General features: G+C 49.1%; 3 protein-coding genes across 3 annotated transcripts; 2 read left to right on the top strand and 1 right to left on the bottom strand.

Annotated features, from left to right (window-relative positions):
* Positions 1-64,411: 64,411 nt before the first annotated feature.
* On the bottom strand, positions 64,412-101,132 carry LOC146333842 (vomeronasal type-2 receptor 26-like). Its single transcript, XM_084825737.1, has 12 exons — positions 101,090-101,132; positions 97,997-98,121; positions 93,700-93,753; positions 92,054-92,180; positions 81,814-81,925; positions 80,967-81,186; positions 78,750-79,130; positions 75,809-75,908; positions 74,144-74,421; positions 71,346-71,555; positions 67,007-67,133; positions 64,412-65,313 (listed from the first exon to the last, which is right to left on the bottom strand). The coding sequence occupies exons 1-12, from the start codon at positions 101,130-101,132 to the stop codon at positions 64,412-64,414; spliced, it is 2,679 nt and encodes an 892-aa protein (XP_084681863.1).
* A 39-nt stretch (positions 101,133-101,171) lies between these two features.
* LOC146333841 (vomeronasal type-2 receptor 26-like) lies at positions 101,172-106,087 on the top strand. The gene is made up of 4 exons (XM_084825736.1): positions 101,172-101,197; positions 103,408-103,573; positions 104,224-104,347; positions 105,183-106,087. Exons 1-4 carry the CDS (start codon positions 101,172-101,174, stop codon positions 106,085-106,087), a joined length of 1,221 nt encoding a protein of 406 aa, XP_084681862.1.
* Positions 106,088-117,202: 11,115 nt separating this feature from the next.
* Positions 117,203-133,609, top strand: LOC146333840 (taste receptor type 1 member 2-like). The gene is made up of 7 exons (XM_084826435.1): positions 117,203-117,376; positions 118,998-119,289; positions 120,142-120,408; positions 121,583-121,792; positions 122,453-122,579; positions 129,970-130,096; positions 131,482-133,609. Exons 2-6 carry the CDS (start codon positions 119,113-119,115, stop codon positions 130,086-130,088), a joined length of 900 nt encoding a protein of 299 aa, XP_084682561.1. The 5' UTR covers positions 117,203-117,376; positions 118,998-119,112; the 3' UTR covers positions 130,089-130,096; positions 131,482-133,609.
* The last annotated feature ends 9,180 nt before the right edge of the window (positions 133,610-142,789 follow it).

Genomic DNA, 142,789 nt, shown 5'->3' with positions numbered 1-142,789 from the left:
CCTCTCTGGGACAACCTTTCAAGTACTTGAAGAGTGCTATCATATCTCCCCTCAGTCTTCTCTTCTCAAGGCTAAACATGCCCAGTTCTTTCAGTCTCTCTTCATAGGGCTTTGTTTCCAGTCCCCTGATCATCTTTGTTGCCCTCCTCTGAACTCTCTACAGTTTGTCTGCATCCTTCTTAAAGTGTGGTGCCCAGAACTGGACACAGTACTCCAGATGAGGCCTAACCAGTGCTGAGTAGAGGGGAACTAGTACTTCCCAGGATTAGGAAGCTATGCTGCTATTAATGCAGCCCAAAAGAGCATTGGCCTTTTTTGCAGCCACATCACATTGTTGGCCCATATTCAGCTTGTGATTGACAACAATACCAAGATCCTTCTCGCTTGTAGTGTTGTTGAGCCACGTATCCCCCATCTTGTAACTGTGCATTTGGTTTCTTTTTCCTAGGTGCAGAACTTGGCATTGATCCCTATTCAATGTCATTCTGTTGCTTTCTGCCCAGCGCTCCAGTCTATCCAGATCAATTTGAATTTTGTTTCTGTCTTCCAAAGTATTCGCTATCCCGCTGAATTTTGTGTCATCTGCAAATTTGATCAGCATTCCCTGCACCTCCTTCTCCACGTCATTCATAAAAATGTTGGAGAGCACTAGGCTCAGGACTGAGCCCTGCGGTGCCCCACTCGTTCCCTCTCCCCAGCTTGAGAAGGTCCCATTGATAAGCACTCCTTGAGTCCGATTCTGTAGCCAACTGTGGATCCACCGGATCGTTGTTTCATCTCGCCCACTTTGAGCTAGTTTGCTCATCAGGATATCATGGGGCACTTTGTCGAAAGCTTTGCTGAAGTCAAGGTATATGATATCTACAGCATTCCCACGGTCTACAAGGGAGGTGACTTGATCAAAAAATGAGATCAGATTTGTCTGGCAGGACTTGTTTTTGACAAATCCAAGTTGGCTTCGAGTAATCACGGCATTGTTGTCAAGGTGCTTCCAGATGGATTGCTTATCATCTGCTCCAGAATTTTCCCAGGGATTGATGTCAGACTGACTGCTCTGTAGTTCCCAGGTTCCTCCTTTTTACCCTTTTTGAAGATAGGGACAACATTCACCCTCCTCCGGTCATCTGGCACTTCCCCCGTCCTCCATGATTTCTCAAAGAGAATAGACAGCGGTTCTGAGAGTTCTTTTGCCAGTTCCTTTATGACTCTAGGATGCAGTTCATCTGGCCCTGGAGATTTGAACTCATTCAAAGTAATGAGGTGTTCCTTGACCATATGCCTGTCGATCTCAAGCTGCAATCCTGCCCCTTCAGCCTGTACTTCGCCTTTGCCAGGGGGGTCATAGACCCTCTTTTGGGAGAAGACTGAGCCAAAGTAGGAATTGAGCACCTCTGCCTTTTCTTTGTCATCTGTTATCATTTTGCCATCCTTATTTAATAGCTGAACCACCATTTCTTTCCTCTGCCTTTTACTATGCACGTAGCTGAAGAAAGCCTTTTTGTTGTTTTTAGCATCCCTCGCTAACCTCACCTCGTTCTCCGCTTTAGCCTTCCTGACGCCATCCCTGCAATTCTGTGCTACCTGCCTGTACTCTTCCTTTGTTACTTGGCCTTCTTTCCACTTCCTATATGTGTCCTTTTTTGTTTTCAGGTCATCCCTAAGCTTTTTGTGAAGCCACATTGGCTTCTTCTGTTGTCTTCCACCTTTTCTTCTTGTTGGAATTGTCTGTGATTGTGCCTTGAGAATTTCCTTTTTTAAAAGCTCCCACCCATCTTGGACTCCTTTTCTCGCTAGCATTGCTTGCCATGGGACCTTACTGATCATTGTTCTGAGTTTATTAAAATCAGCTTTCCTAAAATCCAGGGTACGCGTTTGACTACACTCGGCTTTTGCTTCCCTTAGAACCAAGAACTCAAGTACAACATGGTCGCTTTCTCCCAGAGTTCCTGTAACTGCTACTTTATCCACTAAGTCATCTCTGTTGGTTAAGATCAAGTCAAGGATAGCCGATCCTCTAGTTCCTTCCTCTACTTTCTGTAGGAGGAAGTTATCCGCCACACAAGTCAGGAATTTCCTGGAGGGGCCATGTTTTGCAGAATTTGTCTCCCAACAGATATCGGGGAAATTGAAGTCCCCCATTACTACTATATCATGCTTCCTTAAAACATTGGCTATTTGCTTTTCAAAAGTTTCATCCTTGTCTTCTCCTTGATTGGGTGGCCGGTAGTAGACTCCGACCACCAGGTTCCTTTTATTCTTTGCTCCATTTATTTCAACCCAGATGCTCTCGATGGGGCTACCAAGCTCCTCCTCCTGTATTTCTGTGCAGAGATATGTATTTTTCACATACAGTGCAACCCTACCTCCCTTTCTGTTCCTCCTGTTCTTTTTGAACAAGTTATATCCTTCAATTGCTGTATTCCAGTCATGAGAGTCATCCCACCAAGTCTCAGTTATACCTATCAAGTCATAATTTCCCTCCTGTATTAAGAGTTCAAGTTCGTTCTGTTTGTTTCCCATACTCTGGGCATTAGTATATAGACATCGAAGACCATGTGCTTCATAGTCTGGCTTTCTTCCTACATGTGTCTGAAGACTATTATTGGGCGCTATCAGAGCTGTTCTCTCCATTGCAGTGCATGCGCCTATGTCCATCGTTACCCCCAACATTACATCTCCCTTCCCCGTAGGATTCAGTTTAAAGCCCTCCTGATGAAGTTCTTCATGCTGTGGCCAAACACATTCTTCCCAGCCTTTGTGAGGTGCAACCCATCCCTAGCCAACAGCCCATCTTCCAGGAAGTATAGCCCGTGGTCCCAGAATCCAAATCTCTCTCGTCGGCACCACCTTCGTAGCCAGTCATTCACCCGGAGTATTTTTCGTTCCCTTTCTGTCCCTCTTCTAACTACTGGAAGGATGGATGAGAAAACTATCTGGGCCCCAAAGTTCTTGAGTTTCCTTCCCAAAGCTTCAAAGTCTGACATGATCTCTTCGTAGCTCCGCTTGGCGGTATCATTTGTTCCCACATGGATGAGAAGAAAGGGATACCTGTCAGTGGGCTTTATGAGTGCAGGCAACCTTTCAGTCACGTCTCTAATCTGGCCTCCCGGGAGACAACATACCTGGCGAGTCCATGGGTCTTCGCGACATACTTGGGTCTCGATCCCACGCAGCAAGGAGGCTCCCACTACTACCACTCTTCTCTTCTTCTTCTTGTAGGCCTGGGTTTCATCGCCTCTGTTTGACTGACCTTCAGCCTCTTGCTCACGCTCATGCAGGTTCCCCTGTGATTCTTCCTCTGCAGGCTGTCCTCCAGTCTCATCCGCAAGTACCTGGAATCGGTTCCACAGCTCCACTGCTTCCACTGGTGCAGAGTGGCGTCTAGTTCTTCTTCTCCTAACTGTCACCCTTTTCCAAGGAGTATCCTCTATTCCATTTTTCTTCACCTCAGCATTTCCCACTGCCTCATCTTGCTGTTGCTCTTCAAGCTTCTGGTCTGCCCTTTGCTGCTGTAGTTCCCCCATTCCGTCCAAGAACTCTTTGTGTTCTTTTATTCCCCAGAGGGTCGACAGTCGCCGCTCCAGTCCACTTACTTTTTCCTCCAGCAGCGTGATCAACTTGCACTTGTTGCAGGTGTAGGCCATGTTGTTCTCAGGCAAGAAAACAAACATGGCACACACCTTGCAGGTCACCACCACTGGAGAGTCTTGTCCTTCCATAGCCCCTTTTCCCTTTTTGTGTCTAGCTTTGTGATTGTTCTAGACTAGCCTGTGCCTGCTCCTCTACTCAGTAGAGGTTAAAAGCAGAGTCCCACTGGTGTGGAAGTGTGTGTTACAAGACAAATAAATGGAAAAAAGTTAGTTAAAAAATTAAAATTAAATTAAATAAATGTTAGGGGCCTCCCCCTTGACCTCCCCTGCCGAACTCCCCTGGCCAACTCCTGTTTGCTCCCCCTGTTCGCTCGCTCTCTGGGAGCTTGTCTGCTTCTGTAGTCCCTGGACCAGCTGGAGCAGCTTCCTCTGCTCTGCTCTGCTCTGCTCAGCTGGGAGGTGGGAAACAGACTGAAGCTTCCCGCCTACTCAGCTGCTGGGAGTACTCAGGCCACCCCCCCCAATTCAGCTGGAGCTCTCAGAAGCACCTGGTGAGCTCACAGCCACTCAGAAGGAGAAAGGGCAGCCCCCTGGCTTCCTGCAACCCACTTACCTCTTAGCTTCTGTCTCCTTTGTCTCCTCACCCACTGCAACTCCCCTGGCCCCTCATTTCCTTGAAGATAGACTGATTTGACCTCCTTGCAGTCCAGGGGACTCGTTGGGGTGCACGAAAGTCACTTACCTGGTCTCGCAGCTTGCTTCGCGGTGGGGGGGAGGCGCTTCGCTGCTCCCCCCGAAGTTCAGGCCGGGGGGGAGGCTTCCCTCCTCGCCCGGCCGAAATTCAGGCCGGGGGGGAGGCTTCCCACCTCGCCCGGCCGAAATTCAGGCCGGGGAGGAAGCGCCTCGCCTCGCCCGGCCGCGAAATAAAAAGTAAAAAAACCACAAAAACACGCCCCCGTGATAGGCTACGTGACGATTTACGTAGCCTATCACAGCTAGATCTGCAAAGTCAGCCGTGATAGGCTACGTTAATCGTCACGTAGCCTATCACGGGTGACTTTAAAAAAAAAAAAGCTCATACGCAAATGGCGGCCCCCATAGGGAGCCGCCATTTGTGTTCCTTATTTGGTCGCTGTAGTCTTCGTAAATCTTTTTACGTTGCCCTAATTTTCGCCGTAGTCTATGTAATCTTTACGTAGACTACAGCGACCAAATAAGGAACGCGAATGGCAGCTCCCTATGGGGGCCGCCATTAGCCATACGCGCTTTTTTTTTTTTTTAAAGTCACCCGTGATAGGCTACGTGACAATTTACGTAGCCTATCACGGCTGACTTTGCAAATCTAGCCGTGATAGGCTACATTAATCGTCACTTAGCCTATCACGGGGGCGTGGGTTTTTTTTTAACTTTTCTTGGAATGGCGGCGGCGGCAGCCGGTTGAAAGACCAGCTGCCGCCCCTGCCCCTGTCGAACCCCTGCCGAACTGCCGCTGCGACCCGCCACCGGGAGCGACATTCGGGAAAGGTAAGTCCCATCCCGGGGGGGGCGGGGGGGGCAGAGAATTTCTCCCTGAAACTACTTCGGGGGGCCGAATACGTTGGCACTCGGCCCCCCGAAGTTTCGGGGAGAAATTCTCCCCCATCCATAGGACTCATAAGAGTCTTCTCCAGCACCACAGTTCGAAAGCATCAATTCTTCGGCGCTCAGCCTTCCTTATAGTCCAGCTCTCACAGCCATACATTACTACTGGGAAAACCATAGCTTTGATTAGACGGACCTTTGTCGGCAAGGTGATATCTTGCTTCTTACTATGCTGTCTAGGTTTGCCGTAGGAGCCCAAGAAAATAAAATCTGTCACTGCTTCCATTTCTTCCCCTTCCATATGCCAGGAAGTGATGGGGCCAGATGCCATGATCTGAGTTTTTTTAATGTTGAGTTTCAAACCAGCTGTTGCACTCTCCTCTTTCACCCTCAACAAGAGGCTCTTTAGATCCTCTTTGCTTTCTGCCATTGGGGTGGTATCGTCTGCGTGTCTGAGGTTGTTGATAATTCTCCCGGCAATCTCAATTCCGACCTCTGATTCATCCGACCCGGCGTTTCTCATGATGTACTCTGCATATAAGTTAAATAAGCAGGGCGACAATATGCAGCTTGGTCGTACTCCTTTCCCAATTTGGAACCAATCGGTTGTTCCATGTCTGGTTCTTACTGTTGCTTCTTGACCCTCATACAGATTTCTCAGGAGACACGTAAGGTGGTCTGGTACTCCCATCTCTTTCAGAATTTGCCACAGTTTGTTGTGATCCACACAATCAAAGGCTTTAGCGTAGTCAATGAAGCAGAAATAGACGTTTTTCTGGAATTCTCTTGCTTTCTCCATGATCCAGTGAATGTTGGCAATTTGATCTCTAGTTCCTCTGCCTCTTCGAAACCCAGCTTGTACTTCCGGTAGTTCTCGGTTCACATACTGCTGAAGTCTAGCTTGTAGGATTTTGAGCATCACCTTGCTGGCATGTGAAATGAGCGCAATTGTATGGTAGTTTGAACACTCTTTGGCGTTGTCCTTCTTTGGCATTGGAATGTAAACTGACCTTTTCCAGTCTTGTGGCCACTGTTGAGTGTTCCAAATTTGTTGGCATATTGAGTGCAGCACTTTAACAGCATCATCTTTTAGGATTTTAAATAGCTCGGCTGGAAGACTGTCATCTCCGCTAGCTTTGTTGTTAGTAATGCTGCCTAAGGCCCACTTGACTTCACTCTCGAGGATGTCCGGCTCAAGTTCAGTGACCGCACTATCATGGCTATCAGGGACATTCAGATCTTTCCTGCATAGTTCTTCTGTGTATTCTTGCCACCTCTTCTTACTCTCCTCTGCTTCTGTTAGGTCCCTGCCTTCTTTGTCCTTTATCATGCCCGTCTCTGCACAAAACGTTCCCTTGAGATCTCCCATTTTCTTGAAGAGATCTCTAGTCTTCCCCATTCTGTTGTTTTCCTCGATTTCTTTGTATTGTTCATTTAAGAAGGCCTTCTTGTCTCTCCTTGCTATTCTCTGGAACTCTGCATTCAGTTGGGTATATCGTCCCCTTTCTCCCTTGCTTTTTGCTTCCCTTCTTTCCTCAGTGACTTGTAAAGCCTCATCAGACAGCCACTTGGCTTTCTTGCATTTCTTTTTCTTTGGGATGGATTTCGTTGCTGCCTCCTGAACAATCTTACGGACCTCCGCCCATAGTTCCTCAGGCACTCTGTCTATCAGGTCTAATCCCTGAAATATATTTGTCAACTCCACTGTATATTCATAAGGGATATGATTTAGGTCATACCTGAATGGTTTAGTGGTTTTCCCGACGTTCTTCAATTTAAGCCAAAATTTTGCAACAAGAAGCTCATGATCTGAGCCACAGTCAGCTCCAGGTCTTGTTTTTACTGACTGTATAGAGCTTCTCCATCTTTGGCTGCAAAGGACATCATCAATCTGATTTCGATATTGACCATCTGGTGATGTCCATGTGTAGAGTCGCCTCTTGTGCTGTTGGAAAAGCGTGTTTGCAATGATCAGCACATTCTCTTGGCAAAACTCTATTAGCCTTTGTCCTGATTCATTTTGTGCACCAAGGCCATGCTTGCCTGTTATCCCGGTGATTTCTTGACTCCCTACTTTAGCATTCCATCCCCTATGATGAAGACATCTTTTTTTGGTGTTAGTTCTAGAAGGTGTTGTAGGTCTTCATAGAACCGATCAACCTCAGCTTCTTCGGCATCAGTGGTTGGGGCATAGACTTGAATTACTGTGATGTTGAATGGTTTCCCCTGGATTCGTACTGAGATCATTCTGTTGTTTTTGAGATTGTACCCCAGTACTGCTTTCCCCACCCTTTTGTTGACTATGAGTGCTACTCCATTTCTTCTAAGGGATTCTTGCCCACAATAGTAGATATAGTGGTCACCTGAATTAAATTCTTGTCCATTTTAGTTCGCTGATTCCCAAGATGTCGATGTTCAGTCTTGCCATCTCATGTTTGACCACCTCCAGCTTACCTTGATTCATTGATCTGACATTCCAGGTTCCGAAACAATATTGTTCTTTACAGCATCGGACTTTCTTTTCACAACCAGACACATCCACAGCTGAGTGTCCTTTCGGGTTTGGCCCAGCCGCTTCACTCTTTCTGGCACTACTTGGAAATTCCCTCTGCTCTTCCCCAGTAGGATATTGGACACCTTCCGACCTGAGGGGCTCCTCTTCTGGCGTCATCTCTTTTAGCCTTGTGATACGATCCATGGGGTTTTCTGGGCAAGAATACTGGAGTGGGTTGCCATTTCCTTCTCCAGTGGACCACATTTTGTCAGAACTCTCTGCCATGACCTGTCCGTTTTGGGTGGCCCTGCACGGCTGCAAAGTAAAGCCTCATCAGGCTGCTTATGGCTTCCCTGAGTTACGCAAGCCCCTTCGCCACAACATGGCAGTGATCCATGACGGGGGAGGTGGTGGTGGCGTGGTCTAAACTGGTTGTAAATTGGGCCTTTTTTGGTCTTCCATTTTACTTGCCTTAAGTCATTAAGTATCCTCCATTTTGTGGTGCTATACATTGCTTCTCAGTCTGTTTTTACCCTTTCCCTTCTTCTGGTGGTGCAAAGTAATTCCTTCAAACATACATGTCTGGCTAAATTCCTCCTGTTTTGTATTTTCTTTATTTGTTGTCTTTTAAAAAATAAAAACAAACCCTGTGATTATGTAACCCAAACTCAGCATTGACTTCAATTGCCTCCTGCCTCAGGTTAAAAGCCACATTTCTACTCAGCGCCGCAACGAGTCCAATGTCTGTGCCAATCGGGCCTCCAAGGGGAGGGCATTCCACAACTGGGGTGCCACAGCAGAGAAGGCCCTCTCCCAAGTCCCACCGTAGCGTATGTCTCACACCGGTGGGATGCAGAGGAGGGCCCCTCCAAGATAGCTCAGTCCTCGGGCAGACGCATATCGGGAGAGGCGCTCCCTCAGATATCGAGGTCCTAACCTGCTTAGGGCTTTAAGTGCCATCACCAAAACCTTGAATGCTTTCCGGAAGTGTATTGGCAGCCAGTGCAATTCCTTTAAAACCGGTGTCATGTGATCTTTATGAGATGTTCCAGTCTGCAGTCTAGCTGCTGCCTTTTACGCTTGCTGCAACTCCCGAGTCGTCTTCAAGGGCAGCCCCACGTAAAGTGCACTGCAGTAGTCTAATCGGGAAGTGACCAGCGTGTGCACTACTGTGGCTAGTCCAGGAGAGGCCAGAGCTGGCCGATCAGCCGAAGCTGGCCCCAAGTGCTCCAGGCCACGGGGTCCACCTGGGGCTCCAGGGACAGGGGTGGCTCTAGGGGTGCTCCCAAGTTTCACACCTGCTCCTTCAAGGGGAGTGCAACCCCTATCCAGGACAGGTCACTCACCCAGTTCCCAGATTTGGGGATCACCTATTCTGTCTTGTCAGGAATTAGCTTCAGTTTATTGGCCCTCATCCAGCCCATTGTAGTCTCCAGGTAGTGGTCCAGCACCTGACTCCGACGACAAGGAGGGACAGAGCTAGGGGTGGTGGAGAATTCTGCCACGGACTCCAATCAGGCTGGGTTCGAAAGAATCCGGCCCCCCAGAGTCCGTGGCGGAATGGAAGACTTACCCGCGCCTCCATGCGGAATCCTCTTTGGCCGGATCTTCCGGCTCTGGGTTGCCAGCGATACGGCTGCCATGCCATGTCGCTGGCTGAAGGGGACTGGCTGCGGACGCAAATGGCGTCCGGGACGCCATTTGCGGCCGTAAAGGCCTCAGTTTAAGGTAAATGCAGCCATGCCGTGCTGTGCCGTGCCCTGCCCTGAAACCAGCCTGAAATGGGTCCAGATAATTAGTTTCCCCCAGGAACGTCTCAAGCTGCCCAGCTATCACACACTCAAGCCTCTTGCCCCCAAAGGGGGCATCGGCAATGGGGCGACAGTGCTCACACGCCTCTGGGTCCGGGGGCCCTCTTCGGGAGAGGGCGCATTACAGCCTCTTGCAAGGCGGCAGGCACCACCCCCTGGCAGAGCGAAGCATTTGCCACCCCTGGACCCACCCAGCCAGTCCACCCCTGCTAGGTCGTATTAGCCAAGGGGGGCACGGGTCAAGCTTACCTGTGGTGGGCCGGACTGATTCAAGCGTCTTGTCCACATCGCCAGGCTGCAGCCACTGAAACTGATCCCAGGAAGCACAACGGGATGGACCACTGGACACCTCCCCAGACTCTGCGATAACTGTGGCGTCAAGTTCTGAGTGAATACGAGCAACTTTCTCCTCCGAGTGCCTAGCAAATTTATCACCGCAGATGACCGAGGGCTCCAGCCCCGGTTCGTCTGAGCCCGAGCCAGATCCCAACAGGCTCTTCACCACTCGGAACAATTCTGCGGGGCGACATTTCAAGGATGAGATGATAGAGGCGCAATAAGTTCTTTTTGCCATCCCCCGTGCCGCATAATAGGCGCAATGGAGAGTCTGTGGTACCCTTCGATCGCCCTCGCTCCGAGGCCTGCCCCACCCGCACTCCAGCCGTCGCCCGGCCTGTTTCCTTGCCCGCAGATCTTCCGTAGAACAAGGAGGATTACGGGCTCCACAGCACCGGAGTGGACGCTTGGGAGCGATTGTATCGATGGCCCCTCCCATAAGTCTCTGGGGGCAGGCCATCGAAATCGGTCCCCCACCCCTGCAGGGAGGATCTACTACCACCAAACCAGACTGCTCAAGGAAATGCTCTGACCGTGACAACGGGGCTCTGACCATGACACCCCCCGATCATCCCTCATCCGCCCAACAGCAAAGACCAGGTCCAGGGCATGTCCTGCCACATGCGTCGGGCCAGTGCTGTTCTGAGCCAGCCCCATGGTTGTCATGGTTGCCACGAAGTCCCGAGCGGGCCCTGTCAGGATGGTCTCGGCATGGATCCCGAAGTCCCCCAGAACCACCGTCCGGGGGTCCCCAGCACCACCTCCGAGACCACCTCAGCCAGCTCAGGCAGGGAGACTGCTGGGCAGCGGGATGGGTGGTACCTCAGCAGCACACCTGTCCTGCCTCTTGCCCCACACGCGGCGCACCCCCTCAAAACTGGTGCCAGGATGGACGGGTTTCCTCGTGAGGGAGATGGAGGCCTTATGGATGGCGGCAACTCCCCCCCACCCTGTCCCTGCAACCTGGGTCGGTGCTGCGCTGCGTACCCAGCTGGCCAAAGCTGAGGCAGACCCGCCCCGCCCCGCTCACCCCCCCAGGTCTCAGCGATGCACGCCAGGTCCGCCCCTTCGTCCAGTCAAGTCATGGATGGCCATTCGTTGTGGACCGACCGGGCGTTCAAAAGCAGCGCCAGCAGATCACAGGGTGGGCTGACAGAGCAGCCCAGATTCCGAGGGATGGTTATCCCTCTCCTCCCCTGCTTCCAGCCATTGATAAGTGGTTTCTGCCAGAGATTGCTTTCTCAGTGCTGCTATTCTGGGCGAATTGGGGTGGGAGATGGGGTGGCTGGGCGGGTCTGAACTGCTCTTCAATTGGGGGTGCCTTTGCCCTCCCCAACGCTTGCCGCAAGCAACGGACTGAGGCCTCCATTTTGCGGTGCTGTACAATGCTTCTCGGTCTGTGTGTGCGCATGCGTGTTTTACCCTTTCCCTCGTTTTGGTGGTGGAAAGTGACGCCTAAGAACACACATTTCTGGCTTCATTCCTCCTGTTTTCCATTTGCTGGTCAAAACTGTCGTTTTAAGCCCTGTGATTCTGTAACCCACACTCAGCGTTGTTAGAAAAAGAGACTCCGTAACTGTTGGCGTCTCAAGTTACATAAAAGCCCGAGTGGCGAAAAATGTAGGCAGAGCAAAAAGAAAATCATACTGACGTGCTCATAACTAACAGTTCGGTAAGCTGATACTAACTGTTTATTGGCTATTGACTTGGTGAGCCGATGTACTAACTGTTTCATTGGTTACTAGTAAGAACAATAGAAGCAATATGGTATAAAAGGCTTTTGCACACGTGTCTCGAGGTCCAGACTGCTCTGCACCCGTTTTGCAAAACGTTTCAATAAAATAGTGTTGGATCCACTGCTGCCTGCCTGGCATCCTTTCCTTCTAAACCGAAAGCAAGGACTATTTTTATCTAACAATTTGGTGCCGTGACTCGGATCCTGCTTCGGGGCGCGTCCCCTTTGCGCTGAGCCGAGGGGCCATGGAGGAGAAGTGGCCACAGGCGGTTGTTTACACTGCCTTCTCCTCACGATGGCGGCGGCCGAGGTGCTCGGGGACCAACGCCAGAGGAAGAGGGAGACGTGATCACTCCTTTTAGGCACCGGCAGTGGATCAATAAGCAGCTGGACGCAGCTGCGGGCGGGACAGAAGAGGCTTTTGGGGTAAGTGAAACAGCTTACATTAGGGGATAAACGCGGGACGGTGGTGTGTTTGTGATTGTGTGAGACGCCTACGGGCGAAGCGAGTGGGGAGCCCCGATCTGCATTTCCTTACCCCGGAGACGGGCTAGGTCAGAGGAGGGCAAAGCGCAAGAATTGCTGACTGAAATTCCCACCGTCATGGGCGGGTCCCAATCTAAGTCTGCGAAGAAGTCCCATACGCCCTTGGAGTGTTGTTTGCGCAATTGGTCACGTTTTAAGCAAGATTATAGAACTAAGATGACAAAGGATCGTCTTGTCTTTTTTTGCACTCGGGAATGGCCAGTATTAGAACCCAAATGGCCACCTGAGGGGTCTTTTGACCCAACCTTGGTATCTGATGTGCGAACTACAGTAGCACAGAGGGGAAGTTGGGACCAGTTCCCTTATATTGATTCATAGAATCATAGAATAGTAGTAGGGTTGGAAGGGGCCTACAAGGCCATCGAGTCCAACCCCCTGCTCAATGCAGGAATCCAAGTCAGAGCATCCCTGACAAATGGCTGTCCAGCCTCGTCTTGAAGGCCTCCAGTGTGGGAGAGCCCACCACCTCCCCAGGTAATTGGTTCCATTGCCGTATTGCTCTGACACTCAGGAAGTTTTTCCTGATGTTCAGCCGGAATCTGGCTTCCTGTAACTTGAGCCCATTATTCCGTGTCCTGCACTCTGGGATGATCAAGAAGAGATCCTGGCCTTCTTCTCTGTGACAACCTTTCAAGTACTTGAAGAGCGCTATCATATCTCCCCTCAGTCTTCTCTTCTCAAGGCTAAACATGCCCAGTTCTTTCAGTCTCTCTTCATAGGGCTTTGTTTCCAGTCCCCTGATCATCTTTGTTGCCCTCCTTTGAACCCTCTCCAGCTTGTCTGCATCCTTCTTAAAGTGTGGTGCCCAGAACTGGACACAGTACTCCAGATGAGGCCTAACCAGTGCTGAGTAGAGGGGAACTAGTACTTCCCGGGATTTGGAAGCGATGCTTCTATGAATGCAGCCCAAAATAGCATTTGCCTTTTTTGCAGCCACATCACATTGTTGGCTCATATTCAGCTTGTGATCGACGACAATTCCAAGATCCTTCTCGCTCGTAGTGTGGTTGAGCCACGTATCCCCCATCTTGTAACTGTGCATTTGGTTTCTTTTTCCTAGGTGCAGAACTTGGCATTTGTCCCTATTAAATGCCATTCTGTTGTTTTCTGCCCAGCACTCCAGTCTATCCAGATCACTTTGAATTTTGTTTCTGTCTTCCAAAGTATTAGCTATCCCTCCCAATTTTGTGTCATCTGCAAATTTGATCAGCATTCCCTGCACCTCCTCCTCCAAGTCATTAATAAAAATATTGAAGAGCACTGGGCCCAGGACTGAGCCCTGCGGTACCCCACTCGTTACCTCTCCCCAGCTTGAGAAGGTCCCATTGATAAGCACTCTTTGAGTCCGATTCTGTAGCCAACTGTGGATCCACATGATCGTTGTTTCATCTAGCCCACTTCGAGCTAGTTTGCTCATCAGGATATCATGGGGCACTTTGTCGAAAGCTTTGCTGAAGTCGAGGTATATGATGTCTACAGCATTCCCACGGTCTACAAGGGAGGTGACTTGATCAAAAAATGAGATCAGATTTGTCTGGCAGGACTTGTTTTTGACAAATCCATGTTGGCTTCGAGTAATCACTGCATTGTTGTCAAGGTGCTTCCAGATGGATTGCTTTATGATCTGCTCCAGAATTTTCCCAGGGATTGATGTCAGACTGACTGGTCTGTAGTTCCCAGGTTCCTCCTTTTTACCCTTTTTGAAGATAGGGACAACGTTAGCCCTCCTCCAGTCATCTGGCACTTCCCCGGTCCTCCATGATTTCTCAAAGAGAATAGACAGCGGTTCTGAGAGCTCTTCTGCCAGTTCCTTTATGACTCTAGGATGCAGTTCATCTGGCCCTGGAGATTTGAACTCATTCAAAGTAATGAGGTGTTCCTTGACCATATGCCTGTCGATCTCAAGCTGCAATCCTGCCCCTTCAGCCTGTACTTCGCCTTTGCCAGGGGGGTCATAGACCCTCTTTTGGGAGAAGACTGAGCCAAAGTAGGAATTGAGCACCTCTGCCTTTTCTTTGTCATCTGTTATCATTTTGCCATCCTTATTTAATAGCTGAACAACCATTTCTTTCCTCTGCCTTTTACTATGCACGTAGCTGAAGAAAGCCTTTTTGTTGTTTTTAGCATCCCTCGCTAACCTCACCTCGTTCTCCGCTTTAGCCTTCCTGACGCCATCCCTGCAATTCTGTGCTATCTGCCTGTACTCTTCCTTCGTTACTTGGCCTTCTTTCCACTTCCTATATGTGTCCTTTTTTGTTTTCAGGTCATCCCTAAGCTTTTTGTGAAGCCACATTGGCTTCTTCTGTTGTCTTCCACCTTTTCTTCTTGTTGGAATTGTTTGTGATTGTGCCTTGAGAATTTCCTTTTTTAAAAGTTCCCACCCATCTTGGACTCCTTTTCTCGCTAGCATTGCTTGCCATGGGACCTTACTGATCATTGTTCTGAGTTTATTAAAATCAGCTTTCCTAAAATCCAGGGTACGCGTTTGAGTACACTCGGCTTTTGCTTCCCTTAGAACCAAGAACTCAAGTACAACATGGTCGCTTTCCCCCAGAGTTCCTGTAACTGCTACTTTATCCACTAAGTCATCTCTGTTGGTTAGGATCAAGTCAAGGATAGCCGATCCTCTAGTTCCTTCCTCTACTTTCTGTAGGAGGAAGTTATCCGCCACACAAGTCAGGAATTTCCTGGAGGGGCCATGTTTTGCAGAATTTGTCTCCCAACAAATATCGGGGAAATTGAAGTCCCCCATTACTACTACATCATGCTTCCTTAAAACATTGGCTATTTGCTTTTCAAAAGTTTCATCCTTGGCTTCTCCTTGATTGGGTGGCCGGTAGTAGACTCCGACCACCAGGTTCCTTTTATTCTTTGCTCCATTTATTTCAACCCAGATGCTCTCGATGGGGCTACCAAGCTCCTCCTCCTGTATTTCTGTGCAGAGATATGTATTTTTCACATACAGTGCAACCCCGCCTCCCTTTCTGTTCCTCCTGTTCTTTTTGAACAAGTTATATCCTTCAACTGCTGTATTCCAGTCATGAGAGTCATCCCACCAAGTCTCAGTTATACCTATCAAGTCATAATTTCCCTCCTGTATTAAGAGTTCAAGTTCGTTCTGTTTGTTTCCCATACTCTGGGCATTAGTATATAATGCCCAGAGTATGGGAAACAAACAGACGGTAAAAAAAAAATGTAAAAATTCGTGGGCAACTTGTGTGCCCCTCGGCAGCAGGCCCGCCCCATGGGTAATTAAATGTATGTCCTTGGCCCTCCCTGTGATAATTAAAAAAAAATTGACCTTCCCTATTAGAGAGGTCCCCGACTCTACCGCCCAATATCCTCAAGAGACGTTGTTTGTTTATGTCCCATTCACGACATCTGACTTGTATAATTGGAAACAATTTAACCCCTCCTTTGAGGAGGACCCCAGTCCATTGTTGTCCTTAATAGAAAATGTGAGGCTCACACACAATCCTACCTGGGACGACACACAGATGTTATTAAACACTTGTTTCCTTAGTCAGAAACCGACTATTCTTGCTGGCGCACGCCAAGCTTAGGGAGGAGCTCCCCCTTGTGACCGAAGATCAGATAGCAGCAGTGTTGCCTTTAAGACGGCCTGATCGGAGACTAGCCACCGCTGCACAAAGGCAGAGGCATGCCGTATTTTCGGCTCATTTTAGCAGGCATGAGACAAGCCGCGCAGAGGGCCCCCAATTTGCAAAAAGTTCTGACTTTAAAACAAGACAAAAACGAGCCTCCTGCCGTGTTCCTCCAAAGGCTAAGGGAAGCCTTCACCAAATATACTGACATTGACTTGAATGATCCAAATAATTTAAGGATCCTCACGACTCAGTTCGTGGGAAATAGCTGCCAGGACATCAGAGAAAAAGTTGAAAGAGGCTTGGCAGCTGACCTAGGAGTTTTAGTTGAAGTAGCTCAAAAGGTTTATGAGAGGCGAGAAAAAGAAAAAGAAGGAAAAGAAAAAGAAAAAGAAAAAGACAAGAAGCAGGCCAAGCTCCTTGCTGCGGTTCTTAAACCTGACAAAGAGGGAGCTAGAAAGGGGAGGAAAGGGGGAAGGAAAGGATCTCCCCTGGGGAAAGATCAATGTGCCTTTTGTAAGAAAATGGGACACTAGAAGCGTGACTGTGAGGCTTTGAAGCAGAAAGAGAGAGGGGAAAATACGGGAGGAGCGCAGAAAGTTCTGTATGAACAGGAAAGAGATTAAGACAGACCAGGGCCCGGCCCCCTCTTAGCCGTCTCTGAGGCAAGACGGGACCCCATGGTCAAAATAAAGGTTGGGGGCCGCTCCTACAAAGCCCTTGTAGACACAGGGGCCGCCCCGTCCGTCCTCCCCCTCAGTGAGCCCCAACGGGAGGTGGGGGGGTTCACCACCATAATGGAGGTCGAGGGAAGGGCAACCCAAGTGCCCCTCTCTCGTCCCCTGTTCACCAAGGTTGGAAAAACACACCTAGAACATGCATTTGTCTGTACCCCCTCCTGTCCGGTGGCATTGCTAGGGAGGGACTCATTGACTAAACTCCAAATTGAGATTGCTTTTACTCCTGATGGAAGGATGGAGATACGGCTCCCTAAACAGCAGAGTAGTAACTACCAAATGGCCCTTTTAAAGGTTGCAGAAAAATCCACCCCAGAGGCCACTGAGGACTAGAGCCTAATAGAAAACAGAGTCAACCAACTAGGGGGGGTTATAAAGTGTCAAAAGAAAAAGTACAGTTGGCCCAACCAACTGTAAAATTCCTAGGCCACCACTTAACTAAAGGGACTTGGAGCCTAGGGCAAGAAAGAGTCGAAGTCATCCGTGACACTCCTGTCCCTAAGTCCCCCCACGAATTGAAGGCCTACCTGGAGTTGACCAGATTCTGCCAACTATGGATAGCAAACTATGGGGAAACAGCGCGGCCGCTGTATGAGGCGCTGCAGAAAGAATAAATAAGTCTTTCCTCAGTCTTAAAGCTGCTCTTGTGTCACCACCCGCACTGGCCATACCAAATCCCAGCCGGCCATTTAGACTTTATGTGCATGAAAATAAGGGCATAGCTTGAGGAGTGCTTTGCCAGCGAAAAAGGCCCTCTTAGAGACCAGTGGGATATTATTCCAAAGTCCTAGATGTCGTAGCATGAAGATGGCCAAGTTGCCTAAGAGCAGTAGCGGCAGCAGCTCTGATCTGTACCAAAGCCAAGAGAATGACAATGGGAGGACCCATTGAAAAGATGCTTGCTCCTTGGGAGGAAAGCTATGGCAAACCTAGACAGCATAGTAAGAAGCAGAGACATCACCTTGCCGACAAAGGTCCGTCTAATCAAAGCTATGGTTTTCCCAGTAGTAATGTATGGCTGTGAGAGCTGGACTGTAAGGAAGGCTGAGCGCCGAAGAATTGATGCTTTCGAACTGTGGTGCTGGAGAAGACTCTTACGAGTGCCCTGGACTGCAAGGAGGTCAAATCAGTCCATCCTAAAGGAAATCAACCCAGAGTGCTCATTGGAAGGACAGATAATGAAGCTGAAGCTCCAATATTTTGGCCACCTAATGCAAAGAGAAAACTCCCTGGAAAAGACCCTGATGCTGGGAAAGACTGAAGGCAAAAGGAGAAGGGGACGGCAGAGGATGAGATGGCTAGATAGCATCATGGATGCAATGAATATGAACTTGAGCACGCTCCGGGAGAGAGCGCAGGACAGGAAGGCCTGGCATGCTATGGTCCATGGGGTCACGAAGAGTCGGACATGACTGAACGACTGAACAACAACAAGAGTGCCGCAAATTTTGAGATCAGGAGGAGGAAGCAAATTTCTCAACCCAGCCCGGCATTCCCGATATGAAATAGGTTTACTAACAAACGAAAACCTCACTTTTAAGGCTTGCTCTAGCTTTAATATCGCCACACTACTGCCAACATTACTGGGCACAAATGGATCAGGACTCCCAGATCATGACTGCCTTGAAGTATTAGACCTAGACACCAAAGGCCGACCGGACCTTGAGGATGAACCAATAGAGGGAGCCAGAGATCTGTTTGTAGATGGGTCTAGCTATATGCTAGATAGAAGGAGCTACACAAGAGCGGCCCTCTAGACAAAAATGTGCACGAAGAAAGGTTGCCTCCTCATTTCTCCACCCAATCCGCTAAGTTGGTAGCCTTAACAAGAGCCCTGCAGGCAAGCAAAAGGAAGCGAGTATACCGATAGCAAAAATGCCTTCGCCGTTGTGCATGCTCATGGGCAACTGTAGAAAGAGAAGGGATTCCTTACAGCAAACAGACCTCCAGTGGCTAATGGCGGCCTAATAGTGGATCTTCTAGATGCCCTCCAGCTACCCTCACAAGTAGCTGTTGTCCACGTCTGAGCCCATGGGAAAGAAAAAGAGGAAAAATGGAGACAGGGAACCAGAAGGCAGATGAGGCCGCAAAAAGAGCAGCCAAAGAGGGAATCCAAGGAACATTCCTCATTCTACCCAAAAGAAAAGAGCGCCCCACATACTCCCCTGCTGAGTTACGGATGGCACAAGAACACGGAATAAGTCCCTGCGATGACGGATGGATCCAGATGACAGATGGAAGACTGCTTCTTCCACAGACCCTGCAGAGGGTTGTTCTAAAACAAGTTCACCATTCTCTTGGACACCCTGGAGCATCAGCCATGATTGACTATTGCAAGAGGCTGTTTGTCTCCCCTAGCATAACTGTATGTGCCCACCGACTGGCCGCAACCTATAAAGTCTGCCAGAAAACCAACCCTCCCAGGGCACCCCCTCCTCCAAAAGGAGGGCGACCATAGGCCTACTATCCTTTCCAGAGGGCGCAGATTGATTTTGCTGAGATGCCACCATGTAGGGGTTACAGGTATTTGCTTGTAATAGTATGTCAAATGACAGGGTGGGTAGAGGCGTTTCCATGTAGGAACTGCCAAGCTAAAACTGTTGTTGCTAAATTGTTACAGGAGGTGGTGCCCCGGTTCTCCCTGCCCGAAGTTATAGAGTCCGATCAGGGCTCACATTTCACCTCAGTTATTACACGGGGGATGGCACAAGCTCTGGGAGTAGAGTGGCATTTACATTGCCCCTGGAGGCCCCAGGCAAGTGGACAGGTTGAAAGAATCAATCGGAGCCTCAAGGAGACTTTAACCAAACTCCAACGAGGGGTGAAGCTCACTTGGGTTGAGGCTCTGCCAATAGCTTTAACGAAGCTTCGAAGGATGCCAAGAAAGGACATAAAATTGTCCCCCTTTGAACTGATGTTTGGGTTCCCGCCTCGGGTACACTGTGGAAGGAGGGAGGAAGTCAAGTGGGAGGTGGGTGATCAGATGCTAAGGGATCAGTTGACTTCTCTACAGTCTGTTCTTTCACAGCTACGAGCTTATTCCGTTCCGTTTCAGAGACTGCCGTTAGATGCACCTATCCATCTCTTCCAGACGGGAGACGAGGTGTTGCTGAAAAAGTAGAATAAAGAAGCTTTAAAGGAAGGGTGGGAGGGGCCTTATTTGGTGAGACCAACCAGCCACTCGTGTGTAAAGCTTGTGGGTTCTAGCAAATGGACACATTGCAGCTAGATAAAGCCATTTAGGCGACCCTTGCTTCCTTCTGTCACCTGGAAAGAACAGAAGGACACGGGCAACAGTCCTCTGCTCCCTGGCACCCCTCCGGAAGCTGCCAGGGACACAGGCGAAGAAGCCATCCAGGAGCCACAATCACCTGTAATATACAAGTCACAACATTTGAGAGAAGCTCGTGATCAAATTACAAAAAACTTGTAATATGAAGCAAGTATTGTGGGTGGTGTTGGTAATGTTAGTCAAAAAAATATTAACATAAATGGTGATACCTCAAAGACTTGGGCTTGACAGCTTTAAGATAAAACCCCAAAATGTCACACCTACAGCCCTCAGACCACTTCTGGTACAGATCCCTGAGAAAGAGAGGCGTCCCTGGAGAACCAAGTTAGGGATCCCAATAACAGAGGAAACTGATAATGTGTGGTTAGAGTGGATAAAGTATACAGCCAAGTCTTTAAATAAGTCTGACTGTTTTGTTTGTGCCACAGGGAGATCTGTAGCAGAGGTGCTGCCCTTTCCACTGGGATGGGACACTCCTTCCCTCCTCACCTGTGTGATCCGTTTGTTCCAGCACCCTAACGCATGGGGAAAGAAAAAGTGCCAGACTCTCAATAAACTATACCTGTGATGCTATAAAGAGATTGGCTGAGCAACTAAATGCCACCAGCCAAATGGCTTGGAAAAATCAGCGTGTTCTTAATATGTTAGCAGAAAAAGGAGGGGTTTGTGTCATGCTAGGTAGACGGTGTTGCACCTTCATCCCTAACAACACTGCCCCAGATGGCACGGTAACAAGGGCTTTGCAGGGCCTCACCGCCTTGTCTGAAGAATTAGCCAAGAATTCAAGGATTAACAACCCCGTGACTGCCTGGTTAGAGAAATGGTTTGGAAAATGGAAACACCTAGCAGCCTCAATCCTTATTTCGCTTGTAGTGATGATAAGAGTTATAGTGTTATTTGGTTGTTGCATTATCCCCTGTGTTAAAAGCTTATCCCAGCGATTGATAAAAACCGCTGTCAAAACAGATGCTCTTGCTTTATTGTACCAATAAAGAGGCTCCGTTTTAAACGCTTTAAGACATGAATAAAGACTTAAAGGAGGGAATTGTTAGAAAAAGAGACTCCGTAACTGTTGGCGTCTCAAGTTACATAAAAGCCCGAGTGGCGAAAAATGTAGGCAGAGCAAAAAGAAAATCATACTGACGTGCTCATGACTAACAGTTTGGTAAGCTGATACTAACTGTTTATTGGCTATTGACTTGGTGAGCCGATGTACTAACTGTTTCATTGGTTACTAGTAAGAACAATAGAAGCAATATGGTATAAAAGGCTTTTGCACACGTGTCTCGAGGTCCAGACTGCTCTGCACCCGTTTTGCAAAACGTTTCAATAAAATAGTGTTGGATCCACTGCTGCCTGCCTGGCATCCTTCCCTTCTAAACCGAAAGCAAGGACTATTTTTATCTAACAGCGTTGACTTCAATTGCCTGCTGCCTCAGTGCTCCTGTGCGTGGACTGGGTCCCCCACCCCGCCCCCGTTCCTTCCAAGCGTTGATCAGTTGCCTTAGGACACACCTTCCTGGCTGAATTCCTCCTTTCTCTGCTTGCTGGGCCCCACTTAAACAGGCCCGTGATTCTCTGTGCCAAATAGTCACGGGCAGCCTTTCAGTAATTTCTTCCCCACGAGGTCCCCCGTGAGAAGAGAGCGTCTGGCCATGCCCCTTCCTCCGCAGTGGCGGCTACGTGGGGTGCCCCGCAGGCCTTCTTTCAGTCGTGTGCATTTTCCACTGGAGTCACAGTCAGCGTCATGGCTGTTGCACTCTTGACGGCGCCTGGCACTACAGCGGTACGGGGCAGAGTACCGTATCGCTTGCTTTGAACAGAACGATCCGCTTTTGCTGTTTTGTATTGATATTCTGTTCCAGGCTTCGGACAAAAACGAGCCGGGGAAGCAGCTCAGAACTTGGTTCTGGAATACTTCACAGGCAGCGGTCACTAGGCCTCGGAAAGTTCCGTGTGCATAGCGCTTCGAGGAGTAGTGAGCGGAGGGTAGGGGTGGCCGAAAGGGGAGGAGGACGCCATGCACCTTTTCTCCCAGCAACTTTAACTCAGTGAAAAATAGTACATTTTTAGCCCTTCTTTCACCAACATCCCCTTTAAAAAATTGTCCGTTTGTAAGAGATAAACAACATATATTTACACATGAAAATACTCAGTCTAGTCACGGAGGGGACGCTGCTCTCCAACCCCACTTTAACATTAGGTCTCAAATATTTGTAATTACCTACTGAAAAAAGATTAACCATACCAATAAGTAGTTATTCGGTACAAATATCTCAATATTTACTTTTTAATTATGTAGGTATTCATACGTGTGCTATAGCAGTTTGAGAAGCTGGGACTTTTTCATGTGATTTATGGTCTTTCAGTTATATATATTTTCAAAATGATTGCAATGTTTGTGTATGACAGCTCCCTCCTTCCCCCAAATCCCATTGCCCCAGGACCCAGACTCCTCTGAGCGGCCCTGGATTTACACAAGCCAAGGGGCAGAACTTGACAACTAAAGCCAAGTCCAACTGGCCCACAGAGAAGCAAAGAGTGACGCAAACTTGATTTTCTCCCACCAAAGTGCAAAGGGGGCCTGGTGTTCTGGAGCGGGGTTCTTTCTCTAACCGGAATTACCAAAATGACAGTAATTGTTGATGAATCCCCAGTGGATGTCCATGCAGAACGTCAATCACAACAAAATCCTGGAGAGAATGTGCTTCACAGAAATACGCTCCGAGGCCTCCCATGTGGGGCTGGGCTGGTGTCTGATGACTTGCATTCGGTCAAGGTGCCGAACCTGTCTTGGGGATAGAGTGCAGCACCCTGGAGTGCTGCAGGTTCGGACTGAAACCCGGAACGGAATCACAACCCCACTGAAATCAGAGCCACCGACCTCCACCGGTCTCTGACTGCTTCCGGGGTGTCTTCGGCTGGCCTGGCTTGCAGCCCTGCAGGGACCCAAGTCTCCCTGCTGCACCTCAGCCTCCCCTCCGGTCTTGTGGGGCTCAGACATCTCCCTGAGCCTCCAGAGAGCTTTGGGCCATGAAGCAGGGTGGGAAAGGGACAGAGCTCATTATCAGGATGGTGGCTGGAGTGATGGGAACTGTGGGGCGACACACCTGGACGGAGCCTGGTAGGGGAAGGCCGGTCTGTCCCAGTCATTCCAGGGATGCCAGCCAGACGTGTTCTGGTACAACCACGAGGTCCTGTTCTGAGAATTCAGTCTCATAAAAGGTACTGCTGTCCTTTGGGCTACAGCTATGGTCATTTCTTCCCCCAGGGTCAACTGGTAGTAGGACATGCCTGTTGCACAAAATGCTAGTTTCGCCCCCTGGAGGCTAGTCCAATTTGCCCCAAAGAGGAGAGTCAACTTCAGGCTGGGTCCAACTCGATTTTACTGTTTGCAAACAGTTCAACAGAGGAGCTCACGCTCAAAGCAGAGTCGACCCTGGGCGACCCCCGCGCTCCAGTTTTATCACTCAACTTGCATTCCTCAGCCAGCGTGTCACTTTTGATTGGTTGCCAGCGGTTTGCTTGGCAACCTTGTCTTAGGGTTACTGTCTGCTCATTCCAGGCATGCGCAGCTCTTACAGTACTATGTGCTGCTTAAGACACATACAATGGCTTTTAGGTTACATTTTTACTACAATTCCCCCCTCAAAAGGCTTTTCTCAAATTTATACTCTCTTTGGTCCCGCGGTGGACTATGCACTTAAAGGCGCAAACTATTATCGCTGTGGCATTGATGGTTTTCTCTAAACAGTAAGTGAGGCCTGGGACGCCTTTGTTCTAGCTACTAGAATGTTGACAACAAAAACACTTTTTTTTGAACTTTTGAAACTCAGTTTTGTTCCGTTCATCAGGAACCCTTGAAACGAGAGCGCCCCCTTTCTGCAGAGCTACTTGAGTCCTTTCAGGGGTTCATTATTCCAACGGTGACCTTCAGGTGGGTCAGCTTCCGGTGTGGGAAGGCACCTCTCTGGTGCAGGTGATGCCTTTATTCAGTGTGATGGATCCACTTCTTTTCTTTGGCGACTTTCATAGCAATGGGAGGGTAAGTAGGATCTGAAACAGACCCTTCTGCTTCTTGGTAGGTGGTTCATCTTTCTAGGACTGGATTAGCACCCAGTCGCTGGGATTGAGATTATGCACTGGAGCATCTAAAGGCCAGGATTGGTGCGGTGTCGCAAACCTGTGAAAACAAAACAGACTGCAAAGCAGTAACATAACCTTGAATCTTAAAACTTTTACTTTTAAATTCACATTTAAGCTATCAGGCATAGGTAATATCCGAGGTGGGCACTTATGGAACGTTTAAAGGGTGTCAGTTTAATACTTCCCCTGGGGGCGCACCATACTCGAGTCAAGGTGATTGGCAAGGCCTGTGGCCTTTCAACTTAATCTTTCAACAAATTCTAATGAGCATTGTCTTTAAGGTGCGGTTCATCTTCTCAACTTGACTTGTAGATTGAGGTTTCCAAGGGGGGTGTAGCTTCTAGTTAGTTTGTTATGCCTGGGCCACTACTTGCGTCACTTGTCCAACAAAATGGGGCCCCTGATTTGATTCACTCTCTTTAGGTGACAAGAGCTTAGGGATTACTTTTTAACAGGATCTTGGCTACTGTCTGAGCGGTGCAGTCAATTGCTTTTATCATTACTAGCAGGTACCGATAGCCATGAGTCTGGGGCAACTCTGAAAAGTCAATTTGAAACCTCTGAAAAGGACAGTAAGCGCATGGGCGACTTCTCATTTGAGCTGGGGGCTCAAGCATCTTTGAATCATTTTTGAGGCACAAAGGGCAGTCAGCCACTGTTCTCAGGCCTTGGTCTAACCTGAAGGAGGTGCTATCTGCCTCGGGCGCACCCAAAATCGGGGTGTTAAAGGGGGATGATCCCTTTATTAGCTAACCATAATTTTTGAACTTCTCAATGAGCAGCTTCAAGCCTGCACAGGTGGCTTTCTTCAGAGGATACTGCCTCACGCACACAGGGCTCTCCCTTTTTAAAGAAGATTTTAACTGGTGTTATGCATTTGCTCGGGCAGGGGTTCTGTCTGCCCACACACATGGATCAACATTCTCTAAAATCTCAGTCCCTTTGGCCTCTGACACAATCTTGATTGCTTGAAGGGCCATTCAATAATTTGAGCCCTGCATTGCTGGCAGCTGTACCACAATCTGATTATCACGGAAGAAGATTTTAGCTTGCAGTTTTGTTAACAAGTCCCGCCCCAAGAGGGCAACCCGGCATGCAGGTGAAAGTACAAAGGCATGTTCCAGTATGTTATTTCCAATCTTCGTGGGGAGGGGCTTACACACGGGCAATTTAGTTTTTTTTCTTCCCTTTAATTCCTTTTATAGTTACATGCTTTCCACTTTCTCTTGCCGGGGGGGGGCTTCACAGGGATCATAGAAAATGTGGCTCCAGTATCTACTAGGGCTTTACAGTCCTCGCCACCAACCCTTACTTTTACCTTGGGATTCTCCCGAGCGTTTGTTCGTAGGGTGGTGGCCCTTCAGCTAGACTCCCCCCCACTGGAGGACCCTGCCAGCATTTGGCAGCCTTCAGGGTGAGTGTCTTTTCTCTTTTCTTTCAGCCCTGGACAATCTTTCTTCTAATGTCTCTTCTCTCGGCAATACGCACATTTATTGAGCCCCGGTCGGCCCTTTCCTTTTCTGCCCCCCCCCCCCCCGGTCGCTTCTGTGCTCTCAAGCTGCTGTTTATATCTCCGCCCATGGTGGCTGCCAGCATTGCCTTTTCCTTTTTCCAGGAATGGCACTTTTTTATGTGCTCTCATGTGCACCATAGCTCTAAAAACTTCATGATCTGGGGTCTGATAAGGCTAAAGCAGGCGGTGATATTAAGGCTTGCTTCAATTTAAGAAAAGCCTTTTTTATTTTAATTGTCCACTTCTAGTGGGTAATATTTTTGTTAAAGCTTCATACGGGGGCTTCACCCCTTTTTATGGCTACTATAGCCTCCCTCTTGTAACAGGCACACTTATCTTTCGGCTTGCCTGTTCTGCAAATCACCTTTCAAATTCTCTGTGCCATGCACCAGTTTTAACTCTTTGTCTTCTCTGCAAGTTAGGCTGTTTGCCATTGCTTCGACAGAGACTCGCTTGCTTAGATCTTCAACGACACACATTTGGGATAAGCTTTCTTTTTTAAGCCTTTTTGTCTGCTACTTTCTTCTGCCTTCTTTTATACCTTTTTCATATCATTAAAATCTAACACCATGACTGGAAAACATTTGTTTTGTATAGTAGGGCATGGTGGAGCAGATCTAACCATTATACTGCTCCTCTGACTGCATGGTCAGGGCCCATCAAAATCAAGGGAAGGGCGTTCTCATATGTGGAAAGAGTTCCAAGCCACCATTTTTGCATCGGCAACTCCACACTGCATGAGTTTTGGCAGAGTGTCAGGTTTGCCTCTGAGCAAATGGAACGTCAGAACAGTTCAGATTTTGAGAAAGAGCTGGAACACATGGGGCAGGAACTTTCTTAGGCTTCAGAAACACAGCTGGGCTTAGAAGTATCACGGGAGAGTGGGGGACTCTCTCTCTCTCACCTCTTAAGTTAAGAGAATTTGCTGCCCCCCTTTTTAAAGGGAAACTAACTTTCATAGTTTCTCTTTGAACTTTTTGAAGGCTGTTTCCTTTGTAGTCTATGAATCTCTAGAAATTTGTATCTGTATGCTTCATTAGGGTAAATGAAATCAAAGCTTTGAAAATCATAGAATAGTAGGGTTGGAAGGGGCTTACAAGGCCATCGAGTCCAACCCCTTGCCCAGTGCAGGAATCTAAATCAGAGCATCCCTGACAGATGGCTGTCCAGCCTCGTCTTGAATGCCTCCAGGGTGGGAGAGCCCACCACCTCCCCAGGTAATGGGTTCCATTGTCGTATTGCTCTAACAGTTAGGACGTTTCTCCTGATGTTCAGCCGGAATCCAGCTTCCTGTCACTTGAGCCCATTATTCCGTGTCCTGCACTCTGGGATGATCGAGAAGAGATCCTGGCCTTCCTCTCTGGGACAACCTTTTAAGTACTTGAAGAGTGCTATCAGATCTCCTCTCAGTCTTCTCTTCTCAAGGCTAAATATACCCAGTTCTTTCAGTCAAATGCAGCTTTTTATCTGAGTGTTGAAATCACAAATCAAACTGTACACTGAGCTGATCACAAACAAACACACAATCTACAACAACGGGAGTTTAAGGCTATGACAAGCCTCACAGTACTTTTTACGGCAAGTCTTTAACTGTCCAAAGTTCCAGTCCATGTGCAGAGTGCCTCTAACAAAGAAGGCTTTGGGCCATAAAGAAGGGATGCTTTTAACAAAAGCTCTGTGTCTCTTCATCAGTTCGAATGGGGAAGGTGTAACCTTACACCTCTTCTAGATTCCTCCACAGATAAGAACAGAGCAGTGCTGCTCAGCTTTCCAGCTGTGATGCTTTTCTTGTTTTTTTTTTTTTTTGCAAATCTCACTCTTTTGTCAGGTCCTCACAGACACCTTCCAGCCTCTCTGCTTGCTAAGGCTAAACCAGCCGCGGCGAAGGGGGGTTAGGCAAGTCCCCCTTGGCTCTGCTCTGAGCAGGCTGACAGAGAGAAGCTCACACAGACCCTGATATTTTAAGAACTTGCTCTGTCTTTGTTTCTTGATCTTGCCACAGTCTTTAAGTCGTCAAACAAATCTCTTTCTTCAGAAGTTGCAACTTTTTCAACTGCTTTTGCTTCTTCTAACAAACCTGGATACGGTGGCAGACAAACTGTCTCTGGAGGGCCCCCTCCCTCCCCCGACAACCTCTCCTCCCAACCTAACAGGCCGAATCAGACCGGGGGGAGCTCAGGGCACCTTGGGCAGGGTCTCCCAGTCTTCAAGCTCCTTCCGCGGGGCTTGAATCGGGGGGAACAGGGGCTTTGGGCTTCACCTCGGAGCATACCATCATGACGTTACAATACTGAACTTTATATTCAACCTTTTCTCGCCTTCAGTGGATTTTGGTTGGCACTCATCCAAATGCTGATAACCTCACCTTCCCTGAGGCAAATTTATCTCTTACTACTTGATTCAGACACCACCCGGGGTCTCTTGCCCCTGCGGTCCTTTGCCAGTAACACATTTACGCATTTACACTTCCGTAACTAAGGGGGATTCTTTCCGCACCAATTCAACCAACCATCAATATAGGCGAATTGATCCCATTGCCCATTATTCACCACATTTTTATATACAGCATTTACAAGATTTACACCAAAGGATCCTATGTCTGGCCAACTAATTCCACATGCTGGCCAGTCCAATTGACAGAGTGTAACCAGCTTGCCTTTCGACATCTTAGTACACGGAGCCTGACAAACCTCAGACGCTCCGAAGGCAACTCAAACAGAAAGACAGAAGGGAAATCAAGTACTTACTCTGCCCAACACCCTAGCGCCGTCTCTTCAGACCCATTCAGCCTGGTTGACTCAGTCAATGGAGTCCACGCCTTTAACCTCCTGGGTGTCCCGACCCCCGTTCTCTGGTGCCGTGGCAGACCTCAAAGGCGGTCCGGCGCGCCCCACAGGCACCTTTGCCGGTTCTGTCGTTTGACCCCAGGGTGGTCCAAGGGACTCCTGACTGCTCGCCAGTTTGTTGCACAAAATACTAGTTTCGCCCCCTGGAGGCTAGTCCAATTTGCCCCAAAGAGGAGAGTCCACTTCAGGCTGGGTCCAACTCGATTTTATTGTTTGCCAACAGTTCGACAAAGGAGCTCACGCTCAAAGCAGAGTCGGCCCTGGGCAACCTCCGCGCCACAGTTTTATCACTCAGCTTGCATTCCTCAGCCAGCATGTTACTTTTGATTGGTTGCCAGCGGTTTGCTTAGCGACCTTGTCTTAGGGTTACTGCCTGCTCATTCCAGGCATGCGCAGCTCTTACAGTACTATGTGCTGCTTAAGACACATACAATGGCTTTTAGGTTACATTTTTACTACATGCCTTTGTTCACCTTTTCTCAAAGCTACCCAAGGTGGATATCGTGTGAAGATTTGCCTAAACATCCCCTCCATAGAGGCGGACCTTCTCCAATGTGGTGCCTTCCATATGTTTTGGATGACAACTCCCATCCTTCAAGATCCTTGGCCATGCTGGCTAGGCTGATGGGAGTTGTAGTCCAAAACAGCTGGAGGGCACCAGGTTGGGAAAGTGCTTTTTGCGCTGGACAAGTTTCAACAAATTCCACTTTTTTTGGTGCCATCAATCGTCGTCAACCTGTTTCCACAAAATGATGCATTTTGGAGGTCTCCCAGGTGGTGCCAGTGGGAGCCAGTGTGCCTACAGAAACCTCCCAGAAACCTCCCAGACAGGGTCTCGGCTCTGCTTATGGACAGACTGAAATCTACCATCGTGCTGAGACCTGGTTTCTTTTCCTTTGTGCCCAGGGCCTGCTACCATCCTGACTGGCTGCAGACTCAGGGAGGGAAAGGCAGGGAAAGAAGTTATTTATATATTTATTTGTTACATCCAACAGGGGCTAAAGCAGCAGCAGCAGCAGCAAAGAAATCATCAGCCACACAGAGAGACCTTCCCTCCTAAGTCAAAGACAAACAGAACCTGGAAGAGCAGATTTTGCAGGCCCCAGCAGGGAACTGGATCATAGCCAGAAGTGATCAGACACCAGCCCAGCCCCCATGGCAAGGCTGAGAGTATACTTGCATTACGCAAGTTTTCTCCAGGACACCTTTGTTCTTGACTTGCTGGAAGGAAATCCATGGGGGATTCCGCAAGAGTCCCTGTCATTGTATTTATTCCAGGGTAATGAAATAATCAGAGCCTGAGAACGCTGGGCTCCCTTCGCACTTTTGAGGGTGAAAAACTAGTTTGCGTCGGTCTTTTCTTCTCCGTGGGCCAGGTGAACTTTACTTAATTCTCAGGTCCTGCCCTTTGGCCTGTGTAAACCAGAGCATCTAAATCTCAGATGGAGCCCAGCCCAGGCTTGTGCCAAAGCTGATTTGCACCGAAGGAGCTGGCGCCTGGTTAGAGCAGTGCAGGGCTAGGCAATAAGGCATTGCTGGGAGGAATGAATGGAGTTTGGCCATCTTGCCTGGTGCAGAGGAACATATCAGGGTGGTCTGGACACAAAGGCCTATGGGATGCCATGGATTCCTGGAAGCTTTCGGAACGTTTTTGTTGTGCTGAGGCCTATTCTCACTATCGCGCATGAGGGTCCTCTCTGACACTGTGGAACGGAGATGGCTCTCTAGGTTTCAGGAGTGTTTGGGGCGATGAAGCAGGATGGATGGCAGCTAGAGCACGTGGTGTGAGGATCAGGACAAACGTGACTCAGCACAACTGAGAGCCCAATATCATGCCTACCACGTGGTGGTGGTGGTGCCAGTGAAGAAGGCCAACATCTTGGCCACCATTGAACCCCCAAGTAGTTCAATTCGACTTTAGTTGTCAGGGTCAGCCTTTGGACCCATGTGAAGCTGAGCACCTAAACACAGTACTCGCATCTCGGCAGTCAAGGCAGCATGGGCCTCCCCCTGCCATCCCCAAGCAGAAGTTCCGGCTGAGTGCTAGAACTTCATCCCAAATTGACCCTGCAGAAGTTGACCTGGGAGAACCCTCAGACCGTGGATGGCATGTGGCCTTAGCATTCTCTCAGATGACCCACCTATGCACCACTATGGACTCCTGGCGTTCAATCTTCTTGGAGATCCCTCAGGCTCCAGATAGCATGGTGTATGCTGCTGTTCCCCAACCTTGGTCTTGCCGATGTTTTGGATTGGAACTCCCATCATTCCTAACCAGTTTGGCTGTTGGCTATGGTGGCTGAGAATGACGGGAACTGAAGTGCAAAACATCTGGACAGCACCAGGTAGAGGAAGGCTGGTCTATCCCAATTACACTAGGGATGTAAAACATCTCCAGGTCCACTTACAGTTGTGGTCCCAGAAAGTACTTGGCCTTTTCAAAGAGGAGATGGAAAATGTGTGATGATCAGGGGTTTTTGAGCTGCAAATGGAGAATGCCATTGTGATGGTGCCAGAGTCTGGCAGATTCCAAGTTGCCCACATTGTCTCCTGAACACACACCGCCAACATGCCTGCAATCTTTCTTCCCATTTACTTTGAGTTGAATCTCAGATCACACAGATCTAGGGGTGTACGAACCCCACTCACCAATCCCCCAGGGGGTGTTTGCTTGGGGGGGAGGTGATCCCTCCCCCCCGGAATCCTCCCCAGCCAGCTCCGCTCCACAGCAAGGCTGCAGAGCTGCCAGCCGGGGCTAGCCACAGCCAGACTTCCGGCTGCTGCTGGGCTGCAGCCGCAAATGGCGGCTGGCGTAGCGCCCACTATTTGCGTCCCTGCCTTAGGCCGTGATAGGCTATGTAAGTATTTACGTAGCCTATCATGAAAAGAGCAGGGACGCAAATGGCATAGCGGGCGCCATTTGCGTCCCTGCTCTTTCTCATGATAGGCTACGTAAATACTTACATAGCCTATCATGGCCTAAGGCAGGGATGCAAATGGCGGCCGCTATGCCGGCCGCCATTTGCATCCGCAGACGGGGCAGCGGATGGCTGAGGCAGCTGAGGACGGACCAGACAGCTGACCACCAGGTAGGGTCCGTCCAGGGAGGGGGATTCCACGGGGTGGTCGTGGGGGTAGTCCTTTCCGCCACGGACTCTGGGACTTCTTTAGAACTACCACGAACTTCTTTAGAATCCGGCCTCACTGGAGTCTGTGGCGGATTTCTCCGCCATCTTGGGATGTCAGAGAATTCCGCCATGGATCTCGGTGAGGCCAAATGCCAGTGCATTCAGCCCCCCGAAATCTGTGGAGGAATGGCCTGCCACCCCCCCCGTCCCCCCGCGGATCCCCCCCAGGATGAGACTCACCTGGGGCGGATCTTCTGGGCGGCGGCGGCTCCAGTGAAGGCTCCGGCGAAGGCTCCGGCAAAGGCGGTGGCCGGTCTTCTGACCGGCTGCCACTGCCGCCATTTCCAGGCTTGTGAAAAAAAGAAAAAAGAAGACTTGATAGGCTACGTAAATCTTTACATAGCCTATCATGGTTGGGGGTGGGTTTAAAAAAAACAAAACGCCTTGGGAGGGGAGCGAGAGGTGAGGGGATGATTTGGATGTCTTCCTAGCCTCAGCTTGTTCGGGTCGGTCCTGTCCCCAGTGTGAGCTGGGGGCTTCCAGAGGTCCAGGGGAAGACCCTGTTTTCCTGTATGCTGGAGGGATGGGGGCGACAAACCTTCTGGGCAGCTTGGTATGGGCTTCTAATAGGACTCATCCCTAGATAGAACATCCCCCCTGGCAAAGGCAAAGTACAGGGTGAAGGGGCAGGATTGCAGCTTGAGATCGATAGGCATATGGTCAAGGAACACTGAATGACTTGGAATGAGTTCAAATCTCCAGGGCCAGATGAACTGCGACCTAGAGTAAGAAAGGAACTGGCAAAAGAACTCTCAGAACCGCTGTCTATTCTCTTTGAGAAATCATGGAGGACGGGGGAAGTGCCAGATGACTGGAAGAGGGCGAATGTTGTCCCTATCTTCAAAAAGGGTAAAAAGGAGGAACCTGGAAACTACAGACCAGTCAGTCTGACATCAATCCCTGGGAAAATTCTGGAGCAGATGATAATCAATCCATCTGGAAGCACCTTGACAAGAATGCCGTGATGACTCGACGCCAACAGGGATTTGTCAAGAACAAGTCCTGCCAGACAAATCTGATCTCATTTTTTGATCAAGTAACCTCCCTTGTAGACCGTGGGAATGCTGTAGACATCATATACCTCGACTTCAGCAAAACATTCGACAAAGTGCCCCATGATATCCTGATGAGCAAAGTAGCTCAAAGTGGTTAGGTCAAAGCACTGGTTAGGCCTCCTCTGGAGTACTGTGTCCAGTTCTGGGCACCACACTTGAAGAAGGATGCAGACAAACTGGAGAGGGTTCAGAAGAGGGCAACAGAGATGATGAGGGGACTGAAACAAAGCCCTATGAGGCGAGACGGAAAGAATGGGCATGTTTAGCCTTGCGAAGAGAAGACTGAGGGGAGATCTGATAGCGCTCTTCAAGTCCTTGAACCGTTGTCACAGAGAGGAAGGCCAGGATCTCTTCCTGCTCATCCCAGAATGCAGGACACGGAATAATGGGTGCAAGTTACAGGAAGCCAGATTCTGGCTGAACATCTGGAAAAATGTCCTGACCGTTAGAGCAATAATATAGCAATACCCGGGGAGGTGGGGGCTCTCCCACATCGGAGGCATCAAGAGGAGGCTGGACAGCCACCTGTCAGGGATGCTCTGACTGGGATTCCTGCATTGAGCAGGGGGTTGGACCCGGTGGTCTTACAGGCCCTTTCCCCCCCACTATTCCATGAGCCAGCTGCATAGGAGGCGAGGCCAGAGGAGCTGAGCTAGTAGGGCAGGTGGGCAGGACAGGGCCGAAGTCCATCGGTAGAGCACACACTTTGCATGTTGAAGATCCCAGGTTCGATCCCCGGCACCACTAGCTATTGTTGGGAGAGGATCTTGCCTGAAACCCCGGAGAGCCACCACCACCCAGCACAGACCAGGGCCAGGCAATGTGGCGCCCGTGGGAACCACTGCACCCGCCAACCCCTTTCCTGGTGCCCTTCTTCTCCTCCTCTTGATTTGAGTCACTCTTTTTAATAACAGCCGTTATTAAACTGTGAGGTGGGTTGGGCTGAGAGTCTGTGACTGGCCCAAAGTCACCCAGTGAGCTTCCATGGCCGAGTGGGGGCTAGAACCCGGATCTCCCGGCTCCTAGTGGCAGTTGGGATCTCTCTCTTCAAAGCAGAGTGCAGGCCTCCAGTTTCTCCCGTCTTCCCACGAATGCCCTTGGGCCACACATGGGGCTCAGGGGCGCTCTTAGGAAATGAAGACGGTGGGTGGCTGCAGGCCGATGCTCCCATCTGCCATTTGCCCGTTTTGTGGTGGTGCCCAGGACAGTTTCCCAAATTGCCAGAACTTCTCCAGGGGCCCAAATAGTTTTCCTACTCCTGGTGTAGACGTGACTGAACTTGACAGACCAGCTGTGTAACTCGGTGCAAGTTACATGTCCTTCCATGTCTTCTTTACCTCGGTGGGAGCAACTGCCTGAGTTTCAGTCTCATTTAGTTGAAGAACTGTTAGCTGTGGAAATACTTTGGGCTCCAGTCTTTTTTTCTAGTTAAAGGCATGCGTGAAATGTGCTTCCCACCAAACTCTCATAATGTATGTGGGCCTCTCGCCCTTCAGATAATATGCTAGTCCTGTGCGCTAACACATTCCAGAATCATGAAATATCTTCCTGTAACATGGTGGCTTCCAAGGCTGGATCTACACTTACCGCCTTTTTTTGCTTCCAGTGAGGTTTCACCGCCCGCCTTTCACACTACGCAGCACCCGCCTCGAACTGGAACCGGAATCTCCTGCTTCCGTGCTCCCGCTTTCCATACCCTGATATCCCGGTATTTCCCCTTAATGCGCTCTGATTGTCCGCCTTCGCCACCGGATCCGGTCGCAGTCCCCTCCCCCGCCTGTCCATATGCGGCGGTGTTTGCATTTCCCCCCTGTCCGATCACAGCTCTCGACGGCCCCATGTCTTCTTCCGGCCACCGATTGCATAGCTTCCTCAGCAGCCGCCGTTTGCTCAGCAACAAGCAAAGGGCTGGATGTGCGCGTGCTCGTCTGATCTCGGAAGCTACGCGGGGTCGGCCCGGTCAGTAGTTGGATGGGCGACCGCCTGGGAGCCAGGCGTCCTGCACTGAGCAGGGGGTTGTTGTATCCCTTCAAATGAGACTAAGTTTTACCCCCTCCTATGCCCCGCTCCGGATGTTGTTTTTACAATTAAGGCGTCATCCTCACAGAATCGGGGCTTCTCCGTGATTTTTCTTCCTAATTCAGGCATGATCTTCGAAGCTTCGAAGTTGTGAAGCACTGGCGAGCTCAGGGGTTTTAACAGCTCTACTGATAGCAAGAAAGCTTCATTGGGTGAATGAAAGGGTATAAATGAAATAATCTATAAAACAGAATTAAGGAAAGCAATTCAAAGCGTTCAGGTATATAGCATTTGAGTCCAGTCTTTCTGCACACATATCCGGAGTGTGTCAATACCAGAAGACCCCAGACTCACTTACATTTACCCTGTTTTCTAAGCATCTCTTCCATTTCAGATTCTTGTCTCTTTAGCAAAGGTCCAGTTCAACAACAGTGCTGGAGATGAAGTCTCTTTCACTGCAAATGGGAAGAGATACGATATCCTGAACTGGATCTTCTTCCCAAATTGGGTGTTTGCTCCTGTGAATATTGGACTGGTGGATTCAGGAGCTCGACATTGAATCAGATGCAATCCTGTGGCCTGCAGGGGTGAAGTTGAAGTGAATGTTCTGGGTCATGGGAGAACTAAAGAATGCTGCAGTTCTATCCCTTGAGAACAGATGATGTCTTTCTGGATGAGACTATTGGTTGAGTGTGTGTGTGTGTGGGGGGGTGCTGGTATTGTCAAGTCCTAAAATAACTACTTTGCATGGAGGTGTCTCAGATTTGGTTGCCCGCAACACCATAAAGGACTGTGAAAACGCCCCTGACTGAGACCCTGGAGAGGCGCTGCCAGTCAGTGCAGACAACAACAATGGGTCAGGTGGATCAAGGGTCTCACTCAGCAGAAGGCAGCTTTCACAGTTCCTGTTTCTGCCTCAGCACATAGTTATATCAGGCTCTGTTATGATGGTTCTTAGTGTCCTGCAAGCATCCAGAACAGATTCGGTCCCTCCTAAACAGGTGACCCTGTGCCACCCTGTTGAGTAACTTGGGAGTCCTGTTGAGTGCAATTTCTCTCCCCTGGAAATCCTCAACTGTTTGAATTTCCCTTTCAGAAGCCGCCCTTTGCCAGGTGTGTCGTGGAGAGGTGCTCGCCAGGGCACCGGAGAGAAGTTCCAGAGGAGAAGCTGGTGTGCCGCTACAGATGTGGCCGTTGTCCAAGAGGGACGGTTTCTACTGGTCAGGTACTTCAAACGTTTACTTTTTACTTGTTTGCAGGGTAGACACAATTTCTTGAAGAAAACATCTGCACAGACAGTGAAATGATGACTCCCAGTAATTACTGTACTTGCAAGTGCAAAATCTGTTGGGCTTTCTTCCATGTTCACATCAGCCCAGCTTTTCATGCATGGTTTTTTGAATGCCATGTTTCCAACCTTGGCTGTTTGGGCATCGGACCTGAAGTGGTTTAGGCAAAATGTTGATCGGGGGAGGTAGTTCATCATCCTAGTAACAGCAGGAGCATCTTGCACCAGTGTCGAACGGATTGGCCTTGGTGGGATAGTGTTTTCTGTAGCCTGTTCTCCAGCCTCTGCATCAATACATCCCCTCGGAGGACAGCGTGCAAGCTTAAGAAAGGGACAGAGAGCTTTTGTTGGTTTGCCCGCTCAGTTCGCGCTGAGTGCCGTTCAGTTCATATTGTGGGAGCCAGTGTGGTGTAGTGGCAAGAGTGTTGGACTAGGAGCCGGGAGATCCGGGTTCTTCCCCCACTCGGCCATGGAAGCTCACTGGGTGACTTTGGGCCAGTCACAGACTCTCAGCCCAACCCACCTCACAGGGTTGCTGTTGTGAGGATAAAATGGAGAGGATCATGTAAGCCGCCTTGGGTTCCTTGCAAGAGGGAAAAAGGCGGGGTATAAATGCAATAAATAAATAAATAAAATAAATATTGACTGACACTGTGCCAAATTTTCCGACCTGTCGTTGGGGGGAGGCTGGTGTCTCCAGCTTTGGTGGGGCAGAGGTTCCTCTCTGAGTTTTAGTTACAACCAGCCAAAAGTCTAAAGGAGCTATCCAAGGCCTGGACCCATCTTGGGGATAGTGCTCGGTGCTATCAGGAAGCCCCTAGCTCAAATCACACCTCTGCCATAAGCTTACTTGGTGGCATTAGGCAAGTCTCCCCACCCTCACCCCTCTCCCACCCTCAGCACCCTCATCTCTAATGCCAATGATACTAATGCCGACTCTGAAGGGTTGTACTCGAATGTACTGGATACTTCTTTTGGGGTTTACGATTACGCTCATATCCCGCCTTTATTTCCTCTTGCAAGGAATCCAAGGTGGTTTACGTGGTCGTTCTCCTCTCCGTTTTACGCTCACAACAACCCTGAGAGGTCGGTTCGGCTGAGAATCGGTGACTGGCCTGAACTTCCCCAGAGAGCTTCATAGCCAAGTGAGAACCAGAACCCAGGTCTTGCAAGTCCCAGTCCAGGACTCTAACCACTACACCACACTGTCTAGTGCTTGTGAAGCACTTGGAAGACTTGGAAGAACTGTTGTTGTTGTAGCTGTAGTTCTTATTCCCACAACCCATTTAAAATCCAGCGGGAGCCAATAAAGCATCCTAGGGAATGCTTTCCACAATCTAGGTGCCACCACTAAAAAGGCCCTGCCCACAGGACCAGTCCTACTGCACGGGGGAGGGATGAGGCCGCTGATTTGGGGTGTCAGGAAAGGGCAGCATATTGCTCCTTTTCAGTGTACGGTCTGATATGTTTACATCGAGACAGGCTTTTGTGGGATTGTCTGCCACAGGTGCCTGAATAAAGTGGCAAGACAGTTGTGTGTCCGTGCGTGCGCGTGCGTGTCTGCGTGTGTGCGTGTTTGTGTTGGGTGTGTAGGTTTGCATGTGCCATTTGCTGTTCTTTCTCGGGCAGCAAACAGTCTTGGGATGACACTGGGTCACTCAGCCAACTGGGCTTCAGAAGGCAAAGGGGTGTGGAGCACCCAGTGCCCAGAAGCTGTGATTAGACTCGGTGGTGTTGGGGAGGACATGTCAATGTATCGTGCCTCTGTGTGTATCCCCAGCTGGGCTAACAACAGCTTCGGAGGTGGAGATTTAGATGAAAAATGGCAGAGGGGAAAGGGCTTAAGAACACCTTTACTCACAAGGCCTCTGCACTGATCACAATGAGAATGTCTCCCCGGCCACCTTGGAGGTCATCTAGTCCAACCCCCTGCTCAATGCAGGCTCTGCAGTGCAGGACGCAACTACAGCATCCCTGACAGGGGGCCGTCCAGCCTCCGCTTAAACACCTCCAAGGAAGGAGAACCCACCACTTCTTGAGGCAATGAATTTTTCTGCTGGATGTTGAGGAGACCTGGCAGTAGGCTAGTTAGCTTAAGTGCAGGCAAATATTTCACGTTCTTTTGTTTAGTTGTGCCACTGAAGAACCTGAATTCTTCACATTTGCTCGATGTGTCAAGTCAAATCAAATTCAGGCTGCAGTTGTAGCACTCAACCACAACTTCTGTCTGGGGATGGGAGGGGCAGGTCCATGCTGCCTTGCCTCCTAAGATGTAAACCTCGGGTTTAGGTGCTCAGCTTCCCACAGGCCCAAGGACAGACCCTGATATCTGCAGTCAAAGCCATCGACTTGAGGGTAACGGTGGCCAAGAAGAAGACCTTTGCTGCCACCATCGCCACGTGGTAGGCATGAGATAATGAGCTCTCGGGGGTGCTCAGTAGCATTTGTCCTGACCCTCGCATCACATGAGCTCTAGCCTTGATCTGGCCTGCTTCATAGCTTGAAGCTCTCCTGAAATCCAAGGAGCTGGCCAACGGAGCTGCAGAGCATCACAGCAGAAACTTAGGTGGGGCACTGAGATTATGGTCTACGCAGAGGCACCCGCCATGCCAGATGGAAGCTCTGTCAAAGCACAGAGGTATTCCTTTACAGGAATACCGTCAATTTCCTACGTTTTCCGGGGTGGACCATCCTAATAGGCGCTCTGCTCCGCAAGGTGTTATAACTGCAAACAGACCAGACATTTCATCCATCAGTGTCTTATTCATCAGCACTGCTATAATTAGTGCCAACTCCGCCCTTCCGCAGTCGTCAATCTTGGCTAACGACCTTTGGCACAGGCCTGGACTCCATCTTGCTATCAGGAGTTCAACTTCACACAGACCCAAGTTTGTAACCTGGCAATTACAGTCAGATCTCTGAGCCTGTCTATTCCAGCAAAGAGCGACGCAGACATGTTCTCCTCCCCCCAAAGTGCAAAGGGAGCCCGGTGTGACTTGAGAATTATCGAAATGACAGTAATCCTTGAGGAGTCCCCTGTGGATTTCCACCCAGCAAGTCAATAAGAAATGAATCCAGGAAAAGCCTGTTTAGCATAAATGTGTCCTGAGCTCCCCGGTGTGGGGCTGGGGTGGTGCCTGATCCCTTGCTGCCTGCTCATTCCGGGCTAAGAGTTCATTCTTCTGCTGGGGACTGTAGTCGGCTCTCCTTCAGGTTCTTTTTCTCGCTGACCAAGGAGAGAAGCTCTGTCTGTGTCCCTGATGGTTTGGGTGCCTCTGCAGCTAATATTTTGGCTCCTGTCTCAGGCCACCCAGAGGATGCTGCGGCCCAAGTGCCTCTCGACCAGGACTTACAAACTGCAAGAGGACTATTACAAGCCAGGAGACCTTGTGGTTGGTGGGAGTCTACCTCTCGGGATTTATAATCCCATAGAGACTATCGACTTTAAAACATTAATCCTAGAACCATCCTTGGGAGTTATTACGTAAGTTTCCACAAGAGGGATCTGGGACGGATGCTTGCCCGCCTTGCTTTCAGAGTAGGGGGCTCCTTCCAGGGAGATGCGTGAGCCATGCTGCTGATGTGCAAAATGTCCTGGCTTGAAATGCAAATCTCCGTGGCGTGCCAGGATTGACTTCAACCTGTAACGGGAATCAGAGGACCCGTTCGCCACCCCAGCCGCCCACCCTCGCCGGCTTCGCATGCATCGACAAGCCACCCCCCAGCAAGAATAATTAGGGAAATGGGCTGGGCTGTGGCCGGCCCTTGCATGAGTAGTTAATAAACCACCACGGCTTATTCACCACCCATGCTTTGCGAACTCGGCCAAAGACGTGAGGGTTCTCCTGGCTTCGTTCTGGGCTGGAGGAGAATTCCTCCTTCCCTCTCTAGCACGAACGAGGGCGCTGTGGTAGTGTCACAGCCGTCGTCCTGGTAAGTGAACTTCGGAGAGAGCAAGGGAGCCGAGCGCTGCTGTTGCATCTCCTGCTGTAAAGTGAGATACGTGGAAAGGATGTGCGTTTGTGTGTGTGCAGGGCAGAGTGCAGCAACATGGAGGCAAGTGTCAGGGGACTCAGCTGAGAGGTTGGGAGGATACCTCAGACTGTGCTCCGCCCCAGTGAAGTTCCTGGATGGTGAAATGCTTGTAGCTGAGTTCAGAATAACTTATTTTCACCTCTTTGGGCCAAATCTGGAGAGGTGATCGGGGAGAGTTTGCCATCACCTATCCACCTCCTTGCTAAACGGGAGAGGAATTGATCTGCCTCAGGAGGCTCTGGGGTGCAAGGAGGGCAGGCAGATTTCAGCGATAATCTGGTTTTACTTTAAGAAGCGGATAGTGACTAGGAAATGCTCCCCCCCCACACACAGTCTTCATCTATGACAGGGGCAGTCAGAAGGTAGATCTGGACCTACTGGTAGGTTTCTGGATGATCTGCAGTATCTCAGCAAGGACTTCTGATTCTCGCATTATTTAATAATATCAGCAACAAATGACTCCCTCCTGTCCTACAGTATACTGCTGAAATGGAACATTTGGGGGGTAAGCAGGAGTGAGTTTGTGTGTGTGAGGCCTGACTGGCTCTCCTGGGACCCATTCAGAAGTCTCCTTCAGCCCAGCCTGGCGACACCTTGATCCTGGGACTTCCTGCACACAAAGCAGGAACTCCACAGCTGAGCTACAGCCCTGCACCTCAGTGGTTCTGAGCAATGACGGCAAAACCTTCCTTCGGTGTCATTTTGGAAGTGTGGTGATGGCTGCCTGGTTAGGACTGTGTGGAGAAGGACCTGACAAATTCCCGGAGTTCAGGTCTACTGGCAGATACTATGATGACAGAGATTCCACATTTTGAGGCACTCTACCATTGAATGGGATTTGCTGAGAGGGAGGGGAGGAGAAGCAGGGGCTGTTGCCTTCATCCTTTTCGTGTGGAGCTCCTAGGAGGCGTCTTAGCTCGGCACAGCCGGAAACAGGATGCTGAGCCATATGGAGGCACCTTGCTCTGTTTCTGCAGGGCTCTTCTGTTCTGATGATCTTCCGACCGAGACAAAGGCAAGGGGGAGGCTGGATCAATCCAGAGCGCTCTGACATTGTTAAGCCTGGTGAAGCTGCCCTCTGGGAAGTTTCCTGATGGACTGTTATTTGTTTCTTTCTTTATTTGTATAATATTCTTACTGCGATTTCATTATCGTATTTTGTTTTTCTTGATAGCCACCTTGGAAGGATTTGCTGGATAAATAGTTTATTTGTGGGACATCTCTAATTAAAATAGATAAATACTAATGAATGTTGATCCATGATCCAGCAGGGCTGTTCTGAAATGCAGCTGGCAATACTGCTTCTGTGTGTGTGTGTGTGTGTGTGTGAGAGAGAGAGAGAGAGAGAGAGAGGGAGAGAGAGACAGAGAGAGAGAGACAGAGAGCGCAGGGGATTGGACTCAATGGTCTTGTAGGCCCCTTCCAACCCTACTGTTCTATGATTCTGTGATTCTATATGTATATATCTCAGAGGTGCGCTTAGACTCGGATTATATATGAGGGAAGGAGGGAGTCAACAAAACAATCTGGATTTCTCTGTGTGTTCTTGGTTTATGGACTGAAGATAGCTTTGATCTGGAAACTTTTGTATTTTTTCAGAGAGGGGTGAACCAGATGGACTTCACTGCCCTCCACGTCTCAGCACGTGTATTGGTATCATCACCCACCCTCTCTCACTGTTGCAGGGCGGTAATGAGGAACTACCAGCACATCTTGGCCTTGGTGTTTGCCGTCACGGAGCTCAACAAGGATCCGACCCTCCTTCCCAACACCACGCTCGGCTTCCGCATCTACGACCACAGCAGCATTGCCAGAAGGGTCGACGTGAACACCCTCTCTCTGCTCTCCACGCGGGGGCAAATGTCTCCCAATTACAAATGCGACAGGCGGGATGAACTGCTCTCCGTTATTGGGGGTCTCGACTCCGAATCCTCCCGGCAGATGGCCTCCATCCTGGGCATCCTCAAGATCCCACAGGTACGGGGATCATTTGGGGACAGACGGGGGCGTTCTGCAGAACGCGGGAAGAGGGAGAGAGAAAGGCCAGTCTCTGGGAACAAGGCAGTGGCTGTGTGGTGCCGCTGTGTTGCCGTGATTCTGGATGGAAAAAGTAAATCGCCTTCCAACTTAGACAATCGCCTTGGTGATCATTGAGACTGTTGAGTGACTAATCCCAGCAATGGGTCTTCTACGTGAGGAAAGGTTTTTGATTCGAGAAGCAACAAAGATTCCAGGGAAACATTCAACACTCACAAACTAATAGGGATGTACGAAAGTCACTTATTTTTTTGCAGATTCTGTTCATGGGGGGGGGGGGGTTCTGTCCCTCCCCTTGGAATCCTCAATGGGGGGGGGAGGCGATCCGGTCCTCCCCCTCCCGGAATCCTCGATGGCTGGCTATGTTCTGCGGCGGCTCCTCCGAGCAGCTGGCCAGGCCCAGGCCAGGGCCGTCCGCAGCCGGATTACCGGCAGCGGAGGACTCTGGGTAAAAAAAAACCTGGGCACTATTTGCATTCCTCTTTCTTGTCTTCGTCTTAGTCTACGTAAATATTTACGTAGACTAAGTCGGCAAAAAATAAGGAATGCAAATGGCGGTGGCCGTAGCCGCCGCCATTTGCGTACGCGGGTGTTTTTTTTGCCCAGACGTGATAGGCTAGGTAAGTCTTTATGTAGCCTATCACATCTATGGGGGGGAAAAAAGAAAAAAACACAGACTGCAAATGGCGGTGGCGGCAGCCGGTCGGAAGACCAGCCGCCACTGCCGCCGCCGAAACCACCGCTGGAGCTGCCGCCGTCCGAAACATCCGCCCCAGGTAAGTCTCGTCCTGGGGGGATCCGCGGGGGGCGGGGGGGCGGCAGGCCCTTCCGCGATGGATTTCGGGGGGCTGAATGCACTGGCATTCGGCCTCACCAAGATCCGTCGCGGAATTCTCTGACATCCCTACAAACTAACAAGTCAACAGAAGACGCCTTGCCCTTGTTCTTCTTGCAGCCCACGAGTAACATCGTCACTCCTTTGAGGATTGGGTGTGTGTACCTCCTATGCCCCAGTACCACCTGAGGGCCGTCCCTGTTTTACACCCAGCGCTGTGAACATAAAATATCTTGACTCCAGCAAGACATTTGGCAAAACGAACCGCCATATCCAGATTAGCAAGGCATTTAAGTGTGGCCTGGATGGCACTGCTACTAGGTCCACAGCTGGCTGGAGAACTGGACTCAAAGAGTGCACGCTAATGGTTCCTCAGCAAACTGGGGGGAGGTATTAAGAGGGGCTCCACAGGGTATGGTCCTGGGCCCTGTACACTTCAACATGTTTATGAATGAGTTGGAGGAAGAAGGGGGGGGGGATGCTTATCAAATCTGCAGATGACACAAAAATGGAGGGGGGAATAGCTAATACCCTAGAAGACAGAAAGAACATTCAAAATGGTCTTGATAGGTTAGAAAACTAGGAAGAAAATAACAGAAAGGAATTCAACAGTGACAAGTGCTCAGTTCTTCATTGGGGCGGGGGGGGGGGAGAAATCAAAAGTGCAGGTATAAGATGGGGGATACCTCTACAGTAGCATGTGTGAATGGGATCTTGGAATTCGAGTCCAACAAAAGCTGAACTTGAGTCAGCGGCATGATGTGGCTGCAAAAAAGGCAAATGCAATTTGAGGTTGCATCAATGCAAGTATAGTTTCTATCTAAACCACAGAAATTAATAATTCCACTCGACTCTGCGCTCATCAGACCTCGCCTTGAATACTGTGTCCAGTTCTGTACACCACACATTAAGAAGGATTCAGACAAACTGGAATGAGTTCAGAGAATGGTAACAAAGTGTATTTATTTGTTTATTTGTTTATATTTATCTATGATATTTATATAACCCTAATAAAGTCCATAAGCGGTTATCGGGGAACTAGAAACTAGCTAATACCCTAGAAGACAGAAAGAACATTCAGAATGATCTTGATGGGTTAGAAAAGTAGGAAGAAAATAACAGAAAGGAATTCAACAGAGACAAGCACAACATTCTTCATTTCGGAAAAAGAAATCAAATGCACAGGTTTAAGATAGGGGATATCTCTGCAGTAGTATACCTGAAAGGGATCTTGTAGTTGATCACAGGCTGGGTTTGAATCAGCAGTGTGATGTGGCTGCAAAAAAGGCAAATGCAATTTTAAGTTGCATCAATAGAAGTACAGTCTCAAAATCGCAGGAACTAAGAGTTCCACTCTATCTGCTTGGTCAGACCTCATGTTGAATACTGTGTCCAGTTCCGGACACCACACTTCAAGAAGGATTCAGATATATTTGAACAATTTCCAAGAAGGGCAGCAAAGATGATCAGGGAAGTAGAAACTAAGTCCTATGCAGAAAGCTTGAAGCACTGGGGATGTTTAGGCCTGAGAAGAAAAAGAATAAGGCAGAATATGGTAGGACTTTCCAAGTACCTAAAGTGCTGTCATACAGAAGGGAGTTTCAAACTGTTCTCTATCACCTAATGCTGTAGGACACACGATAACAGGCTTCAGTTACAAGAAGGCAGATTTTGGCTGAACATCAGGAAAAACATCCTAACTGTTGGAGCAGTCAGGCAATGGATCCAACAGCCTAGGAAGGATGGAGGCTCTCTGTCCCTGGAGGTATTCACACAAAGACTGGACAGCTATCTGTCAGGGATGCTTCAAACTGGATTCCTGCACTGAGCACTGGTCGACTCAGTGGCCTAAAACGCTCCTTCCAACTCTACAGTTTTATGCTTCTATGTGTTGGGACAAATTTCCATACAGAATAGCGTTGGTTTCAGCCAAATTTGTTGGGGTTACCTCCATGGCAGAACAGACGTTTGGGATGCTAGCCCTGAAGTCATCATACAGCTTCAGTTTTCATTTAGAAACCTATTTTTAAACACTCCCTTCAAGATAGCATTTCATGGGTAGGATGAAATGGGCTGTAGGAGTCCAGGAAAGCTTATGCCATAAAAAAGTGTTTCACGTGCCACAAAATTTGTCGTCGTTTTTTCCTGCAACAGACTAATGAGGCTAACCCTCTGGAAATTCCTTCCTTCAGCTTGGTTATGGTTTGGTTGACCCTCTTCGGGGAGAGAAAGCAGAATTTCCTTGCTTCTTCCGGATTGCTCCCAATGAAAATATACAATATGAGGGCTTAGTCCGGCTGCTCCTGCATTTCCACTGGAACTGGGTGGGGCTGGTTTCCTACGCTGACGACGGTGGTGAACATTTCATCCAGGCACTGACCCCAATGTTCAGGCAGAAGGACATCTGTGCGGCCTTCACCAAAGTGCTGGAGCCCACTGACGATGTCTTAAAGATGGAAAGACATCTTATTGATGTGTACATTCCAAGTTCTTGGCTTGAGTCCTTAGCTATTATTCTCTTTGGGAACATCGAAGTTGTGACATTGTTTCTTCATCTCCAAGAGACCAAGAAGTCTTTTAGGAAGGTTTGGATCTTGACATCCCATTTGGAAATGGATGCGACGGGACCCACATTCGGCTGGCATTTTCTCATACCTTTCCATGGTGCTTTGCACTTCAGAGCCCACAGAAGAGACGTGCCAAAATTCAAGCATTTTCTCCAGGCTTTAGATCCATTACGGCCACAAGGAGACATCTTTCTCTATGACTGGTGGGGGGAAGCATTTGACTGTCAGTTTCCGAACTCGAGCCAGACCCCTCAACGGGGAAAGAGAAACTGTACTGCAGAGGAAAAGGTAGAGGACTTACCAGGCCCCCGAATGGAAATGAGAATGTCCAGTCTAGGGGTGAACGAAAGTCACTTACCTTTTCTCGCAGCTTTTTCGCGGTGGGGGGGGAGCGCTTCGCTGCTCCCCCCGCGAAGTTCAGGCCGGGGGGGGGGAGGCTTCCCGCCTCGCCCAGCCGAAATTCAGGCCGGGGGGGGGAGGCTTCCCGCCTCGCCCGGCCGAAATTCAGGGCGGGGAGGAGGCTTCCCGCCTCGCCCGGCCACGAACACGAAAGTAAAAAAAAAAAACATCCCCTGATAGGCTACGTGACGATTCACGTAGCCTATCACGGCTAGATCTGGAAAGTCAGCCGTGATAGGCTACGTGAATCGTCACGTAGCCTATCACAGGTGACTTAAAAAAAAAAAGCGCGTACGCGAATGGCGGCCCTCATAGGGAGCCGCCATTCGCGTTCCTTATTTAGTTGCTGTAGTCTACGTCAATGTTTACGTAGACTACGGCAAAAATAAGGGCAACGCAAATAGCGTTGCCCTTATTTTCGCCGTAGTCTATGTAAACATTGACGTAGACTACAGCGACCAAATAAGGAACGCGAATGGCGGCTCCCTATGGGGGCCGCCATTATCCGTACACACTTTTTTTTTTTTAAAGTCACCCGTGATAGCCTACGTGACGATTCACATAGCCTATCACGGCTGACTTTGCAAATCTTGCCGTGATAGGCTACGTGAATCGTCACGTAGCCTATCAGGGGACGTTTTTTTTTTTTTTCTTTCATTGCAATGGCGGGGGCGGCAGCCGGTCGAAAGACCGGCTGCCGCTCCCGCCCCACTCGAACACCGGACGAACTGCCAGCCGGACCCGCCGCCGGGAGGGACATTCAGGGAAAGTAAGTCCCGTCCCGGGGGGGGGGGGGGGCGGAGGATTTCTCCCCGAAACTTGTTCGGGGGGCCGAACACGTTGGCGCTCGGCCCCCCGAAGTTTCGGGGAGAAATTCTCCGCCATCCCTAGTCCAGTCACAGCTACAGCATCTACAATGCCGTCTATCTAGTGGCACATGCAGTACATGCCAGGTATATATCTGGATCCAAACACGCAATGACAGGAGAAGCCATGAGGCTTCTGAAAGTCCAGCCATGGCAGGTAATGCGCTCACTGAGATTTGAGAATGCCATAAAAAGTGCCTTGGAGATTTATTAAAGCTCAGAGTCTGGAAGCAAAGAGTGAGTTTTTGAGAAGGAAGCCGCTGCCATTTGCGTACGCTTTTTTTTTTTTTTACCCAGACGTGATAGGCTACTTAAGTCTTTACATAGCCTATCACGGTGGAATACAGGGACGCAAACGGCGGCGGCTATGGCAGCCGCCATTTGCGTCCCTGCTACCCAGCGGCCGGATGTCCGGCAGCTGGCGGAGCCGGCCAGCGGCTCCGCAGAATCCCTGCGGAGCAGAGCCGGCCAGGCAGGACTCCGGGGGGAGGGATGGAGCGCTTCCCCCCCACCGTGAAGCAGATCCGCAAAACAGTAAGTAACTTTCGTACATCCCTAATATTCTCAGCATGATAGAAAAGAGTTATTTGTTACTTTTGTGGATTTTAGTTCAGCCTTTGACCTTGTAGACAGAGATCGTTTGTGGCAAAGGCTATCTGCCACAAACACTGATAGAAGGCTGTTTCTTTTAATCCGAATGCTTCACTCTGACACTACTCTTAGAGTTAGGCTGGGGGCGAATGGATTGTTATCCGAAAGCAGCCCAACTGATAAAGGAGTGTGCCAGGGATGTTTATGGGCCCCTTTTCTTTTTAATTTTTATATTAATAGCATTGTACAAGAACTGAGTGCTTTGGAATGCTTCCCAGCTTCCATTCAGGACGTTAAACTCTCAGTCCTCCTATATGCAGATGATATCGCAATGATTTCCACTACATGAATTGGTATGCGAAGGCTCTTGAGAAAGTTGAGTACATTTTGCACAAGAGAGCATTTGCCTATTAACTATTTGTTGTTGTTCAGTTCATATTCATTGCATCCGTGATGCTATCCAGCCATCCCATCCTCTGCCGTCCCCTTCTCCTTTTGCCTTCAGTCTTTCCCAGCATCAGGGTCTTTTCCAGAGAGTTTTCTCTTCGCATTAGGTGGCCAAAATATTGGAGCTTCAGCTTCATTATCTGTCCTTCCAATGAGCACTCAGGGTTGATTTCCTTTAGGATGGACTGATTTGACCTCCTTGCAGTCCAGGGCACTCGTAAGAGTCTTCTCCAGCACCACAGTTCGAAGGCATCAATTCTTCGGCGCTCAGCCTTCCTTATAGTCCAGCTCTCACAGCCATACATTACTACTGGGAAAACCATCGCTTTGATTAGACGGACCTTTGTCAGCAAGGTGATGTCTCTGCTTCTTACTATGCTGTCTAGGTTTGCCATAGCTTTCCTCCCAAGGAGCAAGCGTCTTTTAATTTCATGGCTACAGTCACCGTCTGCAGTGATCTTGGAGCCCAAAGAAAGTAAAATCTGTCACTGCTTCCATTTCTTCCCTTCTATATGCCAGGAAGTGATAGGGCCAGATGCCATGATCTTCGTTTTTTTAATGTTGAGTTTCAAACCAGCTTTTGCACTCTCCTCTTTCACCCTCAACAAGAGGCTCTTGAGATCCTCTTCGCTTTCTGCCATTAGGGTGGTATCGTCTGCATATCGGAGGTTGTTGATAATTCTCCCGGCAATCTTAATTCCGACCTCTGATTCATCCAACCCGGCATTTCTCATAATGTACTCTGCATATAAGTTAAATAAGCAGGGTGACAATATGCAGCCTTGTCGTACTCCTTTCCCAACCACTCGGTTGTTCCATGTCTGGTTCTTACTGTTGCTTCTTGACCGTCGTACAGTTTTCTCAGGAGACAGGTAAGGTGGTCTGGTACTCCCATCACTTTAAGAATTTGCCACACAATCAAAGGCTTTAGCGTAGTCAATGAAGCAGAAATAGACGTTTTTCTGGAATTCTCTTGCTTTCTCCATGATGCAGCATCATCTTTTAGGATTTTAAATAGCTCGGCTGGAATACTGTCATCTCCGCTAGCTTTGTTGTTACTAATGCTTCCTAAGGCCCACTTGACTTCACTCTCGAGGATGTCCGCTCAAGTTCAGTGACCGCACTATCATGGCTATCAGGGACATTCAGATCTTTCCTGTATAGTTCTTCTGTGTATTCTTGCCACCTCTTCTTAATCTCATCTGCTTCTGGTAGGTCCCTGCCTTCTTTGTCCTTTATCATGCCCGTCTTTGCACAAAACGTTCCCTTGAGATCTCCAATTTTCTTGAAGAGATCTCTAGTCTTTCCCATTCTGTTGTTTTCCTCGATTTCTTTGCATTGTTCATTGAAGAAGGCCTTCTTGTCTCTCCTTGCTATTCTCTGGAACTCTGCATTCAGTTGGGTATATCGTCCCCTTTCTCCCTTGCTTTTCGCTTCCCTTCTTTCGTGAGCTACTTGTAAAGCCCATCAGACAGCCACTTGGCTTTCTTGCATTTCTTTTTCTTTGGGACGGATTTCGTTGCTGCCTCCTGAACAATGTTACGGACCTCCGTCCATAGTTCCTCAGGCACTCTGTCTATCAGGTCTAATCCCTGAAATCTATTCCTCACCTCCACTGTATATTCATAAGGGATATGATTTAGGTCATACCTGAATGGTTTAGTGGTTTTCCCTACGTTCTTCAATTTCAGCCGAAATTCTTAAATTCTGAAATTCTTGCAACAAGAAGCTCATGATCTGAGCCACAGTCAGCTCCAGGTCTTGTTTTTACTGACTGTATAGAGCTTCTCCATCTTTGGCTGCAAAGGACATCATCAATCTGATTTCGATACTGACCATCTGATGATGTCCATGTGTAGAGTCGCCTCTTGTGCTGTTGGAAAAGCGTGTTTGCTATGATCAGCGTGTTCTCTTGGCAAAACTCTATTAGCTTTTGTCCTGCTTCATTTTGTACACCAAGGCCATGCCTGCCTGTTATCCCGGTGATTTTTCTCCCTCCAAAGTGCGACGGGAGCCCAGTGTTCTTGGGCTGTGGTGGTTTCGCTCCCCCGGACTTATCAAAATGACAGTAATTCTTGAGGAATCCCCCCTGGATTTCCCCCTGTGAGGTCAGTTACAAAGAAGTCTTGGAGAAAATGTGCTTGATGTAAATACACCCTGAGCCCTCCCATGTGGGGCTGGCGTGGTGTCTGCGCACTTCTCGCTAAGGACAAATTCCCCCGCTGGGGCCTATAAGGTCTGCTCCCTTTCACGTTCTCCTTGTCGCTGATCTCGAAGGGAAGGTCTCTCTGTTCCAGTGAGGATTTTTCTGCTGCTGCTGCTGCTGTGGCTTCTGCCTTACGCCACCCAGAAGATGCTGACGACCACATGCTCTGTGACCAGGGCTTCTTCACAGAACAGAGCATATTGCAGGCCAGGAGACTGCATTGTCGGTGGGAATTTACCCCTTGGCAGTTATTCTCACACAAAGAAGACTTCCATAGTTTAGCCCCATCAACATTCTGTGCTGTCGAGGCATTTCCACAAGGAGGTAGATGCTTGCTTCCTTTGCTTTCAGGTTTGAGGGCTCCTCCCACTCCCAGGGCGATGCATCAGCAATGCTGCTGACGTTCAAAATTTCCAGATCCGTTATATGAGTCTGCGAGGATTGTCAGAATTGGCTTCAACCTGTAATGAAATCCAGAGACTTCAGGTTCTTCTCTGCCTTTTTTCTGAGCTCTGCAAGGAGCAGAGGGAGAGCTAGTTGGTCGTCTGGTTTCATGTTGACAACCAGGTAGTGATGAAGAAATGTCCTCCTGTCCCAGCCCTAAGCAAACTTCGCCTAAGACAAGGGTGGGGAAAGTAGGTCTGGATCTGCTTGTAGATCTCTGGGTGATGGGCATTAGATCGGCAAGCACGGTTGCTTACTCCCAACCGTGTAATAAAAGCAGCAAGAAATGACAGGGATGCTCTGACTTGGACTCCAGCATTGAGCAGGGGGTTGACTTGACGGTCTTGTAGGCCCCTTCCAACACCACTATTCTATGACTCTATGGTTCTATGACTCCCTCCAGCCCCAAAGTCTACAGCTAAAATGAAGGAAACTTGGGTGTCAGCAGGAGTGGGGGTTTGTGTCCAAGGCCTGTGGGCTCCATTCATAGAATCATAGAATCATAGAATAGTAGGGTTGGAAGGGGCCTACAAGGCCATCGAGTCCAACCCCCTGCTCAATGCAGGAATCCAAGTCAGAGTATCCCTGACAGGTGGCTGTCCAGCCTCCTCTTGAATGCCTCCAGTGTGGGAGAGCCCCGCACCTCCCTAGGGAATTGGTTCCATTGTCGCATTGCTCTGACAGTCGGGATGTTTTTCCTGATGTTCAGCCCGAATCTGGCTTCCTGTAACTTGAGCCCATGATTCCGTGTCCTGCACTCTGGGATGATCGAGAAGAGATCCTGGCCTTCTTCTCTGTGACAACCTTTCAAGGACTTGAAGAGTCCTAGCATATCTCCCCTCTGTCTTCTCTTCTCAAGGCTAAACATACCCATTTCTTTCAGTCTCTCCTCATAGGGCTTTGTTTCCAGTCCTCTGATCATCTTTGCCCTCCTCTGAACCCTCTCCAGTTTGTCTGCATCCTTCTTAAAGTGTGGTACCCAGAACTGGACACAGTACTCCAGATGAGGCTGAACCAGTGCTGAGTAGTAGGGATGTCAGAGAATTTCTCTACGAAGCTCGGGGAGGCTGAATGCTTTTACGGCTTTTGTGAATCGGTTACGGCTTTTGTGAATCTGTTCAGGGAGAGAAAAAGGTATTTCCTTCCTTCTACCAGATAGATCCCAATGAAATGTCACAGTATGAGGGCTTAGTCTGGCTGCTCCTGCATTTCCACTGGAACTGGGTCGGGCCGTGAGCTTCCAAGGATGACAGGGGTGAAAATTTCATCCAGACACCGACACCACTGCTCAAGCAGAGGGACATTGTGTGGCCATCCTGGAAATGTTCGAACCAACAGACCCACTCCATCGGCTTCGAGTAGAAAGTGGATCGATTCCTAGTTCTTGGTTTGGTCCCCAAGTGATGATTTTCTTTGTGGATTTCAGTGTTATAGGACAATTAACAATATTGTTGGATGTTCATAAAGTACTGACCAAATCCCCATTTAGGAAGGTTTGGATCGTGACATCCCATTCGGAAATTCCTGTGATGGGATCCCCCTGGGCTGGGAACCACCTGGAAACCATCCATGGCGCTTTGCACTTCGAAGTCCACAGAAGGGATGTGCCAGGATTCAAGCATTTTCTCCAGGCTTTAGATCCACTCCAACCACAAGGAGACGTTTTTCTCTGTTTCTGGTGGGAATTGGCATTTGGCTGAAGGGTTGTGAAATCAGGCCAAATCTTTCAACGGGGGACGAGAAAGTGCACTGGGAAGGAGAAGCTAGATGACGTGCCGTACTCTCTATTCGAAATGAGCATGTCCAGCCACAGCTGCAGCATCCACAATGCCCTCTATTCTGTGGCACATGCGCTGCACGCCGTGTCCTCATCTGGATCCAAACACGGAATGACAGGGGGAGGCAAGAGGCTTCTGAACATCCAGCCATGGCAGGTAAAGTAAATCTTATGCACCGTAAACCTCGCATCCCCATGCACCGTAAATGTTAAGAAGGATGCAGACAAGCTGGAGAGGGTTCAGAGGAGGGCAACGAAGATGATCAGGGGACTGGAAACAAAGCCCTGTGAGGAGAGACTGAAGGAACTGGGCATGTTTGGCCTTGAGAAGAGAAGACTGGGGGGAGATAGGATCGCGCTCTTCAAGTCCTTGAAAGGTTGTCACAGAGAGGAAGGCCAGGATCTCTTCTCGATCCTCCCAGAGTGCAGGACACGGAAGAATGGGCTCCAGTGACAGGAAGCCAGATTCCCGCTGAACATCAGGGAAACCTCCGGACTGTTAGAGCAGTACAACAATGGAACCCATTCCCTAGGGAGGCAGTGGGCTCTCCCACACTGGAGGCATTCAAGATGAAGCTCATAGCCACCTGTCAGGGCTGCTTTGCCTGGGATTCCTGCATTGGGCAGGGGGTTGGACTTGATGGTCTTGTAGGCCCCTGCCAACCCTATGTTTCTATGATTCTATGTTCCTTCAGATTTGGCAATTATATAAAAGGTGTCTTGATGGTCACTCAGTGGTCTGATCCTGGAAGCAAAGAGTGAGCTTGGCAGAAGAGATGTTAGTCCATTCTGTCCTAAGAAAGACGTTCCCATGGATATCCTTCCATGGCTGTCCTTTCCCTTAAAGAGCATTAAGAAGTGAGTAAAATGTAGAGGAGACTTTTCTACCTTCTTGTCACATAATTATGTATTTACAACTGGGGCTATTGACTAGGGAGGAATCAGGCAAGTCTCTACCCCAAACATGTAGTTCTAGTCTACAAAGCCGTGTTGGCTGCCCTCCAACATTCAGAAGCAAACAGCAGGCAATTCCCCTCGCCCCATGTGCCTTCTTGCCAGCAAGCTGAAGCCCCTCCAGTGTTGGTCTCTTTGCTGCTATGAGCAAAGCCCCTCTAGCTCCCACTTCAAGGTATGCGGGGCGTTGTAGCAAGCAGACACCACCAGCCGAAAACAGCTGAAACCGCTGGGTGGGCATGCTGGAGCAGATGGTGCCCAACGAAGATGCGCCGTGAAGCATTAAACTAAACAACACAGTGAAGGGAAAAACAGTCTCCTCCTTTAATGGCAGTACCAATGTGCTAGAATATGCCAGAACCCACTCACATGTACCCTGTTTTCCATGTCTCTCTCTCATTTCAGATTCTTTCCTCTTTGAGGACCGTCCGGTTTAACAACAGCGCTAGAGATGAAGTCTCTTTCACGGGAAATGGCCAGATATGACATCCTCAACTGGATCTTCTTCCCAAATGGATCCTTTTCTCCTGTGAAAGTTGGAGGGGTGGACTCAGGGGTGCCCCCAGGCCAAGACTTTACAGTTCGCTCTGATGCCATCGTAGGGCTACAGAGGTGGGGTTGCAGTCAGTGTTCTGGGGACATGGCAGAACGAAAGACTGTCGCAGTTCTCTCCCTTGAGAACACAAGGTGTCTTTCTGAATAAGACCAAAGGCCTTCTGAGTCTGGGGAGGGGTCATTATTATCTTTCAAAGCAAACGTTCCCAACTTCAGTCCCCAGCATCTCCAGGGAGGGCTGGAAAAGGGTCCTATCCTAAGGAGAGACCCTGTCCGAAAACCCAGAGAGCTGCTGCCAGTCAGTGCAGACAGTACTAGGCTAGGAGCAGCAAGGGTCTTACTTGGATGAAGGCAGCTTCCCAAGCCCCTGTTTCAGAATATTTTTTACATCAGCCTTGCACCCATCTGGGACACGAGCGTAGAAGGAAGGAGGTGCCCAACCTGGAGAAGCTTTCAGGACCAGGCCACTTTCTCTGTGCAGAGAGAGGTGCAGAGCTCCTCCCAACTCTCTGCATGGAGGGGGAAAAGTTAGGTGGGCTGGGCTCCTGGTGTCACGGGAAGGGGGGAGGGTTTTCCCTGTGGGGAGGTGCCTGCCCCCTTGATATCAGGACACAGCAGCTTCTGATTTTTGTCTCCCACGTGAGCCTCTGTTGCGAAGGTTCTAAGCAACCGACAGATGTCTAGGAGATATTTTGCCCTCCTGCACCGGTGATTCTACCCATCATGAAGGGGGAAACTCTCATGAGTAACTTTGATTTGTGTAATTTCCACCATGGGATATCTGCAGCTTTTCATCTTCTCCCGTTTAGAGGATGCCCTTTGCCAGGTGTGTGGAGCGGTGCTGTCCAGGGCACCAGAGAAAAGTTCCAGAGGGGAAGCCGGTTTGCTGCTACAGATGTGATCGTTGTCCGGAAGGGATGATTCCTAACTGGACAGGTAGCTCCGACTGCAAGGGCCATAGAAAGTGCAGAACCTCCTGGGTGGTAAGAGCGGAGCCAGGTCAAGGGGAAGATCATAATCAAGGAGCAGAGTCCACCATTTCTTCTAGGATTATTTTTTCCACAAATACCATTTTGTGTTGCATACCTCTGTAGTTTACTGGTTTTCACTTCTTGACACTTTTCTGAAGAAAACTTCCATTTCAATAATAATGTAATGACTCCCAGTAAATTACGAATATTCATAAGTACAGAATCTGTTAGTTTTCTTCCATATTCGCACTGGCTCAGCTTTTCATGCACAATGTTTTAGGGGCCATGTTTATTGCATTTGTATTCTGCCTTTTTTACTCTGCAAGGAACCCAAGGCGGCATCCATGATCCCCCTCCTCTCCATTTTATCCTCACAACAGCAACCCTGTGAGGTAGGTTGGGCGGAGAGTCTGTGACTGGCCCAGAGTCACCCAGCGAGCTTCCATGGCTGAGTGGGGACTCGAACCCGGATCTCCCGACTCCCAGTCCAACACTCTCGCCACTACGCCACGCTGGGACCATGCCCCCATCCTCAGATATTTGGGCATCAGACCTGTTTGGGCAGAACGCTGATCAGGGCAGGTGGCTGGTCATCCTTGTCACAATTGGAGTACACTACCCCAGTGTCAAACAAATTGGCCTTTTTTTATAATCTAATTAGTCATTTCAGTGACCTTTTCCATAGCTTCTTCTGCACTAATGCATCTCCTCAGGGGACAGTACCTAATCTTAGGAAAATGACAGATATGTATTTCTTTGTTTACCCATTCAGATGTCAGTGCAGGTGACAGATCATGTTTCAGTTATTACCATTTTACCAGGATTACCTTTCAAGTTACAGTATTGGGGGTTTCTTCCTTTCAGAATACCGAACATGAATCCGGTACAGAGGGCCTTTGTACAAAAACACACACAAAGAACACCAACTATTTTTACCTTCTCTGACTTGAGTCTTCTGAATACTGAATCTAAAAGAAACAGTAATCGAAGGTGTAAAATAAGCTTCAGAATGGATATTTCCACCCCCTTCTTTGAGGGCTGAACTCAAAAAGAACATTTGTGTCATCTCTGAGATACTTCAGTAGCTGTTGCTCCTTTCAGATGCAACGCTGTGCCTCTTGCCCCCCAGAAGATTGGCACCCAAACAGGAACCAAGACCAGTGTATCCCCAAGGAGATCCACCTCCTTCCCTATAAAGAGCCACTGGGGTTGATTTCAGCTTCTCGGGCCCTTTTCTTCTTTCTGATCACATCCCTAGTGCTGGCAACCTTCCTTAAACACCGTCACACGCCAATCGTCAAAGCCAACAACCGAGATCTCGCCTACGTCCTCCTCCTCTCTGCTTCCTCTGCTCCTTGCTGTTCATCATCCGACCCATGAAGGTGACCTGTCTTCTCAGACAAGCTGCCTTTGGCATCACCTTCTCTGTTGCTGTTTCTTCTGTGTTGGCAAAAACAGTCACGGTGGTTCTGGCCTTCATGGCCACCAAGCCAGGAAACATGGCCAGAAAACTCTTGGGGAGACAACTGACAAACTCCATTGTCCTGGCCTGTCCCTTCATCCAAGCCGTGATCTGTGCTGTCTGGTTGTTGACCTCTCCCCCGTTCCCAAACTTGGACTTCCATTCCCTGGCTGGAGAGATCATAGTGGGATGTAACGAAGGCTCAGTCACTATGTTTTATACTGTCTTCCGACTCTTCGTGACTTCATGGACCAGCCCATGCCAGAGCTTCCTGTCGGCCGTCGCCACCCCCAGCTCCCTCAAGGTTGAGTCCGCCACCTCCAGAATGTCATCCATCCCTCTTGCCCTTGGTCGGCCCCTCTTCCTTTTGCCTTCCACTGTCCCTAGCATCAGCATCTTCTCCAGGGTGTCCTGTCTTCTCATTATGTGGCCAAGTACTTCAGTTTTGCCTTCAATATCCTTCCCTCAAGTGAGCAGTCTGGCTTTATTTCCTGGAGTGTGGACTGGTTTGATCTTCTTGCAGTCCAAGGCACTCTCAGAATGTTCCTCCAGCACCACAGTTCAAAAGCATCAATCTTCCTTCGCTCAGCCTTCCTTATGGTCCAGCTCTCGCAGCCGTAGGTTACTACGGGGAATACCATTGTTTTCACTATGCGGACCTTTGTTGTCAGTGTGATGGCTCTGCTCTTCACTAGTTTATCAAGATTTGTCATTGCTGTCCTCCCAAGAAGTAAACGTCTTCTGATTTCCTGGCTGCAGTCAGCGTCTGCAGTAATCTTTGCGCCTAGAAAGACAAAGTCTGTCACTGCCTCCACGTTTTCTCCCTCTGTTTGCCAGTTGTCAATCAAGCTGGTTGCCATAATTTTGGTAGCAGCAAGAATATACTATGCTAAATTATGGAAATTTGGGCGACCCCCATATTTGCAAGATGGGGATGTAAAATGTATGAACTTGGTATCATCACAAAACTGGAAAATTAGGTTGAGAGAGGGACAGCAGTATAACAAATAGGGATGTACGAAAGTCACTTTCCTTTCGCGGATTATGTTGATGTGGGGGGGAGGCTCTCCGTTCCTCCCCCCCGGAATCCTGGCCAGCCGGCTGTGCTCCACTGGCTAGCAGTGCGCAAATGGCAGCGGCCATAGCTGCCGCCATTTGTGTCCCTGCAGTCGGCCGTGATAGGCTACGTAAACGTTTACGTAGCCTATCACGTCTGACTTAAAAACAACAACAACAACAACAACGCGCATATGCTTTCCTTATTTTGGCACGTCGTAGTCTACGTCAAGATTTACGTAGACTAAGACGGCGAAAATAAGGGGAACGCAAATAGCGCAGCGGACATTCCACCCTCTGCTGTCTCCTGCAGGTACATGTAGGGTGTGGCTGCCAGAGGCAGATGGATCTCTGCATGCCTCAGCATCATGTAATGTTAAATGCACTCCTGTCGCACACAGGAGTGCACAGCATCATCCCCCACCCTGGAAGACACAGAACAACAGCAGAAGCAACAGCAGGAACATCTGCTCCTGGGTGGAGGTACCACCACCTACCCTCGTCCGGTGTGCCAAAGTGCTGTAGTGGCAAGCATCATCAGCTAATGCTAACCTGGAATGTGTTTTTACCAGGCCTGAAATGTGTTTATTGCTGGAGGAAGTTGGGTCCACTATAGATGTAGTGATGGGCAGAGGGTGCTATGGTGGTGGGAGGCAATGACATCGAGAGAGGGGAGGCAACTGAGCCACCGGCATGCTCTGTCCCCTTCCAGTCTGCCTTCCAGTCCGCCTTCCAGCCTCAGTAGCTCTGGCAGCTTGCCTGTGCCCCCCTCTAGCCCGAAGGTGCTGCTGCTGAATGCCAGGTCGGCTACTCAGAAAGGTAACATCATTTCTGTGCTCGTGTTCCCGAAACCTGGTTGGATGAATGGGGAGGAGTCAGTCTCACCCGAACGTGTCAGCAAGGATTTCTTGTGCAGCACCAAGCTCGACCTGGGGGTGCGGGTAGCCTTGGTCTATAGGGATTCCAGCCCCCTGGTCAGATGCCCCATCCATGAGTCAGCCTGTTTCGAGAGTCTGTTCCTGGTGCTGGACACCCGAGACAGGTTAGGGATTCCGTTGGTGTACCGCCCACCCCGCTGCCCAACAGTCTCCCCGCCTGAGCTGACTGAGGTGGTCTTGAGCATGATGTTGAGGACCCCAAAGCTTATGGTCTTGAGGGACTTTAATATTCATGCCGAGGGTACTATGTCAGGAGCGGCTCAGGACTTCATGGCCCCCAAGTCAACCACGGGCCTATCTGAAATAATATCTTGCCCAACATATGTGGCAGGACACACTTGGGACCTGGTTTTCTGTGCTGGATTGGGAGAAAATGATCGGGGGGGGGAGCAGGTAGCGACTCCTTTGGCATGGACAGATCATTATCTCATCCGTTTTGACCTTCAGGCCACCTGTAACCCCTGCAGAGGTGGGGGACCAAATTTGATGGTCCGCCCCCGGAGACTGATGAATCTGGATGGATTTTGGAGGTCTCTTGGGATTTTCCTGCAGGCTTAGCCAGCGGTCCTGTCAAGGCACTGGTCACCGCTTGGAATGAGGAGATGACCCAAGCTATCGATATGATCGCTCCCAAACGTCCTTGACCGCGTCGTAGAGCTGTGTCAGCTCCTAGGTATTCTGAGGAGCTGAGGGCAATGAAACAACTGTTTGATGATTAGAGTGCAAATGGTGGAAGACCCGGAATGAATATGAGCAAACACAGGTAGGAATCCACTTGCAATCTTACTCTGTGGCGGTGATGGCGGCAAAGAAATCCTACTTGTCTGCCACCATTGCATCTGCTCAGAGCCATCCAGCAGAGCTCTTTCGTGTGGTTAACGGTCTCTTGGGCGTAGGCCTTCAAAGGCCCACTGTGAACAATTTGCCAGACACTTTGCAGATAAAATTGCTTGTATTCGTGCCGACCTGGATGCCGTTGTTTTGACAGAGTGTGATATGGACGGGGCTGGTGCACCCTCTAGCTGTGTTATGGATACCTTTCGGCTTGTGCAACCTGAGGAGGTGGACAAGCTGTTTGGAGGACTGAGGGCTACTACTTGCCCTTTAGATTCTTGCCCATCCTGGCTTGTCAAATCTGCCAAAGCTGGGCTGGATATCTGGACCTTTGAGGCGGTAAATACCTCCTTGAGGGACGGCGAGGTCCCCGCAGCTTTGAAAGAAGCTGTGGTGAGGCCCTTGCTGAAGTCACCAAATTTAGATCCCACGGTTCCAGATAATTACCGCCCTGTGTCAAATCTGCCATTCTTGGGCAAGGTCCTGGAGCGTGTGGTGGCCTCACAGCTCCAAGCCGTTTGGGATGAAACTGATTACTTCGATCCATTCCAATCAGGTTTCAGGCCTGGTTACGGGATGGAAACAACCTTGGTTGACCTGGTTGATGACGTACGCTTGGGAATGGATGGGGGAGTGCAACCCTGTTGGTTCTTCTGGACTTCTCCATGGCTTGTGATACCATCGACTGTGGTATCCTTCCGGATCGCGTATCTGGATTGGGCTTAGGAGGCACAGTTTTAAAGTGGTTCCAGCCCTTTTGTGGAGGAGTGGTCTCAGAAGGTGGTGCTGGGGGGCTTCTGTTCCACCCTGTGGCCATTAGCCTGTGGGGTACCACAAGGCTCTGTCTTGCCCCCCATGTTTTCCAACATCTACATGAAACTGCTGGGGGAGGTCATCAGGAGGTTTGGGCGAAAGTGTCATCACTATGGGGACGATACTCACCTCTGCCTCTCGTTTCTGTCTGCACATCCCAGTGTCCAGAGGCCTTTTGCGATGGACGGGGGTGAACAAGGTGAAACTTACACTGGTTACCCGTGTGCTTCTGAGCCCAATTCAAAGTGCTGGTTTTGACCTTTAAAGCCCTAAACATTTTGGGACCACGTTACTTGAAGGACCGCCTTCACTCATATCAGCCTGCCTGCACTTTAAGATCAGAAAGAGAGGCCCTTCTCACTTGCCCACCCGTGGGAGCAGTAAGGTGGATGGTCACATGTGAGAGGGCCTTCTCTGCAGCGGCCCTACGCCTGTTGGGCAAGCTGCCATCAGAGGTCCGCCATGCTCCGTCACTGCAGGCTTTTAAGAAGGCCTTGAAAACATATTGTTTTATCTTGGCCTTCTCTTGATATGACTGCTATTGTTGCTGTTACCATTGCTGCTGGTTTTATTGTTGGCTTTTATTTGTGTCTTTATTGTTTTTATGTTTTTTATCACTTTTAATATTTTAACTGTTTTTATGTATGTTATTGCTGTAAGCTGCCTTGGCAGGGCTTCTGCCCTGAAAGGTGGCCAAGAAACGTTATAAATCAGTCAATCAATCAATCAATCAATCAATCTGATCTTTGGCTTTGTTTCTGCTGGAAGCTTCCAAGTTCAATCCCTTTTTGCCCCATGCCTAGCAGACCTCTTCCCCCAACACGCACCCAGCCTGCCCACGAGTTCCTCAGGGGAGGCCTTGCTGGTCATTCCAGGACCAGCAGATGTTGCCATGCACTGTCTCCAAGGCGGGCCTTCTCAGTGGCGGCACCCAAGCCGCTTGGGAGGCAGAAAATGTGGCACATCTCAAATGCCTCCTGAAAACACATTTGTTGACCGAGGGCTTCCCTGACTGCAAGGGGTCATGTGCTGTCCCATTTTGCTGCGTTCCGTACTGTTTTCTACCGTCGTGGTAGGTTTTGAATGGTTTTTAGTAATGCATTTCAAACATCTTTGCTTTGCTGTTGTACTCGAAGTTGTTATTAATGGTGTTTTGATATTGTATTTCAATGTGATTTTTAACACTGATAAATGAAGTGCTTGGACATTTAAAAATAGCAAGTGATATGTCGTTATAAATCAATCAAAACTATACATACGAACATCAGGCTCCATTCCTCCGTTTTATTGGTATTTGTTTGAAAGCTGGTTTTGCTTTCTGCTTGTTAAATAACCCCTCGTTCTTTTATTGTAAACTGTCCCAACTAGCTTTGTCCACACCCGCTCTGAGGGGACGGGGCGCTGGTGGGCTTGCGGCACCACACACTATTTGGGGGTCTGCATTTCTCTCTCTCACTCCCATCTGTGCAGCAACTGCCTATGTATTATATTACTGTATTCCTGACCACAAGTTTCGACACAGACCCTGATCCACCACTTCGGAAAGCTGGCCTAATTCTGCTCCTCCCGGTTCAAAGGCCGCCCACTTCGACTTGGGTACAGAACTCAAGATTTGGAAACTTGAGGCTTTTGTTTCCATTACATGTTGGGTCTTTCTGGTACACAGAAAGTACCAGTAACATTTTTATTTCATGGCAGAATGGGATGCTATTTTCAGGGATAGTTTGTCCGGCTGTGGGGACCGACTCTGCCAGGTTTCAGATGAATAGGTCCTGGGCTTTTTCTGCAAGAACAGACTTTACATTTCGAGCTTATCAAAGTAAGGACATGCTCTTCCCCCTGCGGTCCTTGTGGACCATTCTTCTGAAAATGATGGACAGAAAAGAGGTCCCCCTGCATCAGGAAACTGCAACATTTCAGAATGAGAAGTGCAGCGTTTCATGTGGGAGGGGAATCCTCAATATTTTTTTCAGAGGATTTTTTTTATTTTTTATTTTTTTATTTTTTTATTTTTTTTCCCTTCCCTCCTCCTATAATTTTGGGGGGAATTTGTATGAAAGCATAGACATCCTAAGTATGTCTCCATGCAATAAACCTGCCAGGATTTGCAAGGACTGGTGTAGGGGCTAGGAAACTGTGATGACTGAAAACTAGTTTCAGGTTGTTTTTCCCCATAGTTGGCCTGGTCCAGCAAAAGTTTGATACTCAGTGTTTCTGGGTATGACTGGGAAGGAACCCTGTGTGGAACCCAGGAGAGCCATTGCCAGACAAGTGAAGATGATACTGGGCTAGATGGATCAAGTTTTGACTCGGTATCAGGCAACTTCCTATGCTTATATTTACATCAGCCCTTTATTATGTTCCATGAGGACTGGAATCTTACATTATTTTTGGGAAGCTCACTTGTAGAGACATGCTTTGTATGCAGTACTTCCAGGTTGGATCCCTGGCATCTGGAGGCATGGCTGGGAAGGACCCTCATCTGAAACCCAGGAGAACCTTTGCCAGTCATTGTCTAGACTATCCTGATCTAGAAGGACCAACTTTTTGACCCAGTAACAGGCTGCTTCTCCTGTTTGAGGTCATTCCGCTCCTGCAAATATGATCAGCTCTAACCCTCAGTATGAAGACCAAGATGTGCTTATTTATCTATATATGCATTTCCCAATTCCCGATGGGAGCTCGACATTTTCTTTTTTCTTTGTTAGTTACGTTTAACTTAAGGTCTGTACAAAAATAACATTTAAAAATGCAAGTCTTACAAGAGAGGAGGTACAGCAATTGTCCTGTCTTAGCTGCTTCTTTTTTCACAGCCATCTAGAGGCCAAATGGTACAGCAAGCTCAAAACTGAAAACACGGGGGCTGAAGTGGGGAAATGGGGCGGGGGGGGAGCAAAGGCACAGAAGACGTTTCTGGCAAATAAGAGAAAAATTTAGTATAATAAAAGGGATATTAGATTGATTAAACTCTTTCATTTATCTTATGCAAGTCGTGAGATTAATAGAAAAGCGTACAGTATTTTACCAGGTGCTTCCATGCCTAGGGGCCACCACCGACGTGGACACTGCCGTTACTGCAGGTACATCACCAGCATCACAGAATCTGAAAATCCCTCTAGCCAGCTGACATACACTTGGAAACACTCCGCCACCTGCAGCAGTATCTTTGTAGTCTATGCCACCCAGTGCAAAGTCCCAAGATTCACGCAGGAGAAACAAGGCCCCTAAAAGACGTATAGGGCAACACCGGAGCCATATCAAGAAGAGCAGGCCAGGTGCTCCAAGAGTGAATCAATTCACTGAGTAACAATATTGTCTCACAGATCTGCGATTGGGGGCACTGGATACGCCCAGCGCAAAAGATGCGAAACGTCTGTCAAAAAGGGAGATGGAGTGGATGTTGAGGCTAAAGACTCTGTCTCCATGGGGTTTAAATGAAGCCCTAGAATTTTTCCCACTTCTATGGCCTTGGGCAATTTGCAGACACTCCCCAGTTACAGCAGCACAGTCCAGTTAGGAGACCTTGGCGTAATCGCGTTAACATGGAAACGCCCGGCAGAGCCCGGAAAAGGGAAAAAAATGGGCCAAGAGAATCAGATTGAGCTGGAAGAATAGCTTTCCCAGTCACCACCAGTAGAATAATGCAGGAGGCAAACTTTTGCTGTGAGAAACTCTGCGGACACTTTCTCTAGTAACTAAGAATTTTTATGTTCTCTCCTAGCTTTATGGCGGGTTTAATGTTTTTAATATTATTATATATGCATAGGCCCTAGCGGCAATGTGCTTTATTCCTAATTTTGAAAGCATGTTTTACTATTATGTGTTGTCTCATTTGAATGTTATTATTAATGATGGAGCCCCTGGAGAAGGCCTCAAAAAAAGCGACAGGAGGAAACGCACTGGGCTTCTGGTTAATAAATCTAATTTTGCATCCTAAGAACCTGTTTCTCTCCTTTGTGGCTTACCTCTGAGTAGACATAGACAGGATCACATTATTATTTTCCCAATATTCAGTAAAAGGTCCTGAAATATGGAGGAAACGTATATGTTGTCCCTTCTCCAAAGCGAAGTACCCATTTTTCTGTCATAGCATATTAGTAGATGTTACATTCCCACTCTGCAAATATAGGCACAGCCAACATTTTCTATAGTTTGTCAGAGTGTATTCTGGCGGCTAGTATCACTCCCTCTCCTAGTGAGAACTGGAGATACCCACAGTAAGCAAGCAAGTGTTGGGCTCCTGAGGGACAAGAGCGTGGTACCGGGACGTTTGCGGGGAAATCACAGGTTTGCAGAAGAACCCCAGAACTGAAAATAAAACTTACTACCACCCCCCAAAAAGACACATGAAAAGAGCAGAGAACGCTCAATAGCCAGAGAATGTTGAGTCAGACGGAAGAGCAAAAGAGAAAAAGTGGGAGAGAAGACAGCTCCTCTCACAGGGCAGTAGACCTCCACACATTTATACGATCCCAGAAGAGGGCATGACGGGCTGGCAGGAAACGTGAACCATAGGAGCTGAAGAAAAACTGCAACGTTTTATTGCAGTGCCTTATGTCACATAAAACACTACGTCTAAACGGTGCGCAGTCACCATTTTTAAATGATGAAACCATCAGAAGTGTTTTTTTATGTGCCATGAGAACAAACATTTTAATCTACTCTGAGTTGACTGGGAAAGAGCAGATGCCTCAGCAGAGGGCAAAACCTCCCATGTGGAAGGTACCACATTGTCTAAAAAAATAACTCAGTACATTTAATTTTGAGTGTAATTTAATTCCTAACTAGATATATTTGACAGGAAACTAGACTAGCAGGGCATGCTCCAAAGTGCGGGTTGCCTTATTTTTTTCCCCTTATGAGATGATCCCTGGTATTGAGATTGGGCCTGAGTATAATAATGTAGCATTTGGGGAGAAAGATGCAACCCAGGAGACCAGCCCCAGAGGCCAGGATAGAGAAGACCTCCACAGCCACCATGGACTTCCCCTTGCTGCTCAGGTAGGTGGGCACAAAGGAGACCCAAACACTGCAAAACACCAGCATGCTGAAGGTGATAAACTTGGCTTCGTTGAAGCTGTCGGGCAGTTTCCTCGCCAGGAAAGCCACCGTGAAGCTAACGAGGGCCAGGAAGCCCATGTAACCCAGGACAGTGTAAAACATGGTGACCGAGCCTTCATTACATTCCACTATGATCTCTCCCATCAGGGAATGGAAGTCCACATTTAGGAAAGGGGGAGAGGTCACCAGCCAGACAGCACAGATGACACCTTGGATAAGGGGACAGGCCAGGACAATGGAGTTTGCCAGTTGTCTCCCCAAGAGTTTTCTGGCCATGTTTCCTGGCTTGGTGGCCATGAAGGCCAGAACCACTGTGACAGTTTTTGCCAACACAGAAGAAACAGCAACAGAGAAGATGATGCCAAAGGCAGCTTGTCTGAGAAGACAGGTCACCTTCATGGGTCGGATGATGAACAGCAAGGAGCAGAGGAAGCAGAGCAGGAGGGAGAGGAGGAGGACATAGGTGAGGTCTCGGTTGTTGGCTTTGACGATTGGTGTGTCACTGTGTTTAATGAAGGTTGCCAGGACTAGACATGTGATCAGAGAGAGAAAAAGGGCCAGAGAAACTAAAATGAATCCCAGTGTCTCTTGATAGGAAAGGAAGTGGATCTTCTTGGGGATACACTGGTCTTGGTTCCTGTTTGGGTGTTGATCTTCTGGGCATAGGGAGCAGTGATCTGCATCTGGAATGAGCAAGAACAATTGCAGTATCTCAAACGTGACACAGATGTTCAGCCAACAATGAATAAACAAAGAAGCAAACAAATCAAATTTACTTCGGAATATGAACTCAGAACATATATTGGTACAGGGACTGGGAAACTGGTTACTGAAGTCACTATAGTGAAAAATGCATTGTGTTTCTGAGTGAGGTGAGGTATCAGACTCCAGTTGTGACAAGGATTACTGACCACCTAGTGAAGTATTTCAGGCATGATGAAGGTGTTCTTTTTGTGGGAGCCAGTTCAGCCCACAAAATCAGAGATGGAGTTAGCTGATCACCCTTATACACCCAAGAGTACAACTGCCCTTTGATTGCTCTCTCTCCCTTTCAGCTTCAGCAATGTATTCCTGAAGAAGAGAGTCTGGAATGGTGGAAACCAAATTAAAAACAAAGGAACATGCCAATCCCGCGTCCCGAGCTCATGTTCAATATTTTAAAAGGGGGAAAAGACCAAATTTTGTAATGAGCAATTGAACCAAGATCTCCTGTGTCCTCTGAATGAGGAAATAAATAAATATGTCATTTTATGCAAATTATGAATGCCCTCCCAGAGGACATGTCTGGACAGAGGCTAAGGGACAGGTTAGAGAAGACATTATAGGGACAAGGGCAATCTGTTTGGGACTGGGGTATCGTGCCTTGGTTATCCTAAATGCTGGCCTGAATGGTGAAAACTTTCAGTTCAGTTCAATTTTGATCAGGATTCACTCAGCTCTCACCTTCCAGATTGAATGTGGACTCAAATGCAGCTCCTATTTTTCTGAGCTTACAATGTGAGTCACAGACACCCCCCACCCTCAATGTGTTTGGCTGCATGCATATATTTGAAATATAAATATATGAAAAATGCGTACTTTAAAACTGCACACAAATATTATTCAGTCAATGGAAGAAGAATGTGTACATTTCAAAGATGCACACAGATGATACATACATTGGGGAAAATATGCATGAAAATACCGACAGATTTTCATGCAAAAAGAAAATAATACACACCAAAGGGCGTAGTCTGATTTGGATTTGAGCCAGAACGAGCTTCAACGTGGAATTCTGAGAATTCAGTAAGCCCAAATCTTGCTGGTTCACACGTCCCTCATTTTCTTAGCCTTGAAGCAAAACTGCCCCCCAAACCTTTGGTCTGATGCCAAAACAACTGAGTTTAGAATCATGGTGTTGGACCCAGACTGAGTTAGAGATCTTAGAACAGACCCATTGAAATCCATCAGACTAACCGCAGGGGACTTGTTCATCATGACTGACTTAAGTCCGAATGATTTAATTACAAATCTTCTAAGTATGACTTATCTGGATCCAACCCATGTTCTTAAAAACAAAAACAAAAAACAGTTGATCAAGAAGTGTATGGAAGAAAAGCCTACTGAAAGAGTTCTTGCTCAGAAGCGTTTATAACTTCCTGACTTGCTGTCGTTGCTATTGTTGTTGATCATAATCAGAGGCACTTAGAACATTCTTTCAGAAAACTATGAAATCTTTGCAAAGAAGTAAAACTCCAAAACTGAACAAACCCGAACTGAATTGAATCCACAGGGAAAATGGCAGCCTCTGCCACGCATCCATGATCGGCACCTCTCCTATCCCATTCATGTCCCAGGTTCTTCCACACTTGAGGTGGCTCTCAAAGTTTCAGCTACCTGTCTGGTTGGAAAAGGTCCCTTCTGGACAACGGACACATTCGTAGCAGCAAACTGGCTTCCCTTCTAGAACGTTCCTCCGGTGCCCTGGAGAGCACCTCTCCACACACCTCGCAGAAGGTGGCTTCTGAAAAGGAAGGTGGACATAGCTGAGGTTTTCGGCATTGCAGAAACTGCCCTACGCAGGCCTTGGAGTAACTCAACAGCGTTTCCCATTGCATGGTGAGTAGAATCACCAATTTGGAAGGCCAAATCTCTTCTGGAGATCTGCAAATATAATAAAAAAGGCTCACACAAAATGCTAAGACGGATATAGGAACAGCGGAAGCTGCTGGATAACAATTCCATCTAGCTCAGCATTGTGCACACTGATGGACTGGCAGCTGCTGTCCGGGGTTTTAGACGTGTGTCTTTCCCAAGCATAGCTTGTGATGCTGGGACTTGAACCTGGACGTTTCAGCATGCGGACCGGGGGCTCTGTCACTGAGCAACAGGCAACAGCCCCATAATGATAAAACACAATGCAGTCCTCATCTTTATTTATTAATTTATTTACTTAATAAAATGTATGAATCCCTGAAGCTCTCAGGGTAACATCCATAATAAAAGCAAATACAATAAAACCAGTGATATAACATATTAACAGTTTCTGTTTAAGAAAAAAATAATGTAAAATACTTTAAAATGAAGGGACAAATCCCAAGCAGCTAAAACATAAAAGAGGAGGATTTTAAAGCATAGCATTAACTGAATCCCTAAAAAATGACATCAGAGGCCGTTTAAAATCTTTTAAAAGGCCTGGGAGAATAAAAAAAGACTTTGCTTCATGCTCAGAAGTCAGCAAAGTAGGCATCAGGAGGACCTAGCTAGGGAGTTTGGGAAGATCCTTTTGGAGCACCTCACAACTCCTTTTTGTTTTAACTACCCTAAATATTTTGGTGTCACTGGCAAACCTGGCCACTTCACTGCTCACTCCTTTGGTGAGGGACTTTGACTTTGTCATAAGCCTTTTGGAAGTCCAAGTAGACAATGTATACCAGATCACCCTTGTCTACATGTCTATTGACACTCTCAAAGAACTTTAAAAGGTTAGTGAGACAGGACTTACCTTTGTGGAAGCCATGCTGATTCTTTTTCAGCAGGGCTTGTCACTCTATTTTGGTCAATGTGGGGGTAATTGAAGTCACCTATTATTACAACTGTTCTTCATTTGGAGGCCTCCCTGATTTCATTTTCCATCTCAAGGTCACCCTGAGCATTCTGGTCTGAGGGACAATAGCACATTCCTAACACTAAATTAATTTTGAAGGCCAGTATTGTCACCCACAATGCTTCTGTGGAAGAGACTTTTAGGTGTTCTAGTCTGCTCAACACTATGCCCTCTTTGATGTTCAGAGCAACACCTCCCGCGGTATGCCCTTCCCTGTCCTTCCTGTACAGTTTATATCCAGAGATGACCATAACTGGTTGTCTCCATTCCACCAGGTTTCAGTAATGCCACTATATCCAGGTTCTCCTTTAAAACCAAGCACTCCAGCCATCCCATTTTGGCTCGGAGGCTTCTAGCACTTGCACAGAAACACCTCTACACTGTGTCCCTCCCCAGATGCCTCTGGCGTGTGCATCTTTTGCTATGGCACTTTAGCTTCTTTGACTGGCTATCATGTTCTTATTCACAGCCTATTTCCTCCCCTTCTACATTTGTGCAATCGAAAACATTTTCATCTTCATCCCCTTGGGATGATTTAACCAGAACTGGATGCTTCCCAGTTCCTGTTGGCTTTCCCCCAGGGTTTAGTTTAAAAGCTGTTCTGTCATCCTTTTTATGTTTAGCACCACCAGTCTGGTTCCATTTTGGTTGAAGCGAAGCACATCTCTCTTGAATAGGCCCAGCTTGTCCCAAAATCTTCCCCAGTGCCTAACTAATATGAACCCCTCCTCCCTCAACACTGTCTCATCCATACATTCAGACTGCTCAGCTTTGCCTGTCTAGCTGGCCCTGCGCATGGAACAGGTAGCATTTCTGAGAAAGCCACCTTGGTGGCCCTAGATTTCAACCTCCTACCTAGCAGCCTAAATTTGGCTTCCAGGACCTCACAACTACATTTCCCCACAATGCTGATACCAACATGGACCACGACTACTGACCCCACCCCGGCACTATTAGGGATGTCAGAGAATTCCGCCACGGATCTCGGTGAGGCCAAATGCCAGTGCATTCGCCCCCCCAAACTCTGTGGCAGAACGGCCCGCCCCCCCCCCCGCGGATCCCCCTTGGGACGAGACCTACCTGTGGCAGATGTTCTGGACGGCAGCAGTGCCGGCAGCTGGTCTTCCGACCGGCTGCCGCCGCCGCCACCATTTGCAGTCTCCCCCCCCCCCATTCATGATAGGCTACGTAAAGACTTACGTAGCCTATCACATCTGGCTTAAAAAAAAAAACGCGTACGCAAATGGTCGTGGCTACGGCCACCGCCATTTGCGTTCCCTATTTTTGGTTGTCTTAGTCTACGTAAACATTTACGTAAACTAAGACGGCGAAACTAAGGGGGAACGCAAATAGCGTAGTGGGCGCTATTTGCGTTCCCCTTATTTTCGCCGTCTTAGTCTACGTAAATGTTTACGTAGACTAAGACGTGCCAAAATAAGGAACGCAAATGGTGGCGGCCATGGCCACCACCATTTGCGTACGCGCGTTTGTTTGTTTGTTTTTTAACTCAGCCGTGATAGGCTATGTAAAGATTTACGTAGCCTATCATGGTGTTTTTTAAAAATCTAGCCGTGATAGGCTACGTAGATCTTTACGTAGCCTATCACTTTTTTTTTTTTAAAATCTGGTAATGGCGGCAGTGGCCAGTCAGAAGACCGGCTGCCGCAGCTGCTGCCGCCGAACTGCCGCTGGAGCTGCCACCGCCAGGAAGATCCGCCCAAGGTAAGTCTCGTCCCGGGGGGACGGGCTGTTCCGCAACCGATTTCGGGGGGCCGAATGCGCTGGCATTCGGCCTCCCCGAGATCCATGGCGGAACTTTCATACATCCCTATAAACTGAACACCTAAACTTGCTTTATTTCATAGAATCATAGAATAGTAGGGTTGGAAGGGGCCTATAAGGCCATTGAGTCCAACCCCTGCTCAGTGCAGGAATCCAAGTCAGAGCATCCCTGACAGGTGGCTGTCCAGCCTTGTCTTGAATGCCTCCAGTGTGGGAGAGCCCGCCACCGCCCTAGGTCACGGGTTCCATTGTCGTCTTGCTCTAACAATTGGGACGTTTTTCCTGATGTTCAGCCGGAATCTGGCTTCCTGTCACTTGAGCCCATTATTCCGTGCCCTGCATTCTGGGATGATCGAGAAGACATCCTGGCCTTCCTCTCTGTGAAAACCTTTCAAGTACTTGAAGTATATCCCACAACTTGGGGGCTACAAGAGAAAATGTTCCACTCATGAACAGATGACTGCCTGACCTCAGCACGTGAGGCCCCTTGGAGCAAGGCCTCTGACAATGATCTCAGAGCATCAGCCTCAACATATGTGAAGAGGTTCCTTTAGGTACTGTGGATCCAGGCCATAAAGGGCTTTTCCGATTAACACCAACAGCAGAAATTGGGCGCAGAAACAAATAGCACCAGTGGGGAAAAGGATAGTGAAGATAAGATAGTCCTATGCGGGCATAATATGTTCATAATGCCCAGTTACGGTCAGCGCCCCAGCTGCCATATGCTGTACTAACTGAAGTTCCTCAAGGGAAGCGCACATAGGACTCACTGCAGTAACCTAACTGGAAGGTTGTCGGAGCACCGGAGCCAGGCTGTTTCTGCGCAGATAGGGCAGTAGCTGGCCTACCACCCTACACTGGAAAAAGGTGCTTCATTCTCTAGAGGACACATTTGCTTTGAGGGACAAAGCTGGATCTTGAAGCACCCCCAAGCTACGAACGCGATCCTTTGGGGGGAGCACAACCTCTTCCAGAAAACGTTGAACACAGATAAACCACCTGCCAGTCGTATCTCCGTTTTGTCTTGACTGAGCTAACATTTACAGTTTATTTGCCCTCATCCAGTCCATTCAAGCTGTGGGACCGTAGTTTTGAATAGAAGGCAGATTAGATAGGAACAAAGGAAGCTAGTGCCAGATCAATTCCCAACCCAGCTAGAGATTGCAGGTACTGAACATGGGAGTTCTTGCATGCAAAGCAAGTGTTTTACTACAGGGCAACAGCCCCTCCCTGGACTCAGTTGGCTAGATTTGGGTTGACCTAGAGAGACATCTTCCGTTCTCGAGAGGCAGAACTGCAACATTCTGTAGCCCTTCCATCACCCCAGAACATTCATTTCAACCTCACCTCTGTAGCCCACACGATTGATCCTGAGTGAATGCTGAAGTCTTGGCCTGGGGGAGCCCCTGGGTCTATCCATCCAACTTCCACAGGATCCAGAGACCCGTTTGGGAAGAAGATCCAGTTCAGGATATCATATCTCTTGCCAGGTCCAGTGAGAGAGACTTCATCTCCAGCACTGTTGTTGAACCGGACGTTCCTCAAGGAAGCAAGACTCTGAAATGAAAGAGAAGCTGAGCAAACAGGGTGATGGGTTGTGGCTGTGAGTGGAGTCTCCGATCTTCTACCGTGCTATGATGGTCCTCAAGGAAGGAGATGGCGTTCATCTTTACTCCATTGTTTATTTCAAGGGTGGGCAACACATGAACGACATGCGGCCCCCACCACACACCTAATTCAGTTATATACATATATATATTTGCAGCGGTGGGGGAGTAGTTGCCTCAGGTAGTGATGTACGAAAGGGACTTACCTGGTCCTGCAGCTTGCTTCGCGGTGGGGGGGAGGCGCTTCGGTTCTCCCCCCGAAGTTCATGGTGGGGGGGGAGGCGCCCCACCTCGCCCGGCCAAAATTCAGGCCGGGGGGGGGAGGCGCCCCGCCTCACCCAGCCGAAATTCAGGCCGGGGAGAAGCGCCCTGTCTCCCCGGCCGCTAAAGAAAAAGTGAAAAAAAAAAAAAAAACCATGATAGGCTACGTAACAATTAACGTAGCCTATCACGGCTAGATTTCCAAAGTCAGCCGTGATAGGCTACGTTAATCGTTACGTAGCCTATCACGGGTGACTTTAAAAAAAAAGCACATACGCAAATGGTGGCGCCCATGGGCGCCGCCATTTGTGTTCCTTATTTGGGCCCGGCTAGTCTACGTAAAGATTTACGTAGACTACGGCGAAAATAAGGGCAACGCTATTTGCGTTGCCCTTATTTTCGTCGTAGTCTACGTAAATGTTTATGTAGACTACACGTGCCAAAATAAGGAACGCAAATGGCAGCGCCCATGGGCGCCGCCATTTGCGTACGCGCTTTTTTTTCTTCAAAGTCACCCGTGATAGGCTACATAACGATTAACGTAGCCTATCACGGCTGATTTTGGAAATCTAGTTAATCGTTACGTAGACTATCACAGGGTTTGTTTGTTTTTTTACTTTATTTTGTAATGGCGGCGGCAGCAGCCGGTCGGAAGACCGGCCGTCACCCTCGCCCCTGACGAAACGCCGCCGAAACGCCACCAGGAGGGACATTCGCAGGAGGTGAGTCCCATCTGGGGGGGGCAGGGGGGCAGAGAATTTCACCGCCAATTTCAGGGGGCTGAATGCGTTGGCATTCGGCCTCCCCGAGATTCAGGGAGAAATTCACGGCCATCCGCCTGTAGTGGCTACAGAGCGCCCAAGGGGCCAAAAATAGCTTTTTTTAACGCTCCATAGACACTGCGGGGGTCATCTTGCATTACTGTTACAATTACTATTTTTCAGCACCCACAGAGGGTGGGGCGGTGCATCCTGCTGGGGCTCTGGTGTCAAAAAAGGCCCCCAGTCCTCCCAACGTTGCCCACCCCTGGTTTCATTGAAAGCCTAAGATGCTTCTTCTTTGGGCATTAACCATTGGAAGAAAATTCTCCCCTGTTCCATCATCTAGGACTGTGTTGTGGGGTTCCCTTGATTCCTCCCTCTTATCACCCATAGTTGTGAATACATAAGGAATAGAGAAGCACTGTAAGTATCCGTGACTCTTTACTAACTTTCTCTTATCCCTTCAGGGAATTCACGGTTATGGAAGAATTTCCATGGGGAATGTCTTTCTTGGGGTCTTTGGAATGGAGGAATAGCCCTTCTCTAAGACTAGGGCTGTACGAAAGTCACTTACCTTTTCATGGATTGTGTTTGTGCGGGGGGGAGGCGCTCCGTCCCTCCCCCTGAAATCCTCAACGGGGGGGAGGCGATCGGGTCCTCCCCCCCAGAATCCTCGACGGCCAGCTCTGCTCTGCGGTGGCTCCGCGGTGGCTCCGCGGAGCAGCCAGCCAGGGCTGTCCGCAGCCGGATTTCCGGCCGCAGACTGGCTGGTGCGGACGCAAGTGGTGGCCGCCGTAGCGGCCGCCATTTGCATCCAGCCAGGGAGCCGTGATAGCCTACGTAAGTCTTTACGTAGCCTATCACGGCTGGGTAAAAAAAAACAGCGTATGCAAATGGCAGCAGCTACAGCGGCCGTCATTTGCATTCCTTATTTTTCACCGTTTCAGTCTACGTAAATATTTACGTAGACTATTACGGCGAAAAAAAAGGGGAATGCAAATAGCGTAGTAGGCGCTATTTGCGCTCCTTTTTTATTCGCCGTTTTAGCGTACGTAAATATTTACGTAGACTAAAACGGCAGAAAAAAAGGAACGCAAACGGCAGCGGCCATAGCCTCTGCCATTTGCATACACCATTTTTTAAATTATTATTATTGGCTTGCCGTGATAGGCTACGTAAAGGCTTACGTAGCCTATCACGGCAAAGACCAGAATGCAAATGGCGGCCGCAGCAGCCGGTCGAAAGACCACCTGTCGCCGCTGGAGCCGCCGCTGGAGCCGCTGCCGTCCGGAACATCCGCCTCAGTTAAGTCTCGTCCCGGGGGGAATCCACGGGAGGGCAGGGGGGTGGCAGGCCATTCCGCCACGGATTTCGGGTGCATTCGGCCTCACTGAAATTTGTGGCGGAATTCTCTGCCATCCCTATCTAAGACTCTCTCTTTGGTTCCAGGATCTGACCCTTAAAATGTCTCCAAGGCACTTTTCAGAGCACTGTCAAATCTTAATGAGAACAGTACCTGCAACGGTTGGAACTTCAGAAGCCTCTTGGCTTCCCCCGTCATTGCACGCTTGGTTCCCGATACGTACACAGCATGTAATGCGTGTGCCACGAAATAGACGGCATTGTAGATGGTGTAGCTGTGACTGGTCATGCTCATTTCGAACGATGGGCCCGGCAGGTCCTCTAGCTTCTCCTTCCCAGTACAGGTTCTCACTCCCCCTTGAGAGTTTTGGCCTGGCTTCAGAAACTGACAGTCAAATGCCAATTCCCACCATTTATGGAGAAAGACGTCTCCTTGCGGTTGGAGTGGATCTAAAGCCTGGAGAAAATGCTTGAATCCCGGCACAGCCCTTCTGTGGACCCTGAAGTGCAAAGCGCCATGGAAGGCTTTTAGCTGTTTCCAGCTGACTTGGGATCCCGTCGCAGCAATATCCCAACGGGATGTCACGATCCAAACCTTCCTTAATGAGGTGTTGGCCATTTGGAGATGACGAAACAATGATATCACTTCAAAGTTCCCAAAGAGAATAATAACTAAGGACTCAAGCCAAGAACTAGGAATATACATACCAAAAAGTCGTTTTTCGGTCTTTAAGACCTTGTCAGAGGGCTCCAGCATTCTGGTGAAGACCACACAGATGTCCTTCTGCTTGAGCATTGGGGTCAGTGTCTGGATGAAATGTTCACCACTGTCATCACTGTAGGAAACCAGCCCGATCCAGTTCCAGTGGAAATGCAGGAGCAGCCGGACTAAGCCCACATACTGGGGAACTTCATTGGGATCAATCCAGTAGAAGGAAGGAAATATCCTTTTCTCTTTCTCAATAGGTTTGAGCAAGCAGAAACCAAGCTGAAGGGGGGAATTTCCAGAGGGGAAGCCCCATTAGTCTGTTGCAGCAAAAACAATAGGGTTTGTTTCTGGCACTTTAAAGACTAACAGCTTTTCTATGGCATAAACATTCATGGACTCTTACAGCCAACTTTATCAGTTTCATGAAGTGTTATCCCAAAGGAAGATTTCAAAAATAGGTTTTTTAGAGTGAGTTGAAGCTGTGTGATGACTTCAAGGCCATCACCCCAACAGTCAGGGCTGCCATGGAGGTAACCCCAACACAATTGGCCAAAACAAAAGCTTTTTTGTATGGAAATGTGTCCCAGTACATAGAACCTTAAAATCATGGACAAGGCCATTTAGACCACGTATTCCAGCCCCCTGCTCAGCGCAGGAATCCAGTTTAAAGCATCCCTGACTATGGATGGACAGACCCATAGGGATGGCAGAGAATTTCTCCACGAATCTACGTAAATCGTTACGTAGCCTATCACGTGTGTGTGTGTGTGGGGGGGGGTTTACACTTTATTTTTTTCTTTTGCGGCCGGGGAGACGGGGCGCTTCCCCCCGGCCAGAACTTCAGCGGGGAGGGATGGGGCACCTCCCCCCTGGCCTGAATTTCGGCGGGGAGCGGCGGGACGCCTCCCCACCCGCCAAGAATTTTCGGGGGGAGAACCGAAGTGCCTCCCCCCACCCTGAAAAAAGCTGCGGGACGAGGTAAGGGACTTTCGTCCATCCCTACAGACCCATCTCCATCCAAGGTGTGGGAGAGCTTGAAGACCTGCCATCCCTCTGCTGCATGGCCCAGAGCCTCTTGGTGAGTCTCCCTGAGCGCCCCCGCCCACCCACCGAGCTGTGCAAGCTGCCCCTCCTCCGTGCCAGGGACTCTGGCAGTCAAGCCCTTGTGCTTTGTGCTAGAGCTCTGGGATGCCACCGAGGCCCCTTCTGCCTGTGGTGGTTATCAAGGGCTTCCCTGACAGCCGACAGAGGCAGGATGGATCCTGGCGCAGCCACCCCCCTGGTCTGACTGCAATGACAGTTAGGAGATTTTCCCTGATGTTCTACCAAAATCTGCCTTCCTGGGATTTAACCCTGTTATCTCACATTCTACAGCCTTGGATGATAGAGAACAGGTTGTGGCCCTTTTCTGTGGGACAACCCTTTAGGTGCTTGAGAAGTCCTATCCTTTCCCCCTCGGTCTTGTCTTCTCAAGGCTAAACATATCTAGTTCCTGCCATCTTTCCTCGCAGGACTTAGTTTCTAGTTCCCTGATAACCATTTAGGGATTTTATTAGGGTGATATGAATATCATCCCCTTCATGAATCACTGCCTTGTTGTGGCGAAGGGGCTTGCGTAACTCAGTGAAGCCATAAGCTATGCCGTGCAGGGCCACCCAAGACGGACAGGTCATGGCAGAGAGTTCTGACAAAATGTGGTCCGCTGGAGAAGGAAATGGCAACCCACTCCAGTATTCCTGCCAAGAAAACCCCATGGAACGTATCCCAAGGCTAAAAGATATGATGCCGGAAGATGAGCCCCTCAGGTCGGAAGGTGTCCAATATACTACTGGGGAAGAGCAGAGGGAATTTCCAAGTAGCGCCAGAAACAGTGAAGCAGCTGGGCCAAAGCCGAAAGGACACTCAGCTGTGGATGTGTCTAGTGGTGAAAAGAAAGTCCGATGCTGTAAAGAACAATATTGTTTCGGAACCTGGAATGTCAGATCAATGAATCAAGGTAAGCTGGAGGTGGTCAAACATGAGATGGCAAGATTGAACATGGACATCTTGGGAATCAGCGAACTAAAATGGACAGGCATGGGTGAATTTAATTCAGGTGACCATCATATCTACTACTGTGGGCAAGAAACCCTTAGAAGAAATGGAGTAGCACTCATAGTCAATAAAAGGGTGGGAAAAGCAGTACTGGGGTACAATCTTAAAAACGACAGAATGATCTCAGTACGAATCCAAGGCAAACCATTCAACATCACAGTGATTCAAGTCTATGCCCCAACCACTGATGCCAAAGAAGCTGAGGTTGATCGGTTCTATGAACACCTACAACACCTTCTAGAACTAACACCCAAAAAAGACGTCCTTTTCATCCTAGGGGATTGGAATGCTAAAGTAGGAAGTCAAGAAATCACCGGGATAACAGGCAAGCATGGCCTTGGTGTACAAAATGAAGCAGGACAAAGGCTAATAGAGTTTTGCCAAGAGAACACGCTGATCATAGCAAACACGCTTTTCCAACAGCACAAGAGGTGACTCTACACATGGACATCTCCAGATGGTCAATATCAAAATCAGATTGATTATGTACTTTGCAGCCAAAGCCATGATATTAAAAGACGTTTGCTCCTTGGGAGGAAAGCTATGGCAAACCTAGACAGCATAGTAAGAAGCATTGACATCACCTTGCCGACAAAGGTCCATCTAATCAAAGCTATGGTTTTCCCAGTAGCAACGTATGGCTGTGAGAGATGGAAGGCTGAGCGCCGAAGAATCGATGCCTTCGAACTGTGGTGCTGGAGAAGACTCTTACGAGTCCCTTGGACTGCAAGGAGGTCAAATCAGTCCATCCTAAAGGAAATCAACCCTAAGTGCTCATTGGAAGGACAGAGACTGAAGCTGAAGCTCAAATATTTTGGCCACCTAATGTGAAGAGAAAACTCCCTGGAAACGACCCTGATGATGGGAAAGACTGAAGGCAAAAGGAGAAGGGGACGGCAGAGGATGAGACGGCTAGATAGCATCAGTGATGCAATGAATATGAACTTGAGCACACTCCGGGAGAGAGCGCAGGACAGGAAGGCCTGGCGTGCTCAGGTCCATGGGGTCACGAAGAGTCGGACACGACTGAACGACTGAACAACAACAATGAATATCATAGATTAAATAAATAAATAAATCTAAATAAATACACTTTGTTACCATTCTCTGAACTCATCCCCCAGGTTGTCTGAATCCTTCTTAATGTGTGGTGGTGTACGGAACTGGGCACAGTATTCAAGGTGAGGTCTGACGAGTGCAGAGTCGAGTGGAATTATTAATTCCATGGCTCAGAAACTATACTTCTATTGATGCAAAATAAAATTGCATTTGCCTTTTTTGCAGCCACATCACACTGCCGACTCAAGTTCAGCTTTCGTTAGACTCTAATTCCAAGATCCCATTCACACACCGTACTGTGAAGGTATCCCCCATCAAAACCTGCACATCTGATTTCTTTCCCACCCACCCCGCCCTTAAAAGAAGAACTGAGCACTTGTCTCTGCCCAATTTCATTCTGTTATGTTCTGCCCAGTTTTCTAACCTATCAAGAGCTTTCTGAATTTTGCTCCCGTCTTCCGAGGTATTACTATCCCTCACAATTTTGTGACCTCCGAATCCGATAAGCATTGACCCACCCCTTCCTCCATGTCACTCATAAAAATGCTGGAGAGTACAGAGCCCCGTGGCACTCACGCGATGCCTCCCTCGAGTTTGGCGAGGATCCATAGGAGAGCACTCTTTGAGTATGGTTCTCCAGCCAGCCCTGGATCCAGGCCACACTTGACAAGCTTGCTAATCAGAATCTCATGGGCGACTTTGCCAAATGCCTTGCTGAAGGCAAAATATATTATGTCCACAGCACCAGACACAGAACAAGGAAGGAAATGTATTTCTGCTTTGCAGAATGGCAGCAACCCACACAGCCGCTGCAGGGTTTCCAGAGACTGGCCTTTCCCTCTCCATGTTCCTGGGTTCTGCAGAACCCCCACCTTGGTCTCGACATGAATCCCCTTACCTGTGGGACCTTGAGGAGGCCGAAGATGGAGGCCATCTGCCGGGAGGATTCGGAGTCGAGACCCCCAATAACAGAGAGCAGCTTATCCTTCTGGTCACACTTATAATTCGGAGACATTCGTCCCCGTGTGGAGAGCAGAGACAGGCTGTTCACATAGATCCTTCTCACCATGTCCCTGTGGTCATAGATGCGGAAGCCGAGCGTCGTGTTGGGAAGGAGGGCCGGATCCTTGTTGAGCTCCGTGATGGCGAACATGAAGGCCAGGACGTTCTGGTAGTATTTCAATTCTGTCCTGCAACGAGAGTGACCTTGGGAGGGCGGAGATCCCAGAAGAATTGCCAAGAAGTGGAGGGTAATAAAGTCTTTCTGGCTCACCCCTCTCTGAAAATATACAAGAGCTTCAAGACCAAAGCCAACTTCTGCAAATAAACCAAGGATTCACAGAGAAATTCAGATTGTTGTTCTGTGGCTCTGTTGACTCCCCCCACCCCAATCTCTCTCTCTCTCTCTCTCTCTCACACACACACACACACACACACACACTCAGAGAGAGAGAAAGAGAGAGATAGAGAGAATTGCCAGCTGCATCTGAGAAGAGCCCTGCTGAATCAGAGATCGAAGGTCCATCTGGTTCAGCAGATTTATTATTATTGACATAAACAATTTATCACGCGAATCCTTCCAAGGTGGACATCAAGTAAAACCAAAATACAATAATAAAATACAATAAGTATATTATTTAAATCAATCAACCAATCAATATTAATCAGGAAATTTCCCACAGGGCAACTTTACCAGGATTAACAATGGCTGATAGCTGTAGACTGACCCAGCCTCTCCCTTGAATTTGTCTATGAAGAACATAAAGAGAGGAACATCAGAAGAGTCCTGCCAGAACAGAACCAGCTAGCTCAGCATGCTCTTTCTGATGGTGATCAGCCAAGTTCTTGCCTACGTTATTCAGAACTACTGAGGTGCAGGGCTGGAGCTCAGTGGGCGAGCTTCTGCTTTATATGCAGGAGGTCCCAGACTCAAGGCGTCTCCATGCAGAGCTGGGAAAGACCCCTGTCTTAATCCCTGGAAAGCCAGTCAGTCCTGGCACACACAAATCCAAAGTTTTCTTCATTTCAGAAGAAGAATATAGGCTGGAAAGGAGTCATTTGTTGCTGCTACTATTAAATAATGGAGGGTCAGAAGTCCTGGCTGATCTACTGGAGAGCGCTCAGTGATCTACCAGTACGTCCAGACCTACCTTCTGACCACCCCGTCCTAACTAGAGACTGCTGGGAAGGGGCAGATTTCCTATTCATTGTCAATTCTTAATATAAAACCCAATTATTGCTCAACTCTGCCTTCCTTCCTTGTACCCAAAAGCCTCGTGAGGCAGATCAGTTGTTCTCCCTTTTAGCAAGGAGGGGGATATGTGACGGCTAACTCTCCCTTGCTCACCCCTCCAGATTAAGGCAGGACTCTACAAAGCCAGACTTGGCCCAAACAACTGAAACTAGTTTACTCCAAACTCAACATGCAGTTCACCTTCAAGGGACTTTGTTGGGGGTGGAACCAAGTGTGAGATATCCTCCCAACCTCTCGGTTGAGTCCCCTAACACTTGCCTCCATGTTTCTGTATTCTGCCTTGCACACCCACACACAACACACCCACAGGCGCATTTTCGATGTCTCTCTCCTTAGAGCAGTAGGTGCAACAGCAGCGCCAGGCTCCCTCCGAAGTTTAGCTCCCAGGAGGCCTGTGAGACTGCCACAGCACCCTCGATCACGCCAAAGAGGGAATGTGTAATTCTCCTCCAGCTCAGGATGAAGCCAAAGAAGAACCCTCCAGCTTTTGACTGGGTTCACATGCGCGTGGGTATTTAATAAGCCGTGCTGGCTGATTGACCACCGCTGTGTGTGATGGGCACAGGACACCCAACTCCCTTAATGAGCTTCACCATGCGCAGCTTGTCGTTGCATGCGAACCCTGTGAGTGTGGCTGTCTGGGTGCTTACCTGGCCCTCTCACTCTCATTAAAGGTTGAAGCCAGTGATTACACACCTCTGAGACTCATATGTCAAACGGCTAATGCACCTCCCTGGAAGGAGCCCTCTCATCTGCCAGCAAAGCAGGCAAGTATCTGTCCCAGATCCCTCTTGTGGAAACTTACGCAAATACAACCAAAAACGGTGACAGGTACAATCTTCGAAAGTCACGTAACTTTACGGGATAATAACCGCCAAGTGGTATATTCCCACCAACAATGAGGTCTCCTGGCCTGTAGCAATCTTCTCGCAGGTGATACGTCCTGGTCAAGAGGCACTTGGCCCTCAGCATCCTCTGGGTGGCCTGAGGCAGGAGCCAAAATATGAGCAGCAGACGCAGATGCAGCCAAACCATCAGGGGCACGGGGGACCTCCCCTTCCCAGTCAGCGACAAGGAGAACCTGAAAGAGAGCGACCATACAGGCCCCAGCAGGGGAATGACATCTCAGCAAGAAATGACCACAGATAAAGTGATCACACCCCACCCCAGCGCCACACGGAAAGGCTCAGTGTCTATTTATATTAAGCATCCCCCCCCCCTGGATTTCTTTGTTATTGACTTGCGGAATGGAAAACCACAGGGGATTCCTCAAGGATTACTGCCATTTTGATAATTCTCAGCTAGAGAAATTAGCCCCAGAGCGCTGGGCTCCCTTTGCACTCTCTGCTTGTCTCTTGCTCAGATGGGCTCAGGGACTTGAGTTAAGTTTTCAGGTTACAAACTTGGCTGTGTGTGAAGCTGAACTCCTAATTCCAGGCTTGTGGCAAAGGCCATTAGCCCAGAGGGATGACTGGGGAAGGGACGAGTTGGCGCCTGAGTATAGCAGCGCTGGGCTGACCAATGAGACACTGATGGATGGCATGTCTGGTCTGTCTGCAGTTATAACACCCCGCAGGGCAGAGGACCTATTACAAGGGTCTGTCCTGAAAGACCTGTGAAATTGGAGGGATTCCCGAATGCTGCTGGGGAGTTTTTGTCTGGCATGGTATGGCATTTGCCCCTGCTGAGGTCCTAGTCCCAGCCTCACACAGTGCCTTCTCTGGGGCTCCGGGGATCAGATGGCTCCCTGGGTTTCAAGCTATAAAGCACGCCCGATACCAGCTGGAGCGCAAATGGCACGAGGATCAGAAGAAATGCAACTGAGCAGCAGCAAGAGCACATTACCAGGCCCCACTTACAGTGGCAGTGGCTGTGAAGAAGGCCTCCTCCCGGGCCACCATTGCACCCTGGAGGCTTTGGATTTTACTTTAGTTGTCAGTAGGGATGGCCATTGTGGGGAAATCCAGCTCTTCTTTTTCCTCACCGGATTTCCCGAAGCCCCCCATCTCAGCTTCTGCTTGCAAGCCAAGCCAAGGGGCCTGTTCCAGAACTCTGGGGACCTGCCCGTTTTCCCTTGTAAAAACATCATTTGCGCAACTTCCAGCCTCAGTTTGTGCAAGTTAGGCATATTTACAGCCACAGTTTGCTGAAGTTACACAAATTCTGGCTGAAAATTGCCTAACTTACACAAATTGTGGCCACAACTTGCGTAAATGGTTTTTACGGGGGGAAAAAAACCTGCAAAGATCTGTGAGCTGGCCTGACAATGTGAAACATTTGCCTCCACTTAAGCTAACTAATGTACTTCCGAGTCTGCTAAATATCAGGCAAGGACTAAGCTTTGTTCAGCAGAAAAACAGACTCCCTTGGGAAGTGGTGGTTTTCCTTCGCTGGAGGCGTTTAAGCAGAGGATGGGTCAGCCAGCTGTCAGGAATGCTGTTGCTGCATTCTGCATTGCAGAACCCGGATTGAGCAGGGGGGGTGACTAAATTACCTCCAAGCTCTCTCCCAAGTCTATGATTCTATGAATATCAGAGAGCAAACTTCTAGACCAAGGATGGCCCAGAGATTTCTCACATATAATTGGAGCTGATTCCCTCCTACAAACATCCCAAGGCTGATGATACAGAGGCTGTTCATGGCATCCTCCTCCCTATGTCTGTCTGGAAGACATTTCTGAAAGGGGCTTACTTCTTGGATCATGCATCCAACTCCCCTCTATAGACCACTTTGATTGGAAATCGGGATTGACTGTTAGTTGAGGAACTGAATAAGCAGAGAAGACACCAGAGTGTTAGGATCCCTGGTTCTTTTTCCTTACGAGATGAACTCTGCAGCTAAGATTTGGATTCAGTACAATAATGTAGCATTTAGGGAGAATGATGCAACCCAGGAGACCGGCCCCAGAGGCCAAGATGGAAAAGACCTCCACAGCCAGCATGGACTTCCCTTTGGTGCTCAGGTAGGCGGGCACAAAGGAGAACCAAACACTGCAAAACACCAGCATGCTGAAGGTGATAAACTTGGCTTCGTTGAAGCTGTCAGGCCACTTCCTAGCTTGGAAAGCCACCGTGAAGCTAACAAGGGCCAGGAAACCCATGTAAGCCAGGACAGTGTAGAACATGGTTATCTAGCCTTTGTTACATTTCACTATGATCTCTCCAGCCAGGGAACAAAAGTTCAAGTTTGGAAATGGAGACGTCACCAGGCAGGCAGCACAGGTCACAACAGGGCTAAAAGGACAGGCCAGGACAATGGAGTTCGCCAGTTGTCTTCCCAAGAGTTTTCTTGACATGTTTCCTGGCTTGGTGGCCATGAAAGCCAGAACCAGTATGATGTTTTTTGGCCAAAGCGGAAGATGATGATGAGAGCCACTTGTTGGAAAAGACAGGTGACGTTTGTGGGTCAACCAATGAATAGGAAGGACGCCAGGCCCTTGTAAACCCTCTGGATGGCCCTGCAAAGCTGACCACGGGGGGGGGGGGAACCAACCCAGGTCTCACCCAGGGCGCTAGTTATCCTAGGACCGGCCCCGCCCAAGAGTTCTTTGGCTATTTATTTAAAAGATTTGTATCCTACAGGACCCCTTCATGGATCACTGCCTTGTTGTGGTGAAGGGGCTTGCGTAACTCAGGGAAGCCATAAGCTATGCCGTGCAGGGCCACCCAAGATGGACAGGTCATGGCAGAGAGTTCTGACAAAATGTGGTCCACTGGAGAAGGAAATGGCAACCCACTCCAGTATTCTTGCCAAGAAAACCCCATGGTTATCACAAGGCTAAAAGAGATGACGCCGGAAGATGAGCCCCTCAGGTTGGAAGGTGTCCAATATGCTACTGGGGAAGAGCAGAGGGTATTTCCAAGTAGCGCCAGAAACAGTGAAGCGGCTGGGCCAAAGCCGAAAGGACACTCAGCTGTGGATGTGTCTGGTGGTGAAAAGAAAATCCGATGCTGTAAAGAACACTATTGTTTAGGAACCTGGAATGTCAGATCAATGAATCAAGGTAAGCTGGAGGTGGTCAAACATGAGATGGCAAGATTGAACATCGACATCTTGGGAATCAGCGAACTAAAATGGGCAGGCATGGGCGAATTTAATTCAGGTGACCATCATATCTACTATTGTGGGCAAGAATCCCTTAGAAGAAATGGAGTAGCACTCATAGTCAACAAAAGGGTGGGAAAAGCAGTATTGGGGTACTGCTTTTCTATCATCTATCATCTTAAAAATGATATCATCTTAAGATTCTATCATCTTAAAAATGATAGAATGATCTCAGTACGAATCCAAGGCAAACCATTCAACATCACAGTAATTCAAGTCTATGCCCCAACCACTGAGGCCGAAGAAGCTGAGGTTGATCGGTTCTATGAAGACCTACAACACCTTCTAGAACTAACACCAAAAAAAGATGTCCTCTTCATCATAGGGGATGGAATGCTAAAGTAGGAAGTCAAGAAATCACCGGGATAACAGGCAGGCATGGCCTTGGTGTACAAAATGAAGCAGGACAAAAGCTAATAGAGTTTTGCCAAGAGAACATGCTGATCATAGCAAACACTCTTTTCCAACAGCACAAGAGGCGACTCTACACATGGACATCACCAGATGGTCAATATCGAAATCAGATTGATTATGTCCTTTGCAGCCAAAGATGGAGAAGCTCCATACAGTCAGTAAAAACAAGACCTGGAGCTGACTGTGGCTCAGATCATGAGCTGCTTCTTGCAAAATTTCGGCTTAAATTGAAGAACGTCGGGAAAACCACTAAACCGTTCAGGTATGACCTAAGTCATATCCCTGATGAATATACAGTGGAGGTGAGGAATAGATTTCAGGGATTAGACCTGATAGACAGAGTGCCTGAGGAACTATGGACGGAGGTCCGTAACATTGTTCAGGAGGCAGCAACGAAATCCATCCCAAAGAAAAAGAAATGCAAGAAAGCAAAGTGGCTGTCTGAGGAGGCTTTACAAATAGCTCACGAAAGAAGGGAAGCGAAAAGCAAGGGAGAAAGGGGAAGATATACCCAACTGAATGCAGAGTTCCAGAGAATAGCAAGGAGAGACAAGAAGGCCTTCTTCAATGAACAATGCAAAGAAATCGAGGAAAACAACAGAATGGGAAAGACTAGAGATCTCTTCAAGAAAATTGGAGATCTCAAGGGAACATTTTGTGCAAAGACGGGCATGATAAAGGACAAAGAAGGCAGGGACCTAACAGAAGCAGATGAGATTAAGAAGAGGTGGCAAGAATACACAGAAGAACTATACAGGAAAGATCTTAGTGTCCCTGATAGCCATGATAGTGCGGTCACTGAACTTGAGCCGGACATCCTAGAGAGTGAAGTCAAGTGGGCCTTAGGAAGCATTAGTAACAACAAAGCTAGCGGAGATGACAGTATTCCGGCCGAGCTATTTAAAATCCTAAAAGATGATGCTGTTAAAGTGCTGCATTCAATATGCCAACAAATCTGGAACACTCAACAGTGGCCACAAGACTGGAAAAGGTCAGTTTACATTCCAAAGAAGGGCAACGCCAAAGAGTGTTCAAACTACCGCACAATTGCGCTCATTTCACATGCCAGCAAGGTGATGCTCAAAATCCTACAAGCTAGGCTTCAGCAGTATGTGAACCGAGAACTACCGGAAGTACAAGCTGGGTTTCGAAGAGGCAGAGGAACTAGAGATCAAATCGCCAACGTTCGCTGCATCATGGAGAAAGCAAGAGAATTCCAGAAAAACGTCTATTTCTGCTTCATTGACTACGCTAAAGCCTTTGATTGTGTGGATCACAACAAACTGTGGCAAATTCTGAAAGTGATGGGAGTACCAGACCACCTTACCTGTCTCCTGAGAAACCTGTACGAGGGTCAAGAAGCAACAGTAAGAACCGGACATGGAACAACCGATTGGTTCAAAATTGGGAAAGGAGTACGACAAGGCTGTATATTGTCGCCCTGCTTATTTAACTTATATGCAGAGTACATCATGAGAAACGCCGGGTTGGATGAATCACAGCTCGGAATTAAGATTGCAGGGGGAATTATCAACAGCCTCAGATACGCAGACGATACCACCTAATGGCAGAAAGCGAAGAGGATCTCAAGAGCCTCTTGTTGAGGGTGAAAGTGGAGAGTGCAAAAGCTGGTTTGAAACTCAACATTAAAAAAACTCAGATCATGGCATCTGGCCCCATCACTTCCTGGCATATAGAAGGGGAAGAAATGGCAGCAGTGACAGATTTTATTTTCTTGGGCTCCAAGGTCACCGCAGACGGTGTCTGTAGCCATGAAATGAGGAAAGCTATGGCAAACCTAGACAGCATAGTAAGAAGCAGAGACATCACCTTGCCAACAAAGTTTCATATAATCAAAGCTATGGTTTTCCCAGTAGTAACGTATGGCTGTGAGAGCTGGACTATAAGGAAGGCTGAGCGCCGAAGAATTGATGCTTTCGAATTGTGGTGCTGGAGAAGACTCTTACGAGTCCCCTGGACTGCAAAGAGGGCAAATCAGTCCATCCTAAAGGAAATCAACCCTGAGTGCTCATTGGAAGGACAGATCCTGAAGCTGAAGCTCAAATATTTGGGCCACCTAATGCGAAGAGAAAACTGTCTGGAAAAGACCCTGATGCTGGGAAAGACTGAAGACAAAAGGAGAAGGGGACGGCAGAGGATGAGATGGCTAGATAGCATCACCGATGCAATGAATATGGACTTGAGAACGCTCCAGGAGAGAGCGCAGGACAGGAAGGCCTGGCGTGCTATGGTCCATGGGGTCACGAAGAGTCGGACACAACTGAATGACTGAACAACAACAACAACAACAAACTGCAAAACGGCATGTGCTCAGAGTATTTGTCTTTTCTTTTTCAGAGTTGGCAAAGGGTTTCCCCTTTTCCTTTGCTCTAACACCGTGGTGGGGAGTCTCAGGCCTGGGTCCTGGTCTGGGCCTCCTGGGGTTACCCAGCTCAACAGGCCCCTTCACTGGCCCCACCCCCTTTCCCCCAACCATGGATGGTTTGGTGGCTTCCTGACGTTGGCTCAGTTTTTCGCCAGTCAAAAATGTTGAAGGCCACTCCAGCGGCTGAGTTCCTGGCAGGAACTTAGAGCTACAACGTGCTGGTGGGTTGTGGGTTGTTTTACTTTTTTTTTGTACTTTTCACTGCCCCACCAGTGGAATCCGACCCCTGAGGGATTCTCTGGAATAGAATTTGGCCAGTGGACTAAAAGAAGCCCCCTATCCCCATGCTAACATATCAAGAATATAGAAAGAGCTGGAAGACGTGGAATGACAGTGGGGGAGGAAGGAAATGTTAGTGGTTTGCTTCAGAGCTGAAGTAATGCCCGTGGCTATGCCAGAGCTGAAGTCATGCCCATCAGGGTCTAAATTTGGCACCGGGAGTAAAGTTACAAATCAGCCCCTGGCACACATGGAGAGGGAGCTTAAGCACAGAGAAACAGGTTGGAATAAAGGAGGTTGGGGGAAAACACACCTTTGATTTGGCTCAAGGGATTAGCATACATACCTTTCCTCCAGGAAACGGCACTCAAGGCATCTAACAACAATGAAAGATGGTATTTAGAATAAAATGATAATTAAACCAATCATAGCACAAATACATTAACACACAATTAAGAACACAACAATGCAAGAATAAAAACAGCACCAAACCCAACAGACCAGCTTACATGATAAAGGCCTGCTTGAATAAAAATGTATTTGACTATGGGCAGTGGTTGAATGGGCAGTGGTTGTCAGTTGGCCTTTGTTCATCGATGGAAGTGAATGCCTTGGGAGGTGGTCACATCTCCTTGGCTGGAGCTGTTTAAATGGAGGCTGTTGGGCTATCTATAAGGGATGCTGCAGCTTCACCCTGCATTGCAGATGTGCACTGAACACGAGGGGTTGGACTAGATGTCCCACATCATCCCTCTTTAGTCAATGATTCTATTATCTTCAGAGAGCCAGGAGGGGAAACATCTGGACTAATGACACACCAGAGATCTCTCACATAGGATTGGAGGTGGTTCCATCCTACAAACATCAGATGGAGGTTGCTCCTCCATATGGTTGCCTGGAAGCCATTTCTGAGAAGGACTTCACCCTTGCACCATTCATCCAGCTTCCCTTTATAGACCAATTTGATAGGGAACTGGGACTGAGTCTTTCATTGGCAACTTAATTAGCAAAGAAGACACCAAAATGTTAGATTGCCTGATTATTTTTCCTAACTAGATGGTCTCTGCTGTTGAGATCAGGTCTCAGCACAATAATGTAGCATTTGGGGATAAAAAATGAAACCCAGGAGACCAGCACCAGAGGCCAGGATGGAGAAGACCTCCACAGCCACCATGGACTTCCCCTTGCTGCTCAGGTAGGTGGGCACAAAGGAGACCCAAACGCTGCAAAACACCAGCATGCTGAAGGCGATAAACCTGGCTTCATTGAAGCTGTCAGGCAACTTCCCTAGCTTGGAAAGCCACTGTGAAGTTAATGAGGGCCAGGAAACCCATGTAACCCAGGACAGTGTAAAACATTGTGACTGAACCTTCATTATATTCCACCATGATCTCTGTGACCAGGGAATGGAAGTCCAAGTTTGGGAATGGGGGAGAGGTCACCAGCCAGACAGCACAGATAACACCTTGGATGAGGGGGCAGAACAGGACAATGGAGTTAGTTGTCTCCCCAAGAGTTTTCTGGCCATATTTCCTGGCTTGGTGGCCATGAAGGCCAGAACCACTGTGATGGTTTTTGCCAGCACTGAAGAAACAGCTACAGAGAAGGTGATGCTGAAGGGAGTTTGTTGGAGAAGACATGGGACCTTTGTGGGTTGGCCGATAAACAGGAAGGAGCAGAGGAAGCAGAGCAGGAGGGAGATGAGGAGGATGTAGGTGAGATCTTGGGTGTTGGCTTTAAGAATTGGCATATGACAGTGTTTAATGAAGATTGCCAGCATTAGAGATGTGATCAGAGAGAGGGAAAGGGCCAAAGAAGATAAAATCAACCCCCATGTCTCTTGATAGGAGAGGAAGTGGATCTTCTTGGGGATACACTGGTCTTGGTTCTTGTTTGGATGTTGGTCTTCTGGGCACAGGACACAACGATCTGCATCTGGAATGAGCAACAACTATTGAGGCATCTCAAATAGGACACAGTGTTGACCAGCCCACAAAGCAGGAACCAGAAGTATCTCTAGCTGATTGTACACCTATTGTTTTCTGTTAGTAACATACTCTTCAGTAACATATTTTGTACAGGACAAAATCTTTCTCCTTCGTCTTTTTTTTTCCTTTTTATTTTTTGGGTTCCAGACTCATGTTAAATGTTTTGTAAAGAAGAAAAACCCAAATTAAGTAACTAAAAATGAAAAACTGTTTAGTGCAAGAACTGAACCCCATCCTGTCACCTGCTGTGCTTTCTGAATGCCCAAGCAAATTATTATCTCTCGTTTTCTCCAGATGACAGATTGTCATAGGAGGAGATGTGTTGTGAAGAGGCAGGAGAACAGGTAACAGAAAGATCTATAGAAATAAGGTCAATGGGTTTGATTTGGGGGCAACATCCTCCAATTGTTACAAGGATGACAAATCACCTGCCCTGGCCAACGTTCTGCCCAACTTCCGTTCTTCCCCCTTTTTTCTTTTCTTTTTTCTTTTATATTTGAAGTTATCAATTTCAATGTGAAACTAAGAAATGTGTGTGCATGTCAGCATGTGTGTATGTATGCATAGGTGTGTGGGTAGCGGCTATAGTGTGGGACTGGGAGTTGGTAGATCTGGGTTATAGGCCCCACTTGGCCATGGATGCTCACTGGGTGACTTTGGGCCAGTCGCAGACTCTCAGCCCAACCTACCTCACAGGATTGTTGTTGTGAGGATAAAATGGAGAGGATCCTTAAGCACCTTGAAAACAATGCAGTGATTCCTCGAAGCCAACATGGATTTGTCAAGAACAAATCCTGCCAGACGAATCTGATCTCATTTTTTGATCAAGTCACCTCCCTTGTGGACCGTGGGAATGCTGTAGACATCATATACCTCGACTTCAGCAAAGCTTTCGACAAAGTGCCCCATGTTATCCTGATGAGCAAACTAGCTCAAAGTGGGCTACATGAAGCAACGATCTGGTGGATCCACAGTTGGCTACAGAATCGGACTCAAAGAGTGCTTATCCATGGGACCTTCTCAAGCTGGGGAGAGGTAACGAGTGGGGTACCGCAGGGCTCAGTCCTGGGCCCGGTGCTCTTCAACACTGTATTAATGACTTGGAGGAGGAGATACAGGGAATGCTGATCAAATTTGCAGATGACACAAAATTGGGCGGGATAGCTAATACTTTGGAAGACAGAAACAAAATTCAAAGTGATCTGGATAGACTGGAGCGCTGGGCAGAAAACAACAGAATGACATTTAATAGGGATCAATGCCAGGTTCTGCACCTAGGAAAAAGAAACCAAATGCACAGTTACAAGATGGGGGATACGTGGCTCAACAACACTACAAGCGAGACGGATCTTGGAATTGTTGTCGATAACAAGCTGAATATGAGCCAACAATGTGATGTGGCTGCAGAAAAGGCCAATGCCATTTTGGGCTGCATTCATAGAAGCATCGCTTCCAAATCCCGGGAAGTACTAGTTCCCCTCTACTCAACACTGGTTAGGCCTCACCTGGAGTACTATGTCCAGCTCTGGGCACCACACTTTAAGAAGGATGCAGACAAGCTGGAGAAGGTTCAGAGGAGGGCAACGAGGATGATCAGGGGACTGGAAACAAAGCCCTAGGAGGAGAGACTGAAAGAATTGGCATGTTTAGCCTTGAAGAGAAGACTGAGGGGAGATAGGATAGCGCTCTTCAAGTCCTTGAAAGGTTGTCACAGAGAGGAAGGCCAGGATCTCTTCTTGATCATCCCAGAGTGCAGGACACGGAATCATGGGCTCAAGTGACAGGAAGCCAGGTTCAGGCTGAACATCAGGAAAAACGTCCTGACTGTTAGAGCAATACGACAATGGAACCAATTCCCTAGGGAGGTGGTGGGCTCTCCCACACTGGAGGCGTTCAGGACAAGGCTGGACAGCCATCTGTCAGGGATGCTCTGACTTGGAGTCCTGCATTGAGCAGGGGGTTGGACTCGATGGTCCTTCAGGCCCATTCCAAACCTACTTTTCTAGGATTTCATAGGGTGCAGGTGGCTTCTACGCAGCACCCATCCAAATACTGAAAGCATTGCAACATCTTCAATCAACTGCATTATTGGAGGTGAGCATCTATCAGCCTTTCAGCTGACAGAAGGGTGCAGAGAATCCATTTGCAGGAACCTTGCGTTATCTTCCAAGAAGCAGGCAGATAATTTAACAGAGCATGCACATCTATAAATATTAAGAAGTGCTCCAATACAAAATACACCCGTATAATGACCTCATCCCCAAAAGGGGCAACTACTGGGTATTGCCAAAACATATGCTTACAAGAAGCATTAGCTGTGTTACACCTCCAGTAATTAGATGACCTACACAAACCCTTACAAAAGAGATGTTGCTGTGTCCAAAAGACCAAAAACAAAAGGTGTTGCTCTTCAAGTACTTGAAAGGCTGTCAGAGAGAGGAAGGCCAGGATCTCTTCTCGATCATCCCAGAGTGCAGGACACGGAAGAATGGGCTCAAGTTGCGGGAAGCCAGATTCCGGCTGAACATCAGGGAAAACAGGGTTCCCCCCGTCCCCAGCTCAATAAGGATTTGAAGTGAGAGACCCCGACTGAGCCCATGTTCACAACAGCACAGTTTCAAAGCAGCAGGGCTGCTCCTGTTCTCAGCAAAGTGGAACCGAAGGCAATTCCCTTCCGCCAATCAGCACCACTTCCACCAGCCCACACCAAAGCCAGCTGAGGTCAGACAGGCTCTTGAACAGCACTGAAGCCACCGTGACAGGAAAACCTGAGCTACCTGTCCGGTTGGAAAAGGTCCCTTCCGGACAAAGGTCATGTTTGTAGCAGCAACCCGGCTTCCCCTCTGGACCTTTTCTCCAGTGCCCTGGAGAGCACCGCTCCACACACCTGGCAAAGGGCATCCCCTAAACGGGAGAAGACAAACAGGTGAGGAGCTCCAGCGACCACAATGGCACTACTTGGAGCTAGTCCACAGAGTTTCCATTACGTGATGGATCACCAGTTTGGGAGTGCCAAATATCTTCCGAATCCATGCAGATTACTTCGAACCATCATTGAGAAGACTTGAACAAAATGTAGTCTGAGACAGCTCCTGGCGGTGGTTCGGCAGCGGTTCGGCGGCTGCGGCGGCTGGTCTTCCGACCGGCTGCCACCACCACCATTTCCAAGTAAAACAACAACAACAACAAATGTGATAGGCTACGTAAATCTTTACGTAGCCTATCACGGCTAGATTTTCAAAAAAAAAAAAAGTGCGTACGCAAATGGCGGCGCCCATGCGTGCCGCCATTTGCGTTCCTTATTTGGGCACATGTAGTCTACGTAAACATTTACGCAGACTACGGCGAAAATCAGGGCAATGCTATTTGCATACGTGCTTTTTTTTTTTTTTCAAAGTCAGCCGTGATAGGCTACGTAAACATTTACGTAGCCTATCACGGCTGACTGCAGGGACGCAAACGGCAGCGGCTACGGCCGCTGCCGTTTGCATCCCGGCAGGAGGTTTCGCGGCCGGAATTTCGGGGAGGAGGGATGGGGCGCCCCCCCCCACCGCGAAGGAAGCTGCGGGATCAGGTAAGGGACTTCCGTCCATCCCTAATTTAAAATGGGGCTTTCTGCTTCCCTTTCAAATGTGGGATCACAACTGACTCCCTTTACGTGCGCTTCCTTTCCCCGCTCCCCTCCTGCCCACCCCGTATCTGAGTCTTCCACTATCTTTCATGGATCTCGCTCCTCTTCTTGCGGCTTTAAGTCGTTTCATGGAGGAAACTGAGGTGGAACACAACGGGGTAATTTGACAGCTCATGATCTGCGATCTCTTTAAAAACAGAACACAGGGCATTTAGTGCAGGAGGGTCACGGCAGGGTGACGGCGTCACGTAAAGAGCCTGCGAACGTCCGTGAGGGAGCCATCTCAATGGCAGGATAAAAGCCCTGTGTGAAGGAGCCCTAAGGCTGAGAGAGTGCTATGGCCCTTGTGTCCTCCTTGAGGGTTTCCCGTCAGCAGATCATTGGCCGCTGTGTGAACAGAATGCTGGACTAGATGGATCCTGGGTTTGATCCAGCAGGGCTCTGATGCTCTTATGTTCTTTTTTCCATAACAACCTACTTTTCGGCCACACGTCTTAGGATGTAGAGAAAGTGTTTGGACAGGGCACTTCAGCGGAGTTCATTAAGCCCCCCTAACATTGTGTCTTGGGGCTGGACTCACGGGTCTTAGAGGCCCCTTCCAACCCTACTATTCTGTGATTCTTTGATTCTCGATTTTGTATGTCCTGATTGCACACAGAATGAATCCAGTTTGACCAAACTGTTGTCTTTGGGGAGGGGCACTAAAGCCAGAAAGCCCTACACCTGTTTATGAAGGGAATATGGAGCCAAGTGCCCATTCATTGCAATCGTTACAAATTGTATCAGGGTTACCTGCATGGCAGCCCTGACGTTTGGGGTGATACGCACACTGGTGAGCTCGTGCACCTGTGTGTGGGTGGGAGTGGTATTAAAGACATCACAGAGCTTCAGATATATATATTCATATATATATATATATATATATATATATATATATTCAGATGTCCCTTTTGAACATGGACATCTTCCTTCTTGTAGTCCTTCATGCACCTGAAGTCAGCTGTAGGAGTCCATGAAAGCCACAAAGCAAAATGTGCTAGCCTTTAAAATGCCACAGAAGACTCAGAAAAGAATAAGGTGCTACAAGACTCCTTATTGTTCCTGCTGCTATCAGCTCAGGCTTCTCTGGCTATTGGGGAAGCCCCTGCCTAAACAACATAGAGTTCCTCTATCTTTTATACTGGGCTATCAATGAGTCTTGGGGAGAAGCCCCATAGCTAGAAAGCCCCCAATATGTGCACAGTGGGGTTCATCACATGGAGCTTTTATCCTGCTATTGAGATGGCTCTTTCATGGAAGTTTGCGGGCTCTTTAGATGATGCCATTACCCTCCAGGGTGTCTCCCACCAGTTCCCCCAGCCTATCCCGTGTTTTCCCCAAACGCAAAAAATGTAGTATTTTTCCCAGCCCACGGAACAGGAGCGCCATGGCCTCCCTGTAAAATTCTCCTATAGCGGAAGAAACTGCTCTGTCTGCCGCTGTGGGCGTTTGCTTTCGGTTGCTGGGGGCGCAGTCAAGATGACACAGGGTTGCAGGGAGGGAGGCCCGAGCACATTTGACAGGCCCGAGCACAAGAATCGCCTGCCAATTGCATCTTCTGCCTCTGCATTTCTCAGCTGGGGGGAGAAGAAGGTAGAATGCCTCCCTGCAACCAAGGGAGACACATCTGATCCACCACCCCACCAAGCTCAGAAGCAACATCCTCTGTTGTTTCAGAGCACCCTATTAAGTTTAGTGGGGCTTACTCCCAAGGAAGTGTGCCGAGGGTTGCAGACTTACAGGGTGATCTCATGTCTACTCAGAAGCAAGTCCCATTGAGTTCAATTCGGCTTACTCCCAACTATGTGTGCCCAGGAGTGCAGACTTATACCATGGTATTATCTCTACTCACAAGTAGATCCGAGGTTTCCTGGGGGGCTTCAAGAAAACAGTACAGCAGAAGTTAAGCTTCAAAAACAAGAACACACACACGCTCCTTTGCACGCATGCCAGGGAGGGAGGGAGGCCCTCCCTCAGTTCAAACCACACTGCTGCCATGTAAAGAAGACCTTCCTAATCCCGCAAAGAGACCAAAAGCAGAAAGCTCCGGAAAGGATGTGGGTTTTTGTGGGGGGGTTGCTTCATGTAACAACACCCAAAATGTCACAGTTTTGGAATATTAACGTGTATCTTCACTGCAATGGTTAGAAATTGTGTCAAGGTTATCTGAATGGCAGACCTGACTTTTGGGGTGACAACCATACAGGGGTAGACATTATAGGACTTCAGTTTATATTTAGGTATCTGTCTTTAAAATGGACATCCTCCTCCTGGATAGCACATCATGCATCTGAAGTTGGCAGAAGGAGTCCGTGGAAACAGTTGCCATTAAAAATATGCTAGTCTTTAACATGCCACAACATTTTATTTTTATTTATTTATTAAATTTATTAATCGCCCATCTGGCTGGTCACCCAGCCACTCTGGGCGATGTACAACAAAACAGTTAAAACAATAAAATTCTACATTAAAAACATCATAAAAAATACCCTAACCAACCCCGAATGCCTGCCTGAACAACCACATTTTTAATGCACGGCGGAAGCTCATTAAAGAGGGGGCATGGCGGAGTTCCCTAGGGAGGGAGTTCCACAGAGTGGGGGCCACCACAGAGAAGGCCCTCTCCCTCGTCCTCACCAGCCTAGCTGTCCTGGCTGATGGGACAGAGAGAAGGCCATCCGAGGCTGATCTTGTTGCTGGAGGCGCTCCTTGAGATAGGCTGGGCCGGAACCATATAGGGTTTTAAAGGTCAAAACCAACACCTTGAATTGGGCCCGGAAAGCAACTGGTAACCAGTGCAACTCCTTCAGCACTGGAGTGATGTGATCTTGCCGGCGGCTGCCTGTAATCAGGTGAGCCGCCGTGTTCTGTACCAGCTGCAACTTCCGAACCGTCTTCAAGGGTGACTCCACTTAGAGCGCATTACAGTAGTCTAGACGAGAGGAGACCAGGGCATATACTACCGATGGGAGCAGATGGTCGGGAAGGTAGGGGCGCAGCCGCCGTATCAGATGGAGTTGGTATGTTCTGGCCCCCAACACTCCCCCCACTGCCTCCACCAGGTGGACACGTGCCTCCTCGCTCCCGCCTATCAGGCAGGCTACCCACCCCTAAAACACAACAGAATCCCCCCAAAATTGAAAAAATAAACCAATTAAAAAATCCCCTTTAAGATACTGCCAGGCAGGAGTCCACGGTGGTGGTGGTGGCGGCGGCAGCGGCGGCACCAGCAGCAGGCCCAGCAGCAGCAGGCACACCTCTCCCCCGGTGGTGGCAGCTTCTCCTGCAGGCCCTGGCTCTCCTTCCCCAACATCCCCAACATCCCCAACATCCTTCCCCAACAGACTAACAGGAAATTCCTTCCTTTAGCTTGGTTACGGCCTCTTCAGCCATGTTGAAGGAGAGAAAAGGGAATTTCCCTCGTTCTATCGGATCGATCCCAATGAAGTTCCTCAGTATGAGGGCTTAGTCCGGCTGCTCCTGCATTTCCACTGGAACTGGATTGGGCTGGTTGTTCACAATGATGACAAGGGTGAAAGTTTCATCCGGACACTGACCCCAATGCTCAAGCAGAAGGACATCTGTGTGGCCTTCACTGACACGTTCAGGTCTACAGACTCAGGCTTTCATCTTCAAATGCGAACTGGCTCTATTCCTAGTTCTTGGTTTGAGCCCCAAGTGATTATTGTCTTTGGGGACACCAGTGTTATACTGCAATTAACAACCCTGTTGTTTATTCATGAAAAAAAGACCAAAACCCCATTTTGGAAGGTGTGGATCATGACATCCTTTTGGGAAATGGCTGCGACGGGACCGCCCGACAGTGAGGTATATGAAAAAACCATCCATGGTGCTTTGCACTTCAGAGTCCACAGAAGGGCTGTGCCAGGATTCAAGCGTTATCTCTGGGCTTTGGATCCACTCCGACCACAAGGAGACGTCTTTCTCCGTGACTGGTGGGAAACCGCATTTGTCTGTCATTTTCTGCAATCCGGCCAAACCTCTCCGAGAGGAACGAGAACCTGTACTGGGAAGGAGAAAGTACAGGACCTGCCAGGCCAGAAGTTCGAAATGAGCATGACACGTCACAGCTACAGCATCTACAATGGTGTTTATTCTGTGGCACACGCATTGCATGCTGTATCAGGATCCAAACATGGAGTGACAGGGGAAGGCAAGAGGCTTCTGAATATTCAGCCATGGCAGGTAACATCCTCCTTCAGAACTGGCAATCTTATAAAAGGTGCCTTAGTGATTTCTCAATGGTCTGATCCTGGAAGCAGAGCCTGAGCCTGGGAGAAGGGGTATTACCTTTCCACATGAGGCATTTGTTGTGCGCTCATGATTCCACACTCATCCCAGTTTGCAGTTGATTTGCATGGTGTTGTCATCTTCCAGGGCATGTCTTAGTCTTTGCAACTGTTACAGCATTTTCTTTTCCTAACAAGTGAAGTCTGGTATTTCTGTGAATGGTGGCATCTGTGCAATTGTGTATTTGTGCAATTCTGCTATACCGCAGCACCACCTAATGCATGTATAATGGAACACATAGGCTGTCTTTACATGAGGCAAGTACAGTGATTGGTCACTCATGGAAGTTTGTGGGTCATTTACATGATGCCGTCAACCTCCAGGGCACATCCAGCTGTTTTTGATCTTTATCCCGCAAAAAAACCAACCCTGAGATAATCCACTATTTAAATTTAAATCCGCTTTAATGGCGCTGTGTAAATGGGAAGTTCCACTACAACCACAGCCTGGGAAGAAGAAGCGATTGGGCAGAGCAGGAAAACCACATCCCCCACCCTGCCATGTGTCTGCCTGTTGACCTGGGGTGGGAGGAGAGTTTTCTTGGCCAGGCTAGGAGAGGCTCAAAGCGAGCATGGAGCTGGCCGGGAGAGGAGGAGGAGGAAGGAGGAGGAGGAGGAGAAGAAGAAGGCGAACTCCCCCCCCCATGTAAACAGTTGACAGCAACGAAGCCACACACATCCTGCACTGCCTTGTGCGCGCACAGACACACAGAGAGACTTGAATCTCCCAGGAGACCCACTGATTCACTGCCACTGTCTGCCCCAAGACTGCGGACAATTTGACTGTGTAAAGAGCTGGTCTTCATCTCATTTAGAATGTGGAAACAGAAGACCCAGTAAACTGCGAAGTAAAAAGCCTTGTAAACTGCGAAGTAAAAACCCCATAGAAAGGCGGAAGAAAAAACCCCGAGGAAAACATGTGTAAAGGAGTTGATCTTAATCCCACAAGGCAAACCATTCAACATCACAGTAATTCAAGTCTATGCCCCAACCACTGAGGCCGAAGAAGCTGAGGTTGATCAGTTCTATGAAGACCTACAACACCTTCTAGAACTAACTCCAAAAAAAGATGTCCTCTTCATCATAGGGGATTGGAATGCTAAAGTAGGAAGTCAAGAAATCACCGGGATAACAGGCAGACATGGCCTTGGTGTACAAAATGAAGCAGGACAAAAGCTAATAGAGTTTTGCCAAGAGAACATGCTGATCATAGCAAACACTCTTTTCCAACAGCACAAGAGGCGACTCTACACATGGACATCACCAGATGGTCAATATCGAAATCAGATTGATTATGTCCTTTGCAGCCAAAGATGGAGAAGCTCCATACAGTCAGTAAAAACAAGACCTGGAGCTGACTGTGGCTCAGATCATGAGCTGCTTCTTGCAAAATTTCGGCTTAAATTGAAGAACATAGGGAAAACCACTAAACCGTTCAGGTATGACCTCAATCATATCCCTGATGAATACACAGTGGAGGTGAGGAATAGATTTCAGGGATTAGACCTGATAGACAGAGTGCCTGAGGAACTATGGACAGAGGTCCGTAACATTGTTCAGGAGGCAGCAACGAAATCCATCCCAAAGAAAAAGAAATGCAAGAAAGCCAAGTGGCTGTCTGATGAGGCTTTACAAGTAGCTCACGAAAGAAGGGAAGCGAAAAGCAAGGGAGAAAGGGGAAGATATACCCAACTGAATGCAGAGTTCCAGAGAATAGCAAGGAGAGACAAGAAGGCCTTCTTCAATGAACAATGCAAAGAAATCGAGGAAAACAACAGAATGGGAAAGTCTAGAGATCTCTTCAAGAAAATTGGAGATCTCAAGGGAACGTTTTGTGCAAAGACGGGCATGATAAAGGACATAGAAGGCAGGGACCTAACAGAAGCAGATGAGATTAAGAAGAGGTGGCAAGAATACACAGAAGAACTATACAGGAATGATCTGAATGTCCCTGATAGCCATGATAGTGCGGTCACTGAACTTGAGCCGGACATCCTAGAGAGTGAAGTCAAGTGGGCCTTAGGAAGCATTAGTAACAACAAAGCTAGCGGAGATGACAGTATTCCAGCCGAGCTATTTAAAATCCTAAAAGATGATGCTGTTAAAGTGCTGCATTCAATATGCCAACAAATCTGGAACACTCAACAGTGGCCACAAGACTGGAAACGGTCAGTTTACATTCCAATTCCAAAGAAGGGCAACGCCAAAGAGTGTTCAAACTACCGCACAATTGTGCTCATTTCACATGCCAGCAAGGTGATGCTCAAAATCCTACAAGCTAGGCTTCAGCAGTATGCGAACCGAGAACTACCGGAAGTACAAGCTGGGTTTAGAAGAGGCAGAGGAACTAGAGATCAAATCGCCAACATTCGCTGCATCATGGAGAAAGCAAGAGAATTCCAGAAAAACGTCTATTTCTGCTTCATTGACTACGCTAAAGCCTTTGATTGTGTGGATCACAACAAACTGTGGCAAATTCTGAAAGTGATGGGAGTACCAGACCATCTTACCTGTCTCCTGAGAAACCTGTACCAGGGTCAAGAAGCAACAGTAAGAACCAGACATGGAACAACCGATTGGTTCAAAATTGGGAAAGGAGTACGACAAGGCTGCATATTGTCACCCTGCTTATTTAACTTATATGCAGAGTACATCATGAGAAATGCCGGGTTGGATGATTCAGAGGTCGGAATTAAGATTGCCGGGAGAATTATCAACAACCTCCGATATGCAGACGATACCACCCTAATGGCAGAAAGCGAAGAGGATCTCAAGAGCCTCTTGTTGAGGGTGAAAGAGGAGAGTGCAAAAGCTGGTTTGAAACTCAACATTAAAAAAACTCAGATCATGGCATCTGGCCCCATCACTTCCTGGCATATAGAAGGGGAAGAAATGGAAGCAGTGACAGATTTTACTTTCTTGGGCTCCAAGATCACCGCAGACGGTGACTGTAGCCATGAAATTAAAAGACGTTTGCTCCTTGGGAGGAAAGCTATGGCAAACCTAGAGAGCATAGTAAGAAGCAGAGACATCACCTTGCCGACAAAGGTCCATCTAATCAAAGCTATGGTTTTCCCATTAGCAACATATGGCTGTGAGAGCTGGACTATAAGGAAGGCTGAGCTCCGAAGAATTGATGCTTTCGAACTGTGGTGCTGGAGAAGACTCTTACGAGTGCCCTGGACTGCAAGGAGGTCAAATCAGTCCATCCTAAAGGAAATCAACCCTGAGTGCTCATTGGAAGGACAGATAATGAAGCTGAAGCTCCAATATTTTGGCCACCTAATGCGAAGAGAAAACTCCCTGGAAAAGACCTTGATGCTGGGAAAGACTGAAGGCAAAAGGAGAAGGGGACGGCAGAGGATGAGATGGCTAGATAGCATCACGGATGCAATGAATATGAACTTGAGCACGCTCCGGGAGAGAGCGCAGGACAGGAAGGCCTGGCGTGCTATGGTCCATGGGGTCACGAAGAGTCGGACACGGCTGAATGACTGAACAACAACAACCACAAGGAATCTAGAAGCAGAAGCCTTGGTAAAATGGAATGTTAAAAACTTCGTGTAGAAAAGCCCCTAGTCCATTCTAAGGATGCCAGGCAGGCATTTGGGGTGGGTTAGGGTGTTTTTAGAAATATGATGTCCTTAATGTAGAACTTTATTGTTTTAAATTGTTCTATTGTTGTACATCACCCAGAGTGGCTGGGTGACCGGCCAGATGGGCGATTAATAAATTTAATAAATAAATAAATAAATACCAGTAAAACGGTTCTCTCCTCAACCAATCACAATCAACAAAATAAAAGGTTTTAAAAAGGCATACAGCTTTCTTACCAAGGATGATGAGTTCCTTCTGTCTATGGTAGCCATTCACCATACCACCAGAAATGAATGGGACTTGTCTATTTTTGGTGGGATGTTTAACGGCTGCTATAAATGGAGGTAACTCATCATCCTTGGTTAGAATGTTCTGGTCTTTTTCACTAGTGGGGGGCTCTCTGGGTCATATGAGGGTTTTGGTTTTTTGTTTTGGTTTTTTGTGGCATGGTTAGATGTTGGATACACCTGGGAGATTCCGGTAAATTAATGCAAGGCTGTTTCATTTATCTACAAGTTTCAGGATGGAAGAGAGGGAATGTTCCTCTTCCCGCCCTCTGTTTCTCATTCAGATACCAACCACATGATGCAGATTACAGAATCCATATAGTTAATATGGACTGGTCAATTTATTTTTTTATTAGTGTATATTTTATGGTAACAGCGTTCCGTGCACCTCGGTGTTCAGTCATGCCGGCCACATGACCACGGAAGCGTCTTCGGACAGCGCTGGCTCTTCGGCTTAGAAAAGGGGATGAGCACCGTACCCTAGAGTCGGACACGACTGGTTGGGGACACCTTTACCTTTACCTTTTTATGGTTATTTGACTAAGCAATATTATCCCAGGTATCTCTGGATTGGTGCCTTTTGCTTTACAGGTTCCGTGTAAAAAATTGAACACCGTGAAGAGATTGTTGCAATAAGGACTGCAATTATTGTTTGCGTGTGTGTGTGTGTGTGTGTGTGTCTGTGTATATATATATATATATATATATATACACACACACACACACACACACACATACATATCTATATATTCCCCCTGATGAGGACCAGCTTGGTTGAAAAGTGTTTGGGATACAGGCGTTATATATTTGTATAGCCCTTGTTGGAAATCAGTATTGCAGCTATGTATGTATGATGAACTGTTGGGCTGCTGATGTACTGTTTTAAACTTTGTATGAAAAATTAGTTTTTCTATTAAAATGTGTTACATGTTTGTTATATATTTTTATATACACAATTTTCCTTAAACCTTTCATTTTGTTATTCTTTCATGGCCGTCTTCTACCTTAAAGAGCATTAAGAAGTGTGTAAGGAGTAGTGGATTTCTACAGTAGTTCCTAAAAAAACACACCATGTGTCTACAACTCTGGATATTGATTAGGGAGGAATCAGGCAAGTCTCCGCCTCAAACATGATGTTCTAGTTTATGCAGCAGCCTTTCTAGATTTTTAAAAAAATACCGTGATAGGCTACGTAAATGTTTACGTAGCCTATCACGGCTGAGTTAAAAAAAAACCAAACCTGCGCGTACGCAAATGGGCGCCGCCATTTGCGTTCCTTATTTTGGCACATCTAGTCTACGTAAACATTTTGACTACGGCGAAAAAAAGGGGAACTCAAATAGCGTAGATGTAAATGTTTACGTAGCCTATCACGGCTGACTGCAGGGACGCAAACGGCGGCAGCTACGGCCGCCGCCATTTGCAGTCCCGGCAGGACAAGATTCGCGGCGGGAGGGACGGGGCGCCTCCCCCCCCAGCCAGAATTTCAGGGGGGAGGGACGGGATGCCTCCCCCCCCGGCCAGAATTTCGGGGGGAGGGGCGGACCGCCTCCCCCCCACCGCGAATCAACTTTTGTAAAAGGTAAGGGACTTTCGTACATCCCTACGTTGATCTCTTCGCTCCTGTGAACAGACACCGTGCAGCTACGACTCAAAGACGTGAGGGTGGGTTGTAGCATGTACACACCAGCCAAAAAGGCCAAACCACTGGACAAACACATTCTAGCAGACAGCACGCAAAGAAGACGCATCTGAAGCATTAAGCTAAACAACAGAGCATGGGCCGGGGTGGGGGGTCTGTCTCCTAACTTGATGGCAGTCACACTATGCTAGAAAACATGGGGGGGGGGGTCTACGTGAGGCATTTATTGCACTCTCTTCATTCCCTACTCATGGTTATTTGCAACATATTTAACAATGTCGTCATTACCCTCCAGTGTGGCTTCTGGTTTTAAACAGCACTTTCAGTGAGTTCTTTTCAGAGCGGGGTAAATGTGATATTACTTAAAGGAAGCAAAACACAACACTATTTCCACTTCTTTGCACTCTTCTGCTATACTGCAGTGCCACCTAGAGGTGATGTAGCAGAACAGTAGAAAAGGAAAACTGCTCATGTTGAGCTTGGATCTCAATTCAGCAATTAAACTGAAGGTAGATATGGTGGATTAACAGCCTCGTGTAGAAAAGCTCCAGAACTCACTCACATTTACCCTGCCTCTTTCATTTCAGATTCTTGCCTCTTTGAGAAATGTCCGGTTTAACAACAGTGCTGAAGTCTCTCTCACTGAAAATAGGAAGAGATATGACATCCCGAACTGGGTCTTCTTCCCAAATAAGTCCTTTTCTCCTGTGACAGTTGGAGGGGTCGACCCTGGAGTTCCCCCAGGCCGAGACCTCACCATTCACTCCGATTCCATCACCTGGGCTACAGAGGTTGGTTTGAAGGGAATGTTCTGGGGTCATGGGAAAATGAAAGAACGCCTCTCTTCTGTCCCTTGAGAACCGAAGTTGTCTTTCAAGATGAGACTGAAGGCATATTGAATCCAAGGAGGGGTCATTGATCAGCAGCAAACATTCCTCTTTGCATTGAAATACCCCAGTTCAGTTCCTGGCATCTCCAGGTTGGGCTGGAAAAGGCCCCAGCCTAAAACTCTGAAGTACTGCTGCCAGTCAGTGCAAACAATACTGGGCTAGGTAGACCAAGGGTCGTGCTCCATAGCAAGTGGCTGCCTAATTCCTGATTCTGCCACAGAATAAACTTTAGATCAGCCTCATGGCCCAATTGGGACATGGGTGTGGCAGGAAGGAGGTGTCCAGCTTGGACGGGGATGCAGGACCAGGCGGTTTTCTCTGTGCAGAGAGAGGTAAGGAGTTCTATGCCCCTCTCTTCATGGAGGGGGGAGTGGGTGAGGTGGGCTCCCTGACGTTATAGGAAGGCAACTTCCCACAAAATTGATAGAGGTCATCAGGATTAGTGAATTAGGGAAACTATCCATCATGTAGTGGGAAACTCTGTTGAGTGAGCCTTTTTAGTGTGATTTCTGTCACTGGATCTCCTCAGCTGGTTGCCTTTTCCCTTTTAGAAGCCACCCTTTGCCAGGTGTGCGGAGAGGTGCTCTCCAGGGCACCGGAGAAAAGTTCCAGAGGGGAAGCCGGTTTGCTGCTACAGATGTGATTGTTGTCCGGAAGGCACAATTTCTAACTCAACAGCTACATCAGACACTGAAAACCATAAAAATATGCAGAGCGTAGGGTAGTAGAAGTGGAGCAGGGACAAACGGAAGCTCATAGACAAGGAGAAGAGTCTGCCATTTCTCCTAGGGATATATTTTTCTGTCAATTCCATTTTGGATTGCATACCACTATGGTTTACTAGTTTACAAAGTATTCACATTTTCCTGAACAAAACATTTATTTAAATAATACAGTAATGACTCCCAGTAAATTCCTAATACTTGAAGTAAAGAATCTGCTGGGTTTTCCCCTGTATTCACACTGGACAACCTTCTTATGCATAATTTGTGAATGCCATATTGACCACCTTCTTCTTCTTCTGCTGCTGCTGCTGCTGCATTACACCTGAAGCTGTTCAAGCAGAATGCTGATCAGGGCAGGTGGCTGGTCATCCCGGTAACAAGTGAAGCATGTTCCCCCAATGTCAACCAGATTTCCCTTTTATCTATAGTAATTTCTCTATCTTGTTCTGCAGCCACTCCACCCACATATCTTCCCGGAGGACACTGCAGGTGATAGATTGCCATCCAGTTCTTACAGTTCCCTGGTTTCCATTTCCAGTTACTATTTTTTTTCCTTGCAGAATATTGGACATCAGTCTGGCACAGGGGGCCATCATATGGGGGGAAGGCATTTTGTACATTTTCTGACTTGGGTCTTATGATTGGAGGGACTTAAACAAGAAAGAATCAAAGGTGTACAATTAGCAAGAGATGGGATATTTCCATGTCCTTCTTTGAGAGCTTCACTGGCCCCCAGAAAAAGAGAATCAGTATCATGTTTGAGATACTTCAATGGTTGTCTATTCCAGATGCAGATCACTGCACCACGTGCCCAGAAGATCAACACCCAAACAAGAACCAAGACCAGTGCGTCCCCAAGCAGATCCACTTCCTCTCCTATCAAGAGACACTGGGCTTTGTTTTAACTTCTCTAGTTCTTTTCCTCTCTCTGGGTACATCTCTAGTGCTGGCAATTTTCATTAAGCACCACGACACCCCGATCGTCCAAGCCAACAACCGGGACCTCACCTACGTCCTCCTCCTCTCCCTCCTGCTCTGCTTCCTCTGCTCCTTCCTGTTCATCGGCCAACCCATGAAGGTCACCTGTCTTCTCCAACAAGCTGGTTTCGCCATCATCTTCTCTGTTGCTGTTTCTTCCATTTTAGCAAAAACCATCATGGTGGTTCTGGCCTTCATGGCCACCCAGCCAGGAAATATGGCAAGAAAGCTCTTGAGGAGACAATTGACAAATGTCATTGTCCTGGCCTGTCCCCTCATCCAAGGTGTTATCTGTGCTGTCTGGCAAGTGACCTCTCCGCCATTCCGAAACTTGGACCTCCATTTCCTGGCTGGAGAGATCATAGTGGAATGCAATGAAGGCTCCGTCTCCATGTTTTATACTGTTCTGGCTTACATGGGCTTTTTGGCCCTCATCAGCTTCACAGTGGCTTTCCTAGCGAGGAAACTGCCCGACAGCTTTAATGAAGCCAAGTTTATCACCTTCAGCATGCTGGTATTTTGCAGTGTTTGGGTCTCCTTCGTGCCAACCTACCTGAGCACCAAGGGGAAGTCCATGGTGGCGGTGGAGGTCTTCTCCATCTTGGCCTCTGGTGCTGGTCTACTTGGATGCATCTTTCTCCCTAAATGTTACATTATTGTTCTACATCCTAATCTGAACACCAAAGATCATCTAACAAGAAAAAAGTATTAAGCGTCTCTCTCTTAGGGCATGCCCTGCTTATTCAGTTGCAATCGAAGAATGACTCCTGATTCCCTATCAAGCTGGTCTGTAGAGGGAAGCTGGCTGATTGATCCAAGCATTTTCAGAAATGTCCTCCAGGCATAAACGCAAACATGTGGAGGAGGATGCCATGAACAACCATTTGTCTCTTCAGCCTTGGGATGTTTTTCTAGGGAAACAACTCCAGTTGTCTGTGAGAGATCTCTGTGCCCCATCCTTGTTCCACATATTTGCCCTCCTGGCTGTCTGAAGCTGATATATTTTTAGACTCAGGAGGGGTCTTTGAGATCATCTAGTCCACCCCTTTCTCTCAATGCAGGCTCTGAAATGCAGGATGCAGCTACAACATTCCTGACAGGTGGCTGATCAGCCCCTGCTGAAAGACCTCTAGCCAAGGAGAACCCACCACCTCCCAAGCAGTCACTTCCACTTCTGAGTGAAGTCCAACTGACCAGAGAGTCAGTCCAATCCCTGCCCTGATAAAGAACCCACCTGGAATAGGTTAGTTGGCTTAGGTACAGGCAAAGTGAAGATTTTATTTCCTTTACTTAAAGCATGTTGTTGAAGAGCCTGAAATCTTTCTGTTTCAGTTTGGGTATCCTAATCCCTTCAATCAATTTTTTTCTCTTTGAGAAATCATGGAGGACGGGGGAAGTGCCAGATGACTGGAGGAGGGCTAATGTTGTCCCTATCTTCAAAAAGGGCAAAAAGGAGGAACCTGGGAACTACAAAGCAGTCAGTCTGACATCAATCCCCGGGAAAATTCTGGAGCAAATGATAAAGAAATCCATCTGTAAGTAGGGATGTACAAAAGTTCCGCCACAGATCTCAGGGAGGCCGAATGCCAGCAGATCCACAGTTGGCTACAGAATTGGACTCAAAGAGTGCTTATCAATGGGACCTTCTCAAACTGGGAAGAGGGAACGAGTGGGGTACTGCAGGGCTCAGTCCTGGGCCCAGTGCTCTTCAACATTGTTATGAATGACTTGGAGGAGCAGGTGCAGGGAATGCTGATCAAGTTTGCAGATGACACAAAATTGGGCGGGATAGCATTTTGGAAGATATCTTTGGAAGACAGAAACAAAATTCAAAGTGATCTTGATAGACTGCAGCGCTGGGCAGAAAACAACAGAATGACATTCAATAGGGGTAAATGCCAAGTTCTGCACCTAGGAAAAAGAAACCAAATGCACAGTTACAAGATGGGGGATATGTGGCTCAACAACACTACAAGCTAGGATGATCTTGGCATTGTTGTCGATCACAAGCTGAATATGAGCCAACAATGTGATGTGGCTGCAAAAAAGGCAAATGCTCTTTTGGGGTGCATTCACAGACGCATAGCTTCCAAATCCCAGGAAGTACTAATTCCCCTCTACTCAGCACTGGTTAGGCCTCATCTGGAGTACTGTGTCCAGTTCTGGGCACCGCACTTTAAGAAGGATGCAGACAAGCTGGAGAGGGTTCAGAGGAGGGCAATGAAGATGATCAGGGGACTGGAAACAAAGCCCTATGAGGAGAGACTGAAAGAACTGGGCCTGTTTCGCCTTGAGAAGAGAAGACTGAGGGGAGATAGGATGGTGCTCTTCAAGCACTTGAAAGGTTGTCCCAGAGAGGAAGGCCAGGATCTCTTCTCACTCATCCCAGAGTGCAGGACATGGAATAATGGGCTCAAGTGACAGGAAGCCAGATTCCGGCTGAACATCAGGAAAAACTTCCTGTCAGAGCAAGACGACAATGGAACCCATGACCTGGGGTAGTGGCAGGCTCTCCCACGCTGGAGACATTCAAGACGAGGCTGGACAGTCATCTGTCAGGGATGCTCTGACTTGGATTCCTGCATTGAGCGGGGGGTTGGACCCGATGGCCTTGTAGGCCCCTTCTAACCCTACTATTCTATGATTCTATGATATGAAATCAACGGCCATTTTTCCATTTTTCAACCTCCTTTGCTTCAGCTTGCTTCTCGAGGCTAAATCTCATTCTCCCCACATGCCAGGGGGCTAGCAATAGTTCAGCTACATAATACAGACCCTGGACTTAAATGGCCTTATTGGGGTCCCTCTTTGCATGGCCATGGGCATCTCTCCAGGTCCGGGGCACACAACTCCCATTTCCCTCCTCCCTGACTGCCACTAAAGGCTTCACAGCCCCTTGTACCTGATCCGGTAGAGCAACGACATAAAGGAGGGATAATGTTGGCCAACTCTGGAAAAATGGAAAATACTCTGTGCATGTGCAGTTACTCAATTCAAGGTTAGTATGATCATAGCACCAGGGAGGCTAGACGAATGAAAATAGAGCCTGGTTCTTCTGCCCTGACAGTACCATGACTTACTTGGGACTGAGCACTGTGTTGTAGTAGAAAAGGAAAAACAATACCGTGGGCGTCTGTAACCATGCGCATGCCCAGCCATCAGCCCCCAGACCTCAAACACTTTTGGAAAGTAGGAAGAAAATGGATGCAGCCGTGAGCACCATCAGCTCCGGTTGGCCCCAGGCGGCGGGATTCCTGGCCGCTGCCTCCATCGTTGCTCTCTGGGGGTGACACACACCCCCGCGCTGCAAGGCCCAGGACTTTGGCCCGTGTGCCACGCTCCGGATGCGGCCCTGGGGGCTGAGTGGCAAAGCCGGGGCGGGGGCTCCTTTCAAGGACCTGAGTTCTCACAAAGTGCGGCCCGGGCTCCCTCCTTCAATTTCCTCAGAACACGCTTGCAAAACTCGCGAGGTCCGGAAGATGGCGAGGACACCTGGTCTCATTAATCGGAGCCAGAAAGACTCAGGAGCGGCGAGGACTTTCCTCAAGGGAGACAGGGCTGGGCGTGGCAAGGTCTGGACAGGAGCGAAGGAGAATCGCTAAGAGGGGCCGAGGGGTTTGGGCTCCCTGGGTGTTTCCCTGCCTGCCCGGGACAAACCCCTCGTCCCAAGGCTTGGAGCCAGCCGGGCTTCAGGTAGAGAGTGAGGGATGCTGGAGCTGGCTGCAGGGTCCCCTTGCATTCCTTCAGTGTTCCCACGATCTCCTCCTGAGATATGATTCTGTATCTGTGAATAATAAGAGAGGGTAAGTGAAAGAGAAGGACTCACACCTCTTTTCCATGTAGGGACTTCCACCTTTGTATAAAGGGAATTAATTCTGACAGGGGGTCTTGCAATCCATGATTATACAGGGTTCCAATCTCTCCTGGTTCTGGTAGCGAGGTCTGAAAAATCTCTGAATTTAGAATCATAGAATAGTAGGGTTGGAAGGGGCCTACAAGGCCATCGAGTCCAACCCCCTGCTCAATGCAGGAATCCAAGTCAGAGCATCCCTGACAGGTGGCTGTCCAGCCTCATGCGGAATGCCTCTGGCCCTGCCATGCCTTGTTTGGGTCTGGCCCTTCTGAGGGAACCTCTGCTCTTTGCCCACCTCCATCGCTCCTGGCCCCAGTCTTGGAATCATAGAATAGTATGTGTTTTCTCTCTCTGTTACACGTCTTTCCATGCTCTGCAGCCTCCCAGGCCACCTGCGCTTCCGGAGCTGAAAAAGCCCCATGGGAGGAATTGCCTCCTGAGGTCTTCCTCATGGTGGCTTTAACTGAAGTGCAGGAAGCCGAGGAGGCAACAGGGTGCCACATATGGTACGATGGCGGACAAGGCACTCATGTCCGCTCCTTGGCCATTCTATAAGTAAGGTAAGCACAAGAACCCCCAACCCAACCCATGAGTAATTCTCCAAAATTTCTTCTCCTTTGAATTGCTTTTGGAAATCATAGAATCATAGAACCCCAAACCCGACCCATGAGTAATTCTCCAAAATTTCTTCTCCTTTGAATTGCTTTTGGAAATCATAGAATCATAGAATAGTAGGGTTGGAAGGGGCCTACAAGGCCATCGGTTTCTTTTCTATCAAATTGAATGAGAAGGGTCAGAAAAACGTGGGATCATTTTTTGGCGCAGCAGTCATTCAAACACATAACTCCGATGTGCCTCCATTTGCCCTCCCCCCAATTTACTCTGATATCAACCTCTGCTGATCATAGAATCATAGAAGAGTAGGGTTAGGAGGGGCCTACAAGACCATCAAGTCCAACTCCCTGCTCAGTGCAGGCATCCAAGTCAGAGCATCCCTGACAGATGGCTGTCCAGCCTCATCTTGAAGGACTCCAGTGTGAGAGATCCCACCACCTTCCTGAGGAAATGGTTCCATGGTCGTATTGCTCTAACAGTCAGGACATTTTTCCTGACGTTCAGCTGGAATCTGGCTTCCTGTCACTTGAGCCCATTCTTCCGTGTCCTGCACTCTGGGATGATGGAGAAGAGATCCTGGCCTTCCTCTCTGGGACAACCTCCCTGAAGAGCGCTATCAGATCTTCCCTCGGTCTTCTCTTCTCAAGGCTAAATGTGCCCAGTTCTTCCAGTCTCTCCTCACAGGGCTTTGTTTCCAGTCCCCTGACCATCTTCTCTGCCCTCCTCTGAACCCTCTCCAGCTTGTCTGCATCCTTCTTAAAGTGTGGTGCCCAGAACTGGACACAGTACTCCAGATGAGGCCTATCCAGTCCTGAGTAGAGGGGAACTAGTACTTCCCGGGATTTGGAAGTGATGCTTCTATGAATTCTATGATGCTTCTTCTTTTTCTGAGGTGCAGAACTTGGCATTGATTCCTATTAAATGTCATTCTGTTGTTTCCTGCCCAGCGCTCCAGTCTATCCCGAGCACTTTGAATTTTGTTTCTGTCTTCCAAGGTATTAGGTAAGGTATCCCGGCCAATTTTGTGTCATCGGCAGATTTGACCAGCATTCCCTGATATAGGAGGGAGGACAGAGGAGCTGAGCATGGAGGACAGGTGGGCATGGAATGGCCATAGTTCAGTTGTGGAGCAGACATGTTGCACACAGAAAGTCCCGGGGTCCACCAGCAGCATTCCCAGCTAGGGTTGGGAAAGTCTCTCCTCTGAAACCCTGGAGAGCCACGGCCTGGCAGTGCAGACCAGGGCTAGGCAGGAAATGTGGCATCCATGAGCCTCTGTGTATGGTCCCTGCTGAGGTTCAAGAACCCCCGTACTTTTTATTAATGTTTTAAATAGCAAATTCTCTTCGTGGCATCTGGGATCCTTTCCAAGCCAAATGAAGGCCTCTAGTTCCTGCCACCTTCTTTTCCTCCTCCCAAATAGGAATCGGAGATATTCCTAGGAAATTAAGATGGCGGGTAGCCGCAGGCCAATGCTTTCATCTCCGGGGTGCCCCTTTTGTCACGGTGCCCAGGACAGTGTCCCAAATGGCCAAATATACCTACTCCTGCTGAAGGCAATGCTGAGCTCCATGGACCAAGGGTCTCACTCAGCAAGGGCAGCCTCCTTCGAAGCTTTTTTTTTTTCCAGAGGGGGCCATTCAGTTGTGGATGTCACAATTAGTGTCACAGTTAGTGTCACAGTTTCTTTAATCTGCGGGACTTCTAGCTGCGGAAGTATTATGGGTTCCTGTACTTCTCTACAATTAAAGGCTTGTTTGGCGTGTTCTTCCCGGCTTTCTCTCATAGTTTGGGCCTCTTATTCTTGGGACATCATGCCAGCTCTGAACACTAATAGATCCCAGAATCTTGCAACTCCTTTCTCTCACATGCTTCTAAGTCTCCCCATAGCTGTATCCAAAATCTGGGTATCCTGTTGTGCCTCACCTGTTTCGATTACTGCCATCTTGAACGTTGCAGGGCCCAGGATGGAGCCCATCAGGCCAAGAAATGTTGAGCAGAAATGGCCTGCACTCACCCCAGCAGCCTTGCCGAGCTCCGCGGTCGACGTTTTCGGAGAAAGACCGCCGCGATCACAGAAATGCGCAAATGTGCGCACATGCAAAAATGCGCGCTTCGCACACGAGCATATGCACGTGTGCGAAAATGCACATGTTCACACATGCAGTCCCACCAGTCTTTTTTGTGGTCTCAGTCAGGGTTTTGCCATGGGGACTTTCCCCCGTGAACTACTCACAGGCCGAGGTCCATCTCTGCCCACATCTCAGTTGCACCCCGCCCTCCTGCAGGTACTGAGAGTCAGGGCAGAACAAACTCTCCCTTTGCCTCCCTCTGCACTGAGCGCTAAAACTGCTGAGAGGCTGTGGAAAGTTACCTGGTCGAATGCTTTATGGTGTCCTGCAGATATGTTATCTGAGGATGCTGGGACATGTAGTCCAACACATCTGGAGGTCATCTGGTTGAGGAAGGCTGAGCTAGGGTGAGATCTTGCCTGCCCTGATATTCTCAGAATTGGGCGGGATAGCTAATACCTTGGAAGACAGAAACAAAATTCAGAGTGATCTTGATAGGCTGGAGTGCTGGGCAGAAAACAACAGAATGACATTTAACAGGGATCAATGCAAAGTTCTGCACCTTGGAAAAAGAAACCAAATGCACAGTTACAAAATGGGGGATACGTGGCTCAACAGCACAACAAGCGAGAAGGATCTTGGAACTGTGGTTGATCACAAGCGGAAGATGAGCCCACAATGGGATGTGGCTGCGAAAAAGGCCAATGCTATTTGGGCCTGCATTCATAGACGCATCGCTTCCAAATCCCGGGAAGCGCTAGTTCCCCTTGATGCAGCTCTGGTGCAGCGCAGGGCCACTCCAGCCAGTCGCTGCAAGGCCAAGCTCACCCTTCGGAATTGCAGTAAGTAGTTGCAGGATGAGGTGAACAGTCTCTGCAGCAAGACCAGTAAGTGTCTGCAGGGCCCAGGATGAGAAGTCCCAGAGCGAAGCCAGTGGCTGTGGGACCAGGAGGGATGCTCACTGGGTGGCACGGTTCAGTACCGGCAGGATCAGGATAAGTACTCATGGAGTGAGGTGAGTGTCCGCAGGATCAAGCGGGATACCCTCAGTGTAATATGGGTAAATATTGACAGGACCAGGATCAAGGTCTGCAGTGTGGGCAAGGAGATGCTACTGCAGAGACTAGCTGTCCCGTCCCAATAACCTGTTACTGAGCTTGATGTGGGAATGGGCGAGTCTTTTCTTGTCTGCTCATCCTGGCGTGCTGCTGACTGCGCAAGGAGGTCCCCCCTGCGCTTCCCAGCAGCCACCGCTCTGCTTCAGCTCTTCCGCCTTCCCAGGAGCTAGTTTCTCCCCCCTCTCCGCCTTTAGCAGGACGTTCCACGTCTGTGCGCGAGGAAATGCGCACTGTCGCAACTGCGCATATTCTCACGTGTGAAATGCTCCGTGCTCCTTTCCGGCACTCTTCCCAGCCGCCCCGGCTGAGCCGCTTTCGGCCGGCTCTGTCTTTCTGCCCCCTCTCCGGAACTTCCATCATTCAGGCTTTTATCCTGCGCTTTTATTCCCATGAGCACGCCTCCTCCAGCCTCCCTCCCTCTGGGACTGGGCGTCCGCCCCAGGGTAAATGGATGGAGAAGGCAGGCATCGGCCATCGATGGAGAAGGCAGGCGTCGGCATCCACCCCAGGGTAAATGCAATGGAGAAGGCAGGCGTCGGCCATCGATGGAGAAGGCAGGCCATCTATGGGGAAGGCCATCGATGGAGAAGGCAGGTGTCGGCATCCACCCCAGGGTAAATGCGATGGAGAAGGCAGGTGTTGGCCATCGCAACAGGGCCCCCGCCTCTTCCAAGACGTTTGGATGGCGGGCAGACCAGCCCTTTCGGCCAGCAATGCCCCTGTGCCCAGCCCCGCATGGCTGTAGCCAGGGCCAGCTCCTCCCTTTCTCGAGGAACCTGTCTGGGCTAGCACCCTTCGTCGCAGGCCTGGACTCCGTCTAGATCCAGGAGCTCAGATTTACAGAGGCCAAGGGGCAGAACCTGACAATGGCCCATCGAGGAGCAGAGGCTGACGCAACCCTGTTTTTCTCCCTCGGAGGTGCGAAGGGACCGCAGCGCTCTGGGGCTGCGGGTCTTTCCCGGGATGAAATTACCCGAATGACAGCAATTCATGGGGAAGCCCCGGGGGTTTCCAGCCGGGAGGCCAACAGCAGTGCCACCCAGGAGGAAACGTCCTCACCATAAGTAGGCCCAGAGCCCTTCCGTGTGGGGCTGATCCCTTTGTGAGATCATTTCTTGCCAAGACCCGATTCCCCTGCTGAGCCTGTGCACTCTGCTTCCCTTCACGTCCTGTCGGGTCGCTGCCCTTGCAGGGAAGGCATCTCCACGCCGCTGTGGATCTGGCTGCTGCTAATATTTCGGCTCCTGTCTCAAGTGACCGGAGGATGCAGAGGACGGTGTGCCTCCTGAGCTGGCTGTATCTCCGGCCAAGCGACTATTACAGTCCGGGAGACCTCATTGTCAGCGGGAATCTGCCCCTTGGCACTTATTATTATACCAAGTCCGAAGACTTCCGTCGTTTCGACACCTCCGAGTTCTCCGTCATTCCACAGTAAGCTTCCCCGAGAGGGACCTGGGGTGGATGCTTGCCCGCTTTGCTCCCAGATCACAGGGCTCCTTCCAGGGAGATGCATCAGCGACGCTGCTGGCGTTCCACCTTGCCTAGCTGGATGTCCCAGAGGCTTGCCACGAGTGGTTTCCCCCTGCAAAGATGGTCAGAGACTTGGAGGTCCTTCTCTGGCTTCATTCCGAGGGCGTTTGTGCAGAGCTAACCGGTCGTTTGGCTTCACCTTGACCATCTCGTCATAACTAAGAAATGCCCCTGCCCCAAGCAGACTTCGTCTAGGACAGGGGAGGGGAAGGTGGGTCTGGATCCCCTGGCAGATATCTGCCGTGGGTCAGAATGCACTGCTGACTCCCAATTGCGTACGGACAGCAGCGAGAAAGGATTCCCTCGTGCCCCAAACAGCACCGCTGAATTGGAGAAAACTGGGTGTCCCCAGGAATGGGGTTTTGCGTCCAAGCCTGTGGGCAACATTAAGTTTTAGTACTCAGAACAAAGTCCTGAGCTCAGACTATTTTAACTCGAAGTGCATGTCTTTAATTCAGCGTGCAGGCTTTGGCTGGGAGAATCTTGGGGGGTATTCCAATCGGAAATGGATCCTGCGAGCTTGAAGGCTGCCCGGTCCCCATCAGGCTCCCAATCAGGCATTCCCAGATATGGTTTGGCACACGGCTCCCATCATCCATGCTCAAATGCATGGGACAATCGGAGGTGTACTGGGGATCCAAGGCTGGGAAGCACCGAAGGCATCCCGGCGGCTGGATGCGTCAGACGTTTTGCAGGGTGCGAAGGGGATTCTGTAGCAGAGGGGCTGGGCGACCAGCCAGATGGGCGATTCATAAATTTAATAATAAATAATAATAAATAAATAGCATGCAATGACGGCGTCCTTCTTCGCAGCCCCAGAAATAAGGGCTCTGATCATCAAAGGCTGAAATACTTAACAGTTAGTCGGCAGTATATTTAATGCAAGAAATACAGTTCCGCACAACAACTTCAAGCTACTCAAACATAATTTACATTCAGCAATGACAGATGAGCTCCCGCCTCCAAGAAGGAAATGCAAGAAGGGGAACGAAAAGCTCTATACTCCATTTCTAGGCACAAAGTCCTTTCTGCGCTAAAAGAACAAAGTGGGCCCCCTTTCAAAATTACGCATATAACCGTATCATTGGACATATATGTGAAGATATATTCTGGACCACAAAAGACGCAGCAGTTCCCCTATAGGTGCTCCGTAAAGGGAGCAAAACAAAAGCGGATCAGCCCCCTTGAAAGCTTCCGTCAACTGAGGGAGACCATCGGTCCATCCAGATCCTTAGAATCATAGAATCATAGAATAGCAGGGTTGGAAGGGGCCTACAGGCCATCGAGTCCAACCCCCTGCTCAATGCAGGAATCCATGTCAGAGCATCCCTGACAAATGGCTGTCCAGCCTCGCCTTGAAGGCCTCCGGTGTGGGGCAGCCCACCACCTCCCCAGGTAATTGGTTCCGTTGTCGTATTGCTCTGATACTAAGGAAGTTTTTCCTGATGTTCATCCGGAATCTGGCTTCCTGTAACTTGAGCCCATTATTCCGTGTCCTGCACTCTGGGATGATCAAGAAGAGATCCTGGCCTTCTTCTCTGTGACCACCTTTCAAGTACTTGAAGAGTGCTATCATATCTCCCCTCAGTCTTCTCTTCTCAAGGCTAAACAGGCCCAGTTCTTTCAATCTCTCTTCATAGGGCTTTGTTTCCAGTCCCCTGATCATCTTTGTTGCCCCCCTCTGAACCCTCTCCAGTTTGTCTGCATCCTGCTTAAAGTATGGTGCCCAGAACTGGACACAGTACTCCAGATGAGGCCTAACCAGTGCTGAGTAGAGGGGAACTAGTACTTCCCGGGATTTGGAAGCGATGCTTCTATGAATGCAGCCCACAATAGCATTTGCCTTTTTTGCAGCCACATCACATTGTTGGCTCATATTCAGCTTGTGATCGACAACAATTCCAAGATCCTTCTCGCTCGTAGTGTGGTTAAGCCACGTATCCCCCATCTTGTAACTGTGCATTTGGTTTCTTTTTCCTAGGTGAAGAACTTGGCATTGATCCCTATTAAATGTCATTCTGTTGTTTTCTGCCCAGCGCTCCAATCTATCCAGATCACTTTGAATTTTGTTTCTGTCTTCCAAAGTATTAGCTATCCCGCCCAATTTTGTGTCATCTGCAAATTTGATCAGCATTCCCTGCACCTCCTCCTCCAAGTCATTAATAAAAATGCTGAAGAGCACTGGGCCCAGGACTGAGCCCTGCGGTGCCCCACTCGTTCCCTCTCCCCAGTTTGAGAAGGCCCCACTGATAAGCACTCTTTGAGTCCGATTCTGTAGCCAACTGTGGATCCACCAGATCGCTGCTTCATGGAAAGTATCTGTCAGTGTTGAATGTAAATGTATATTTCAGCATGTTCCACCATTTTTGAGGAAGCATGGTTTTTGCAAGGAGCGTGCCACTGTGTGACTAACTGTTAGTTGATCGTATCAGCCAGCTATTCATGTCTCTGTTTATTTATGTATTTATAGTGTACGCACTTTTTTTTTTAAGTCACCCGTGATAGGCTACGTGACGATTGACGTAGCCTATCACGGCTGACTTTGCAGATCTAGCCGTGATAGGCTACGTGAATCGTCACGTAGCCTATCAGGGGGCGTGTTTTTTGTTTTTGTTTTAGTTTCGCGTTCGCGGCCGGGCGAGGCGAGGCGAGGCACCTCCTCCCCGGCCTGAATTTCGGCCGGGCGAGGCAGGAAGCCTCCCCCCCGGCCTGAATTTCGGCCAGGCGAGGCGGGAAGCCTCCCCCCCGGCCTGAACTTTGCGGGGGGAGCAGCGAAGCGCCTCACCCCCACCGCGAACGGCCTTCGACGACAGGTAAGTGACTTCCGTCCACCCCTAACCAGTGCTCAGTAGAGGGGAACTAGTACTTCCTGGGATTTGGAAGCGATGCTTCTATGAATGCAGCCCAAAATAGCATTTTCCTTTTTTGCAGCCATATCACATTGTTGGCTCATATTCAGCTTGTGATCGACAACAATTCCAAGATCCTTCTCGCTCATAGTGTGGTTGAGCCACGTATCCCCCATCTTGTAACTGTGCATTTGGTTTCTTTTTCCTAGGTGCAGAACTTGGCATTTGTCCCTATTAAATGCCATTCTGTTGTTTTCTGCCCAGCGCTCCAGTCTATCCAGATCACTTTGAATTTTGTTTCTGTCTTCCAAAGTATTAGCTATCCCGCCCAATTTTGTGTCATCTGCAAATGTGATCAGCATTCCCTGCACCTCCTCCTCCAAGTCATTAATACAAATGTTGAAGAGCACTGGGCCCAGGACTGAGCCCTGCGGTACCCCACTCGTTACCTCTCCCCAGCTTCAGAAGGTCCCATTGATAAGCACTCTTTGAGTCCAATTCTGTAGCCAACTGTGGATCCACCGGATCGTTGTTTCATCTAGCCCACTTCGAGCTAGTTTGCTCATCAGGATATCATGGGGCACTTTGTCGAAAGCTTTGCTGAAGTCGAGGTATATGATGTCTACAGCATTCCCACGGTCTACAAGGGAGGTGACTTGATCAAAAAATGAGATCAGATTTGTCTGGCAGGACTTGTTTTTGACAAATCCATGTTGGCTTCGAGTAATCACGGCATTGTTGTCAAGGTGCTTCCAGACGGATTGCTTTATGATCTGCTCCAGAATTTTCCCAGGGATTGATGTCAGACTGACTGGTCTGTAGTTCCCAGGTTCCTCCTTTTTACCCTTTTTGAAGATAGGGACAACGTTAGCCCTCCTCCAGTCACCTGGCACTTCCCCCGTCCTCCATGATTTCTCAAAGAGAATAGACAGCGGTTCTAAGAGTTCTTCTGCCAGTTCCTTTATTACTCTAGGATGCAGTTCATCTGGTCCTGGAGATTTGAACTCATCCAAAGTAATGAGGTGTTCCTTGACCATATGCCTGTCGATCTCAAGCTGCAATCCTGCCCCTTCAGCCTGTACTTCGCCTTTGCCAGGGGGCTCATAGACCCTCTTTTGGGAGAAGACTTCTGCACTGAATGGCAGCAGCTTTCTGACAAAAAGGATCAGACCAATTCCTGGAGGAGGGGTCTGTTGGCAGCTCTGAACTGAGACAGCGCAATAGAGACTCCATTATGAGAGGCGGTCTACCACTGGACTGGAGTCGTCATGCGGTAGAGAAGGAGGGCTGTTGCCTTCATCTCCTCCTTTGGTCTACCGGCAAGCTGTCTTGGCTGGCCACAGTCAGGAACAGGAAAGAACCACCCTAGTTTGAACTACCATGGCGCATGTAACAAAATGCGGCTCACACAACTTGGTGTCTCTCCAGGTCAACAGAACTATTGACATTTGTCTGTGATCTTCCATTGCCTTTGGCCTGGAAGGCTTTGCCTTTGTTCAGAGAGGGTTCAGTCAGATGGACTTTTTAATCCTCCAGTTCTGTTGGGATCCTCACCCACCGCCCAATGTCTCTGTCATCCCTGCAGGGCAGTACTGACAAACTACCAGCTCTTCCTGTCCTTGGCGTTCGCCATCGCTGAGCTCAACAAAGATCCGGCTCTCCTCCGAAATATCACCCTCGGCGTCAACGTCTACACACACATGGGCCTTGTCAGGTGGATGCATCAGAACAGCATCTCTATGCTTTCCTCTCAGGACCGAATCACTCCCAATTTTAAATGTGGCAGCCAAGATCAACTGCTCTCTGTCATCGGGGGCCTCGACTCGAAATCCTCAAGGGAGATTGCGTCCGTAATGGGCATCTACAAGATCCCACAGGTAAGGGGATTCCTCTGGGGAGAGATGTGCGGGAGCTGCAGAGCTCAGAAACACTGGGGTAGATGTGCTGATTTCTGAAAACTGACTTGCCGATGCAGCGGGTGTGTCGCCTTGGTCCTGGATGGCAGGAGTAGAGGGCCTCCTAGAATCCTAGAATCATGGAATAGTAGGGTTGGCAGGGGCCTACAAGGCCATCGAGTCCAGCCCCCTGCTCAGTGCTCACTTTGGCTAACCTGCCACGCTATACGCTTGGTGGTAGCCAGCAACAGGAATGGGTCCTTTTTGTCAGAAAGGGTTTTGGATGGGGCGGAATGACAAGGAGCCTTGTGACACCGTAAAGACTCAGAAACAAAGACGTTGCTACAGGATTCCTTGTTCTTCTTGCTGCGGTTCAATAATGCAGCTACCCCTCTGGAGACTGGGGAAGACACCCCCTCCCCTCAACAATATAACATTTGTCAGTATTTGATGTATTGGGCTATGAATATTGTCTTTGGGGAGGGGCCCTATAGCTAGAATACCCCCCAAATGCATACAAAGAGTGGATTTTCTGGAATATAAACCCGGGTACTTGGTTGCGATGGTTAGGGCCTTTGTCAGGCTTATCTTTATGGCGGACCTGACTTTGGGGGTGATACCCACACAGGGGGAGTCTTAAAGATGTCACAGGACTTCAGTTTGGAGTTAGATATCTGTTTCTGAAATGGGTGTCTTCCTTCTTGGCGGCTCTTGGTGCATTTGAGGTCATCTGGAGCAGCCCAGGGAAGCTCGTGCCATAAAACGAAATGTGCTAGTATTGAAAATGCCACAGAATTCTGCTGCAGCCGACTAACAGGAAATTCCTTCCTTGAGCTTGGTTACGGCTTGCTCAGCCCTGTTCAGGGAGAGAAAGGGGCATTCCCTTCCTTCTTCCGGATCGATCCCAACGAACTTGCCGAGTATGCGAGTGTAGTCCGGCTTCTCCTGCATTTCCACTGGAACTGGATTGGGCTGGTTGCTACCAGTGATGACAGTGGCGAGAATTTCATCCAGACGCTGACAACAATGCTCGAGCGGAAGGACATCTGTGTGGCCTTCACTGAGATGTTCAAGTCAGAGGACCAGCGCTATGTGATTCAGGTACGATCTGGCACTATTCCTAGTTCTTGGTTTGAGCCCCAAGTGATGATTATGTTTGGGGACTCCATTGTTATTGTTCAAATAGCACGTTTATTGGGTGTTCATGAAAAAAAGACCGAGATTCCTTTTAGGAAGGTATGGATCATGACCTCCCACTGGGAAGTTGCTGTGACAAGACCCTTGAGTGGGTGAGTTCTAAAATCCATCCAGGGAGCTCTGCACGTCACAGTCCACAGAAGGGATGTGCCAGGATTCAAGCGTTTTGTTCGGGCTTTAGACCCACTCCAACCGCACGGAGACGCCGTTCTCCGTCACACGTGGGAAATGGTATTTCAATGTTGTTTTCTGAACCGAGGCCAAACCTCTCGAAGGTTTTGGAGGATCTGTACCGGGAAAGAAAAGCTAGAAGACCAGCAAGACTCCTTGTATGAGATGAGGATGTCCAGTCACAGCTACAACATCTACAATGCCGTCTATTCCATGGCACACGCCTTACATGCCGTGTACATATCAGGATCCAAGCGTGCAATGACAACGGAAGCCAAGAGGCTCCTGAATGTCCAGCCGTGGCAGGTAACGGCCTCATGAAGATTTGGCGAGGGTATAAAGATGCCTTGGGCATTTTTTAAAGGTCACATCCTGGAGGCAAAGAGTGAGTCTTCGGGAAGGGCAATTAGCCCATTCTACAAATCCTAAGAAAGACATTGCATGCGGATATTCTCCCATGGCTGTCATTTCCCTTAAAGAGCATTAAGAAGTAAGTAAGGAGCAGTGGAGACTTGTGCTTCTGTAAGAATTATATATTTACTACTGTCGATATTGAGGAGGGAGGAATCAGGCAGGACTCTATCCCCCAAATGGGATTCCCACCTCATGTCCCTTTTTGACAGCCAACTGAAGACCCCCAGGCATTGGTCTCTTTGCTGCTATGAGCAAACTCCCTCCAGCTCCCACTCAAGATATATTGCACTGTTGTAGCCTGTAGACAGCAGCCCAAACCCAAACTACAGGTCATGACTATTCAAGCAACGAAGATGAAGGTTGAGCATGAAATAAAACAGCAGAGTAGAGCAGGGGAAACCTGTCTCCTAACTTGATGGCGGTCACCGTTTGCTAGAAGATGCCCAGTCTCACTCACAGCCACGCTGTTCTCTGAGCATCTCTTCCATTTCAGATCCTTGCTTCCTTGAGGAACGTCCGGTTTAACAACAGTGCTGGAGATGAAGTCTCTTTCACGGAAAACGGCAGGAGATACGATATCCTGAACTGGGTCTTCTTCCCAAACGGATCTTTATCTCCGGTGAAAGTTGGAAGAGTGGATTCAGGGGCTCCCTCAGGACAAGACTTCACCATTCGATCGGATGGGATCATGTGGGCTACAGAGGTGGGGCTGAAGTGAAGGTTCTAGGGCAGCCGTTGACCCATAATGACAACTGAATACATCCACCATCCCCTTTCCTCATGGCCTATCCCCATTCCCACCCCTAACCCCCTGGAAGTGGCAGCTGCAGTGGAGAGAAGAAATAAGGCAGAGGGAATCCAAGCTGGGGGCTGAAGAAAGGTGGGAATCCAAGCTGGGTGGGGAGGAAAGACATACATGCCCAGGGGCCCAAATGGCTGTGGGGGAATGCACCCTCAGTCTTCGACGGCAAAGGTGGCAATGGGTCCACAACGGTTGCCTGCCCCTGTTCAAGGGTCACGGTAGAACTTAAGAGCATTGCAGTCCTCTCCCTTGAGAACAAAGGCTGTCTTTCTAGATGAGACCAAAGGCCCATTGAGTCATCCTGCAGTAAAAAGCAACCTTTGCATGTAAATCCCAGGTTTGGTCCCAGAATAGTGGGTGGGGTTCCAGCATTACAGTTTCGCTCTCCCCTTTGAGCCTCCTCTAGGATGTTTCTAAGTAACCTGCAGACATCCAGAAGAGATTTGGCTCTCCTCAAGTGGTGATCCTATCCATCACGTAGTGGGAAACTCTGCTGAGTAACTCAGTTTAGTGCAATTTTTGTCCCCGGACATCCTCAACTGTTTGCCTCTTCCCTTTTAGAAGCTGCCCTTCGCCAGGTGTGTGGAGCGGTGCTCTCCAGGGCACCGGAGAAAAGTTCCAGAGGGGAAGCCGGTTTGCTGCTACAGATGCGATCGTTGTCCAGATGGGACGATTTCCAACACGGCAGGTACCTCAAACTCTGAGAGCCACACAAAAGTGCAGAACGTCCTGGGGGCAGAGTGGAGCGGGGGCAAAGGGAAGGTCATAGGCCAGGAGAAGAGTCTGCCGTTTCCCCCAGGAATATTTTTTCCCCTGTAATCGGACTGTCTGCTGCTGTTTATTTGCTTGCAAACTATACAAAATTGCCGGAAGAAATCTGCTGTGTAAATAATAGAATAATAACGCTCACGTGCCGTTTTCTAGAAGGGTTGTTTTGGCGTCCGGCCTGATGCTTCTTGGCAGTACACTGATCAGGGCAGATGGTTGGTCGTCCTTGTAAGGATTGGAGCACGTCGCCGCGAAGTCAAGCCGGTTGCTCCATTATCTATGGTGATCTCTGTAACCTATTCCCAGCCTCTGGATCAACACATCTCAGAGGACAGTCCATAATCTGAAGGAAATGACCGATAGATGACAGATAGATGTTCCTTCCAAAGGAGCCGCAGGTTGAAGTCTCGTTGTTACAGTTGCCTACACTGATCAGGGCAAGAAAATGACCTGAAGAGATTCAGTCCATAACCTGAAGAAAATGACAGAAGGGAATCCCTTTATTTATTTGCTCCTTCAGAAGGAGCGGCAGGTTAAAGTTCAGTTCTTATAGTTGACTAGTTCTCATTCTTGGCCAATGAACGTGGGTTTTTGCTCCTTGCCGCATGTAGAACTTCAGTCTGGCAGAATGGGTCGCCACGTAAAAAAAGCAGTATGTCACTTTTCCATCTGTGGCCTTATTCAGTACATTTCCAAAGCTTAAACAGATAGCAGTCAAACAGACGTTATATGGTTAGGAGTGCAATAAGCAAGAGAATGGATGTTTTTATCTCCTCCTTTGTGGGCTGAACTGGCCCCCACAGAACGAATCTTTGCATCATGACTGAGATACTTCAATAGTAGTTGCTCGTCCCAGATGCCGATCGTTGTGCCCCGTGCCCAGAAGATCAACACCCAAACAGGAACCGAGACCAGTGCGTCCCCAAGGAGATCCACTTCCTTTCATATCAAGAGACACTGGGCTCCGTTTTAGCTTCTCTGGTGCTTTTCCTCTCTCTGACCACAGCAGGCCGGGAGGAGCTGTCCCCGGGGAAGGTGAATCATAGAATCATAGAATAGTAGGGTTGGAAGGGGCCTACAAGGCCATCCAGTCCAACCCCCTGCTCCATGCAGGAATCCAAGTCAAAGCATCCCTGACAGATGGCTGTCCAGCCTCATCTTGAAGGCATCCAGTGTGTGTGTGTGTGTGTGTGTGTGTGTGTAAGAGGGGGGGGGGAGGGTCAACATACCAACCATATGAATTTCTCTATGAATCCTTGGTTTATGGACTGAAGGTAGCTGTGATCTAGAAGCTTTTGTATCTTTTTGAGGAGGGCTGAACCAGAAAGACTGCATCACCCTTCACTTCTTGGTAGTCCAGCTGGAATCCCCACACACTTCCCAACGTTGTTCTCCTTGCAGGATGGAATTTATTTATTACCAGCACATCTTGGCCTTGGTGTTCGCCGCCAACGAGCTCAACAAGGACCCAACTCTCCTCCCCAACACCACGCTCGGCTTCCGCATCTATGACCCCAGGGACATTGTGAAATGGATCTATGTGAGCACCCTGTCTCTGCTCTCCACACGGGGAAGAATGGTTCCCAATTATATATGTGACAGGAAGGCTAAACTGCTGTCTGTTATCGGGGGCCTCGACTCTGAATCCTCAAGGCAGATGGCCTCCATCTTGGGCATCCTCAAGATCCCACAGGTGAGGGCATTCATGTGGGAAGAGACGTGGGGCTTCAGCAGAACTCAGGAACACATTTGATCCAGGCACTGACAACACTGTTCAAGCAGAGGGTAAATTCTGTTGCAACGGACTAACAGGGAATTCCTTCCTGCAGCTCGGTTCTGGCTTTTCCAACAGCATTCAGGGAGAGAACAGGGCATTTCCTTCCTTCTTCCGGATTGATCCTGATGAAGTTCCTCATTATGTGGGCTTAGTCCAGCTGCTCCTGCATTTCCACTGGAACTGGGTTGGGCTGGTTTCCTACGCTGATGATGGTGGTGAACATTTCATCCAGGCACTGACAACACTGTTCAAGCAGAGGGACATCTGTGTGTCCTTCACCAAAATGCTGGAGCCTGATGACAAGATCTTACTGCCAGGAGATGTACTTATTCATACTCCTAGTTCTTGGCTCGAGCCCTCAGTTATTCTTCTCTTTGCGAACGGAGAAGTCCTGTCATTCGTTTTTTTCCTTCAAAGGGCCAAGGCCTCATTAAGGAAAGTTTATATCGTCACATCCCACCTTGACTTTTCTGCGAAGGGATCCCCATTTGGCTGGCAATATCTACAACCTTTCCATGGCGCTTTGCACTTCAGAGTCCACAGAAGGGATGTGCCAGGATTCAAGCATTTTCTCCAGGCTTTAGATCCGTTAAAAGCACAAGGAGACGTCTTTCTCCCGGACTGGTGGGAATGGGCATTTGGCTGTAAGATTTTGAAATCAGGCCAATCCTCTCAACGGGGAAAGAGGAGTTGTACTGGGAAGGAGAAGCTGGAGGACTTGCCAGGCCCCAGGTTCGAAATGAGCATGACGAGTCACAGTTACAGCATCTACAACGCTATCTATTCCGTGGGACACACGTTACATGCCATGTACATCTCAGGATCCAGACGTACAATGACAGGGGAAGCCAAGTGGCATCTGAAAGTCCAGCCATGGCAGGTAATGTTCTCATCAAGATTTGGCCATGCTGTACAAAGGGCCTTGGAGATTTTTTAAAGGTCAGACCCTGGAAGCAAAGAGTGAGTCTTAGAGTAGGGCTATCAGTCCTTTCTGAAGAGCCTAAGAAAGATATTGCAGGTGGATAGACACTGTATGGCCATGTTTTCCCATAAAGAGCAAGAGGACGTCAATAAAGAGCCATGGAGAATCATAGAATCATAGAATAGTAGGGTTGGAAGGGGCCTACAAGGCCATCGAGTCCAACCCCCTGCTCAAGGCAGGAATTATAGTCCTTCTGCATTACTTCTGTATTTACAACCATGGCTAATAAGGAGAGAGGAATCAAGCAAGCCCCCACAACCCACAGAATCCACCCCTGATCCTCCTTCAAGCCAGCCAGCTGAAGATGTGAGATATTGGGCTCTTTGATGACATGAGCCGACCTCCTCCAGCCCCCACCCAAAGACGTCAGAGTGTCTTGTAGCAAGTAAACACCAGCTAACCCCCACTCCGAAAACCAGTGGGGAGGATTCATGAAATGGTTACTGCCCGAAGAAGATGCACCTCAGATTTCAGCTAACCAAGGGTCTGGTTCAGGATCTTTGTCTGGATCTTTGTCCTTTTTTTAGGATCTTGGTCAAAGATCCTTTGTCTGGATCTTCGGGAGGTCTGGGGATCATTTTGACACCTGACCCCCAGGAGGTGGAACAGACCCCGCAATAAGTGCTGAAAAATACAAATAGGAAAGAAATATTTCATGGTACCTGTAGTGACTATGGAGCCTAAACAAGGCAAACAAGGTAATTTTGACCCTTTCAGTTCGTAGCCCCTATGGACATCTTTTCTTTTTGAATTTTTTTTTTTTTTTTTTTACTGAATTTGGTGGGTGTTCAGGGGCTGCATATGGCTCCTTGTCCAAATGTTGCCCACCCCTGAATTAAAAGATGGAGTACAGATGAAAACCATCTCCTTCCTTGATAACCTCCACAGTACAGTAGAAGACACCAGACCCTACTCACGGTCACAACCCTGTTTGCTCAGCATCTCTCTCATTTCAGATGCTTGCCTCCTTGAGGAACATCCGGTTCAACAACAGTGCTGGAGATGAAGTCGCTTTCACGGGAAATGGCCGGAGATATGACATCCTGAACTGGATCTTCTTCCCAAATGGGTCTTTTAATCCTGTGGAAGTCGGATCGATAGACCCAGGAGCTCCCCCGGGCCAAGACTTCAGCATTCGCTCAGAAGGGATCGTGTGGGCTACAGAGGTGGGCTGGAAGTGAATGTTCCGAGGTCATGGGAGAACTGCAGAAGGTTGCACTTCTGCCTAGATGTCCTTCTAGATAGAACCAGGGCCTACTGAGGCCAGGGAGGGGCTGCTGCCCTGTGGTGAAGCGCTGGCTTTGCATGCAAAAGATCCCGGGTCCCTGGAATCTCCAAGTAGGGCTGGGAAGAGATCTGGTGCTACCTTCCTTTCCCTATTATGTTGGCCTTTTATTCAAAGCCACAGTCTCACTGCTTTAATGGACAGGATGGGGGCCAATCAACTTTAGGTCAATCCAGACAAGATGGAGATGCTACTGGAAGGTGGATTATCTCTGTTCAGCTTGTTTTGCAATAGGTTGTTGGACCTATCACAAATCTGAATCGAAAGATCCCTCTATGAGGCCGCAGTATCTGAATGAACTCCTCTTCACGTGTGTTGCTGCCTGTGCTCTGAGATCATCACCTGAGGCCCTGCTCCAAGGGCCCTCACAGACTGAGATAGGTCAGTGGCTATTCATGAGCAGGGCCCTCTCTGTAGTAGCCCCCAGATTGTGGTATATCCTCTCTAGCTAGGTCCTCCTGGTGCCTACTGTGTTGTCCTTTGGGCACCAAGCAAAGTCATTTTGATTTTCCCAGGTCTTTTAAAATAATATGAAGTCACTGTTTGTTTTATTTTGAAGGATACACTTCCTAGGGGTAGACGGGCAGTTCCCGTCTGGGTTCTCCAGGGGCCCACTGAGCCCCTGCCTCTGCTTGTGCACCCCTGGACCCATGCTTGAGCACCATGCCCCTTGCCGAGCTGTCCACAGTTACTCAAGTGTGGACACAACTGTACTGTGTCCAGTTGAGGGCACCACACTTGAAGAAGGATGCAGACAAACTGGAGAGGGTTCAGAGGAGGGCAACGAAGATGATCAGAGGACTGGAAACAAAGCCGTATGAAGAGAGACTGAAAGAACTGGGCCTGCTTGGCCTTGAGAAGAGAAGACTGGGGGGAGATAGGATAGCGCTCTTCAAGTCCTTGAAAGGGTGTCCCAGAGAGGAAGGCCAGGATCTCGTCTCAATCATCCCAGAGTGCAGGACACAGAATAATGGGCTCAAGTTACAGGAAGCCAGATTCCGGCTGAACATCAGGAAAAATGTCCTGACTGTTAGAGCAATACGACAATGGAACCAATGACCTAGGGAGGTGGTGGGCTCTCCCACACTGGAGGCATTGAAGACGAGGCTGGAGAGCCATCTGTCAGGGATGCTCTGACTTGGATTCCTGCACTGAGCAGGGGGTTGGACTCAATGGCCTTGCAGGCCCCTTCCAACCCTACTAGTCTATGATTCTGTGATTCTACTCAGGATCCCTCTGCCTGCACCACGATTGCCATGTTGCAAAAAACCCATGGCGATCGCAAGAATGTGCACATGGACTTATACGCAAAGTGCAGCTGTGAATTCATAGAATCATAGAATAGCAGGGTTGGAAGGAGCCTGTAAGACCATCGAGTCCAACCCACTGCTCTATGCAGGAACCCAACTCAAAGCATCCCTATAGAATCATAGAATAGTAGGGTTGGAAGGGGCCTGTGAGACCATTGAGTCCAACCCACTGCTCCATGCAGGAAGCCAAGTCAGAGCATCCCTATGGAATCATAGAATAGTAGGCTTGGAAGGGGCCTGTAAGACCATCGAGTCCAACCCACTGCTCCATGCAGGAAGTGAAGTCAGAGCATCCCTATAGAATCATAGAACAGTAGGGTTGGAAGGGGCCTACAAGAACATAGAGTCCAAGCCCCTGCTCAATGCCCATACATGCAAGATTACAGGTGTAAATGGGTAGCTTGGCAAGAGGTGGCAGGGAGTTGAGCAGGGGCAGGGCTCAGCAGGAATGGCTCGGCGGTGCAGGGACTCCTGGACCAGAACAGGTGCCCGCACTGTCCCTAACGCTTCAGGCTACACTTAAAAATAGCACTTTTCATGTTTTAGCTGCTTGGGATCTGTCTCTTCTTTTCAAAGTATTTTAAATTATGGCTTCCACTCTTGAAACTTTTGATGTCTTTTATCATTGGTTGCATTGCGTTTGATTTTCTCATATATGTTGCGCCAAGAGCATCAGAGACACAGACATTTAATTAAATAAATAAATTAAGGGGAGGGCTGCAACCTTGTTTTCCCTTTATGGGGCCATGACTCTGTGATGGAGCACCTGTGTTGCATGCCAAAGGTCCCGGGTCCATCTGCAGCCTCTCCAGCTGACATTGGGGCAGCTTTTTGTTTATTCGGTCAGTCGCTTCTGACTCCTCGTGACTTCATGGCCCACGCCAGAGCTTCCTGTCGGCTGTCGCCACCCCCAGCTCCCCAAGGTCGAGTCCATCACCACCAGAACATCATCCATCCACCTTGACCTTGGTCGGCCCCTCTTCCATCGGCCTCCACCGTCCCTAGCATCAGCATCTTCTCCAGGGTGTCCTGTCTTCTCACTATGTGGCCAAAGTCCTTCAGTTCTGCCGTTAAGATCATTCCCTCAAGTGAGCAGTCTGCCTTGATTTCCTGCAGTACAGACTGGTTTGATCTTCTCGCAGTCCAAGGCATGCTCAGAATTTTCCTCCAGCACCACAGCTCAAAAGCATCGATCTTCCTTTGATGGTGGTGTCATCTGCGGATCTGAGATTGTTAATGGTTCTTGTCCAAAACCCTGGAAGCCGCTGCCGGTCAGAGACAAGCCTGAACTTGATGGACTTGCTATAAGAGTGGCTGGGTGACCAGCCAGATGGGCGAGTAATACATTTAATAATAATAAATAAATAAATAAATAAATAAATAATAAGGCCATGTCCAATATGCCTATTTGTGTCGTCGTATACATTATATACTCCGGGAGAGAGCGGAGGACAGGAAGGCCTGGCGTGCTAAGGTCTATGGGGTCACGAAGAGTCGGACACGACTGAATGACTGAACAACCATACGTCATATATGAACAATGTGATGTGGCTGCAAAAAAGGCCCATGCTGTTTTGGCTGAACATCAGGAAAACCTCCTGACATTTAGAGCAATACGACTGTGGAACCCATTACCTGGGGAGGTGGCGGGCTCTCCCACACTGGAGGCGTTCAGGACGAGGCTGGACATCCCCCTGTCGGGGATGCTCTGATTTGGATTCCTGCACTGAGCAAGGGGTTTGACTTGATGGTCTTATAGGCCCCTTCCAACCCTACTATTCTATGATTCTATGAGCCTCTATGATTCTATTTGCAGATCTCCAAAAGAGATTTGGCCCTCCAAACGGGTGAACCTATTGACTATACAATGGGAAAGTCCACTGACTACCTCCAAGTCCTGTTTTCTTCCATGTCTGTCATGTGGGAAACCTCAACTCTTCCCCCCTTCCCTTTCAGAAGTCGCCCTCGGCGAGGTGCGTGGAGGAGTGCTCTCCGGGGCACCAGAAGAAAGTTCCAGAGGGGAAGCCACTCTGTTGCTACGAATGTGTCCGTTGTCCAGAAGGGACCTTTTCTAACCGGACAGGTAGCGGAAACTTCATGATTCATGAACCTTATTTAAGTGCAAAAGATACTGGGGCAAGGACAGGACAGGAAATGGTGCAGAGCTTGAAAAAGGCAGCGGCTGGAGTTTTCTCAATGGATAAATTTCAGTGTTGCTTTGCAAATCTGTGCAGTTGAACTTGCTTGCAGAGTATCCACAGGCGTTGTTTTAAATGTATATTTATTTATTACATTTCCGAATCACCCAGCAGCCGAAGCTCTGTAGGCAGATCACGACTGACTGAACCACAAAAAACGCCGTCAAATAAAAGATGAAATGCCAGCGCTTAAAACTGCGTGCGAAATGTCAGCGCTTAAAACTACGTGCCCCCTCCAAACCTAGCAGTGCTGTAGAGATTTAAAATACAATGATGGCTTTAAAACAACAGCACGGAAAGTCTGAAATGCCTGGGGAGCCTTTGTCTTCTGAAAAGCGGAGCATAAATAATGAGAATAAATAAGAAATGAATGAATTAGAAATGTACTAGAATAGATCTCGGATCCAGCAGGGCTCTTCCGACGTTCCCATGAGAAGCGTCCAGGAAGACTTTGTGTCCCTTTGTATCGATAGAACCACCTGGATTTTTGTGAAGGATGTGTGTAGATGTCTTCTGAAGGGATGTTTGATGTTGTATGCCGCATTCAGGAGAACCATCAGGGCACAGTACCCCAGTCCCAAACCGATTGCCCCTTTTCCTGCATGGTCTTCTATAACCTGCCCCTCAGCCTCTGCGCCAGCACTTATCCGGGGCGTGTGCGAGTTTATAACCTGAAAAAAGGCTGATATTTCTTTATGTGCCCATTCAGAGAGCACTGGCGATATCGGTCCATTTCCCAGGGTAAAAACCTCACCTATTCCCCCCTTGCAGAAGGGACTGGCAAAGGGGACCGTCCCGTCGCCTTGTTTTTGAAGCGGGCTGCCCCTTTTCTGGCTGCCTTCTTAAGAAACAAGCTACTGAAGCTGGGCGAGAAGGCGGCCGAAGGACAGCTGTCCTCTGGGGAGCAGAAGCTGCAGAATGGATAATTCCATCGCTTTCTTGGGGGGCTGAACTGGCCACCACAAAAAGGACATCTGCGGCAGGTGTGAGGGACTTCACGAGGCGATGAATAGCCCTTGTATCAAGCATGTGGCGTAACACCCCTCTCCAGTCCCGGATAGATGGCTTTCTGTGATGGCTGCTTTTTGCACCTTGCCCCCCAGCCTTTCTCCCAATGCCTGTCCTGAGGGGAGATATGAGGGGAGTCAATATTCTGAAGAAAATGATAGGTCTGCACTTACTTGCTCATTCATCGTGGCATGAACTGGCTTCCAGAAAAACATAATCTGTGTCATCTTTGAGATACTTCAGTAACGCTTGTGTGTTCCAGATGCAGATCTCTGTGCCTCATGTCCAGCAGATCAGCACCCAAACAGGAACCAAGACCAGTGCATTCCCAAGAAGATCCACTTCCTTTCTCATCAGGAGACACTGGGGTCCATTTTAGCGTCTCTGACACTTTTCCTCTGTCTGATTGCATCTCTAGTACTGGCCACTTTCATTCAACACCGTGACACGCCCATCATCAAAGCCAACAACAGAGCCCTCACCTACGTCCTCCTCATCTCCCTCCTGCTCTGCTTCCTCTGCTCCTTCCTGTTCATCTGTCAGCCCACGAAGTCCGCCTGTCTTCTCCGACAAGCTGCTTTCAGCATCACCTTCTCTGCCGCTGTTTCTTCCATTTTGGCCAAAACGGTCACCGTGGTTCTGGCCTTCATGGCCACCAAGCCAGGAAACGTGGCTAGAAAACTCTTGAGGGGACAACTGACAAAGATGGGAACTTCCTCAAATCCATGCTCCTCTTTCTATCGCCGACCCCCTGAGCTGATGGAGAATTCTCGGGTCAAACAACTTTTGTTTCAAGGTTCAAAGTACAGGGGACAGTCACACCCCTAGAAGTTGTGTGTTGATATTATCGCAAATAAATAGCAACCATGGTGTGAATAGATCTGGACCATGGCAGAGGGGAGGGTGACCTATTCATCCTATGTCTTGTCCCAATTGGGCCCCCCATGGCTTTTCTTTGCCATGCAATGGAATCATAGAATCATAGAATAGTAGGGTTGGAAGGGGCCTACAAGGCCATTGAGTCCAACCCCCTGCTGAATGCAGGAATCCAAGTCAGAAGCTCCTGTTGGCGCCAGTGAGAGCTTCCCTTCTGGTGCAAACAGCAGTTTGGGGGGGATGGCTTCATCAGGGCCCCTGGAGCATGAGAAAAGAGCCATGCCCATTCTTGCACAGTGCGGTCCCAAACTTACTTGGTCCCCCTCCTATCCATGGTTCCAACGTGGAAGGAATGCTGTTGAAGATCACGCCTAGTTCAACCCTGAAATCTTCCTCTCACGATGAAACCCACTTGTCCTTCCACACGCAGGAATGCTAGAGGCATCACAGCCATCTTTCCAAATATAGTTGCTCAGTCCCCAAAGGACACTGAAGTGGCGAAAAAGTCTGGTGGGCTTTGAACAAATGGTGTTGACATGTTCAGTCCATCACGAGACTGTTGAGGTCCCAGTCAAAGCCTCCTAAATTTCTTTACAAACTTAGCCACAGGAATGGGTAGGTGAGGAGAGGGCCTGTTCTCTAGTGGCCCCCAAACTGTGTGATATCCTCCCCAGTTCAGTCCTCCTGGCACCTACCATGCTGACTTTTTGGCAGCAAGCAAGGCGCTTTTTAAAGTTTCCTTTTAATGGCACAGTCCTTTGGGATCCATCCTCGAGACTCGTAAGCCTCCCAACTCAGAGCCTTATGGGCATCCAGTGCAAAGTGGCGGGTTCAGCAGAGGCGATGCTTGCCTATGCCATGCCTCCTGCTCTGCATTTACGCTAGATGAGCTTTCCCCCCTTTCCAGTGGAGGTGTTGCAGGGAAGGGGAGGGAAGACATGGCATAATCTGGCCTCTCCTGTCCCGTCCCCGCCCATGGGAATGCACCCTTTATCTTCATAGGATCATAGAACCACAGAATCATAGAATAATAGGGTTGGAAGGGGCCTACAGGGCCATCGAGTCCAACGGATGGACTTCCCTCCAGGGCCACTTTTGCCCCCTCGGAGATGCAGCTGGTGCAGTTCTCTCTTGCACCAACTGCGAGGGAGAGGGAGCTTGGATTCCTGGGGTCAAGGCTGGACAGGAATCTAAAATATCCTTTGCCCCCCAGCCCAGACTCTGTCTAGGGGCCGTGGGATCGCTCCCTCCAAGCATTGCAAACTGCAGCTTGTTTTAATGTGAAGGATATAATGAATGCTATGCTTTGCAATCACCCTGTTTCATGTTTTAGCTGCTTCAGATTCCTCTCTTGTTATAGCAACGGCTTTGGAAATGATTGTTTCTTCCCTTCAAACGCTCAGTGTGCTTTCCCCTTGGTTTTATGATATTTGATTTTCTCATATATGTTGCCCTCAGTTCTTCAGGGACTCCAAAGTTTAATTGATGGAATAAATAAAGACGAGGATGAGTAGAGTCTTGATGTATCTTTACGGGGCCGCAGCTCCGTCATGGACCAACCGCTCTGCCTGCAGAAGGCTCCCGCATTCATCATCAGCATCTCCAGCTAATGTCGGGAGAGACTTTTGTCTAAAGCCCTGGTAGTCAGAGGATGGAATCCAGAACTAGATAGACTTGCTATAAGGCCATGGGGGTGTCTCCATGAGGGACACGGAAGAATGGGCTCAAGTGACAGGAAGCCAGATTCCGGCTGAACATCAGGACAAACGTCCTGACTGTTAGAGCAATACGACCATGGACCCAATGACCCAGGGAGGCAGTGGGCTCTCCCACACTGGAGGCGTTCAAGACGAGGCTGGACAGCCATCTGTCAGGGATGCTCTGACTTGGCTTCCTGCATTGAGCAGGGTGTTGGACTCGATGGCCTTGCAGGCCCCTTCTAACCCTACTATTCTATGATTGTATGATTTACTTGCTTTTTGATCCGCTGACTCCCTTAAACTTTCCTGCCTTCTCACTGGCCTTTTTCCTTCTTCCCAGGGGGGTGTCTCTGCCAGTGATTCACTCCGAGCTGGCTCCGTTTGGAGGTTGTTAGGGATACATGATGTTGTGGCCATCCAGCAGCACCCCGGAGCTTATCAGGGGAAACCTGGATTTCCTGAGACGGCTTACAGTCCGATTCTTTTCCTCAAGTCGGGTTCTCCCCAGCATAGATGCTGTGTGCCCCAAAGGAGGATGACAAGGCTGCATGTTGTCGCCCTGCTTATTTAACTTATATGCAGAGTACATCATGAGGAATGCCGGGCTGGATGAATCACAGGTCGGAATTCAGATTGCCGGCAGAATTCTCCACCACCTCAGGTATGCAGGCGATACCACCCTAATGGCAGAAAGCGGAGCGGATCTCAAGAGCCACTTGTTGAGGGCGAAAGAGGAGAGTGCAAAAGCTGGTTTGAAACTCGACATTAACAAAACGAAGATCGTGGCATCTGGCCCCATCACGTCCTGGCTTATAGAAGGGCAAGAAATGGAAGCAGGGACAGATTTTACTTTCTTGGGCTCCAAGATCACCGCAGACGGTGCCTGTAGCCAGGAAATTAAAAGACGCCTGCTCCTGGGGAGGAAAGCTATGGCAAACCTAGACAGCGTAGTAAGAAGCGGAGACATCACCTTGCCAACAAAGGTCCACATAATCGAAGCTATGGTTTCCCCAGTAGCAACGTATGGCCGTGAGAGCTGGACTATAAGGAAGGCTGAGCGCCGAAGAATTGCTGCTTTTGAACTGTGGTGCTGGAGGAGACTCTTACAAGTCCCCTGAATGCAAGGAGGTCCCATCAGTCCATCCTAAAGGAAATCAACCCTGAGTGCTCATTGGAAGGACAGATCCTGAAGCTGAAGCTCAAGTATTTTGGCCACCTAATGCGAAGAGGAAACTCCCTGGAAAAGACCCTGATGCTGGGAAAGACTGAAGGCAAAAGGAGAAGGGGACGGCAGAGGATGAGATGGCTGGAGAGCATCACCGATGCAATGAATATGGACTTGAGCACGCTCCGGGAGAGGGTGCAGAACAGGAAGGCCTGGCGTGCTGTGGTCCATGGGGTCACAAAGAGTCGGACACGACCGAACGACCGAACGACAGCAATGCCAGCCCTGCCCAGGGGGGCGCCTTTCACCGTGACCCCAGCCAAGGGCGTTCCCTGCGTGTTCCCATCCCTGCACAAATGCAGCAGCGTCTCCTCAGAAGTCACTCCCACTGTGCTCCGCAAGGCTTGTCCCCGGAACGCCACATCAGCACTTACAGAGACCCCCCTCTACTGAAATGGCCGAGCGTGAAGCACATCCCCGAAACGCTGTAAAGCGCGGTCACCAGGCCCCGATTCCCCGCCGTTTGGTTCATCGCCTTCGGAAGTGAAGCGACGCCCCGAGGTTCCAGAGGTCCTGCTCCCTGTTGGGTTGGAAAGGGGGCTGGTCTCCCATCCCTGCGTCCCCCCTTTCCCGGCGCAAGCATACGTGTGTCTCATCGGAAGCTGCAAGGAGTCGCGCCCCGGAAATGCAGGCGGGTGTGGATCCTGCTGTGGAAATGTGTCAGGAAGCTTGTGAGAAAGGCCCCCGGCCCCCTGAATGGCTGCCGTGGACCCTTGGGTGAGCCGGGGCCTCAAGCTCTCAGCCGGGCTAGAGAATGGAGGAGCCGCATCACAGCTGCAGGAGGGTTTCATCTGTGTGTCCGGCCCCAGTTGGCCATGCGCCGTGGACTGAGGCCCTGACCCAGGGCTGCTGCCCCGGCCGTTGGCACCTTCCTTTCATTCAGTTCTTGCTCAGTCGTTCGGTCGTGTCTGGCTCTTCGTGACCCCGTGGACCATCGCACGCCAGGCCTTCCTTCCTGTCCTGCGCTCTCTCCCGGAGCGTGCCCAAGTCCAGGCTCGTTCCATCGGTGATGCTATCCAGCCATCTCATTCTCTGCCGTCCCCTTCTCCGTTTGCCGTCCGTCTTTCTTCAGTACCGTGGGGCAACTGGTGCTAGAGAGGCGATGGTGGGCCCAGATCCAGCCCAGCAGTGGGAGTGGGAGGGACTGGTCCTTCAAACTGGCGGCAAAACTGTGCCACTGGGAAAGCGTGACCAGAGGCCAAGGCAGCAGTGTTCTCAGCTAGCGAGTAACGCAGCGCCGAGTGTAGATTCAGATCTGGGGAGTGGTCCTCAGAGAAGAGGGCTAAAACTCCCAGCATGCACTGATCACTCCCATGCCATGGCTGCCGATGGAGTTTTGGGATCGACAGCTTGAAACATTTGGGAGACCCTCCTTGAAGGGAAAGAAACCCTGGGGCCCCTGGCATTCCCTGCAGCTTAGAATCATAGAATAGCAGAATAGTCGGGTTGGAAGAGGCCTACGAGGCCATCCAGTCCAACCCCCTGCTCAGTGCAGGAATCCAAGTCAGGGCATCAGTCAGGGGCCTTCTGACCTTGGCTAACCAGTCGCATGACAATGCCGGTGGTAGCCATGTGGCTATTGTGCGACTATCCCCAGCGAGCATGTCTGGCAACCTGGGGATTGAGAGCAACGATGGTGGCGGCGGCGGTGGCAGGAGGGGACGGGAGCTGGGCGGGGCCTCCCTGGCATTTCTCTCTCGGTTCCAGTGCTGTTCTGCCTCTGCTGTGGCCACTGAAAGCAACTACGCCAGTCTCTGCCAGGCATGGCAGAGGAAGCTGCAGCACCGGAGCAGCGGGCATCCTGATGAAGGAGAGCGGGAGGGAGATCAACCCTTCCCGCTCTCCTCTGGCAGAGCGAGGCTGAGAAGAAACAGGGTGCTATGACAGCTGTGTTAGTCTCTTCCCATCCCACTCCACCCCACCCCACCTCACCCCACGTTGTGTAATAGGCTTACCATTCCTTCTTGCTGTTTGTTCATTTAAAAATCCAGAAAGTTGCTGATCTCCCTGCCCCCCACACACACCCCTTTTCAATTCTCTCTCAACCATTAGTCCGCCCTTACTTTGATTCGGTCTAGATTTTTATATCTCCATCCCCATCCCCATCTCCATCTCCACCTCCACCTCCACCTCCACCTCCACCTCCTCCTCCACCTCCACCTCCACCTCCATCTCCATCTCCATCTCTATCTCTATCTTTCTGTCTCCATCTCCACCTCCACCTCCACCTCCATCTCCATCTCTATCTTTCTGTCTCCATCTCCACCTCCACCTCCACCTCCACCTCCACCTCCATCTCCATCTCCATCTCTATCTTTCTGTCTCCACCTCCACCTTCACCTCCACCTCCACCTCCACCTCCATCTCCATCTCCATCTCCATCTCCATCTCCATCTCTATCTCTATCTTTCTGTCTCCATCTCCACCTCCACCTCCACCTCCACCTCCATCTCCATCTCCATCTCTATCTTTCTGTCTCCATCTCCACCTCCACCTCCACCTCCACCTCCACCTCCATCTCCATCTCCATCTCCATCTCCATCTCCATCTCTGTCTTTCTGTCTCCACCTCCACCTTCACCTCCACCTCCACCTCCACCTCCATCTCCATCTCCATCTCCATCTCCATCTCCATCTCTATCTCTATCTTTCTGTCTCCATCTCCATCTCCACCTCCACCTCCACCTCCACCTCCACCTCCACCTCCATCTCTATCTTTCTGTCTCCATCTCCACCTCCACCTCCACCTCCATCTCCATCTCCATCTCCATCTCCATCTCTATCTCTATCTTTCTGTCTCCATCTCCACCTCCACCTCCACCTCCACCTCCATCTCCATCTCCATCTCTATCTCTATCTTTCTGTCTCCATCTCCACCTCCACCTCCACCTCCACCTCCACCTCCATCTCCATCTCCATCTCTATCTTTCTGTCTCCACCTCCACCTTCACCTCCACCTCCACCTTCACCTCCACCTCCACCTCCACCTCCACCTCCATCTCCATCTCCATCTCCATCTCCATCTCTATCTCTATCTTTCTGTCTCCATCTCCACCTCCACCTCCACCTCCACCTCCACCTCCATCTCCATCTCCATCTCTATCTTTCTGTCTCCATCTCCACCTCCACCTCCACCTCCACCTCCACCTCCATCTCCATCTCCATCTCCATCTCCATCTCCATCTCCATCTCCATCTCCATCTCCATCTCTGTCTTTCTGTCTCCACCTCCACCTTCACCTCCACCTCCACCTCCATCTCCATCTCCATCTCCATCTCCATCTCCATCTCTATCTCTATCTTTCTGTCTCCATCTCCATCTCCACCTCCACCTCCACCTCCACCTCCACCTCCATCTCTATCTTTCTGTCTCCATCTCCACCTCCACCTCCACCTCCATCTCCATCTCCATCTCCATCTCCATCTCCATCTCCATCTCTATCTCTATCTCTATCTTTCTGTCTCCATCTCCACCTCCACCTCCACCTCCATCTCCATCTCCATCTCTATCTCTATCTTTCTGTCTCCACCTCCACCTCCACCTCCATCTCCATCTCTATCTCTATCTTTCTGTCTCCACCTCCACCTCCACCTCCATCTCCATCTCTATCTCTATCTTTCTATCTCCATCTCCATCTTTCTCTCTCTATCTCCATCTCCCTCTCCCTCTCCATCTCCATCTCCATCTCCATCTCCATCTCTATTTTTCTATTTCCATCTCTATCTTTCTATCTCCATCTCCATCTCCATCTCCATCTCCATCTCTATCTCTATCTTTCTATCTCCATCTCCATCCCCATCTCTATCTCCATCTATCTCCGCCTGCCTGCCTGCCTGCCTGCCTGCCTGCCTGCCTGCCTGCCTATCTATCTATCTATCTATCTATCTATCTATCTATCTATCTATCTATCTATCATCATCTATCTATCTATCTATCTATCTATCTATCTATCTATCTATCAATCATAGAATAGTAGGGTCAGAAGGGGCCCACAAGGCCATCGAGTCCAAGCCCCTGCTTAAGGCAGGAATCCAAGCCAGAGCATCCCTGACAGATGGCTGCCCAGCCTCGCCTTGAAGGCCTCCAGTGTGGGAGAGCCCCCCACCGCCCTAGGGAACTGGTTCCATTGAATCGGAGAATGGCAGGACTGGAAGGGGCCTACAAGGCCATCGAGTCCAAGCCCCTGCTCAAGGCAGGAATCCAAGCCAGAGCATCCCTGACAGGTGGCTGTCCAGCCTCGTCTTGAGTAGGGATGGCGGAGAATTTCTCCCCGAAACTTCGGGGGGCCGAGCTCCAACGTGTTCGGCCCTCCGAACAAGTTTCGGGGAGAAGTCCTCCGAACCCCCCCCCCGCACCCCCCCCCCGGGACGGGACTTACCTTCACCGAATGTCCCTCCTGGTGGCGGGTCCGGCCGGCGGTTTGGCGGGTGTTCGAGCGGGGCGGGAACGGCAGCCGGTCTTTTGACCGGCTGCCGCCACCGCCATTGCAATCAAAGAAAAAAAAAATGCCCCCTGATAGGCTACGGGACGATTCACGTAGCTTATCACGGCTAGATTTGCAAAGTCACCTGTGATAGGCTACGTGACGATTGACATAGCCGATCATGGCTGACTTTGCAGATCTAGCCGTGATAGGCTACGTGAATCGTCCCGTAGCCTATCGGGGCGTTTTTTTTTAAAAAAAAAACTTTCGCGTTCGCGGCCGGGTGAGGCGGGAAGCCTCCCCCCCAGCCTGAATTTCGGCCGGGGCGAGGCGGGAAGCCTCCCCCCCCGGCCTGAACTTCGCGGGGGGAGCAGCGAAGCACCTCCCCCCCACCGCGAACGTCCTTCGAGGACAGGTAAGGGACGTTCGTCCACCCCTAGTCTTGAGGGCCTCCAGTGTGGGAGCCCACCACCTCCCTATCTATCTATCATCATCATCGTCATCATCTTCCTTTTCCTTGTTCTTGGCTCCCCTCCACCACCCCTTCTTACTTCCTGCATTTCTTCCCTTCCGGTTTTTTCTCTCTTTCCCCTAAAACAAATGACTGAAAAAAAACCCTTTCCTCTTCTGTTAGGGTTACAATGATCCCCCCACCCCTTTTGCTTGCAGCTCAGGGTTCGCTTTTCTTCTGCGCGCGCGCATGCATCCATGAGTCTGTTTGTCCATGCGCGTGCGCGTGCAAGCACTTGTGCTGTGTGGACAACGTGTGTCAAAGCACACATAGCTCACCTTTCCTAAGACAGCGGGCAAAGCGCTTCACACATTAACAGCCATTATTCAAATAACATAATGCTACACTGTGTGTTGCAAAGCTGGCAAGCCCAACAGGAAGCATCTTTGGGGCTTGGCAGGGGCAGAGGTGGGTGAGGCACTGCTGTGCCCGCCTGGCAGGGTTGCTGTGTGGCTTCCTGCCTCTGTAGGTCCAGCAGACAACCGTCATTGCCCTTCGTTCCAGTCACTGTGCCCGCCTGGCAGGGTTGCTGTGCGGCTTCCTGCCTCTGTGGGTCCAGCAGACAACCGTCATTGCCCTTCGTTCCAGTCACTGTGCCCTCCTGGCAGGGTTGCTGTCTTTGCTTGCTTCCTGCCTACCAGCCAAGGTTTTCCCAGACGATTCAGCCAGAGAGACCCTGAGTTTATTGACTATGAATAGGGAAGCAGTACTAGGGGAAAGGGGTTATTTGCACTTCAAAGAAACCCACAGCAGAGTCTAGGGATCGGGACCTCCTCACCGCTTCAGCACCTAACTCGATCATCCCTTTACGAACTTTGGTTTGAGTCTCTGAGGACAGCACTGCCGTGACCTTGGAGCCCGAGAAAATAAAATCTGTCCCTGCTTCCATTTCTTCCCCTCCCATATGCCAGGAAGTGATGGGGCCAGATGCCGTGATCTTCGTTTTGTTAATGTCGAGTTTCAGACCAGCTTTTGCACTCTCCTCTTTCGCCCTCAACAAGAGGCTCTTCAGATCCTCTCTGCTTTCTGCCATTAGGGTGGTACCGTCTGCGTATCTGAGGTTGTTGAGAATTCCCCCGGCAATCTGAATTCCGACCTGTGATTCATCCAGCCCGGCATTTCTAATGACGTACTCTGCACACAAGTTAAATAAGCAGGGCAACAATATGCAGCCTTGTCGTACCCCTTTCCCAATTTGGAACCACTCGGTTGTTCCATGTCCGGTTCTTACTGTTGCTTCTTGACCCGCGTACAGGTTTCTCAGGAGACAGGTAAGGTGGTCTGGTGCCCCCATCTCTTTCAGAATTTGCCACCATTTGTTGTGATCCACACAATCAAAGGTTTTAGCGTAGTCAATGAAGCAGGAATAGACGTTTTTCTGGAATTCTCTTGCTTTCGCCATGATCCAGCGAATGTTGGTGATTTGATCTCTAGTTCCTCTGCCTCTTCGAAACCCAGCTCGCACTTCCAGCAGTTCTCGGTTCGCATGCTGCCAAAGCCTAGCTTGTAGGATTTGGAGCATCACCTTGCTGGCATGTGAAATGAGCGCAATTGTGCGGTAGTTTGAGCACTCTTTGGCATTGCCCTTCCTTGGCACTGGAATGTAAACTGACCTTTTCCAGTCTTGTGGCCACTGCTGAGTGTTCCAAATTTGTTGGCATATTGAGTGCAGCACTTTAACAGCATCATCTTTTAGGATTTTAAATAGCTCAGCTGGAATACAGTTATCTCCGCTAGCTTTGTTGTTAGTAATGCATCCTAAGGCCCACTTGACTTCACTCTCGAGGATGTCCGGCTCAGGTTCAGTGACCGCGCTATCATGGCTATCAGGGACATTCAGATCTTTCCTGTATAGTTCTTCTGTGTATTCTTTCCACCTCTTCTTAATCTCCTCTGCTTCTGGTAGGTCCCTGCCTTCTTGGTCCTTTATCATGCCCGTCTTTGCACAAAACGTTCCCTTGAGATCTCCAATTTTCTTGAAGAGATCTCTAGTCTTTCCCATTCTGTTGTTTTCCTCGATTTCTTTGCATTGTTCATTTAAGAAGGCCTTCTTGTCTCTCCTTGCCATTCTCTGGAACTCTGCATTCAGTTGGATATATCTTCCCCTTTCTCCCTTGCTTTTCGCTTCCCTTCTTTCCTCAGCTACTTGTAAAACCTCATGGGACAGCCACTTTGCTTTCTTGCATTTCTTTTTCTTTGGGATGGATTTCGTTGCTGCCTCCATCAATGTTACGGACCTATAGTTCCTCAGGCACTCTGTCTATCAGGTCTAATCCCTTGAATCTATTCCTCACCTCCACTGTATATTCATAAGGGATATGATTGAGGTCATACCTGAACGGTTTAGTGGTTTTCCCTACATTGTTCAATTTCAGCCGAACCAGTGGGGCTGAGAGTTCCCCAAATGTCATACACTTCTGTGCAACCAGTGACAGGTCATAGCTCTTTGCTTTGAGAGCTTTCCTTGAAAAAAAATCAAAATTTACATGCAGCTAGCACGAAATCTCGTGGACCAAACTGTCTGAAATTTGGCAGATGGGATCCCCTCTATGGGGGCTGGGAGTTCCCTGAATTCCATGCAGGTCTCATGAAAATGGTAAAAGTTATGGCCGTTTGTGTTTTCCCATGCAAGTCGATGGGAAAACGTCAAAAATGAGTGATTCAAGATTCAAATCTTGCTTTGGATTCAGATCCGAGTCGAAGCTGATGGGGTCCAAATTGGTCAGAAGTGAAGCTGGGCTGCTTCAGAATGTGAAGTGGCATCCGAAGAGAAGTGTGTGTGGGGTATCTGTGCACAGCCCTAATCCTTTGGCAGCGATTCATGACAGCCATTCAT

This window comes from Heloderma suspectum, chromosome Z (assembly GCF_057233095.1).
Source record: "Heloderma suspectum isolate Gila_16-S chromosome Z, 16-S_ref, whole genome shotgun sequence".
NCBI lineage: Eukaryota > Metazoa > Chordata > Lepidosauria > Squamata > Helodermatidae > Heloderma > Heloderma suspectum.
The sequence above is the reverse complement of the archived record's forward strand: the minus strand, read 5'-3'. Positions and strand labels throughout refer to the sequence as shown.

Excerpts from the sequence above, each read along its gene's own strand:
- LOC146333840 (XM_084826435.1), top strand. The coding sequence starts at position 119,113 with ATGGGCCTTGTCAGGTGGATGCATCAGAACAGCATCTCTATGCTTTCC. Across the intron at positions 119,290-120,141 it reads GCATCTACAAGATCCCACAG|CTTGGTTACGGCTTGCTCAG; the intron begins GTAAGGGGATTC and ends TCCTTCCTTGAG. Across the intron at positions 120,409-121,582 it reads ACCAGCGCTATGTGATTCAG|ATCCTTGCTTCCTTGAGGAA; the intron begins GTACGATCTGGC and ends CTTCCATTTCAG.
- LOC146333842 (XM_084825737.1), bottom strand. The coding sequence starts at position 101,132 with ATGGTGAATGGCTACCATAGACAGAAGGAACTCATCATCCTTG. Across the intron at positions 67,134-71,345 it reads CAATCGTGTGGGCTACAGAG|AAGCCACCTTCTGCGAGGTG; the intron begins GTGAGGTTGAAA and ends CTTCCTTTTCAG. Across the intron at positions 65,314-67,006 it reads GACCTTTTCCAACCAGACAG|ATGCAGATCACTGCTCCCTA; the intron begins GTAGCTGAAACT and ends TGCTCATTCCAG.
- LOC146333841 (XM_084825736.1), top strand. The coding sequence starts at position 101,172 with ATGTTTAACGGCTGCTATAAATGGAG. Across the intron at positions 103,574-104,223 it reads CCATCACCTGGGCTACAGAG|AAGCCACCCTTTGCCAGGTG; the intron begins GTTGGTTTGAAG and ends TTTCCCTTTTAG. Across the intron at positions 104,348-105,182 it reads AGGCACAATTTCTAACTCAA|CAGATGCAGATCACTGCACC; the intron begins CAGCTACATCAG and ends GGTTGTCTATTC.